Below are 144,179 nucleotides of genomic sequence, written 5' to 3'. Positions count from 1 at the left end.
GACCCAGAAAAAAGAGAAAGCAGAAACTATTGCTGCAAATTTTGATTAGCAGCATAGCAAAAACAGTCTCATCAATAGAACAGGAGTTGTGCAGTAAAATCATACCTATGCCCTCTCGAATAGATAAATTTGGTCTTATGATCTCCTCTGAATTGACCAGAAATACATCACCAATGTACAGATGGTTGGTTGGGACATAAACGCTGCATAACTCTTCATCCCCATTCTCTCTCTAAAATCAACCAGCAAAAAAAATCAGCAAGAAGCTCAAGGGAAATACTTGACACAACAAAAAATCAGTGAATGTTCCATACCTACAAATTTTAGCAAACATTGCAAAAACACCTCATCATTTACATTTTTAAGGGGTGTCATTTAAACCAAATTTCAGAAAGAGAATCTTTTTTTCCAGGAATTGCTCAATTACACTGACTGGTGATGGTTATGTAGCTGTTGCAGTTAATCAAGTTAAAGTAGCAACACAAGGAACCTGATGTCATTTGGCAAAAGCAAGACATCAATAATAATTCCATCCTTTTCTGTACCTTTAGGCTCGTGGCTATTCCCCAATGGAAAAGTCTAGCAATTTAGGGTCAGTACCATGATATCAATTTTCAAATTCTTCTTATAAAAGCATAATTCCTCAAAAGACTAGATTAAGCCACCGTCTTTTCTAATTACCAGATCAGTAACAAAGGCAGCTTCCTGCTTTAAAGAAGGTGCCTCTGCTGATGCTAAGTTCCTTGACCAGTAAAGAAGAAAAGGAATACTAAAGATGTTCCATTAATTATTCCCTTCCAAATTCCTACTTTTCATTGTCTAGCGGGTACAAACAAAAAGTTTTGACTGCATCCAAGATTGTTCTGTCCGCAAGCTTATACAAGATATCAGACAAAGTGATAACAGTCCACCTCTTTAGATTGGATTACCTGAAGGACTAAAGATGATGTGATGAAACCAAATGCATATTCACCATGACGGGGATGTCGAATGATTGCGACCTCTTTAAAAGCAGTAGTATTTTGGTCTGCAGGATAAAAGGGAGATGGATTTAGAGTTAGTAAGAGCATACAAAAATAAATAAATTAACTTGGAGCTTCATTCCATATCAGTAACTGAAGTGGAAAACCAAAATACGCTATAGGCAATTGCAGGAATTGGGCCATCAGAAATCAGGTTTTCTCCACTCAATAAAACTTTAGCTAAAAGATAATTCACAACCAAACCCAACCAAGGTCCAAAAGTACTCTACAGGCTCTTACCGACAGTGCCTATTGAAAAATCCATTATGTCCAAAGACCAATAAATATAAGACATTTAAACCTTAGAATAATCAATCCTTGACGGCAAAAATAGTGTCAAAACAAGACTAAGTTTCTGTTTGTTTGGGAGACATAGGAACTAGGATACATTTTGGACAGTTGAATTTATTTTTATCAGTTTATTACCCCCAAGCTCAAAACTTGTGATTTGTGAAGCACCCTTTATATTTGCTGCATCTTCCCTTTCCAAGGCTAATTCTTCCGGAAGAAGCTCCAGAACATCATTATGTATAAAATAACAAGATTAAAGCAACACCTAGTATTTGGTTTTTTCTTTTTTTGTGTTAAAATTTCCTTTTGTGGATACATCTTTAGTGTTGTGCTGATTGCACATACAAAACTGAAAAACGAATTACCTGGAGAAATAGCAGAACTAATTTGTTTAGATGCTGAGTATAAGTGCTTCACAAATGGCATTCTCTTAATAAACCATTCCCCGACCAAGAAAACGGTGGCACCCAGCCACGAAGAAGCAAATATCCCAATGAAAAGTATAAAAATGATTGACGTGACAAACCCAAGACCTGGTTCAAACAACATATATAACATCATCAGTGAAGAACTCTATCATGACAACAAAAATTAAGAAAGCAGAATAACAAAATACAATATAAATAGATAAAAAAACTAGGATTGCGATATTTAAAATGCAAAATTCCACGCTCCCCATGACATACAAATATAATTATAATAATGAACACTCATACTTGCAGCCGATGGTGAGTGCACCAGGCTTTAGCAATAATTAAGTCAAGAGCCATAATTCAGAGATGCTACGAAATATCACCGAAAATGTCAATGCCGAGATGGGCGTAAATCGGACTGAAGAAGCCATCAACAAACTGAATAAACCACCATGTCACTAAAAATGTAACTGCCACTGGAAACAAAACAACACTGCAAGCAATTTCACTATGTTATGATACTGTGCAATTCATGAAAAAAAAAAAAGCAATCTTGTTTATTTACCATACCATCCAGTCATGAACTTCTTAGAGGCCCAACTTTGAAGAACAGCATAGCAAGCCTGATTTATCAAGCAAACAAAACACCCTTTAATGGCATACTTAAGTGTGATTAATTAACTAATAAAATATAATTAAACATAACTTGAAAACCAAAATCCACAAGCAAAACATGACGATCTATCTATTTAGTTCAGTATTTGGGGATTGATGCAATGAGAATCTGTATAAGAGTGTTGCTGTATTAGTGTTAGAGTTACCTTGCGAGTAGAGGAATTGGGGGACCCAGGAGGGGACTTGGGGATGTCATCACGGTCTGAACCATGGTGATTCAGACCTTGACTCAGTGAACTCGAAGCCAGTTCTTTAGCCTCTTCCATTTCAATCTTCTTCTACCTAGAATCAATTCAGCTCTGGAGCTTCTTCTTTTTTTTTTTGCTTTTTTTCCTTTCTTCTTCGTTGGTTTCGCTTGGTTTGGCTTGATTCGCTGGGACTAGGAGTTGAAATTTTAGAAATTCCTTCTGTTTGGCTATTGCTGGATGCTTATTATTGTTCTGGGATTGGATTGTCCTGATCCCTTTTAACTTAGTTAAAGTCCAACATTACGAAAATCTCGCGTTGAGTATAAGGTGAGCCTGTAAGGGTAAATGGTAATAAGAATTTTTTTTTTCCTTTTCGTAATTTGGATAAAACAAGCTGGTTAACCCAAACTTTTTGGAACACACCAAAAGTTCTTTTTAAGATAAAAAAAACTATGAAATCATTTTTAATCTATTTTATAATATTAAAAAAATAATTATGAATTAAAAATTTGATGTGTGTGTTTAATTAAAAAACAAAAAAATTATATGTATTAATAAATAATAAAAAATATTGTTAACACCAAATAAAAAATAAATCAGAAACTGAGATGTTGATATATCTTAAGATATATAATATCATGCACATTGATCCCTTCAATTTGCTTTATTTAAGTACATGAAAATAAATATTTCTTAAAAGAATAATAATTTAAATTCCATTGAATAAAATAATTTGCAAAGATAATTATATTTTTATTAATATATTTTTTTCAAACGAAAATAATTTTTTGTGTTCTATGTTATTTATTTAGTAAAAATAAAAATCAACCAAAATAAATTTCAAAATAATCTTGGACGATTTGAAATAAGAAAAAAAAATCTCTCAAATTAAAACATATTTATCTTATTAACATTCTTTATTTTTTAATATTTTTTACGAGAATATTTGTTTTTTAGACATCTTATCATAACTAGAAAAGCAAGTTTTAATAAAAAATAATATTATTTTGACGTGAATGTATTAAAAATATAAGAATATTATACCGCTCATATATTGCTACATGGAACTTCTTGGCATTGTTATTAAATTCAAGGTATAAAAAAATAAAAGAAAATAATTATGGGCTAAATTGAAAAATAAAATAAAGAAAAGGATAAAAAGAAGTTATTGAAAGAATGAGGACCAAAACTAGATAAAAAATCAAATGAAAAAAATATTAAAGAACAAAATTAAAAAAAATATAAATCAAGAAAAGAATAATAACATAGCAATCAAAAGAATGAGGACCATAAATGAATAAAAAAACAAATGCAATAAATTTTTAAGGGATGAAATTACAAAAATAATAATAATCAAGAAAAGCATAAAAGCACGGAAATAGAGCAATTAAAAGTAGAGGGACCAAATCGGATAAAAAATCAAATTGAATAAAATGCCTAAAGACAAAATAAAATAAAAATCTAAACTTTAAAAAGCATCAAAAGCCAAATAAATAATAATTAAAAGAAAGAGGACTGAAATCGATAAGATTATAAACCAAAGGATACAAATATTTTTTTGGAAGTTTATGCATGTTTACCTAGGAAATGAGAAAGAAAAAAGAGAATAAAGAAAAAACTTCTACTGCAGCCCAATTGGTCCTTCTTCGTAAGCATGCGCTATACCATTGGAAAAAGGATGACACATTACTTCCAAAGCCGCGATGGATGTAGGACTTTGGCCACCGCATAGTCCCTCACGTGCCACTTGAATAACGCAAATGCCATGATGTCTTGATGCGTCAATATTTTTTAATAATATTTAAAAACTTTAAATTACCAAGTTATTCATGACAACCTAAAAAAAGACCAAAACATCCTTGTAAATAGCCTTTTTTTTTCTCTCGAATTGCAAGGTTAATTCCACCATAATATTTTTTTAAAAAAGTAAAAGATGGAGAAACCTCTTTTTGCATATATATTTTTTTCTTTTCTAAGGGTATGACCATAACTCTACTGTTTTTTTTAAATAAAAAAGAGCCCTTCACCCAAAGATTAATTTTTGTTTTGTTTTTAAGAGCAAAATAGTCATTATACTATAATAAAAAAACATGTCCAGATCATTTTTCCCTAATGAATTTTGCAATAGTGAATGTATCCCATAAAAAAGATATTTTTATCCCAATTGGAGGCTTAATCAGTTTTTTTAGCAAGGAAAAAATCATATTTATACTATTAGAATCCATAATTTTTTGTATCTAAAATCATAGTAAAAGATTGAGTAGATTTATTTTTTTTTTAATAATTTGAACTTAAAAAGCAACATATCATCTCTTTTATTAAAAAAAAAAAGGCATACTACGTGTATAGCCTTGATAGAATATTCATGGAATGATGGTAGACCAAGAAGAGGGCTGTGTTGTGCATAATGATTTAACTTCCGATATTATTTTTTTTAATATAAAATACGCCAAACCTCTATATTTGATCAAAGTAAAAATAATCCCTGAAAAAATTTCTCAATGCAAATTGAGTACTAATATATATCAATTTCTTGTTTGAAGTCTGTTTGGTTAGTCGATTATTGACGAGTTTGGCTTGAATTGATTGTTTTTGTTTGATAAAGTGGTGTTGCTGGATGCTAGAATTTCAGTCTCGAATCTGTCAAGAATTTCTGCTAGAATTTTGTTTTGTTGTTTTCAAGTTGCAGTTTTTTTAACAGAGGCGTCTAGAACATCTGAACATGCAAGCCAAACCGATTTTTCCTACTGGTAATGTTAATTTGTGACTGAGTTTTGAGCATCGGTATTCAATGCATTGAATCTACAACCAGAATGCTGGTAGATTAATATAGTAAAAAAAAAACTCAGTTTACAATTTCTGTGGGAAGGATTTGGTATTCATAAAATCCTTCCCACAGGCAGTTCAATTCGAGGGAAGATGGTGCTTCCAATGGTTTTGTTCCCACGCTTCGAGTGTTCAACCACACCGATCGTTATTTGATCAAGAAGGAAGGAAGAGGAAAGGTATAGAAGCAATTCTGTTTGTTAGATTTTTCAATGCCTTCGAGTGCCACCTTTTTCTATGGATAAATTAACACTGTAGATTAAAGCTGATTTTGTATGAATATAGTTAAATTTCTTGTTCATGCTATGTGGTTTGTTGTGTCATCTTTTGTTTTTCAATGGTTAATCTTGTTTTGTTTTGTTTTGTTTAGGTGCTTTCGCTATATATATGGAGCCATGGATGACATCTTGCATGTATCTTTGAGTTTCTATATCTCAGGAAAAACCATGGAAAGTTGACGTTCGTTACTTAATGGGCTTGAATATCGTCGCCCTTAAATCTAGTGCAGTACTTATCTTAGTTTAAGTTGGGGTATATATCGGTTACTTCCAAAGGAAAAGGATCCTCTTTTCTTTTTATTTCATATCCTTTAATTTCCCTTTCTTGTTTTCCCCGACTCCATCTTGTGTTTTTATTTCTTGATGCCTTCTGCAGGAAGAACGTCGAGCTCAAGACTTGTTCTGTGCTCTTTGGATTCCTGATCTCTTCATGGAAAGAGTCCGAGGTGATGGCAGTTGGTCTTTGTTTTGCCACACGAGGCTCCTGGTTGGGCTGATTGTCGGGGACAAGAATTTGAAATACTCAGCATGAAAGTGAGGTATAACACTTGCTATTTCTGTGATGGTTGCTTTGATCAAAATGTTGAAGTATTTGTCTGTACAGGAACTAACAATCACATGCGTGTTTTGTGGATAATGGAAAGGGCAAAAGAAGTTTGTTTCTGCTAGGAAACTCTGGTTTGAGATTTTAAATTCTCAGACTGAAACAGGAACTCCTTACATGTTCTTCCACGATACAGCAGTCACTGGCCTGCAACTGCAAGTTGGAAAGAATAGAGTGATGTGCTGGTTTAGATCAAACCCATCGTGAAACTATCTCGTTGAGAGTATGTATAATGTTCTTGCCCCAGCTTTCTTTTGGCTCTTGCAATCAAAGTTTAACCTGCCAGAGTAGAGTCTTCTACTAGGGTTGAGGACTAGCTAGGTTGTATGTAAAGGTTTTCGTGTAAAAAGGGCATGTTCTTGTTTGATCACATTTCTGTATAGTCTGCTTTGCTCTCATGTACCCCTTCACAAATCTAATATATGATGTTATATCCGAGTTTGTTGAATGCCGATTGATGGTGGGCCTTGGATTTTTTTCATTCCTGGGCCGGCTAAGCGAGCTAGTGGACCATGCTGTTTTGAGCCGAATGGCTGCTGGACTTTCTGGAGGAGGGCCGGGCATCGAGCCACCTAGTTCTAGCTTTTACTGCCTGGAGATGACCGAACTGGTATCATATTGCCAATCCACCCATCTTTTTTTTGAAAACATTTCCATGAACAGTTCTTTCGGTGATTCTGCTAAATGCTACCATTGTGTGTTTCATAAGTTTTCAGGACTTTTGCAAATAGAGGTAGCTAAAATTTATTTATTTTTATTTAAAATTATTTTTTTATATTTTCAGATCATTTTAATGTAAAAAATAAATTTTAAAAAATAAAAAATATATTATTTTAAAAAATTTTAAAATAAAATACATTTTAAAAAATAATCACTACCATTATACTAAAAATACCCGTTAACTCGTGATACAGATGGGCTGCAGTTTGCTAGAATAAGGTGGGACCGACTCATAACAGTCCTGGGCATATCGATGAATGAAACGTTGAATCACTTTCATTGCCTGACAATGACTTTTCATAGCACGTGGTTAAGGATAAGAGTGCTGCCAAATTTGAAAATTTTCGTTCGAGGAAAACTAGGTTCAGATACTAATATTATTCATATTCAAATTCAACAGGTACTATTCAAGTATCATGGATCTTACTGGAATGCAGACCAATGACCTAGATGACTCAGAAAGGACAATAAAAAGGAGCCTGGATCAAGACCGATGAAGTCCGTGAATAATGGTCTGAAGAAAAATTTACTTGTGATGGGCCAACAAAGACCCGAAACCTGTGCTTCTCTACTTTTTTTTACCTTTTCCTTTTCCTTTTTTTCCCCTTGATTTTGACCGCTTTGAATAATTCTGTTTTGGCCTTTCCTGGCAAGCGAGCACACTTCATTGTTTTTCACATTTCGGGTAGGCAATCAACTGCATTGAAGCATGCTCCTGGCTATGCTAATGATTGGATTGCATGACATTACGTCCCAGTGCGTGCATATCTATTGGAAGGGGACTGAAATGGTGAGAATGGTTCCGATGATGGCGATAGCATAGAGTGGTTGTGTGGTCAAGTAGACACGAAATGCGCCGCATTTCTAAACGGGCTACAGAATACCATGAACTTTTGGGGGATGAAAATCTGATAGATTATGCTCTGTAGGGCCATTCTATATATATATCTTTATCAGAAATGATATGGACGATGATATGAAGATCATTCTTGAGAGATACGATTTTCTGATATCTGGGGGAAGGGATATTTTGTAAAGGTGATGCACATTGTTGCTTTTTGGTGGCTGGGACAGTTGGAATTTACTCGAATAATGACAAGCTAACGTTCAGACTGAAATTTCAGCGAGGGATGAGCTGATAAAAAATAATTTCATGAGTGTGATCCACTCGATGAGGCAGTCAAGGGCCGATTATTCTCACAAAAGAACAGAGATTGACACTAAATTAAAGTTGAATTTAAGGCGGATGTATACTAGTCAGAAGATCATCACTCGTGCCATTCAATGATTTTCCATCTTTTAGAATATGATATATAGATGTCAAAGGTTGAATTTCAGGTAGATACATACTAGCAAGTTACTTGATAACTGTACGAAGGATCATATGGCCATTTTCACATTCTGGAATATACAGCAGTGGGATTTTGTGGTTTCAGCAACTGGAGATTGATAATAATTTTATGTTTATCTACATGCTCATGTCACGCTCAAATTGGATTTTATATGGACCCAAAGGATGATTACATATCTTTGACTCCAGCAACCAAAAACATTCTTCGGCTCATACCTTCCCAAAGTAGGATTTTCTTCTTCGAGTTTTATCTAGTTGTTGTCAAGAAGAAGGAAAAAAGAGCGGGAGATCTATTATCTTCAGTTACTTTTCCAAAATTATTATTATTATTATTATTTTAATTTCAGGCCATTAAGGATCTTTTAAAGTACTCTTCACGTGTGCTTCTCTAATTCGCATGGCACTTAAACATGCTTAAGGTGATACTTTTATTCTATAATTCTCACCGGAAAAAATAAATGGTACCCTTGGATCTGTTTTACAAATGCAAGAGGGGAGGTATTCGGTAAATTGAGTGAAATACTTTCCACAAATAATTCTCAATGTCCATGAAACATTGTCACAAGGTTGATTCATCGTCGAAACTTTCCGGCTCCTTTTCCAGACTCAACATTTCTTCTTTTTATCTACTCATTTTTACCTGGCAACTAAATATTTCCCCTCACCTATACATTTCCCCACACTATTTTCTATTATAAAACATGCGGAACACACAAATAAAAAGAATGAAACATATACAAGCGCACAAATTAATTATTATAGAAATCAATCACAACTTTTATTAATCTCAAGAACAAAAAAGATAAACAAATCTGAATGTATATGTACTATGCACAAAACTTGCATGCTATACACAAAACTAACATTCTCTACATAGCCAAAGCTCTCCGGCCTATTTATAGACAAGCATACGAAATGTTGTAAAGCATAAAACTAGCATTTTTATATTGTAGAAGGTAGTGGGATATTTTTTCACCCATGTTTTCATGAACTTAGTGGGTGGTTTTGACCAATAATCTCATGATTTTAGTATATTGAAAAGTTATTTCAGTCATGCTTCCATATTCAGTAGCCATACCCCCATGATCTAGGCACCTATTTTCTCTATGAAGCCATAATCATAACTATCTTTAACAACCCATTATATTGTTGCATAATTGTCATTCTATACCACTAAATTTGTTGTGTTTGTTACTTGTTTTGGACTATTCATCGTCCATATCCAAACTTGCATCAACCAATTGCTCACATAAGCCATTACTGCTGACATCGCTATTGCTGTTGAATTTGACACTGTTCCACAGGTTGCTATTATCCATTGTGTCTTTCTAGTAATGTTCTCATCAGTGTATTAATGTTGGATTTTGACTCCATTGTACATCTTAAATTACGTAAATAAATGACTCTTTCTAATTACGAGAAATGTAGTGGTTGAATTCTTATACTCAATAATTGCTACTCTTGCCATTGCCTAAGGCATTTAATCTATCTCTTATTGCCCCTTCATGTTTTTTCTTATGGTGATGATATATAAAAAAAACTAAACAATAATATTAATTACTTACTCGAGTTTAATCAGGTTTTGGGTAGGCTCCACCTAACCTATATTGGATTCATGTGTTCTATTCGTTCTGAGTACGCTCAACAAAGCCCATTAACATTGGATAATACTTAACAAACAAAGTTTAAGTAACATTTCATTTTAGAAAATACTTATTTTTATTTTTTTATTAGTGTTGACAGGCCCATCAAGCCTTCCAGATTTAATTTTATTAGCCCATAAAAAGATTCCTTAATCCTTGTACTGACAATTTTTTCTAGCCTCATCATACATATTGTTTTTTCTCTTCCCTTTATTATCGTTGGTCCAAATGCATTGCACTCGTACAATGAAAAACTGTCTTTGAACTGAATAAAATCTTGTGGACGGCAATTGCTCCGATTTGTCCTAGACTCGTAGGACGGTAACGCATGCCGAAAATTGGAAACACATGCAACATCGTGCTTGGGGCTATTTCGAATGGCTCAAATTGGAACTTCAAAATCAAATTTAATTATTTGTTTCAATGACTTATTTTAGGTCATTTATGTTTGAGAAACCTATTGGATGAGATTCATGACCACTTACTAGTTACTATCCCAAGTCTCGTTGGCAATTTGGACTTTAGAGTTCTTTTATTTGCTGAAGTACTGGGGTTAATTTTACATCGCATGAGAAGCATCTTGTACTTTTCTTTTAGTTACTATCCCAAGTTATTCTTTCTTCTATCTATACAGATCAAATGAGGTATTCAATGGATCGATTTTATGATCATGGACAATAAAATTGACGTGCTAACTCTTTTAAATTTTGAACATGGAAAAACAAAGATACAGTAATGTCTAAAATAGAAGACAAAGAATCACCGTGATTCGAGTATGATGTCGTGTTTCACTTTTTCACGAAAGCTACAAACGCCAACATTTTGCATTCCATAAAAGATCACAAGAAATACATTGCGATCGGTGATTACTTAGGTTTTTTTTCTTAATGATAGTGGGGCGGTGGGCTTGCACTGGAGATGCTTCGAGATGGGCTTTTCTGTATGTAAATAGTTGCTGCCATTTACAGGCAGGGGACAGACGCTGCCTATGGCTTGGTGGTACTATCGTTTCTTGGGCAATGACAGTGCACTCTTGCTTTTTATAATAAAAATGACTAGCCCAGATGGAAAATGAGCATATATAACGATTGTGCACGGGCAATCGAAAGCAATGTGGACGGAACCAGGCATGCAAGAGGGCAACAGAGCGTAAAGCAAGTGCTGGTGCCATAACACTCGTCAATTAAATATCTGCTCGGTTCCAAAAAAACTGGGACCCGGAAAGCGTGCTGATTGATGAGCAGCAAGTCCCGAACCAGGGCCCAGTTGAAGGAAGTTCATCTCCATCCATCAAATCCCAAAACTTTATATCCACGTTTCGAGGAGCACGCATTACAGCCAATTGAATGGAAAACGAAGGAAGTGAGAGTTACTTTTGAAAGTAATTGCTGGTGTATCGATTCGAGATTTCATGTTGCGTACACGAGTTGCTAAACGAATCTTCATCGTTTCACATTTCATGTAAAACGTTATCCATTAATAAAAGGCATGAAGATGTTCATCTAAAAATAATATTTTTTTTAATTTACAAATAGTTAATGCCGACGTTGTCTTTATTAATTGTTACTATACACTTAAAACACATTTTTAACTTGCTTTGTTTTCTCACTTATACCAAAAAAAAAAAAAAACCATTAAACTTGATGTACTCATAATTATAAATACTAAAGTTTTGAGTATTCAAGTGATGATATAATATTATAAAATAAAAATTTGACTCAGATAACTATATGGATGAACTAATATACTTTTACTATGTTCTTTTTTTTTATCCATGAAAATAATATTAATTTCTTAATAAAAAAATAAATAAATCACATTAATTTCAGGAGTCTCAGGGTATGATAAACCTTGAAAGCGTAAGTACTATCTAAAAGTTTATTAACTTCCCTTTGCCATTAAATGTGTGTATATGAAAATCAAACTTTAAAAATTATTTTTTCAATTTCTCTTCTCTCTGACTAATTTTCACATGAGTATATCTTTTCATCATATTAGTGAGTAATTACCATTGATTTTTCACCGCTGATAATATTATATCTTCTTCTTTTTTAAATAGTCTCGGTTCTAGTACCATTGATCTGATATGTTTTAATTTTATTCTACAATTTATTTAGCTTTTTACACTCACTGTGAGGTTTTTCGAGTGTTCATTTAGGTTTGTGATGTTGCAAACGGGATTTTTTCAACGACATTGGTGATTGATGTCTAGATTTACTGGTTATAAAAGAATATTAACTGAAAGATTTTAAGATACAGAGTTTTTGGTAGATTGTTGAAATTAAAATATATTAATTTTGATTTAGTTGTTTTTATTATTAAGAACCAACGAGTCTTAAAATCCAAGATATTTAAGAATAAGATTGATGTGTTAGATAATTGGCTGGTCTCTTAGCTCAAGTAATCCGATCCATTCTCTATAATCAACGTATCTAGTGATTTAATATGAAAAAGTCCATAGGATTAATAATTGATAGTAGGTGATACTTGATAAGCTAAGTGATTGATGGTTGTGGTAGTAAAAGATGATGTTTGGTAAGTTAGGTGATCGATAGCTATGGTAGTGGCAAGTGTGTCTGGTAAGTCAAGGTGACCGATAGCTGTGGTAGTAGCAGGTAGTGTCTGACAAATCAGGATGACTAGTAGTTGTGGTACCTATAAAAGGTCCCATTTGATGAACGTGAGAACTTTCTGATGGTAAAGTCCATAACTTTATAAAGAGAGAAAGCGCAATGATATTTTAGAAAGATAGACTTTGAAAATATATATGTTGAAAATGTTAAAAATGAAGAGATTGTAAACATTTGATTTGAAGGATTCATGGTATATTTATAACTCATGAATCTTGTCTTTTTGTTGAGAGGAAGGTTGAAGTGTAATTTCACCCTTGTAGTATTTTGAGTTGTAGTCTACTTTAAATAATATGTATTGGATCAGTATAAAATATTGAGGGACCTGCGTGAGGTCCAAGAAAATCCTTGATGAGTGTTGGGCTCGGGCCTATTGAAAGTGAAAAATAGATCCAAACGCGCTATTTGAACCCAAGCATGTTGGGCTTAGGGTGCGAGCCCCGACTAAGGGGGTGCTGGGGTGCCCAGCCCCCTGCTAGGCATGACAACCTGTCGAGCAAGATAGATGTACACCCAAATAAAAGGATGCTTATCCCAGCACATGCCCGAGCCCATACACATATGCCTAGTATAGGATTGAGCTACCATGCCCAAGCCCATACTCCTTAAGCCCCAATCGTATATTGGGTTCAAGCTTGGTAACCAAAGCCCAATGAGTGTTTTTAAGGCCTATTTTGGGTCCATTTTTTTAATAAATTAGTACCCCCCTAAGTTTTTGTGATATTAATATGTAAAGACTTGTAAAAATACTCGGTTATCATGATAAATTCATTGAATTTTTTTCATATTAGAAGAGGGGTTGAATCCTCGGGTAATAAACCGGAGAGCCCGTATGTAGAGGTGTGCACCATGTTTGAAAAACTTCTAAGTATGTAGAAGGGAACCATTAAGGAACTTATACTTAGAAAAATTCTTAGGAGGGTGAGGTGAGGTGAGATATAAAAGTCTCTATACTTAGAATATTTTTTTAAAGAGGTCATGAGAAATTTATGGAGAATACACTCATATACAGAAAAGTTTTTAAGTAGCTGGTGGAAATTCATGAAGGGTGAGCTTATACTTAGAAAATATTCTAAAGGGCTGAGGGAAACCCAAAAAGGGTAACCCCTAGTGATACCTACACTTAGAAAAACTTATAATTTCTAAAGGGTTGGGGGTAACCTAAGAAGGTTGACCTCTAGTGATATTCATACTTAAAAAAAAATTAAAGGGCGGAGGGGACAGGTCTATGGAGGGTGGTTTTATTACATCAGGAAAACTAAGTCCACTCCTTAGAGAGTGGTCGTATTTAAGTGTAAGAGGTATGTGACCTCCATAGAATGGTATGAAACATGAAAACCCTCAATTGAAGAAAGATGTCATTGAAGAGTGGGGGATTTATAGCTTCCCTAATGATGGTATTAGGGCTTCGGAGCCCCTAGAATGTCTGTAACATTCTTTATAATGGTGTGGTGGCTTGAGAGCCCCTTCATAAAGAATTCTTAATGGTGTGTAAGAAATATATGACCTTTTTAAAATGACATGGGACATGAGAGTTCCCCACTAGAGAGTGGTGCTAGTTCGAGATTGTATTCGAGAGATGAGAGATCCAAGATTAACTAGTGGCGAATTGGTGAGAGACTTCTAGATGTCATTTGGGGAATGAGGGATCCCATATCAACCCCTAGAGAATTGGTGAGAGGCCCTTAGGCATCACTTGAAGAATTGAGGATCTTAAATTAACCCCTGATGAATTAGTAAGAGGCTTTTAGGCATCATCTAGAGAAAAAAGGATGTCAGATCAACCCCTGAAGAATTGGTGTGAAGGGTCTAAGCATCATGGAGGATCCTAAATCAACCCTAACAAATTAATAAGAGGTTCTTAGGCATCACCTGGAGAATGTGTTAATCTAAGACTGTACTCTGGAGTAAGGGATCCAAGATCAACCCTAGATGAATTGGTGAGAGGTCTTTTGGCATTACCCAAAAAATATGTCATTTTGAGACTACACTAGAGAGTGGGGGATCCGAGATCAACCCCTGGTAATTGTGGGGATATTTCTCTAGGGAGACCAAGTCAATTCCCTTTAAGAAGAGTGGTCAGCAGCTCCTGAATGAAGATCTATAATTAGGAAATGTAAATCAAATATGCATTATTATTATTATTATTATTATTATTATTTAAAAAATAAACTTATATTCCAATTAAAGATTGTGCATTATGAGGTGGTTTGTTTGGCTTTAGGGAACCTGGAGAGTTTGGCATAAGACAACGAGATTGGTAACTGAGGTCCATCTTGTTGTAGCTAGGGGAGCATGTCTGGAGTACCAGTTATGTGCATAGGCATCGCAATGGTGCGAGCAATCCATAGAGGGACTTGGCGACTATAGAGGCAAAATACTCTTTTAAAGGTTATTTTGCCCAAGCTTTTATGGGTAGTGCAACAGGTTACGAGCGTTGAAAGTGACCGGTGGTGATGGTGATGGAGTCAAGTGTGTTACCACAATTGCCAAGGCTTATTGGGGGTGGCAATGTCTAATTTTAACCTTAGATAACCAACACTGTTTAAGTGAAGAGTTGCACCTTATTGGAAAGTTGTTAAAGGTTTGGCTGGGTAGAGGTGCTTGTGGTAACGGGTAGATTTGTTTTGCGTCCTGACCCAAAAGTGTCTTGGTTGTGTGCTATGAAATGACTTGGAAATGGAAAAAACAAGTTTTAGAAACTAATGGTTTTTCGATCAGTTCCCCATAAATGATGCCAATTAATGAGTCCCAAAATAATACGTATTGAATTAGTATAAGATACTGAAGGACCCGCGTGTGGTCCTGAAAAAATCCCTTATGTGTTGAGCCCAGGCCTAATAGAGATGAAAAATAGATCCACACGCGTTGTATGGACCCAAGTATGTTGGGCTCGGGGTGCGCTCCTGAGCCCTAGGAGGTGCTGGGGTGCCCATCCCTTGTTTGGCATTTAACGCACGTCTAGCACTTAAGGTGCTGGGGTGCATGCCCAACATCTGCTGGGCATGCGCCCATCCCAAAGACATGTCCGAACCCACCCACCTATGCCTAGTGTGGGCTTGAACTACCATGCCCGAGCCCATACTCCTTGAGCCCTAAGTTTATATACCAAGCCCGAGCCAAATGAGTGTTTTTAGGGTTTAATTTTTTAGGAATTTTACGGGTCTATTTAGGATTTTTTGGTCCATTTTATTTAGATACATTAAAAACTAAATTAAATTGAAAATGTTCACCCTAAATCCATTTACACTAGTAAAAATTCTATTGCTTAATTTAGTTTAATTCAGGAATTCATAGCTTCTTTCTATGGAATCAACTGCGGGCAGCTTTTCAAAAAGTTTTTATGGATACATGTTCCTTACGAAGGATACTATTACATCAATTATATGGGAGAAAAAGCACGTACATAAACAGAACATAAATGATTGTAATAAACCATGTAAATTAAAAAACAACATTAACTCCACAACTACAGCTAACCTCCTTTTTTTTTTTATGTCAAGTGCTAATAACTTCAATCTTTGAAAGTTATTTCTGTTACTGCTTCAAAAAGGAAAAATAAAGAAGACTTTAATTGATCACGTCTCCATTAATTAGTCTGAAAATGCACTAAATCCAAGATTTAAAAAGAGAAGCACGGTATGAAAGTACATGGTTAAAGAAGAGTCGTAAACTACCTGTGGCCAAAATTCAACAATTTTTGTCGTAACTCATTTATTTGAATGAAATCTCGAAAAAGAATGCTTTCAAGCAAATGAAATGTATACCAACGATTTAAGCATGATAATTTTTTTTTAATTTGAATGCATTTGGCAGGACTTTTGAGAACGGTATGGCTAAGTTTGCGAAAATGATCAAACTAATAAAGTTAAGTCAAATCCATAAATTAAGGAGAAGATTTCGCATGAAATTTGCATTCTTTGCTGTGTATAGATTTTTGTAAACCTCAAAATATTCTCAATCGAAGTTTTCATCACCATAATCTTCAAACGGGCCCCGTTTTAGTGTGTGTGTGTGTGTGTGTTAGTGCATAAAAAAAGGCATGTTAGACTTAAACTATTAAAAGAATTTAGCAAAAGAAAGCGGTGTAGAAATGTAAAAATATATGCAATTGAAAAGAAGTAGAAGCTATATAGAGGTTTGGGATTCCCATTTATTCTCTACTGGCCGTGCTTCCTAGAGGATTTTGAGCGCCTCCCACTCCGAGACTCCGAGTAGAGTGTTCGGTGTGTAAATTGTTTAAATGTAGAATTTAATTGAGAATTGGGGTTGGCTGCCCTGACAATGAAAGATCATTGATACGCGATAACTACATTCTGACATTTGAATTGACAAAGAAGGGGGAGAGTGGAACGAAGCTTCAGTCTTTGACTCTTCATTTTTGCTCCCTTTTTTCAAAGGAACGACACCTAAATTCTATAATGGTACTTTGTTTTGCTTCCTGACCTATTCCTCTCTCCCTCTCTCCCTCTCTCCCTCCCTCTTTCTTTTTCAACTGGAGATGAAGTGTTCGCATTTGAATTTTTTTTTTTAATTAACAATATCCCTTCTTATATTGTGTATTATTTCTCTCGTTCTAAAATAAATTTAAAACAGCTCATACTTTCACTATATGTATTTTTATTGTTCATTAGCTAATATTTTCAATGTGGATTGGAGTAATGCTTTTTTTTTCTTTGATTGGATCCTTTATTGACTAGATTGAAGGCATGTGACTTTAACTTTGTTAAGTGAGGGCATAATTGAAAATACGGATAAACTATATTTTCAAATTAACTCAAAACTTTAAGTTTGATCTTCTTACTTGCCAACTAACCTTGTTTTTTTTTAAAAAAAAAAACACTTTTGATTCAAAACTTCATTTTTTTTATTTTTCAGTTCCTGGTTTGAGGTGGTAGGAAGAAAGTCACTAGATTCACATGATAGAGAGAGAAAACATCAATTGACACTGATTCTGACGACAAAAATAATTGATCTTGATTTCAACAAGTTACATTCAACGAGGTTAATTCTACTTGGTTGTTATTTCACCTTGAAATTTAATGAGAAAGCAAATTTGACATCGGGAAGTTATTGGGTTACGAGTTGATTTTTTGTTTTTTAATCGCTTTTTAGGTTTTTTAAAGCCATAAATGAGATATAGTTATAAAGTCCTCTCAGTTAAGGCAGACACAAAAAAAAACCTACAAAACAACTAGCAAGCATATTAAGCATATACTCAGACTTGTAATTAATATTAAATCAAAGTCCTAGCATGTACATTAATAATAAAAATATCTATGCTTAAATTAAATAAAGAAAGGTACTTACTTATTGAAGCACTTTAAAGTAATGACACTTTTGTTATTGTCAATGATAAATCACTTATCCTTAAAGGTTTTATTGGTCCTCACTTTATGCAATTAGAATGTTTACAATAAGTCTTCCAAGATCTCATGAAAACCACCTTAGATTATATGCACTTTTAAACAAGGTATTTGAACCCAAGTAAATAAACTCAATAATTTCTTAACAAAATAAACCTAAGATCTACATTTGAAAGGAAAATAAAACATAAAAAAAGAAGGAAAAACACTAAATTGAGGTGAGGAAGAATGTGTAAAAACTTGAAAAAAACTTGTGTGAAACTCTTTCCTCACCTTTTTTTTATAGTGAATTTTAAAAGCTAAAAAGTTAAATAATTAATCCTGGTAATAATTATAATTGATTCCTACTATTATCAACCGTTGATTAGACACTATGAATAAAAAAATTAAACATGAACATAATGACCATAAATTTAAATTTTTTTAGCTAAAAGAATTATTCAAATTTATAGAAAATGGTTTTGAAAAAGACTATTAACATTCATGAACCAAACTAGATAAAACAATGGTATGAAGAAATAATTCTTCATGGAATAAAAAAAATCTTTTATGGCTCAAAATATTATTTTTACAACAAACCTGAACCTAACTTGACGTGGCGTGATGTGTGCATGTGAGTTTAAGCTCAAAGCCTACTTTACTTAGGATTTCTCCATCTAAAAACTTGAGTGCTCTTTGGATTCAATTTTAATTTTTCAACTTTACACTTTGTAAACATCAAGAAAGTTTGCTCTTTTTTCTATGTGAGATAAATTTTTTTTAGAGGGCTTTGAGTTTCACCAAAACATATCAACTAAGAATTCTTTGAAATCAATTTCTCATTCATATTTATTGTTAAAGAAATTACGTTGAAAATTAAATCTCAATCAAATTTTAGCCCAAAAAGTGAGTGAATCTTACCTTAATTTGACCTCAAATGTGCTCATTAATCATATTTTAATAATTTTTCCAACACTTTTGAACTACAAATTCATGAAATAATGTAAAACTTGACTATTAACTCCATTCTAAATAGTTTTTTTTAAATATAAATATAATTTTCTTTAATTTAATATCTATTTTATACGTTATCTCTGTGTTTCTTAACCATTTCTCCAACTTTTGATTGTGTTCAATAATATTGAATTGACTAAATTTTGCAAATACAAGATAAATGCTGACCATGTCAATAATCTTCATAGGGCCTTATTGAGTTTTTTTGTTGAATCCATACAAATACATGAGAGATTTGCGAGTGTTTTAAAATTCCTTCTTTGGCATCTTTATTTTTTTCCACGTGAATCCCTACCCTTCGTACGAAAATAATTCATTGAATTGGTACAGTAAGTTCACGGATCTAGTCATTACTTTATATGCGGGTTTCAACTTTCAAGGAGTATCCTTCTCGCAATTCACACTACTTTTATAAACGAAAGGAAAGGAGATAATGTTCCTTTTCTACAAAGTAATTCAGATTCCTAACATGAATTGGAAAATGCTGTTTCCTTGTGTTACTCGCTAAAGAATCTTATTTCACTTGCATTCAAGTACAGGAATTACATGGTAAGGTGCTGAGAATTTCACTTGCTACGAACAAGGAAGCTTGCTATTGCAATTGCTGCAGCTCTTGATTCATTGGCACGGTGGATTCACGCTGATTTTCTTTTTATTTTTTTATCCATGTATTTTTTTTCTAATTTGATTTTTCCATGTTGATTTTATTTGAGATTGATTTTGATGTTTTGTTATGATAAACTTATGGGATTGTGGTCTATTAAAAAAATATTGTTATTGGATTGACGCTCGATTTTGCAAAAATAATGTTTTGATTTTTTGTTTTCCAAACAATCAGAACTAAAGGATTGCAATTGAAAATTGATGAGAACTCAGGCCTATTTCATCCAAAAAAGAAAGGATAAAAAATTTGATGCACGGGAAACGAGGAAAGGAGAAAGAAATAAAAAGAAGAAAAAATATCGCTAGAACCACACATGAGCTGCATTCCAGACACGCGCTGCCTTGAAAAAACAATGACAACATGATGTTTCCAATGACTCCAAAGAAGGCCGTGTTTTGAGGCTATATGATACCACATGCGCGACCTCAAACTTGATGGCACTTCCTACATGCTAGTGCATGTATTGCATACACCCATCTTGTTTTGTCCTCTTTGTTCAATTTAGTCTCTATTTCTATAAGAGCTCTTCAATTGTATCTTGAAATTGAATTTATCTCACATGATCCAACTCTTTTTTTAGTTTAGTCCACATCTAATAATTTTTTAATTTAATCTCTCATGTTATCCCCCTCGACCCAAAATAAGTTTCAAAAAAGAAGAGAAGAACAGAAAGGAAAAGAAAGAGACAACTCACCAACTGGATTAGCGCATTGTGGTTATTTCTATAGCCTGGGTTACGAATTTTACAGTTAACCTAGGTTGATCGAGATAGATCCAAGATGTCGCCATCACAACATTAAAAAAAAGGAATATCATCTTGAAAACCTTTTTCAAGCCAAACCATATTTTCACTAATAATTTGCATTGTAATCATCAAATCGACTAGATTATATAATAACAATTTTTGTATGGTTTTTATTTAATGCTCGATTTAGATAATAAATCAGGCTGAGAAGTTTCAATGTTAACCAATTTGACCAAGTTTAACAATACTATCAAAGAATTCTTGAAGGCTTGCCTAATTTTTTTATGTTCAATAAAAAAATGCCACTATCTTTTTTTTAAAAAAAAAGTTTGGCCAACGTTGCCTTATGATTTTTCTTTTTGTAGTTAGTCCGGGTTTCAACCAATTCAATTTTGTATACTATGAATCTACTCTCGAAAAACTCAAAAACATTACTGAAATCTTGAATCCATATCCGCAATGAAACATGGCCACCATAACTAGTGATATATACATAAAGAATGGCAAACAGTATTAAATCTCTCGTGAAAAAGAAAAAAATATTGTTTGTAAATGATGGATGGCTTTTTATCCAAGTAAAAAATTTTGTTTTTTTGTCATTTAATATGCCATTTTTCTCTATATAGATTTATTATTATATATTATTATTATTATTATACGAATTCAACTACATGAAAAATAGAGTGCTAAAGACAAAGGGATCCAATCAAACAAGGCTGCTCCATCGCTCAAAAATTCAAAGTTCAAGTAAAGGGTGCCAATTGAATTTCAGTTATAGTATCAATTGATCGTTTGAATAATTAAGAGATGATGTCTAAAAATTGATTTCGGAGGAGACCTTAACCCACGACGTGACAAATATTTTCTATGAAAAGGATAAGAAATTAATTTGCATTATATGTAATAGGGAGAGTGGGACTTTTCACAGCCAAAAAAAAAAAAAAGTGAGTGGAAATTCCTGCTTTATCTTTGCCGCAGGAATTCATCCTTTTTCACTAACCATATTAGCAATGCAATTATCATTAGTGGGATTGGCATTTATCCACGTTTCTGGGTATATATATCCCATTTATGAAAGTCATATTTGTGCTGTTTATAAATGGTTTCTTCGTCTTCTTAAAAATTCCACCCTTTGAACCTTCCCTGCTTGTGGCTAAAAATGGATACATCCCCTTACCTTCTACTGTTTATATTTTAATTGAATATAATCTTTCTTTATTTGAATAATTTATGATTAACAGTAATTTAATCAAAGTTAAACGTGTTTGATGCTTGTTTTGTTCTTTCTCTTGCTCATTATTTTTTTTATTATTTAAGAAGTATATGAAAGTTTAGTAGCGATTACTTTTTAAAATGTTTTTCGTTCAAAAATACATTAAAATAATATATTTTTTTATTTTTTAAAATTTATTTTAAACATCAGCAATTTAAAAATATAGAAAAAAAAATAATTTTAAGTGAATTTCTTTTATAATTTTCACAAATTCATTGAAAACTCCAACTTTAAACATATCTCGTAATTTAATAATTAAAAGATAAAACTCCAACTTTCAGACGCTGAACATTTTAATTTCGAAGCATCCGCGTACAGTCTGGTCGGAAAAACGAATTTTAAACATATCTCGTATTTTATATAGCCCTGGTCTATCTCGGAATCTGAACCTTGTCCACTGGATGACAGCGCAGCTGTATCTGATCCCTACCTAATTGAATTTTGTTAACATCCACTATTTTATGCCATTAAAAAGAGAGAAAAAAACATTTGAAGATTTCCGAACACTTTCCACGTATACGATCGATCTGAAAGGAAAACCATCCACTTCATAGGGACCTTTTATGCCTAATTTTTTTCCAGTTTCGTCCCTTTATTGAATCAGCCGACAAGAAGGGTGAAAAATGAATGTTTAAGAGAGCACGAGGTGGATTAAAAATATATAGAAAATCTCTCGGCGACGCAAACTTTCGATAAATTAATTTAAATCCCAAAAGATGTCGTTGAAGATTTCTCCATCAACTTTAGGAAATAGCTGCAAAGAGAGGAAGACGACTCTGTCAAAATAAGACAACGAGTTTAGGTAGATCAGGAAAGCTCGCTACTAAAAGGTCAAGGAGGCACATAAACAATTGAGATTACAGAAGAGAGAGATACGAAGAAGAGTAATCCGTGTGTGCTTTTTTGGCTCTCTTCCGTACCAGTATACAGACATAGGGTGGCTTTAGGGGCCCTACATTGCGAGGAAGACGACCACAGATAATGCAGGTAGAAACTACAGCAGGCCAGCGGCTAAACCTAATCCAACATAATTTACATGATTTGTCCTATTAATAACTCCAATTATCCGAATGAACTATAATGACATTAAATTATTGCGCTGCCCTCGAGTAAAGATGTAGGAGCATCACGTATTACAGTACTGGACTGCATCAAATTATTGATCTTTCTCACAAAACCATAATGACTTAGACCCTAACTCCCTTGTTTTTTCAATTAGTTTTGCGGATTTAGTTTAGGTTTTAATAGACAATATTGTTTGCTAGAAGGACTGTCTATGCATTCTGAAAAAGTTTATATGAAATAATTATACCAATTTCATCTAATAGCTGAAGTGTTAGTGCATGCAAGAAAAAGGTGAGATCGCGGGTTAAATCCAGTTGGGGTTGCATATTTGCTAAATTATGACCAAAAAAAATAAAAGCAAAGCCAAGCATACTGGCCTACCCTCAAGCGCACATGGCTTACTCCTGATGAACCAGGCGTTGGGTTCGACTCTTGCTTTCCTTTAGTTTTTATTATACTCTATTTTTTTTTATCAAATTTATTTATTTTTAGTTTTGACATGATTCTTAATAATATTATGAATTTTTATTTGAATTTTAATAATTTTTAAAAAATAATAATACTATTAATAAATTGTTCATGAAAATTCAATTGAAAACGGTTTTTAATATTAAAATTTTTAAATAGGTTTTGAACATGATTTTATAATATTTATAATTTTTTTTAACGGTCAATCACATAAAATATGGATATATTATTTTGAGATTGATTGTTTGTTAACTTGCTTTAATGATAATACAATATTTTTCTTTAAGCAAAAATAATGATTTTAATAAAAAAAAAATATTGTATTGGCTAAGATAAACTAGGACACGTTAATAAAAAAAAATTATCTTAATAAAAAAAATTAAAATAAATATTTATTTAGGTTTGATAATAATATCAAATAATTCCTTGAAACTTGTCAATCACATAAAATATAGATATATTGTATTGACAAATTCTCAATGATTTTTTTAGTTGTCAATCACAAAAAAATATAGATATATTATTTTGAGATTGTTTGTTAACTTACTTTAACAATAATAAAATATTTTTTTTAACCAAAAACAATAATTTTAATTAAAAAATATTATATTGGTTAAGATAAACCAGGAATATGTTAATAAAAAAATATATCTTAATAAGAAAAATTTAAAATAAATATATTTTTATATTTAATAATAATATCAAAAAATTCCTCAAAACTTTTATATTTTTCTTGCGTGTTAAAAGAACATGAATCCCGCTGGCATACAAGCTATTTTCTTTCTAAACAATTAAGATCCTTTCCAGATCATGATTAAATTCGATTGAAAATAGAAAGAAATATCAATTTCATATCTTTTCGACTAAACAATCTAAATCTTATCGGTAAGAACACACTTGACACGAGACGAGTTGCGGGTACAACAACTATAGCCACACAAGATGGATTAAAATTAAAGTCTTAATCGAAGCTGGTCTAGTGGAGATAGATGAAGCACCCCTTATAATTATCTTCCAATCTTTGATCGTCACCGTTTATACCAGAGATAAATTTCAATTTTTTTATACCCACCTTCATCGAAGGATAAACCTTCTCGACCATAGTCACTGTCGTAATCAAAAGTAATTGTCTCGTGGGCCTAGCTCGCACAAAACTAGCCAAGGTATGAACGTACTATAAAGCATTTATATTTTTTAAAACTACTATACCTAATATTGACACATATACACACATGTATAATATTCCTAATCTCTCCATTTAATACGCACACCCTCTTTAATTGGATATCTAATGAATAATTTATAAATATTAAATTTTTAATTCGATAAATAATTGCCATGCCAAGATATGAACGTAAGAATCTAATTCATGAATATCTATTAACATTCCTAATTTGAACTCACCGAAGCCAAATTAGCAACTAAGCTTCCACCAAAGTTGAAACAGGAGGTTAGTTTAGCTACACCTTGCCTGTTCGTGGTTAAACACCAAAAGATCATGAATCTTGATGATCAGCCTCTGCATAATTATAGAGTAATTAGGCATGGTAAATTACCAGAACCGGGCCAGTAAATTTTTTGGCCAAGTTGAAGCAGAGAATTTCATCTGTTCTTTTGCGTAAATGACTTTAATTGGATAGTTTCGTTTTTATTTTATGAGTTCAGTAAATAATAGTACTGGCAATTCCACAAAGCTGATTGTTAGAGGTCAACCGAGAGACGTGTTTTGACATTACATATCATTTAGAAACAAATATGTAAACACTTGGCCATTAAGAAAACCAACTCAATATTTTACTTCATTTCATCTGCTCGCAAGAGTTAAAACTCGGAACTTCTTATCCATGGAAAGTTCAGTGTTACAAAATTGTACAAGCAAGGGGTTTTAATATAGAGCATTGACCCCTGATATTATATTATATAAAACAATATCGAAGGTTGTGGTCCAATGGAACTAACAGAAGAGTACAATTTGTCTACAATTCAATGACCTCAGTTTTACTCGGTGTATGGTTTTGTGTTGAACAAAATGAAAAGTCAGAACAAAAGCAATTATTTACACAATCCCGCTCAAAACTTCAACCACGTTCACAGGGACATCCCTCAACTTTTACAGCTCAGGAAAATGCTGGAAACAGCTTAAGAACCATCATCTTCTAGCCCAAGTTGCTGAAAACCTTTCGACAGCCCACCTAGCTAATAATTATGGGCTATTCTTAAATTAATCTGAAAGCCCGATCGTTCAGCTTCTTGTCGGTTATGCTTGTAGGAACTCAATTTGGACACGCTTTCTGTTTCTTATCTAAACTCCTACTTGTTCTAACTTGAAATGGCTTTCCCCTGGGGTTCCATAGAACCTCAAATTTATCAGTCAAATCTTATGTGTGAACGGATATTAAATTCGGGACTCTGTACTTAATTTTTTTGTATCCCACCTCTTAAAGGGGAAAAAAAAAGTTACAAAATTCACAAGCCTAAAACCTTTTTACATAAACCTCTCCCAGAAAACATGTATCTCCGTATTTATCACAAAGGTGGTGCTAGCTCCTGGTTCAGCGAATGATGCAGAAATATTCCAGCACTATTTCAGTGACGGCTGAACAAGTTTGAATTCTCTGCTTCATATATAACCCCCTGTCTTCACTATAACTTCAAAAAAAAGGTTCTCATACAATTTGACAAAAAAGAAAAAATCCAAAAGAGGGGGGGAAACCCGGCTTGATATCTGTACCCAGCTTTTTCGTTCGAGTTACATGTACATATTGAAGGTGGCGAACCAAAGAGGAGACCCGGGGGAGTACACCAGGTACCCTGCAACAGATAACTATGATAACCAAGAAGAGAGATCATACACAGCACCACAGATACTTTCTCAATTGAATCAACCAGTAGAGCAGCATGTGGAGGTAACACAATCACCGCATATGTTCATGGGGTACAGCAGTTCAACAGAGATGTCAATGGTATCAGAACTTACACATGTTGTATCCGGCCAAAGAGGGAGTACTAGTGATTGGGGATCATATGGGGCTGTGGGTCTAGGAGGTGCAACAATAACATCAAATTTTGGTCAGGCAGCACCTGGTTCTAATACGAGTACTCCTGCTTCTCCTCCTTTATCTGCCTATTCTTCTACTTCTGGTTCTGGTTTGTGGATTGGCCAGAAGAGAGGGAGAGAAGAAGAGGCTGGTGCAGCAGCGCAATTGATGGAGTCTTTGCCAAGGGTTTATAGAGGGTTTAATGATTTTAGAAGTTCACAAGGAGATTCATCATCATCCGGTGCAACTGGTAAGTTGAATCATCAAGATCATTAATTTTACCCTCAAAGTTTCTCCCCTGCTATTCTTCTCTCAATTCTTGTCAAAGCTCTATTATTTTACTTGAGTTTTGTTACTTGTCCACCTAAATTATTTGGTCAATAATTCATTTTCAATGTTTTTTATTTTGTATAGTGTTGATTGATTAACTTCTTATAACAATTTATATTACAAATTTCTTGTAGAAATATCTAAAGATTATCTACCATATCTATTATTGCATGTATTTGTGGGTTTTATTGTCAACTTCCCTCAAAATCCTTGAATTTGTCTGCTTTGGAAAAAAATATATATATATAATTTGCAGTCATCTAGAAATGAGCAGCACATGGAATAACAATAACAATGCGTCATAGCCTTGGGTATAGAATTTAGCATCTCAATCACTTAGCTTTAAAGCAATAATATTACACATACACAAATTATATATATATATATATATATATATATATATATATATATATATATATAAAAAGAGTTTGCTTTCTTAGTCCATACTCTCTCTTCTTTTAAAATTTGCAGCAACCGAAGAAGTGTCTGCTTCAACTATAGTAATCCCCACTACAACTACACCCTCCACTACAGCAACACCATCAAGTGAAATAGCATCCCTGGAAGAAACTGGCGAGCAAAGAAGAAGATACAGAGGAGTTAGGCAGAGACCATGGGGCAAATGGGCGGCAGAGATACGTGATCCACACAAAGCGGCAAGAGTCTGGCTAGGCACATTTGATACTGCAGAGGCTGCAGCTAGAGCCTATGACGATGCTGCTTTAAGATTCAGAGGAAATAGAGCTAAACTTAACTTCCCTGAAAATGTTAGGCTGCTGCCAGCTCAAACGCAAAATGTTACTGCTTCTCAAGGTCCCATATCTCATTCACAGCTATCTTCTCATCTTCAGTTACAGCCAATCTCATCTCCAAGGCAACAAGCACAGCGGCCGCAGGCGCCAGCACCTGCATTGTTTCAGTCTCAAGCTGATATGATGAGGGACTACTGGGAGTACTCCCAGTTGTTGCAGAGTTCAGGGGAGTTTCATCATCAACAACAACAACAACAACAACAACAACAACAACAACAACCTTCAAGTTGGTTACAGCATATGTTTTATAATCCCCAGGTGGCTTCTCTACAATCATCAGCTTTGACTTCATTGTCTTCATCTACTTCAGTTTCTTCACTTGCAGCAATATCTTCCGGTTCATCACCATCAACATTTTCTCCCTCTGCTTCTTCCTTTCCTCTGCTTTTCGCTGGTCAACAGTTGGGTTATTTTCGGCCACCACAAAATCAGAATCCAGCTAGTGGTTCTGATTTTCCGGTGCCCCCATGGACAGATTCTAGTCACAATCCTTCCTCTAGTGGTTAGAATCGATTTCACAATTTATTTTGTTCCCTTTTTATGGGAATCTAGAAATATTTTATTTTGCTATGAGTTTATGCATTATTTTGTATTTGCACGTTAATTTTTTTTTTTAGTATAATTGGTGCAAAGAAAGAAGCTGATGAAAAACAAAGAAGAAAGGAGACGGTGTAGGAATTTAGGCATAGTTTGTTCTCAAAGATTTGATGTTTACATTTGTCCATTGCGAATGATGTGGAAATTGAACAGAGCTGTCTGCTACATGCTTTACACATCCAAATCTTTTATTAAAGAAAGGCCTTTCTTTAATTAATCTAATGCTCTGTCTTGAGATTATCTCTCGCTTACTAGCTTTAATCTATTCCTTTTCATGTTCTTTCCCATTATGCCCAGTTCCAGTGGGCACTATAATACTGTGGTCTCCCTCGCTGATGAGTCAGTGAGTGAGATGCAAACCCACCACCATATTTGAAGGTGTTTGCATGCTAGAGGAGAAATGCTTGAATTTTCTGTTTTTTTCTTTAATTATTTGAGGTGCAATTTTTTCTGCTTTTTCTATAATTGGAAGTCGAATTTTGGTCGAACAGTCAAAATATTATTATTGACGAGGCTGTCTCTCATTTCCGTGTAAAAGAAGTTGTTTTAACCCGTTTCGGTCAAAAATCCTGCCAAGAATTTCTCTAAGCGGAAAATCATGGTAACAGTAATTTCGAGTACGGATAATATTCAAATTCACTGTTTATTACTTTTGATTGTTGTTTTTAATTTTATTAGATTGGGGTTTTTAAAGTGTTGTTTATTTAAAAATATATTAAAATAATATTATTTTTTATTTTTAAAATTTTAATTTTGACTATATAAAAATGATTGAAAAACATTAAAAAAACTAATTAAAAAAAAACAATTTAACTGCAGCCACAAAAGAGGCCTTAATTCGATCAAAGAAAAAAAAATCTGTTAAATTAGGTTTTATTTATCCCTTAGTTAAACTGGCTAGCTCATCCCCTGTCTTCTGGATGTAGTAATTTCTATTTAATTAATTTAAAGATGCGGCTCTCTTTCTGTCTGTCTGTATGCCATGCGCACGCGTGTGCATACTTTCGTGATGATGATTCGATTCGGTCATGATGAGTTCCCGATAGTAATATTAATGAATATGTCCATTCCTCGGAAAATCCAGAGTTTTGGTTCATTTTTCTTGAGGTTAGATTCGATTTGAATGGTTCCTTTTAATTTTTTTTATTCTAGTTTTTTATTTTGGAGAAATGTAAATAGGAGGAATTCTGGTTTGAATGTTTTTTCAAAACCAGACGCTAAAATTATGACGGGGTTTTTTTGGTTTTTTTTTTTAAATAAAAAAAATAAAAACAATTATATATTTTATTGAGAAAGTTTATAATGCTCAAGTTGTATTTACCAATATTTATGTCATTAAAAAACAAGAAATATATATATATATATATATATATATATATATATATATATATAAACCACATTTAGTCCCGTCAATGAATTATAAAAACTCTTGCTTTATGCTTTTCTCATATTTTATGTCTATCTTCATTTTAAAGCTATAAAATATCAATAGTTACAACTTTAACATCATGGAATTAATTTATAGAAAAACTTGGGAAAATAAAACTAAATAACAAAAAACTATCCCTAGTTTCTTGCTATTGAATCGTCCTCTGTAAAAAAATAAATAAATTAATTAATTAAATTCACCGGTATGCCGGAAACCTATTCCTTTTTGAGAGACAAAAAACGTGCTTTGTTTTTCTTGTGACCCGTCTATTCCAACTTCAAATAACTTGATGCTCCTTTAATTATTTAATAATGTTCAAATACCATCTCCTATTCCCACTGCCACCCCTGGTCTAGAATATCTTGCAGCCCGAGGGCATAAAGGACATAGCATTTAACCATATTTTAAACATTGTTTTATTTATTTATTTATTCCTGACATAAATCATAAGAAAGTAGTACCGAACAATGTACCCAGTTGTTGGTTGTTTTTAGTTCACCTAGATGGATGAGATTAAGCTAATCCGATACCAATATTTTTAATATCTGGATGGAGTTCACTAGAACCGCACTAGGACAATCAAATTGCTCCCACCATTATCTTATTTAAAGCCAGGTTGATTTTGCCTTTTAAAAGTATTTCTTAAGAAAATTTTATTTTTTTAATATTTTTTAGTATTTTCAGATTATTTTAACTTATCAATATCAAAAATAAATTTTTAAAACTAAAAATATATTATTTTAATATATTTCAAGAACAACCCAAAACTCTAACCTATGGACAAACCTCGCTCACCGCCATTGAAAACAACTTGAAATGCTATCCATACCTACGATTGGAAAGTAAGAGAGCATAAAAGGGACTTTATCTTAATTTAATTGTATTTGTAAAAGCAATGTTCGATGAACCGGCTGTTGCTTTCAACGAGATGGCAATTTGCATACCCACAAACCAGATAAGCAATTTTAGTGAAATTTGGCAAGTGGTTTGATTTGTTTGTTTAGTTCTGTAAGTAAATCAAGTTGTAGTTTACCGCCTCCTTCGAAGACGAAACCAGGTGTGCGGGCACCTTGACCATCCTAAAACCATGTTTCTGATACTTGTCCGAGCAAATATTAACGACCTTTTCAATGATTAGAATTAGGATGATAACTCAATAATTTATATTTTATTTTTTTAGTCGAGTTTAGCAACTACTCCTCAAACCCAGAAAGAAATTATGATTTAGCTACATAATATTAATTTATTTTAATTATACCCTTCAAATTGGTATCCTTTTCATTTGCGACTTAATTTGTTTTCTTCATCAAGTTACGTAAAATGAAAGACTTTAATTATTTCTCGGAAGAACAAGTTACCAAGGCAAGAAGTGCTCTTATAATTTTTTATTTTTATTCTTTTTATTTAAAGTCGTTACAATTAATTAATTTATATTACCAAGTTACTTTATAAACGGGGTTGCTCATATACTTGTTATTGAAGATTACGTCTCCAGCTTTTTTTTTTTTTTTTTTCCCAGGTCTGTCGCTTTCGTTTCTCTAGAATGTATCCTCTTTGAATCGGATGAGATCATGCAGCACGTGGCAGGAGGTCTACCGAGAAAAGGGATCAGGTCAAAAAAACTTAAGGCGGGACCCAGAGCCCACGTGTGACATAGAAGTGACGCAATAACAGTAACAAATTGTGCAAAATAGAGAGAGATTGCGATCAACTCACCGAGTGACGGGTGAAGGAGGGGAGTAGACGTGTCCAGATTGATGACCCTGAATTTTCCTAACCAAACAACCCAATCTGGACACGTACTCGATTTGGTCTTTTCTTGTTCGAGAACATCTAATTTATGTAAAAAAAAACACAATCGTCGACCCATAATAAGTATATTTACCGATAATCTTAAGGGGTGAATGGTTGTTTACCTAACCAGAATTTTCTATAATAAGAATGGATATGCGTGGAGGTTATATTTATGATTTTATTTACTTTCAGTATAATTATAAAAAACAGGACTGATAGATTAATCTCCTAACTTTGAAATTAAATCGAATCTAATTAATAAAAACTTTAAATTCAAATTATTTTTTAAACGAGGTGAAGTGAATTGACTTGTTTTATTTGCCATCCAAACTTTGAATGTTGTTTTGAAGTTAATTTTGGCATTTAAGTGAGTGCTTACTTTTAAATGTGTTTTAGAAATTAATATTTTTAAATAATCATGATGTATGTACTAATATTTTAAAAAGACCTTAAAAAATTCACTTTAATATATTTTTTAAATAAAAACACTTTCCATTATAATAAAAAAAAATTATTTGTCCGATGTTCGTTCTCAGCCATTAAAGTTTTTTTCTCTTGAAAAAAAAAACAGCCAGAATTTCAGGGATGTGACATGGGCTGAGCTCAATTACAAAGCAGAGGATCCGGAAGGTTTTTTTTTGTTTTCTTCTTATTTTAGGACGATCCAGATGCAATTAATCGAAGCCTTGGTCCAATAAATAATTACAAGCACTCGCTAAGGTTCCGAAGAAGGCGTGAGAAAGTCAGCCGAGCAAAAAAATAATTAAGCCCAGCCAACTTGGTGGAAAACTCGGAGGATGGCAAAACTAAAATATAAAACTTCCATTGCAGAGACCAGGGTTGCTAGATTCCAGCCTTTCGCATGGACATTATTAGACACTCAAGATTCGAATCAACTTCCAATGAGGCCATGACACAGCCACGTGCTATAATAGCTCAAAGTTATTGCAAGTGCGTCACCATCATAAATAATAATATACTGTTTAATTACAAAGCTAAATTTGTTAGAATGAGGCAACGTATAATGTAATAACATTAGGGTTTCTTAATCCCTGAAGTTTTACAACTTTAAACCGTGTACAAAGAAATCTTAGAGAAAATTATGAAAACTTTCGTAGTTCCTAAAAAGTTTTTATTTCATTAAATATACTCTAAAAAAAATAGCCCATAAGACTATTCAAATAAATTAGGAAAAAAAACTTTCTAATGAGTAAGATCCTAATTAAATTAAAATGAGAGTTCTAAAAAAGGTAAATTTTTCGAGTTGGACTTTGACGTGTTTCCTAACTTGAACGAAACTATCTTCACATTTTTATATGAAACATGTCATTTGAGCAGAATCTTAGCATAGATTAATAAAGATTTATGACACATTTTTATCAGAAAACTAGTTTGACGAAATTAGCTCCTCATGGAATGTAGTGAACTGGCGTAACAATGAAAAGGACTTTCAATTATCACTGTCATGGCTGTATCCAGGACACGATGATGTAGAGGTCTGGGCTGGAATTTATTTTTCGTAATACAAAAGTGTGCTAACACTATGATCTTGTAATCAATTAACACGTCGCATTCTTATCTATACAATAAGAAGTAGTTTAAGGGTTTGGTTTATGCCATATTATTGTAGGACATTCGGTCAGCAACCAGGGGAAAAATAGACATGAAGTAGCAGTACAAATAAGAAGTTAGGTGTGTGCGTGCCATGCTATGTTCAAGAAACTGACAGCAACCCAAATGAATTTGCAGATGAGTGGAACGAAGATGAGGCCATGATTGAAATTCTTTCCAACGGAAATGACTCGAGCCAAACTTTGGTTGATTAAATAAGGTTGTTAGCGATGAAAAGAAGTTTTCTTTACATTGCTTTAATCACTGTCTCTAGTGAAAATGAATGGTTCCAAACTGTGCCTTGGGTCTTCTCCTCAATGTTAGGGACCGAACCGCCAGTTATGGAGGTTTGAAATGGTTGACGTTACAGTAAGTGGGGCCGATTATCTTGTCTTAGAAAGGGTGTTGAAACTGTGGCTTCCGAGAGAGTGCTTGTATGACAATTTCAGGTAATGAGGTATCTGGTTACACTTTAATGGACAAAAGCTCTACTGTTTATCGAAGACTTCTTACCCAGCAATTTTTGCTTTTACGAGTAACAGGGTTGTGAACGAAAAGGACATGATGAGGAGCACTGTCCGGTTTAAAAATGGATGACATGTGGTTGATTTGATTTAACAGGATTTATTTGTGTTCTGTTTGGTTTAATCAAAACGAACAGCCATTCGGCCCTTTCCCTCCTCTTTCAATCCTCGAGTGGATTACCTGGAGCAATATTTTCTTTTTAAAAAAAACTGATCGATTTCATTGCTTGGCTTGATCAGCTTGTCTAGCTTGTAGCTGCATATTCCGTCACTTCTTTGCAGCCATAATGTTCGAGCTCCTTTGCAAATTGCAGCTGTGGAGGGGGGAGTAGAAAACTACGTGGTCTAACAGTGAAGATGTCCTGAAGAAATATAAAGCCAGAACCCAATCAAGCCCGAAGTTAGCCCGAAGATGCCAGGCCCATTTTTGGTAGCTAGCCTATAAGACATACAAAGTTGCAGAACCTTTCGGCAAAATTGTGTTCGGTAACTTAAAATATTTGTTGGTGGTTTTTTTATAAAAATATAATTTTTAAAAAATATAAATCACATCTTTAAAAGTTAAAAATATATATTTTTTTATATTAACCCATAAAAAAAACCAAAACCACCTTCAAACCAAACCCTCGTATGCTGGCATTGTGCCTTTGTCATTTGCCAATCCATCGAAGAATTTGCTTGTCGTCACGGATTCTTTTCTTGCTATCTCCAGGGCATTCACTGCAAAGTTCTTTGTCCTCAGTGCTGACAACGTCAACGCGGATTATACAACAAAATAACATTAATTTGAAACAAATAAAAAATTAATTAATTAATTTTTAAAAAACCAGTTATAAAATGAAAAAATCAATAAATTCCAAGTACATTACTAGCTTTTTAGATTGATATTATATCTACCTCTAATGTGTTTTTGCACATTGATTTGTATTTACATACATATTTGTTGTGTGGAAAACGGTAGGTTTTGTTTTTAAAAAAATCTTTGAGCAGCACAATTTACTTGATAATATCAAGTGCGTGAAATAATTGATAAATCATAGAAATATTTTATACTAATATTTTGATGACCATATTTTATTCTTAGGGTAAACCTGCATTTCTCCCTAGTAAGTACACCGAGTTTATCAATCAAGCCCATAAACCAATTTTTCCATCTATCAACCCTCGAACTTTCAACATTTTCCAAAACCCTTTTTTTCATTACAGATTTAGACTCCGATCGGAAAAATATACACGGTTCAAAGATTACCCCACCCTCGAAAAGAAAACAGTCCCCCACATTCACTTCTTGATAAGAAAGAGAGCTCCATGTTCATAAAAAAACAAAAAACAAGGAAAGAAGAGCGCGAGAGAGTTCACCACACATACAAGGGGAGAACTGAATCAGGTCTTGGAAGTAACTATTTACACAAAGAATAAAGCCAGAATTACTACTCTGAGTGTTCGACCACGATGATTAAGATTATAAAGAGAGAACAAAGAGGGGGGGAAGGCAAACATCCTCTTTATCTTCTCGCACAATTACAAACACATTCCTACTGGCTGCTTTCCCAAAGAAAATAATCAATAGGAGCCATAACCCACCCCCACAATACGAAGGATAACACACCATCGTGCCTATAGGGAGAGCAGAATTGGAACTCGATTGTAAGTTCCTAATCAAAGAAAACTTCCGCCAACATGATGAACTGAACATCCAAAGGATTTTCAGAAACCCATGTTGATGATGTGGGGGGATCAACAGCTAAATGAGTTATCCTATCATCATTGGTGTGGCTCCTTGGAAGTGGAGTAGGTTCTGCTTTCAGTGACTGTAGAGTTGGCAAGGACCTCGGATGCAATTTCCCAGCTCCCACTTCTCCTTCCCCAGCTTGAATGTCTAGTGTCTGATCGAATTGTGGGAGCTCGATGATCTGAACTCAATACTGAGTCCATCTCGGATGTATTATGAGGTGGCCCATTACTCCCTCTGCTGCATATGTCCTCATCAATTTCTTCAATATTACGACGCTGGGAGATTTTCAATAAATCTTCACCAATATCTAGGTCATCTTCAACCTTTGAGCGTGGATCCCCACCAGAATCTTCCACGTCTGTTTCCTGGGTGCTGGGCAACGTGGGCTTTTGTTGTACTTCCTCTTGAACAAAAGCCCTGAAGTTGTTCTTTGAAGGCTTAACCTTTGTGCAAAAGACTTCAAGAAAATTATCAAAACAACCAAGGTCATAGACATTGATCCTGTTGTCAGCTCTGTACCGGAAATTTTCATATGTGGTCTGTATAGAATAAAGTAATAATAGTTTTAGCTAATACAAGAGTGGAAAACATATTGAATAACCACATAACAGAAAAACAAAAGTCTTCAAACGCAAGCATCCCATCTCATACATATGGAAAAGAACAAGTAATTAAATAGAATTCCTAGGAAAAAAAAACTCTCACCTTCTATTACTTCAGGGGAAAAGTTTCCTTTTTTCTTCACAGAGAATGCAGTTAGTCATTGCAGAACTAATTATGCTTCTAAATTTCAATACTTCATACCATTTATTAACCCAAAAAAAGATAAAAATATCCAGTACACAATGATTCATGGAGGCAAACTGCTATTGCTTTCATTTGATGCTTGGGTTTCTCCAGGTTTATCATTTGATGCCCATGAATCTGAATGGTGACATGTTAAAGATTGCTTATATATTTCCACTAAACAGACTGTTGTGATCTCATAATCTGACAACTAATGATGAAAGACCATTAAAAACTCTATTCTGGCATTTAGACCATAGTTATGCCGCACATTTATTAAGAAACGAGATTTGGTTGATTCAAATTTAATTCAATTAAGCATAACAGAGACCAAAACATAACATAAGTCTTAAGGAAAAAAACTTACCTGGTTTGTGCCTATGAGGTACAAATGGAAGCCAGTAAGTCCACCAACAAACCACAGGGAAATAAAACTATAGACCATTAGAATGACAGATGCAGGAGATTCTTTCATTGCCTTCCAGACTGTGCCTTGGTAATCATCCATCAAAACTTTAATGTACAAGGCAGACATGGAAAACACGTAGATGCATAGAAGAGTCGATGAAGAAACGAACATAAAGAAGTAACGGTAGTTGCGCTGCCCATATAGAGCATAATTAGCTTTTCAACAAAACTTAGACAAATACCAAAAAATGGAGAAGTAATGTTAACAGGGCATACACAAGAAAGAAAGAAGTTAAAATGCAGGTTAAACAGCATACCACTCCAATGCACTGGCCCACCCAAGGGCAATGATGATCAAATCGCTCCACACAATTGTTGCAAATGGAGCAATGGGAGCAGCGGGGAGGACGATAAAGCATACATGTATCACAATACTTAACCCGAACAGGAATGCCATTAACCATAACTTCTTTTGTCCGTGGAAACTGGAGGCTCGGTGTTTGTCTTCCCCCAACCTCAACAGACACAGAAGAATCATATCGAAACTCCTCTTCAGGTGGATGTGAATTGCGTGGAATAATGCCTGGGTCCCTGGCTGATGTGAGGGAAAGAAGAACCAACACCTGTCAAGATCAGCCATCGAATTAAATAAGACAAAGGATTTGCTACAGAATAAGCATTTGGAGGACATGATTTCAGGTTTGTGCTTCACTGTCTTTGATCCAAGAAAGCATACTTCCAAAAGCACCCCTTTTGAATTATACACCTTTTGAGACAAAATTCTCAAAACCCAGAAGCAGCAGCTTCAAGTGCATTGAACTGCAAATATTATTCACTCACAAAAGTCTAGAAAATTGTACACCTTCCTAGTTTCTACCATCAAATTCTAGAGCAAGGTCAAAAGGTATTTTTAAGTCAGTTCTTTTGAAAATGTCATTGGGGTAATTTGTGGTCACCACGCCTTCACAAATTACAGCCTCTCATATTGATCATATTGAGCTTGGCACCATCAAATACATGAATCATGTCCACTTGTGGCGCTACACTATCCATACCATGGCCTTGAGAATCACATGCCAATCACTTTCTTTTAAGTTATAAAAATTTATACAACAAAAGAAGAACATAGCAGCTTACCATCTATCGTAAAACACGCATGCATGAGCATGAGAAATTCCAAAGCAAAGAAATAGCACATCCAGTTCTATAAAATTCATATAACAAAAACAATTTTATCAAGTGCCAAGGGATTAAGCAAACTTACATAGATAGTAAAGATAATTGCCATCACCAGAATCACATACCCTACATTATCTGGAAAAAATTCATGGCGAAGATGCCTCGCAACAAACACACAAAAGATTATTATAGGAACAATGATCAGCAATAAAGTGACAATCAGTGACCTAGCATCAGGTCCAAAGATCAATCTCCCACGAAGGATGAATTTCTGTAGAAAATAGACAAGAAAAACATTAGATGCTGAAAATTTCACACCATGATAAGTCTTAACTTTGACCAGAAGAATGAAACTTGACAAAGCAAAGAGGCATTTTCAAGCTTCTAATATTTGGGAATAGCATGTCAAAAATATAAGGTTGGCATGCAGTTTGAGAATCTTGAATGATTGTTTTAAGATAAAAAAATATGAATAATTCCACAAAGAAATCCAAAACTCCCCTCTTTCAAGCCAGCAAGTTGCGCACTGATCAGAGGTCCTAGCACTACTCCCAAAGAATAGCAAGGTTTCAAGATCATCCAGCTTGGATGCACATGTACATGTCCATCTCATGTCAAGCAAGAACATTTCACTGCTTAAGTACACCGAACACTGTGCTCAATGCTTTAATGAATCTATGGACCCTCTTGTTCATACTTGCCAAGTAATTGCAACTTATGTTAGAGCTCTCTGATTATTGAAAATTATCAAACAACTATAATACTGCACAAGAAATCCCTATCTTACTAGTTAGTGGAGCTATTAATCCTAATCCAAACCTCAAAGGCACTTGCAAAACCTCCCAGCAAGGAAACCTCTAATGTCAGCGCCATTAGCATTGCCACCAACAGAACACAAGCACTGCTAAACATAACCACAAACCCATAATTTGATCATTATACTACAAAGTCGCCAAGTTTCGATTCTAACTTAACCAAACCACCCTGCAGTCTACTGCACGAATAGGTGAACCACTATAACTCTAGGGAACACAAGTCCAGGATCTAAATAGACTAACAACAGACTCTATGGTTCCATTCATAGCCCTTGAAGCCATCCCCAAATTATCAGAAATAGAGTACCCAATGCTTGATTTAGTACATACAACAAAAAATTAAAGATATGTTACCAAAAAATCTCAGTTTTTTATTTCTTACACGATTTTCAGTGGCCTATAGTAATAATAACAAAAAAAAACTCAACGCGGCAATAAAACAAAAGTTCAAAGTTACTGAAAGCGTCAGATTTTCCCTACTTCCTCCATTTTAACAGTAACCAAACAGAGCGCCACTGACATAGTAGCTTTTTAAACAAAATTCTAAAGTGATCCCCAACAAAGAAACTGAAAAATTCAAGCAAAACCCACAAATTTCACAGCAAATGAAACCAAACCCAGATGCTAAAAACCACTAATTTACACAAATATAAAAAAGAAATCAGAAGAGTATACAAATTTAATAAAGCCTTACATTACTCCCTTTCCATACTTCGAACACACGCTTTGCCATGACCCTAATCCACACGCTTATCCTCCTCTTCTGTTCAACTACTAGTAGTATCAGTACTACACAGGCAAGGAATCGAACACTTCAAACTCGCTCTTGCTTCTTCTTCTACTTTTAACATTTCAAAATCCATTCAAAAAGAAAAAGGAATCCACCAAACTAAATCAATCAATCTCATTCAACTCGTCATCGCAGTAAAATACACTAGACTCGGTTATTGAATTTTAAATATTGCTGTTAGGTTTTTTGCTTTGGGCCCCTTTCTCTCTCTGTCTCTGCGGGTTTTTTATTATTATTATTTTGTGATGGTAATTATATGGGATTGAAAAATAAAAAAGTAAAAATATCAATGGGAGAGGAGGATGAGGAGGATTTAGTAATTGTACATACTTAAACTATATTTAATTCACTTTTCTTAGAAGAAAGAAATTTATTTAATTTATTAATCTAACCCCACCTTTTCTATTGGATGATTCGATCGCCAACCTGCCTTTATTGGTCCAATCAGATTGGATTTTCCTTTTTTATATATATTTGTCAGACGGGATTTTGAAATTTGCTAGCAGCCATCTTTCGTGTGTGGAAGTACTAATCTGTCACAGGCTTCACTCGTTTTCAAACAGTTGTGGGGTCAAAGATGACGTGGCAAGATATTAATGGTGACGAAAGGACTGTTCACGGTTGATTAATTGAGCTGGTGGGGGGGTCTTTGGGAATTTAATTGGTTAAAAGGGACAAATAAGAATAATTTTTAATGATGTAATAACATGAGATTATGGAATGATAAACAGCCTGGCTGTCATGATTTCTTCTGATTCAATCCGTGTTTAACTATTCTGATTATATCAATGCCATTCGTGTTTGAACTTTGAACTTTGAACTTTGAACTTTGAAGGGGCTGAGGAAAAACAAAATTCACGTAAACAAATGTTATGGAAAAAATATGAGAATCAAGTTGGTGATTCAATTGCTAATTTAAATAATGTAGTTCAAAAATTCTAACAGAAACAGTAAATAAACATGCATAAAAAATTGCAATGAAAAAATATAAAAAAAAACTTAATCTGAATGAACCTGAATTATAAAACAACTCAATATTAAATTACAAAACCAAAAAAAATTAAAAACAAAAAAAAACCATGGCTAACAAGGTTAATTCTCAAACTTCGCGATTATTAATATAAGATTGAGATAATTTCATGGACAAAAACACAGAAAAGAGTTTGAAGATCAATTTCTAATAAAAAAATAAAAATATAATAACTCTATGAAAAGAAAAGAAAAAAGATGAAGCTCAATCTTTAAGTAAATAAAATGTCTAAAGATAAAAATTAAAAAACATATATAATTTAACCGAGCCCATATAGGTTAAGATTCCAAATCTCTCAACCAATCATGATACCAGGATGACCACATTTAAAAGAAAATTAAATAAAATTATGAAATTCAATTATCAAACAACTTAATCTTGAAGAACACAAGTGATAAAAGAAATTTAATTTAAAAAAGCAATGGAAAAATATATGAGTCAACCTGCAAACCCCGTGACCATAAAAATCATGAAATCCTTGAATCGGGTTCGATCAATAATCTTAATTCCCAACCAATTTATTTTTGAAGGATAAGATCATGAAAAAAAATATCAATTTTAAAACTTGCCATAGAAAAAAAAGGTAGCAATAAAAAGAATGAAAACCAAATTTGATAGAAAAAAAACCAATGAAAGATGAAATTGTAAAAAAAAAACCTAAAAAATAACTGAGGCGACTCAATAGAAAGAGAAGGAGAGAAAAAAAACATGAAAATTAGTTTTCAATAAATTAAATGTCGAGCGGTGAAATGGAGATAATTCAATTTAAACAAAGGACAAAAAAAATTTAATCCACGTTAACCTTTGGAACCAATAATTCTGGTCTTGAACTAAGGACTAACCCTATAACTATAAGAAAAAATATAAGTTAACCCGCAAACTTCACAATCATAGGCATGGGATTGAAATAACTTAATAAAAAGAGAATGAAAAAAAGGTAGGAATATCAATTTCAAATAAATTAAATGTTAGGGGATGAAATTGAAAAATATTAAAAAAAAGACAAAAAAAATCAACTCACGTTAACCTTTTAAACCGGTGACATGGTCATGAACCTGAAACTAATTCCATAGAAGAAAAACCATAAAAAATAATAAAGCAAAACTCTAAAAAAGGGTTAAAAAACATTAGCTTTAAAAAGAAAAAAAATCAAGCCAATTCGGGCAAACCTCCTAACCCAGTTTAATTTCTAAAGTTCGCAACTTATGAAATTCTTTAATTGTGTTTAATCAAAAAGCTTAATTCTCAACCAATTTAATTTTAAATGATAAAATTATTTAAAAAATATATTGATTTAAAAAATTTACCAAAGAAAAAAAAACAATATCAATAAAAAGAATGAGTAACAAGTTTAATAGAGAAAAAAACCACGGAGGATAAAATAGTAAAAAACAAAAACCTAAAAAATAGTGTGAAACAGAATAAATAGCAATTAAAAGAGTGTAGACTGGATTTTAAATAAAATATATAATTTTATAGCTTATTAAAAATAAAAAAACTAGTAATAAAAAAACAGGACCAAATCATTTGGTGGCCAAACGATTTCGCACGCACTGCCTCAACGGCGCAAGGAATGTCCACTATACCGGTTTTGTTTTTAAAAGCATCAAAGTAATTATATTATTTAAAAAAAATTAGAAAGATAGAAATGCATATGGTGGCAGGCATCATATTATTTTATTATAGGGTTAAATTGATAATTTTATCACGAAAAAATAAAAGAAGGATCTAACCCTATATAATTTATAAAAAACAATTGTTTTACAAAGAAAAGATTACATTGTCCCCGTGCATAGTTCAAACTTTAATAGTTAAGAAGCAATTTCATAATTACACATTCACACTATATACTATAATGAATCAATAGTAATTTTCTCGCCTCCGATATGTAGAAAAAAATAGTTCAAACGCAGAAATGTGTTATCAACATCTTGGAAAGTGTCAAAGAAGCATAAGAATCGTCTTTTGATGGATGATATTAGTGTTTTTCTCTCCTGAATGTACACCTCAACTATTTGACTGTAGCGTTTTTCTTCCTAGTGGATGTCCATTATTTATCTAACTTTTGTCGTAGTCCTTGAATTTTTTTTTTAAAAAATTTTAATATATTAATATCAAATATAAATTTTAAAAAATAAAAAAATTATTTTAATATATTATCAAGCTAAAAATTATTCTAACAAACAATCTCTACCGTATATAATGCTAAACATCATATTCACATGCCTTGACTTTGTAAGTTTGCATGACGATAGAGATCCTAACTTTTCCATGAAAACTCCTAATCGCCATGAAACTCCAAAATTAAAATAAGTAATAAATAGTTTTCATGAAACAATAAAGTATGTTGTTTTAATAATTTTATTCAATTATGATTAAAGAATTCTCTTAACTGTATAAAAAAAAATTGGATTCATGGTTAAATCAACCTAGGATTTCCACGAACTAATTCAAAACCAACCTAGGATTTCTCACCTGAATAATCAAATAGCAGCTCTCTGTCCATCAAGAAAGCAACCATTTCCACTACATTTACAGATTATGAACTTGTTGATTTATTATGTTTTGCCTTGGCGCAAGAAAAGGGCTGCAGACGGCAGACCTCAAGGGGTTCTCTTCAAAATCGGTGAGTGAATCGAGCAGGGGCTGGCTCATCACTGTCAATGTTGTTTTCAAGCTGAGCAAAATAGTCTCCAAGAACTAAATATACACGAGTGTTAAAAGAGTATTTAGTAATTCCATTCTCTCATTATCATCATCTTGGATTCCAGTCACAAAATACCAACTTTCGGGCTCATTCTTGCAAACAAAATCTACTACTACATGCTAGTTTTTTAGAGAATGACAATTTTATCATTTACAAACGTCATGTTAGCGTTTAATCAAGGATATAATAGTAGTTTTCTTTTTTCATAATTGTTTTCTTGACTTTTCTCTATTTAGATTTTCTTTCCTTCTCATTTTCTTTCCCTTCATTTCCCACCCCCTTCCAAATAAATTTTAATATGTTGATCTTAAACATAAATTTGGTGTTTTTTTTCAATTTCATCATCTTTCAACTTTTTTATCTCTTACTTTACTAAAAAAATGGAGACAAAAATTGACAGATTTGAAAGATGATAAAATTAAAAAAATTGAATTTTATAAATTATTTTAAATAAAATAAATAGTCATCAAAAGAATAGAGACCAAACTTGATAGATGAAAAAGTTTGAGGATGAAATTAAAAAAAATCATATTTTATAAATTATTTTAAATAAAATAAATAGTGGTAAAAAAGGACCAGTTCTAACAGATAAAAAATTAAAAGATGGTGAAATTAAAAAAATAATCAAATTCCATAAATTATTTCAAATAAAACAAACGGTAATAAAAAAAATATGGGTTAAATCTGACAGGTGGAAAAGTTGGAGGATGAAATTAAAAGTAATTTTAATTTCATATATCATTTAAAATAACAAATAGCAATCAAAAGAATATATATCAAATCTAATAGATTAAAAAGTTGAAGGATGATGAAATTGAAAAAAATATATAATTTCATAAATTATTTCAAATATAATAATTAAATAGCAATCAAAATAATGAAAATCAAACCAAACATGTAAATGATGAAATTAAAAAAATAAAATTTTATAAATTATTTCAAATAAAATAAATATCAATAAAAAGAATGAGGATTAAATTTGATAAATTACAAAATTTAATTAAGAAAATGATAAAATAAAAAAATAACAATGAAAATAATAAGGACTAACGTTGAAAAAAAACCAAATTAAATTAAATTTCAAATGATAAAATTAAAAATTAATAAAAAAAATCAAAAACAAAATATATAAGAGATTGAGGATTAAATTTGTTATAATCAATAAATAATTAATAACATATATATTTATTTTTTTAACTTCTAAAAAGTGTATTTTACTAAAAAAAAATTAATTAAAAAATATTTTTCGTTGATAAACTTTTGAAATGATAAATAAACCTAGAAAAATTTGAAAAATATTTTCGAAAACCACTTTGCTTGGAACAAACTATTAGTAAAATTGAAACTTTCCAAATCTTCTTCCCTATTAATTATACAAGCTTATGATTCGATGAGTGAATGGGGCCGGGTGACTTGAGACCAATCCTAAAAACCTCATGTTATTCATTAATTTTCAGATGTTAATCATATTTCATTATTATCACAATTGAGACACACTATATCCACCTTTTCTTGCACAGCCTCAGCGTTAGAACTGATGGTGCCGTATATATCTTTCGTTTTTATTTCCGCTCTCTTCGAGACATATTTCTGTGCACAGTGCACAGTGCACAGTGCACGTGCATGTATCTAGGATGCAATTACGTGATTTCCTTTTCATATGTTTTTTCTTTTTATTTTTTTTAGTTTAATTTGGGTATGGGTCAGCTTAGTCGAGGTAGTACCTCGACTAATCCCATAAGTCCTAAAATTAATGATCATATAAGCCTCCAGTGATCATTATATGAGCAACCACAGGGCTCGAAAATAAAACCACAAAGGAAATAAATCTCTTAATTCCAAACTCTTACTACTAGCCAGTACCACCTAGATGGTTTTTTTAATTAGTCTTATTATTGTGCAGGAGATGAAGAACGATATGCAGCTAGCCTCCGAGCTAGCTTGCTTCGTTGTACAGTGAAATAATTAGACCTGTGATTGAAGAGCATATATGTGAGGGATATATCCAAGACAACGTAGCCACCACTGTTGCTGAGAAGTGGATACAAGTATGTTGCACGAAATTGAAGGCTGAATTTCACCTTTATTAATTCCTCCATTATCAAAAACATTGCCTGCACTCCACAAGAAGACCGTTGAACAAGCACAACCCGCTGAAGAACCTGGTTATGACGACGAAGTATCGTGTCTAGCTAGGATATTGAACATGTCAATGACAGTTCCCCAGAAAATCCACGCAAATTTGTCTCAAACTTTCTGATTTACTAGAATTCGACTCGTCCCTCATCCTTGGTGATATTCTTTTGTCTGCATGCATTGATATCTGTCTTTGTTCGAACTTCAAACGAGAAAGATGGGACTCGTCAAATATTGAAAAAACAAAATGCAAGTGTTTGCATTGAAACTCAAAACCCTCGGGCAAGAATCGAAGGATACGCCTAACGCGACTCCGTGTGGGCCCTGACGATGGAATATATGCACGTAATTGCACTTTCTTCTTCGCCTCATGCGGCGCTCTTTCTCCAATTGCAGTGATGGGTGACGACTGTGTGATGCCATCCTCGCTGACCGTTCAAGTTTCGCGGCAGCATACCGCGTGGTTTCATGTGGTTAATCCACCTTTTTCAAGCTTTGGTAGCTGAAGCCTCGAGAGTTTGTTCAATGAACCAAATTAAAAAGATTTTTTTCTCGGGCTAAAAAAGATTATCGTTTACTATTGGATTATAAACAACGAGAAAAAAACCTCATTCTCCATCTATGGATTAAAATTACATGGAACTATCATTAAAAAAATATATTGGGATCAGTAACAGTATTTGACTTCTTAAAAAACTATATTACATATAACAACTAAAATAATATCGCTTCAAAACAATTTCTTCTTCACATGTAATAAAGGTGTTGATGTTCACATGGCCTTCATACTTAGTTTTGATTGAATTATTGATTTTAAATATTCATGGTATTCCTATTATTCATTTAAAATATTTATGATATTATCCTATCAGTTTTTGCAAGCCTCTCGGTTAAACTTGAGATAGATAAATACACCAAATCTATGTATTTATTTATGAAATTTCTTATAATTTTTATTTGAATTTGAATTTGAAATGAAAAGTTACAACCTCACTACAAGAAAATTGTCAAGTACGTACCAACAACAATATCAATAAAAAGATTATCATCACTAAATTACAATAATATTTACTGGTAAAAAATCACATTATTATTTTCATAAAAAATAAGGTGAATATCGAGGGAATTGTAGGTAGAATTCAAAAAATAAAAAAATTATGTATGTATTCCCTCGTTAATTTCATCGGCAAATCTAACGTGTCAATATTTCTGACAGAATTACCAATGATAATTTACCATGCTAATTTTCATCGAGGAATTTATCTGCAATATTAAAATTATATTGGGAGCACACCCCACCCCCCCTCTTCATTTCTTCTTCTTCTTCTTTCCTTTTCTTTCTGTAAAAAATAGCACCCCCTCTAATTTTGTCACAAATCTAGCTCTCATGATCACGAATTTGATCACCCTAACACTCAGTCTATTAGTATATCTCTATATTGGTTCAATTTTTAAAAAAAGATTCTCCATATCAAGTATGCAAACCTATCCATTTTTTATGTTTATTTTTTGGTGAACCAATGATAGCTAATTAATTGGACACCCATAATTTATTTAGTTCACATTATTAATTACTATGTTATCATCAATATTATATATAGGTTTCATATAAGTAATGGATGATTATTCTTGAATATATCGAGTTTTGCTCGAAAGGTTGTGCATAATGTATTATTGTAATGGAGTTAAGGGTTTTATTAATCTAATATGAAGAATATTAGTAGAGACGGTATTAGATATCCATGTAAGAGATGTAAAAATAAAAAGTTCTTTGATATAGATGTTGTTGAGATGTGCGTATGCTACAAAAAAAGTTCATGGAAAAATACTTGTGTTTGTTTGCATACGGAGAACCCTATATTTCTTACGAGACTATGGTAGAAAGGATGATTGACTCAACTTTTAATTCTAACAACGTGCATAGAGTTATAGATGATAATAGTAATCATTATAGGAGTATAATAATGGATGAAATGAGAATAAATCAGGTTTATACAAGTGAATATTCAAGTGTAGATGAAGAACGAAATACATACTCAATTAGATTTTTAGAACTTTTGAAAGATTTTGACGAACCATTATAAGATGGGTGCACAAATTACATTAAATTATCATTCATTACACATGTGTTCATCATCTAGTCAAATTATGAGCTGCATGAGGCTGGTTATGATAGAATCATTGAATAGGTGAAAAACATTTTACTTGAAAGAAATAAGTTGAAAGAGAACTTTTATATTGTTAAATCCATGATGAAACATTTTGGCATAGGATACCAGAAAATTAACATGTGTTCAAGCTCCTGTATTTTTTCATATCATGAAGATGTGGATTTTACTAAGTGAAGAACTTGTGAGCATACTCAGTATAAAACCAAAACTAGCAGAGAAAGACTCCTATCACATATAGAAAAATCGAGATATTTTCTAATTACTCTAAGGCTGCAAAATTTATTCATGTCTCCAAAAATTGTTGTGTACATGATGTGATGGATAGAGTCATTATGTATTTTTTCGATGGTAAAGCTTGAAAAAAATTTAATATGGAGCATCATTAGATTTCAATAGAGCCATGAAACGTACACCTTGAGTTATGTACAAATGGATTAAATCCATTTAGGTTATTTGCTTCCTTTTACACATTATGTTACTTGAGCGTGATCCAAGATTGATGAAGCTTTTTGTTGAAACTCATATGCGAAAGGCAGACAAACAAAAAATGGAGCAACAAATCATGGATAGATGAGCCAAGAAGTTCATGGTAAGTAGGATTTGAACATTTTTTTTAATTATTATCTTTTTATATTTGATGCTTTTTTTTAGGAAACATATAAGACCTGATTGCATGAGAGATACAGAGATGATCTTTCAACTCATCTAGAACACAATTCGAATTCAAGGTAAGAGGTTGGATCTACTGGTGGACTCGATAGAAATCAAGTTTATAGTATATCCTAAACCACGACCGAGGATATGCGGGCGAGCCATAGTGTATCAACCATTAGGGCCCTGCTATCTGGATCGAGTCAACAATCACCAACCACCCAGCGATCATACGAGAACAGGTTCAAGCCGAGACAACCCAACTTAAGGCTGAGACGACCAAACTGAGGGATAAATTGAATGTTGTCATGCTGTTGTTGGCAGCTCTCACTAGTACTTGTGCTCCACCTCGTCGCCCTCTTGGTTTTAGTGAAGATTCTTTCTCGTCTCCCACTCCATTTTTTGTTACCTAGATAGATAAATTGTATCTAATAGTATAAATTTTATATTTTATTTTTTAAAATTATGTTTAAATTTGCTTTTTTATTTTAATTTAATCTTGTTTTATTTTTTTAATTGTATTTTTTGTTTTAGTTTTTTTTTTAAAAATCACAAACAAAACCAACAGAATTATCAACGGTTTATTCTATCGGTAGCATACATAAAAATGTAATTTCCCAGTGGATTAATTTCACCGGTAACATGCATATAATCACTAATGGATTTATCATTGGTTTATTCTTTCATTAACATACATATACATATAATTCTCTCTGTCGAATAAAATCTGTTAGTAATATGCTATAATCACTAATGGGTTTGTCGATGAAATTACAGCTGGTAAATTTTCTTGTTTGGTGCGATGATATCATTATTAAATCAATCGGTGATTATATTCTTGATGAATGACCAATGAAATAGAAATCAAGGACAATGTTTTTTTAATGATTTTTTTTTGCATCAGTTATTCTATCAATAATTGTATTTCCAATTACACAAAACTTTAAATATGAACAAAATATTTTGTAGTGTTTTGCTATTTTCTTCTAGCGAATTCACAGTTCACCACAACCAGACTGTCTATGAAGAGAAAACAAACCAAGCTTTCTCCATACTTAACAAAAAAGAAAGAAGGTTTTAACTAGGATAAATGGCAGACACAGCTAGGTTGATTAATAACTAACAACATAAACAATTCTAATTAAAAGTCTCAGGCTGGTTATGGCAGGTGCGCACATTATTCATAAAACACTATAATATTAATTAATTAATCATCAAAACGCTTCTGTTCAAACCTCAATTAATCATTCCTCAATCCATGGGAATAACTATTCATATTTATTTTTAGATAAAAAATAGCACAACAAGAAATAAAAGAAAAAATAAAATAAATATTCTTTGATTTAAATACAAATATTGTTTATCATTTTTCACAAACACAAATTTAATTTTTTCTTTCATATCTATTTATATTTCTTTTCAAAATAAACCTAGAAAACAGCAAAACCCTCGTAAATGTATATGTGACGATCAAGGTCAATCAAAGTAGGACCCCGTCTGACAATATACGGCCAGGATTCAAACCCCAATGTCCAACACACTCCACACAATCCTTCCCCGCACCCACCCCTCCACCTTCCTTCGTTGACTCGTCGACTTCAAAACCTTGGGAAAATTCTCTAATGGCTGCTCCTTGATCAAATCCCCCAAAACTCTCTCTAAAACACAAAAAAAACACCACCTTCTTTCTCTAAATGGACCCGTCTCTCCAAGCAATCCTCGCCGCCGCTGCCAGCTTCTTCCTTATAACACTGATCTTCGCTATCATCGTCATCGTCTGCAAATCCACCTCAAACCAAGACTACCGAAGACGACGACGACAACGCCACCACCATCAGAGCAGAACGGTACCAAATCCGGAGCTCTCCTCCATAACAATCGACGAAAGCGCCACCTTTGACCCGGCTATGAACCGGATCTCCATGGAGGAGCTCAAAGTGTCTACCAAGAATTTCTCCGCCGATTTAATCATCGGCGACGGAAGTTTCGGCTTGGTTTATAAAGCTACACTGTTTAACGGCTCTACGGTCGCCATTAAAAAGCTTGACCCGGATGCCTTTCAAGGTTTTCGTGAGTTTCGCGCCGAGATGGAGACTTTAGGCAAGTTGCGCCACCGAAATATAGTTAAAATTCTCGGGTATTGTGTTTCGGGTTTGGAACGGGTTCTAATTCTTGAGTTCGTTGAAAGAGGAAGTCTTGACCAGTGGATTCATGACACATCATCGACGAATAACGAGCAGTTTGTTAAGATCCCGTTACCTTGGGAGACGAGGATCAAGGTAGTTAGAGGAGTGGCCAATGGCCTTGCTTATTTGCATGGGCTTGAGACTCCCATTATTCATAGAGATATCAAGGCTAGCAATGTTTTACTGGATTCGGAATACGAGGCCCATATTGCTGATTTTGGGCTCGCCCGTAGAATCGATGCGTCGCATTCCCATGTGTCAACGCAGGTAGCTGGGACCATGGGATACATGCCGCCGGAATACAGGGAGGGTGCCGGGGCAACGGTGAAGGTAGATGTTTACAGTTTTGGGATTTTGATGTTTGAGGTTGCGACCGCGGAGAGGCCAAATTTGCCTAAGGTGGTGGAGGAGAAGGAGGTGTGGCTGATTGAATGGGTCAGGAAAATGTTAGGGCAAAATCTTCATATGGAAATGTTGGATAGGAAGACACCCAAGGAGGGATTGAGTGAAGATGAAGTCAAGGAGTATTTCAGAATTGCGTCTTTGTGTACAGGAGAGTGTAGAGACAGGCCTGCCATGAGTGAAGTCGTGGGTTTGTTGAAAAACCTTTCAACGTGAAATTGTAATTTGGTGAAGATTTGGATTAGTTTTTGTCATCGCCAAGAATACTACGTGCATATATCTTGGGAGGTGCCAGATTTGTGCACGGTGGTAATGGTGGCCTAGGTCAAATTTAGGTGGGGGAGTGATGTGATGAAAGGGATGTACATAGCTCGTGGACGCATTGCTAAAATGTTAAACGGGTAAGTAAAAATTATTTAATTGAGTGTGCTTTATTAAATAATGTTAGAAATTAGTATTTAACTGAGATGCGGGCGAATCAAAAGTCAATTATTGTGTAGAAAAAAAGAGTGAGAGTCGTTAATGCTTTCTTGCATACCATGAAAAATGTGAAATGCGGATTGAAAACTGATCCATGTATCATGTAAAAGATTATAAAAACTTAAAAAAACCAATAAAAAACCAAAACTAAAAGATAAAAAAACCAAAACCAATGGACCTAAAAAAAAGCCTTGTATTCATGCAGCGGCGGAGCCAGAATTTTTTAAATAAGGAGAAAAATTAATAACAAATACTATGTTATGAAGATATATATTAGAAATCAATTCAAAACATATATAGTAATTCATATCAAGTAAAATTAATTTTAAAATACTTTAAAATAAAAAAACTTACATTATAATTATTTTTTTTAAAATTTTTATATTTTAAAACCGTTTCATAAAACTTATATATCTATATGCATACAATAAATATGTTGATTAAATCATACTTAATCATTTCTGGACATTTAATTGAGGAACAATATCTAGTGTCTGTATAAGAGGGACAATACTTGAAAAATATGTTTTTTACTTAATATTTGACTTACAAATAAATTATGTAAAAATATTAAATTTCAATAAATCACTCTACCAGTGCAAGAGATGTCAATAATAGTGGTTTTGCATGAATATTATTTTATTTTTTATAATAAAAAAAGAAATATTTAATTGATTAAATTAACAGATTAAATATTTATTTTGAATATATTCATATCAAAACCCTTAAATTATTATAAATCCTGATATTTTTAATAACTAATTATAAAAGAATAAAATTAAAATTAGATAATAAAACAAATAAAATTTTTTTACTTAAAACATGAAGTAAAAGATAAAAAAAATTAATTACTTAAGTGTACTTGAAGAAAAATTCGTATATTAGAAAGAGCTAAGGAACGAGCTCAACATATATACAGGAGGAAATTAGGGTAAGGGAAAGCAAAAGAGAAATTTATATAATTAGAGTAAGAAAAAGAAGGAAAGGAAAGGAGCTGCATGAACCATTCACTATATTATTATATTAATATTTTAATATAAAAAAATTAAAAAAAAATTAAGTGGGCAATTATAAAAAATATTAAAAAAAAATTAAGAGGACAATTGCTTCTTTTTGTACCTATATGGCTCCGCCACTGTATTCATAGGTTTAAAAAAACTGTATTCATAGGTTTAAAAAAACCCAGGTTTGTGCACGTGGGTTGAATTAATTTTTTTTTTTAATTTTTCAAGGGATTGATTTTATTTTCTTGAAAAAATAAGTAAGTGATGCATTGCTTATTAACCTAGTCTTAGGTGGCCTAAAGGTTGTTGAAAATTCAAGCGAAGGTGTTTTTCTTAAAAAAGTTGTTTTTTAAGCTGTATTTTACCCAAAACATCTTGTACACCTTAACAAATCTATTCATTGCTTCAAATAGCCTAAATAACATCATAAAAGCCTAAAATTAAAAAAGTTTTCGAATTCAAATCTAACATTTCATGCAATGAGAAGGACAAAGAACATCTAAATTAGACTTTTTTCATTAAATAAAATTCATTGACACCAAATCAGCTGTTTTTACGATATAAGTTAATATTAATTGAAACTTTTTCTTTCTACTACTATAATTCAGTGACTCTCTTTCTCTCATTTCTCGATCTATGAACTAGAAAATAAAAAGAATAAAGTTTTAGATCAAAATTAAAATTGTAAAAACCATAGGAAACAATAAAAATCAAAATTAACATTTCATACAAACTTTAAAGATGCTACCCTTTTTTTTTCACCTTTTCACTTCGGTTTTTTATCTTTTAATCATGCTCTTGTTCGTTAAATCAGAGCTAATGGGTCATTAATTTAACTACAAAATAACTTAATCGATGAGGAAAAAAACCTTTAATGATAAATGTAATTGTAATTCTCAGATTTTATGCTTGTCTTTGGATCGAGGTGTCAAGTCCTCTTGTTAGATTTTAATTTCTTGCCAAGCATAAGTGGTACTGCGTCCGAGCTTTCTGGACGAGAAATTTCCTAGCAATGATGTAATTGGAATCCTTCCCTACATAAATAATTAGTATGCAGCCTTTAAGGTCACCAATTTGCAATATGTTATTGTTGTTCATCGCTACTAACAGTGTTATTAATAATATTGTTATTAATAATATTATTATTATTCTTGTTCTCATCATTATTATTTTTTTATTATGATAAAAATCATAAACTTTTTAAATGATAAAATTAAAAACCATAAAAATCTTGATAAAAGGGCAAAGAAAACAAATAAAAATTGAAAAGAAAAGGGACCAAACTGAAATAAATATTATTAATAATAAAAAGAATCATAAATTTAATTTGAAGGATAAAATTAAAAATTATAATTTTTTTGATAAAAGAGTTAAGAAAAAAAAAAGAACAATGATGAAATCGCAAGAAACAAAGAAATTCTATAAACCATCTAAAAAAATCAAAAAAGTGAAAACCAAATTCGAGAGATGAAAAACTTGAGGATAAAATTTTAAAAAACTTTTCAATTTGACGTGACTTTTTCAAATAAAATAGGGACAGAATCTGAAAAGAAAAGAAGTTCAAGGGTCGATGTGGTTTTTTTTCATGGGAAGAGCAAAAATCGAGGCGTATGAGAGAGAAATGAAGGAAAAAAAAAAAGAAAATTGAACTGGCACCAAACTGGATATCATCATCATACAAGCGACACCCAGGAAAGAAGAGAATGTCAAGATGCATCCAATGACATGGCAGAACATTCTTTTCTGCAATCATCCACACACATCATCCCAAAACAGCGTGGTGGCTAACATGTTGACACATGTTGCGCACGCGCGTTAACAACTTTTTATTTTTTTATATGTTGCCCTTGCAAAGATGTTGTGAGAATTTTTCTTCCGAGGGTGATAGATTATTGCACCACTCTTAAAAAAAAATAAAAAACCAACAATTCCCCTAGTCATAGGCAAGTTAAAAATTGCATTTAAATGTAATAAAGTGAATCCACTGTTTAAAAAATTTATGAAAAGATAGAATTGTCCCTCAACAATTAAAGAATAACAAAATAAACCATATAAAAATACTAATATACCCCTATAGGCCAATTATAATAGTGTTTTTTTCCAAGGAACAAGAATATAATACAATGTTTGAATTAGCTCTTCTTTTTTTTCAATGGCTGAGGCGTGACATAACCTTTTCAGTCTTGTTCCTGTTGTTTATGTGCTTTAGTGCACGGTGCCCATAATAATTAGTGACGCGAGGGCAATGTTGACGAGGTGCAAACATGGTGCCCACAAGAGAAGGGATGCATAAATTTTAGTTTGGAAAGTTGATCTATGTTATAAAATATATTTCTCAATACGCTATCACATAAAGATGTTTTTAGCTGCTTTCATCATTTATTGAGTGTTTGATTACCCTATTTTATCGCGTCTCTAAGTAGTTTGCCAGTATCAGATGATCAAGCAGATCATAATTAATATGCTTAGTTTCTTTTATAAAAGGTATAACTCATTCTATATAAAATATAATAAATTGATTTTTGTTTTTTTTGCAATGCATCAATTTTATCCAAGAACTATCTCAACCTAGAAGATTAAGCTATTAGATGAGGTCCCAATATGTAATTTATATTATTCTTTTACACACCTCCTCAAGTGAAAGCTCTCTTGACCAGAAACTTATACATGTCTACTTTATCTTGTACTTAATTTTTATCAAATAAATGAGGATGATGAGATTTGAACTCGTAACTGCTTGATCATCAAGGTTCTGATACCATGTCAAAGAACCATCTCAACTTAAAAACTTAAACTATTAGATAAAATGTTAAAATATAATTTATATTATTTTCTAATAAATTTTTAAAAAATGCATTAAAATAGTATATTTTTATATTTTTTAAAATTTATTTTTAACATAAATACATTAAAATAATATAACAAAATTAATTTCAAAAATATATATTTTTTAATTTATAAAAAACATAATTCGAGCACAGAAACAAACTGTCTTGATGCTCATCAATCTGACCGCGCGCACATGTATTATTTGATGTGTCCTGATGCACTTAAAGTTTCTTTTCTTTTTCGTAAAAAAGTTAGCTCGGAAGGTAGTTCATTCTCAATTACTGTGCTGGCTGGCTGGCTGGCATGGCATGGACCAGTGACCTGGTAGGCTGGTACAAAGAGACAACATACATATGAATTAATGCCCTGTTCATGACCGTGGGAGCTAGTTTACCAACGCTTTGTGTACATCTATTGATCTATGAATTAATGCCCTGTTCATGACCATAGGAGCTAGTTTACCAACGCTTTGTGTGCATCTCTTGATCTATGAATTAATGCCCTGTTCATGACCATGGGAGCTAGTTTACCAACGCTTTGTGTGCATCTCTTGATCTGTTCTTGGAAAGCATATAATCGAGCTAGCTAGCTCAATTTCAAAGCTTGCAATTCATGCTCATTTATAGCCATCTATTTTGGTGTTTATTTTAATATCGTTCCCAAGAAAGTCAGGGGTCAGCAAGGTAGTTGAGACTTGAGAATGAATTATTCTTTTGATTTGTTTTTTTTTTTTTTAAAAAAAAGCAGAAAGAAAGAAAGAACTAGCACGTGGGCGGCTTGGATTCGTGAGTGATATGAATGGCTAGCAGCTAGGCTTTCGATTCCTTATCGAGTGGCAGACAGGAAAAGAAAAGGGACACGAAAGTAGAAGTGGAGTTCTTTCAAGGGACGGAATGGTCCTTTATGTTTCAAAACAAAAAAAGCCGTCCTCAAAAACTCTATTCCCGAAGCCAAACGAGAGTGGAAAAGGCCGGCCCATCACTACTTTTTTAATAAATCTGTCACAGTAATTAATTTCTACAAAAGCGCCTAGCAACTTTTTAGAGGTATTTAAAATTGTTTTTAATATTAATATATCTAAACAATTTAAAAATATATAAAAAATCAAATTAAAAAAATCAAAAGCTATTTAATTTTTTTAAAAAATATTTTTAAAACACAAGAACAAATAATGTAATGGTGTTTGATATGTCATTTTTAAATTGTTTTCATTTCAAAATGCATCAAGATAATATTTTTTTTTAATTTTTAGTATTAACACATTAAAATAATTAAAAACCATAAAAAAATTAATTTAAAATAATTTTCTTTTTAAAGCATAGACACAGCGTAACAAAATTCAAAAAGGGAAGCCTTGATTTAGTCTCTGATCTATATAGTCATTTTCAATTAGATCCTAGACCTGTACATGTCATCAGTTAGATCCCCGGTGCTTCCTGAATTTCTCGATGGTCGATTAAAAAAATTTAACGAGAGAATTTGCAAAAGGACTTGATTAAAAAAAATTGTTTGAAACGATCGTTATCAAATGATTAAAAAATTCTTTTATCTTCTTTCCATTCCTGCAATGAAGTTATTTTGCTCGGGAGCCTCTCGACAGTCTATATTGAGCCCTTCTAACTCCTTGATAGCTTGTCTTTGATCGGATATAAGATTGGATTTAATATTGATATCCAAGAATTTACACAAGGATACCATGGATTACAAAGAAAAAAACATAAGGTTTATTGTTTTAATGAAAAAAAAAGAAATTAAGTTATTATAGGTGGGGAAAGCCAATTAAAAACATGTTTGAGAATGCGATGCAAACCACGTTTTCAAAAAATTTTAATTTTTTTTTGTAAAAATTTAATATGGTTTGTACGTTTTGAATCGTTTTAATGTGCTGATATCAAAAATAATTTTTAAAAAATAAAAAAATATCATTAACATATATTTCAGCATAAAAAATTATTTAAAAAATAATCATTATCACATTATCAATCACCCTCGTAATCTTAATCCTCAGGTCCTTTCTCTTTTTGGACTATTATTTAATGACATCCAAGACTAGCTGATTTGTTATAAATTCAAATCGCAACGGTGAATCTTTTTGCTAGTTTCTCTTCTGAATACATATGATTATAGTTTTTTTCTTTCCATCGCTTGCTTTCCTTTTTCTCCTTTTAGATAGTCTCTCTATAAAATAATTTCTTTTTTTGTTTAAAGTAGTTTTTATGGAAAATAAATTATTTTTTTATATTTAATAATGTTATAAAAAATTAGGTTGAAAACAATTTATAATATTTAATTATATCATGAAAAATAAACTGTAAAATAACTTTTAAATATTTTTTTTCAAGTTTATATAAAAAAATTATGACTAAATCTAATAAAAAATTAAAGAAGAATAAATTTTTTAAAAAAGTTTTAATTTTATAAATTATTTCATATAAAACAAATAACAATAAAAAAATAGAACCAAATCTAACAAGTGAAAAAGTTAAAGGAGAATGAAATTAAAAAAAAATAATTTTATGAACTATTTTAAATAAAACAAATAATAAAAAAAACATGAACTAAATTTAAAGAAAAAATAAATTAAATGGTTACTTTGAATATTTTGAGGGCTAGATATTAAAATTAAGGAAGAAAAAAAAACCAGGAAAAACAAATATTATCAATGCCAAATTAAAAATTGATAAATTATATAGATGATTTTAACCGTGTCAAAAAAAATTATTTTTAATTATCATAAGTCACTGTACATGTTGCATGATTATGGTGGTGCAACTTATGCATTACACGTTAATTAATTTTATTTTTAAATTTTATTTTATATTTATTAAAATATTAAATTAACAGAAAAAAACTGAAAAATATAAAAAACCTCCTGTCATCGGTTCGTCGGTTTAACAAATTTTACTTTTAAATATAAAAAGTGCGTTCCGGAGTTTTTTGTTATATTATGGAAAAGGCTTGTTTTTTTATCTTACTATAATCACTTTTCATTGAATAACTTTCTCGAAGGTTATGAAATATAAGTTTGAAAAGTAATTTTTAAGGAAGTGATTTTCACGAAACAAACGAGAGCTTACATCATTTACTATCCTTGCAAAGAGGTGAACGAGCCCAAAGATTGAACATCAAGGATGGATGAAAATAAATACATCTATTTCTCAAGCCAATGGATTTTAAATCCGATGATTGGCATTAAAAATCCCTCAGCATTAACTTGATTCCAAGATTGCCTCGATAAAACATTGTTACGTAATATATTTGAAATTATAGTAACGATAACAATTTAAAATAATTTTTATTTTAAAAGATATTAAAATTCAAACCAGATACAATTAGAAATTCACGTCATTAAGAAACTTATTCAAAGTTTTATCAAATAATTTCTTATTCGGTTTAATTAAAACTGAACCGAGGTTAACAACTATAATTTCTGCCTTCACATGAATCCTCCAGCGGGATCCGACAATAATTCAATATTGGCTGCTATAAATCCTCCTCATGCCACGCATCCCATTATCCCCGAGAAAAGGAAAATAAAAAATTTTCTTCGCAACTTTCAATACGGCAATAACCCTATTTATTCCCATCCTTATCTTCTCACTCCACCGTCCCCCACTTTGAATCTGTTTTTCTGGACTGGCTTTTGTCTTAGCAAAACTGATTCCCCCCCCCGCCACTCAAGGTAAAAAAAAAAAAAATAAATTCTCCTTAAATATTGATCTCAAAATTAGAGATAAATTTATTTAATTTTAATTGAGAAGTAACTAAACCTCTTCAACCATCTCAACAAATCTTTTTTGTTCCCTTCCAAATGCTATCTTTTGTTGGCAACCCATTGATGGATAAGACGTCATTTGCACAAAATGACAAATTGCTTCGATTATATTGTATCCCAAGTTGGAACATCACAGAAATACGAGAGGGGGGTGTGCCCACCTCGTGGCCTTTCAATTTTTCAACCTTCCTCTCAGAAGCCAGAGTCAAATTGCTTGCATTAATTTGAGTGGAATCAAAAAATGTGGGCAGATACAGACACTTCAATTGCATCTGTCCCAATTATAAAACGAACGAATCTTCGTGTTGGGTATAAACAATTCAAAATAGGAGCACTCGGAAAACTTCTCATTGGCTATAAATAAGCTCCTTCTTTTGTTAAGACACCAGAAACCAAACCATGGCCAGTGCTGCTAAGTCTTTCACCCCCCTTCTTCTGATTTCTTCTCTCCTTGTAGCTTCTTGGTTTTGTGCCACAGAAGCAAAAAGCACTGTTCCTGTAGTGCAGGGTCTGTCGTGGACATTCTACCAGTCTAGCTGTCCTAAAGTTGAATCCATTATAAGGAAACAGCTCGAAAAGGTGTTCAAGAAGGAGATTGGCCAAGCTGCTGGCTTGCTTCGTCTCCACTTTCATGACTGCTTTGTTCAGGTTACATAATATATGTCAAGATTTCCTTAAACTCATTTTAATTTGCATTCACTATTATGTTCAGTTGTAGAATTTATCTTTCATTAATTAATATCTAAACATTAAAACTGCAGGGATGTGATGGTTCAGTCTTGCTTGATGGATCAGCCAGTGGTCCAAGCGAGCAGGACGCACCTCCCAACCTTACCTTGAGAGCAAGGGCATTTGAGATCATCGACGACCTACGCGAGCGCATACACAAGGAGTGTGGCCGTGTCGTCTCTTGCTCTGATATTCTTGCAATTGCAGCTCGCGACTCTGTTTACTTGGTGAGCCACTCGAATCACTCTGTTATACTAGTCTTTGATACTGGCTAGTTAGCATCCAGTATAAAATGGAACTCCTTTTACACCGTTAAATTCACGTATACTGTTCGGTAGTATTCCTGGAAACTTTTGGGCTTGGGTCCAAGATTTCAATTCCTTATCTCGGAGTTGGGTTGAAATCGAATGACTAGCAGCTTTCTCTGATAAAATCCCATCAGTAAAAATGGTTAATTAATGGTTCTTGTTCTCGTCACACAACGCGTGAGTTTAGTCTTTATGTTTGTATGTACATCTAATTTCTGTCCTGCAACTGAGGGCATTGGATGTGATTGACAAGGCGTCAGATAAGCTTAGCCGATGTTGTCGTTGGAGCTTTGACTATGTAGGACCGTTTTTGTATCTAAATGCGGAAAATTGACACCTCTCAGTTTTTATCCAGTTAGTTGACGAGTGATAGCGAGAGGCAAAATCTGCATTAAGTTCTCATAATCTTAGAAGTCTCTGAAAAATTGTTACGTTTATGACTTGTCATGAACATTATACATATACAGATGTGTGGACAGATATATATATATATATTTCTAATGAGAGTCGTAATATTTTAATTTAGTTCAATTTGGCGATAATGACAAGAGGGTTTCACAGTCAAATTTAGGCGACAGGCATTAAAAAATTGAAATAATATGCCCAATTAAGATTCCTTTCAGTCATAACTCGTAACTCATAACTCATAACAAAAGCTAATCCTTCTTTAACTTCTTTGGATTTTCTTCTTTATTGCAGTCTGGTGGTCCAGATTATGATGTTCCCTTGGGAAGGCGAGATGGTCTAAACTTTGCAACACGAAATGCTACCTTAGATAACCTGCCGCCACCCTTTGCTAACGCCGATACAATTCTCTCATCTCTCGCCGCCAAAACCTTTGACCCCACAGACGTGGTAGCCCTGTCCGGCGGCCACACCATTGGTATAAGTCATTGCAGCTCTTTCACTGACCGCCTCTATCCAACCCAAGATCCTACCATGGACAAAACCTTTGCCAACAATCTCAAAGGCATTTGCCCCGCGAGTGACTCCAATAGCACTACCGTGTTAGATATTCGGTCCCCTAATAATTTTGATAACAAGTACTACGTCGATCTCATGAACCGCCAAGGCCTGTTTACCTCGGACCAGGACTTGTACACGAACAAGAAGACAAGGGGCATTGTCACTAGCTTTGCTGCTAATCAAAGTCTGTTCTTTGAGAAGTTTGTGGTTGCAATGATCAAAATGTCCCAGCTAAGCGTATTGACCGGAAAAGAAGGTGAAATTCGCGCAAGTTGCTCGGTGAGAAACTCAGGCTCCAGCTACCTGGAGTCTGTGGTGGAAGAGGGTTTCGAGGCACTGTCAGAACTAATATAACTAACGAAGTAAAACTCAAATAACATGAAATGCCAGGTTCCACTAGCTAGATAAAAAAAGAGTTTGGGGTGGTTGGATCGTTGTGACCCTGTTGCTGTTTTTCTACAGATGCTGCTTGTTCTTTTCTTTTCTTTTCTTTTTGATAACTCAAAGGCTGCTTGTTCTTAAAGTAGTCGAGTCTGTAACATGAGCTTGGATAACTAGGAGGACGCTGGCTTCGTCGAAGGATGCGTGCATCGTTTAAACAAGTTGATGTTTATATTAATATCATAAAGTCCCCTAATAATTTATAATTATCGTTCTTTCTTGACTAAATTTGGAATTTGTGTTCCTAGCCAATGAAATTCGTAACATCTTCATGCAAGTGCCCGTTTAAGTATTTTTAATTTTGGCTGTGGTTTTTAGATGTGGTAGTAGTTTTCAAGCGTAATATTTTAAAAACTAATATTATATATGACCTTTTGTTGTGTTATTTTCGAAAGTTATAATTTATAACTTTATAAGAACTACAGTCACAGCTTTTCCAAATAGACCGGCATAAAAGTGCATTCTAAAAACAAATAAATAAAATAAAAATACTTCAATACATTTCATTGTTCTCTTCTAGTCAAAACTGAGCTATTGCAAATGAGATGGCCTTTTAGGTTTTTAAGATGTTTGGTAATGCAAACTTTAGCTTCTGGGAGTTGTTTGGGATTGCAGTATCGCCTGTGTTTTTTTTTTTTAATTAAATGCATGGAATGAAGCTAAATATGTAACAAAAAAAAAAAAAGAGAATTATTTTATCTCGATTTCTTTCCCTCCATTTGACCTCCTATCTTTTTTTTCTTCCACCACGTATATATTTTGAAACTGAAAAATTCTTGGGCTCATTTAATTTAGATTAAATTAGGATTTTGGACAAAGATAATAGATCCAATGATCCATACTCCTGTTTTTTTTTTATTGACGAGTTTGAATCTGCAGGTCAACAATTGTCACCTCTAAACAATAGTGATTATGTACATTTAACAAACTATTTCTTTTTTAAACAAAATCCATTCAGTACTTCAGTAATTATTTATTTATTTATAGCATAGCTTGTATGAGACCTCCTAAAAAGTTAGCCAAAATAAAAGTGTATGATGAACGTGGAATCAATTCTTGAGTGATACATGAACGATGGATGTGCTCATATTCAGGGGAGGCAGCCTCTCCTTTTGTAAAATAATTAAAATTTTAATCTTTTTAAAATATTTCTTTTAATTTGACCCCTCTTATTTTTTTCTTCTTGCTCCGCCTCTGCTCACATTTAATGTACATACGTTTTATCCTCTTGATTATTGGCAAATCGACTAGGTTTGATTAGAGGGTTATGTCCTCGAATACATAGGGTGTGCCTGGGGCAGCATAGATCGTGAGGTATCTCTTTTGTCTTGAAATTTGCTGACGATTTAATGCGCATTGGACCCGAAGGCACATCTAGGGTCAAATTAAGGAACGTTCGTCTCGAGGAATATTGGGTCACCAGGGCACCCCTGAGCCCAATGTTGAGAGTGTATGCCACATGGGATATGGCGTCACCGAGGCATCTGAATCCAAGGCGAGGCTCACAAATTCACAATCATACGAGTCCAGTTTGGACTATTTGTCTCCGGTCAAACTTCGAGACCTACGATGATCTTGAAAGTATATAAATACTCGGCCTAGATATGAAAAAACGTTTATGGGCTCGGCCCAAAAGAGTACTTGACCACGGGACCATCAGATCCCAATCACAGCTTCCAAACAAGCTTGGATGGAAATGGAGCAGTTGCATTGCAAGCGATCCTCCTAAAAAATCCAAAAGAAAAATGAAAAAATTCACAATTATTTTAATTAAAAACTAGTTTGATTTCCCGTGCTAAGCTACGAGATGAAACATTTCTTTAACACAAAAAGGGTGCATGCAATGTTAATAGTTTTTTTACTATCAAGAAATGTTTTAATATAAATTAAAAAGCCAATACACGCGATTCGATAAAAACAAATATAAGAATTATATATGCTAACAAATAATAATAAATTTATTGATTTTAATTAAAGATTAAGTTGGGAAGTTAAGATAAATATGTTATTTTTAAATAAAAATAGAGGTTGAATATTTGTTTAAATTTAAAATTGAATTCTTAAATTTTTAATTGGTTTGAATTAATAGAATAGATTACAATTGTTAAATAAAAAGCAAAAAGACTGAATAAAAAAGAATGATGCAAAGAAAAAAAGATCCCAATTACAAAAGAAGAGGAGGGATGTGAAAAAAAATAAATTGAAGTGGTTCCCTTTTTCTAATTCAAATATCATTTCATGATTTAATGAGTATTAATTTTACAAAACCAAACTACAATTGCTAAATAAAAATTCAAAGAAATCATTAAAAAAATGAAGGGCGTGAATGAAAAAAAAAAAGACTCAAAGAAAAAAAGATGTGAATAAAAAAATATTTGAAGTAGGAAAAAAATGTGGATGAAAAAAAGAGAAATTTGTGAATTGAGGTGAAGGTGGTTCATTGTTGTTCACCTCAAATCTTTTAATTTTTTTTTTTATAATTTAAAAACAAGGACATTATGGTTGATATAAATATACCCAAATATATATAATTAACACACGCGCACACACACACAATGAGATGCGTGTAATTAATTTGACTTTTTTCTTCATCGATTATGTATTGTTGTGCTTTTCCCCAATTAGTAATTTGAGATGTTTGTTAAATTTTTTTTTTCCAGACACAGAGAAAGGTATACAATTAGTTGTAGGTTATAGACTATAGAGTGATCTAGTTTTATTTTGGAGACTAAATTGTCTAATGATCACAACTGCTGTTAGCTAGCCAACGCGGGAGTCAGGTCTATAATTTCTGCCCTGCAACTGAGGGCATTGGTGTGATTAATAATGCACCAGAGAAAAAGCTCAGCCATGGATCATGTTAATATTGTTCGAGCCTTGACTATAATATTAATTTTATTTTAATTTTTCGTCGGGTCATGCTTTTTATCGAGATACAGACAGGCAAGCTTAATTCAAAGCTAGGTCCATACACCTCCATAGCCATGAAAACGGGGATATCTAGGCTAGTTTATCATTTTACCAATCCCAGGCGATTTCATTTGGTGATGTTTCTGGACGGTGGTTCTAGACATTGCAATTCCCTTGCTTTCTCTTTGTAAAATACTAGTTGATTGCTCTGTAAAATTTTAGTCTGGATGTTTAAGTTGGCTATGTAAATTTTTTTTTGTGTGATTAATATAGTTATTCGAGCAAACTTTCATTTATTTTAACTAATTTTATAAGTTTTAAAGTTAACGATCATGTAAACTTTTAATAATCATGAGGGAATTGGAAACCGTGATTATTAAAAAGCAAATCTAAAATTTAAACAATTTAAAAGTTGATTATTTTAAAATAAGCATCGTGGTTATTACATCTTGCTATTTATATAAATGATATATTTTTTATTACATCTTGCTATTTATATAAATGATATATTTTAAGAAATTTGTAAATATGTGTTCCTGCCGGATGAAATCAACCTCTTCCAACAAGAATGGCACGCAGTTCAGTAAGACTAAGACTCAAATTGGTTGTCATTTAATTAAATTATACTAAATGCGACTCGCCGTATCATCTATTAATTTCAAGTTCAAGTAAAAAAAATTAAACCCTCGCAAAATGAGCTCTTGATTCATTAACTATGCGTTTTTATTCGTCATTGACAATGACCATCGCTCGGTTACCTCATTCTTATGTAATTAATTAATTTTCATAATGTTAAAAATAATTGAATTAAATAATATTTTAAAAAGAGCAAAGTTATTCACACACATATAGTCAATGACACAAGAACTTCGACCGATTCTTAAAAAGTGGATCCAAAAACAAAACATTCCGTCAACACCGAAACACAACTCGCTAAATTATAATTAATTTTTGATAAATTAATTAATATGTGAAGATTTTTTAAAGTAGAATATTCTCTAGGTGGGCCGGGTGCTTGGTTTAGTTGTGATAACAATGGCCTAATAGCAAACCAAGTGCCTTGAAAATATAGCCACGCCAAAATATTCTACTTCAAAGTATTAATTTATCAAAAAACGAAGCCTACCCCTATCCTCACATTTGGGCATGAGCATAATAGCCACGCCATCCAAAGGAATTAAGAACTAGTTTTTGTTAATAATCAATAATTAAGAGAATATAAAAAACCCCGATTAGTAATACATACTCTTTTATATTGTCGGGCAACCAAAACTTTCAGTCATAGAGAGAAAAAGAGGGAAATCGAAGAGAAGGATTGAACTAAAACAAGATTATTCGGCGCCTTTAATTAATTCCAATATGATTTCTTATTATATATTTACATCTTTTAATTAAGTTTTTACATGTATTTTATGAAGATTAAGAAAAGTCAAATGGCGGAGGAAAACTCCAAGTTGTTTGAGATAAAAACATGTCGCATCTCGCATGTATCTTTAAGGGCAACAGGATCATGCACGGGATTTTCTTGATGGGATGGTATCGAACATATCATATGAGAAATGAAATTAAAGGCAAGTCTGGAATAAAATGTAGATATTAGTTAGATAGATCAATCATTGGATTTGATAAGATAACAGAAGGAATCATTAATAATTAAAAAACTAATGATACAATGGACGACGTCGTTGGTATTATGGTAACATGAATGGAAAGTCAAATTCAAGTAATGCAATGCGGCAATAAAACTTGCCTGCTGTTTCGTTCTGGGTGGCAAGAATGGTTATTTACTCCAGGGATAGTCCTACTGGGTAGTTCAAAATTTAAAAGGACGATAGAAATGTTACTCCGCCACCCCCAATTTCCGTCTAGGCAGTTGATTCCGCCGTGCTATAGCTATTCAAGCAGTGAAAAAAGGAATGAAAGAGAGCCACAAAGCAAAAGATATCTGCTCTCAACAAAATTCAATAAATCCTAATTAACTAATTATACGTGCCTAAAATGAGGAAATCTATCATTATATACAATTCTGATTAGTTATTTCTTGTTTCTAGAAATGAAAAGGTGTCTATATTGTCCAGAATGTATATTATAAGTATGTAGAGGTTAAAAAAGCTCATCAACATTTGTTATGAATAGGTGTTTTCTTTCTCACTGGTGCAGAGTCCATGGAGGTGATAAAATGATCTCGTTCTTCAAGATATATAATTATCATCTTCTTTCAATCTGAAATGAGCATCTCGACTCGAAACTGCTGGAGCATAACCCTCGTAAGTATATATCTGCTTTTACGCTGCTACAATATATATGTGTGTGTGTGTGAATAATTGACAGAATCGAATTAGGATCAAGGGAGAGCAGTTAGTTAAGATTTTCCTCCCAGAAGCACTGGTGTTCGAATTACCTTCAGAGAGAACAAAAATGACCAGAATAGCAAGCCTGAAATGAACAACAGGTTTCGTATCTGCTCCTCAACAATTAATTGAAATTTATTAATTAAGATAGACACTCAGTGATGTTTGATCAAATTTATTAATTAAGAAACAGTAGAATTTTGCATGGAAAGGGACTCGGTATATATATTTCCAAAGCATGGTTGAATAATCAACTAGTGGTGAGTTGCAAAGTGATAACACCAAGACATGGGGATAGGGGAGCAACGATATTGACATATTTAGATCCATGGCCCTACTTTATATATGCGTATATCATCTTCTGAGGTTCTAAATCGGTTTGTGCTGAAATATTCACCATCTATCTTAATCGGAAGAACACAATGCATTGACGAGTTGGTACTATCTTTTAGTTTCGAAATTATTTTCAAACCCCGCAGCACAACACAAAAGCCAAAACGTACGTAGATCATTAACTAATCATTAAGACCTAATGTTTCATCTAACCTAGACCGACCCTAGAGATACTGGGGCTCATTTTGATCATGCGACAATACCAGGCCAACTATCACAATATTGACAAAATGCATCAATGAAATGAAGCAACTAAGTAAATGATGGAAAGATAGGAGGGAGACATTGCAGGTTGCCAATGTTCATTTCTTTGGCAAGTCATTCAAAAATGTTTCTGGATGCAAACGGATCATGATGCTCGAAATACGCATCATGGGTCCATTCTGTCTCTTGCGAGTCGACCTCTGCTTATCACCTCTTCTAAATTATTGATCAGTTATACTTATCTGGAAGCAAATAAAATGAATGCCAAGTCTCAACAATTAGCTTGTCGGAGACACTTCAACATCCAAAACGTGCCAATGGCTCCATAAGACGGGGAAAAATAAGCGTTCAAACTCAAGCTTATAGAATATCAAAATTGTTGCAGTTAATTTGTTTTTGTGAACCGAATAAAGTTTCATGGATATGATGATTTTTTAAGGTGTTCGCGTTCGAATTCAAGTCTCTTAAGAAATTAGAGAGTTTCTACAGTTCGATTGGCCTTTTCTTCCCTGCTACGCACTTAATTAGAGTATCGAAGCGATGCATTTGTATGTTGAAAAATTCAAAAAGCTTAATTCAATATATAGGTCACATAAATCAGATATCGGGCTCAAAGGGAATTAATTGAATGATCTCAAGAATCTCAAGCTTTAGTGTTCCTCGAAGTTCGAGCTTCAGTTAGTCGGTAATGTTATTGACGTTATTTTTATCATAATCATTAATTATTGTATTCTCTAGAGGTAAGGAAAAGTCACACCCAACTCTCCCCGTCGATGATACATGACAACTAGTCAACTGCTAATCCGACCCAAGGGGTGATTGATAACTTGCAGTTAATTATGACTTGGCTTAATTCGATGTGCAATAATTTGGTCTCAAGCTCTTTGTATGCAGTCAGTGGCGGAGCCACCTGACCCCCTTAGTTTTTTTTTTCAAGATAATTTTTTATATTAAAATATTAATATAACAGCCTTTATCTTGTTAAAAAATTAAATTAAAAAAAAAGAGAAGAAAATAACGTGATTAGACAAAAAACCATAACTTTGGATTTCTGTCTTTTTATTATTTTTTTTCTTGTTAATTTCTTTACATCTTCTTTCACGTAACTTGGTTTTTGTTTTTTTAGTTCTTTTCTTTTTTAATTTATTTGTATTGATTGAATATAAATCATGCCTATCTTTTAGAATTTAAGAATTGCTATGATTCTTGAATTTTTAGTGTAAGTTTCTTTTCTAATTCTTTAAATAACAAATTTAGTTGGGATTATTTTTTTCTTTTCTTTTAAGAAAATTTGAGAATTTTGTATCTAAGGTTTAATGGGTGACTAACAAAAAATCAAGTTTTTAGAGTTTAAATTTTTTTAGCTAAGAGACTAAGTAGTTTGCTAAACAAAAATTGTATGAATGATTTATTATGTTTTAGATGTTGATACATAGTATTTAAATATCTTATGTTAGTAATTTTAAGATTATTTAATCACTTATTATTTTATTATTCATTAATCAGGAACTGAAAAGTAATTTTCAAACATAATTCAATATCTTAATTTGCTTAACCTATTACTAAATTCCAGTTACTCTAAACCCTTAATATTACTATATTGTTTTTCAAAAAATAAAAAATAGTAAAGTATAATACTAATTTAAATCACTGCATACAAATATGGAAATATGGAACATCTAGAGACACATATATCATAATCAGCCTTGAACCAAAAGGTTGCTTAGGAAGTTCATGTGATCGGCTCGAGCTCAAGTTGTTTGTTTAATAACAAGATAGTCATTTCTCTTAGAAGTCATAAAAATCAAGTTCGTATTTGCAAGTCCACTAGTGTGGACAATAACATTTATAGAGCCAGCGAGCAAACTGGTTTCCGATCTGACGAGAGATTCAGATATTAGGAAACGGGTTATTTCAGACTGGGATTGCTGAAAAATTGCCTATCTAGTTCTGACATAATGCACCAACATTTGCAGCTCTTGCCTTCAAGATCTATCTTCGAAGCAGGAATGGAAGTCTGGTACATGATTATGATTCTTGCAAACATTTCAACGTGCTCAACTATGATCATAGATATTTGGATTTATGCATTAAAATTCTTAGTTAGATTATGTATGTCGCCAGGAGGGAAACACTTGCATTGTATGTGGGTTCTTTGCAGCCATTTGGCCCATGTCATGCTGGCCACGGACAGATATTATATTGGCCGAAGAACAGTCATCTCCTGTCTTCAAGCTTTTTATTGTTACAGGACTCCTTTTAGGATAAAAAAAATCATCGCAGAGTGAAATTTAATAAATATTTATTTATTATTTTTTGACATTTTAAGATCGTCTGAAATTCAAGGTTCTTGATATAACAGTACCATTCAGTTTCAACCTTATATTGGCCCACTAAATTGACATCTCAATTTATCTTTGGCGAAAATAAATAAATAAATTGTTATTTCAAGAATTAAAACATAAGTAAAGATTTTATCAATTAATTGGGAATATATAACACAGTGGTTGAGTACATTAATATTTTCGTGGTCAAACAACAAGGACATTTTAAATCTACATGGCAAGAACTAAACATATAGAACAATTTGATAACAACAACAATAAAACATTCTTAAAAAAATAAGAATTTAGTTCGTTGGAATCCAATACTCATCCATGCAAGCCATCATTCAATTTTCATAAATCCATAATTAGTAATTAGACAACTTTTTACTAGTTCCACAAGAGAATGTGATTATCAAATAAATTAATTTATTAATTAAAGTGTGACTATAAATAAGCGAGCAGACCAATAAATACTAAAAAACTTTTCGAGAAAAAGATAGGATTAGATAAAGAAGAAAATTGAAAGCATTACTGATTACACTGTTCTCTTTCATTTAAACGATTTGTCATTGGGAATTTCGCTAGTCACATGAAAATTGCCCAAGGCAACTATTTTGGTCAACCTACCAAGAATCAAAATCACGGACGACATACAACTTGCAAGAGAGAATTTTGGTGAGGCAACTTTTTTTTTTTTTGAAAAAAGGTCAAATAAGCGTACAATTTGCAAGAACTTGGGTGGGGAATATTATGATGATATTTTGTAATTTTGCATCCATTAATATTGAACTAGCCTTAAAAATATTAAAGTGTGTTTGTTTTAGAGGTTATTTTTGTGGTTATGGTTTGAAAAAAAAAAAGTTTTAAAAAATACAGTTAGTTGGATTTGAATACGTATTTGATAAAAATTGTGATTGACATTCATGTATAGCAAAAAAACATGTATAAAATATTTACCAGTTGTGTTTGGAAGTTTGATTGCTTTTCAAAGTGCTTTTTAGTTGGAAATGCATCAAAATAATATTTTTTATTTTTTAAAAATTATTTTTGATATTAGCGCATCAAAATGATATGAAAACACAAAAAAAAATATTAATTTGAAGCAAAGAAAAAAATAAAAAAAATTATTTTTTTCAAAAGTGCTTTTGAAACGCAAAAATAAACAGGGTTTTACGAAACTCAATTAAAAAAGCATATAAAACTGTAGCACAAAAACTGCGTTTCTAACTCAATTTTTTAGTGGGCCCTATAATACAAATTACAAAACACAGTTTGGTTTGTTACCAAATACCTTGATGCGTTTATATGGAAGTGAGGCTACGTTTGTTTTTCGCTAGCTTTTGTGTTTGCGGTGAAACAAACGTAATAAGGTGTTTGGTAACAAACCAAATTACGTTTTCTGCTATGGGGCTTACTAAAAAATTGAGTTTGAAACGCGGTTTTTATGAGCAGTTTTTACATGTTTTTTTAACCGAGTTTCGTAAAACCCTCTTTGTTTTTGAGTTTGAAAAGCGCTTTTGAAAAATATAAATTTTTTTTATTTGCTTCAAATTGATATATTTTTGGTGTTTTCAGATCATTTTGATACGCTGATATTAAAAATAATTTAATAAAAATTTAAAAAATAATATTTTGATATATTTTCAAATAAAAAACACTTTGAAAAGCAACCGCAACCACACTTCCACCAAACATTTTATACATGTTTTTTTTGCTACACATAAACTTCAACTACAATTTTTATCAAACACGTATCTAAATCTAACTAACCACAGCTAACCATATTTTTTTTAAACTACAATCACAAAAGCTACCTAAAAAATAAACACACTCATTTTTTTTCATCACTAGCCCGCGCTACCGACCTCCCTCAATTTTTTTCAACATAAAAAAATCATGCTAAGATGGTGAAAGTGTATTTGAAATTCAAGTCATTAATTTGATTGGAAAATAAGCTCAACTAGGTACATAATATAAATAACAATATATAATGATAATAAATAAATATAATGATAATAAATAAATTGAAAAAAATAATAATGTAAAAAAAACTATGAAACTCTTCAAAAGCAAATTGAATAATACCACGAAGTTTACTTATGAAAAACCTAATATTGAAGAGAAAAACTAAATTTTTTTTTTTAAAAAAAGCAATGAAAAAAAGGACCCGAGTAAACCCGGGCTAACCCACTAATCCAATAAGCTTAGGCACAAGACTGAAATAACCCCATAGAAAGGAAAGTGAAAAAAAAAGCATGAATATCAATTCTTAATAAATCAAATATTGATTGAAAAATTTTAAAAAGGATTTTTTAAAAAATCAAAATCAACCTATAATAGCCTTTGAAACTCGTGACCTTGGTCATGAGCTTTAGACGAGTCACATAAAAAGCAAACCCTAAAAAATAACACAATAAAATTCTAAATTAACAGAATATCAAGGGATGAAATTGAAAAAAAAATACAATAAAAAATTCAAAACAAAAGAAATAATAATAAAAAACAGTGACTAAATTTGATATAAAAATAATTTGAAATTATATTTTAATGGATAAAATTGAAGAAAAAAATCAATAAAAAAAGTTTAAAAAACAAATAACAATAAAAAAGATGAGACCAAATTGGATACAAAAAATAAATAAAAAAACCTTTATATTTTAACAAAGAGAAGAGAGAGAAAACAAGGAGAAAAAAAATTCACAGGAGCCCAACTACCGCACCTTCGTATATATACATTATACCAACAAAAAGAGAACAACAAGGTGTTTTAAATACCACCCTTAAAGGCAGCGTTTAGTAGTGGGTGGCTCCCTACGCATTTCCTGAAGGGTTGCTCACGAGGGTGTGTGGTGCATGCTTCAACAATTTACTTTTTATAAGTAATATTAATGGATGTTAAAAGATCAAATTACCTCAAGACAACTTGTTAATCATTAAAAAAAATCAATTGAAAAAAAAAACCCTTGGATACAAGTTTGACAAATCTTTTTTTTAAGGGTGATATAATTTTTCTATTATTTTTTAAAAATATAAAAATACTGAATAACCATATTAGCCTTGTAACACTTTTTTTTTACAGGGTAATTAAGTCTCTATGATATACATGTAATGTAAAAGATAAAAATACTTAATTGCCCCTATTAATCTTTTAATAACTTGTATTTTTAAGGGTAATACAATATTTATAATGTGCATTTAAAAAATAAAAATAAAAATAAAACCAAAATGTCTCCTATTAATTATATTATATCTAATAAATCACATGTAAAAGATTAAATTACCTCCAATGTTAATTTTATTTTTTTAGAATAAAATAATAATAATTACATTATTCCAATTCACTCACAAAACAATATATAGTGAATTCACTATTCCAGTCATTTCATATATATATATTATAAGGTTCTTTTAGAATTGCACGCCAAGGCAAAACGCTTCTCATGCCTCAAATGTCATCATGGTGTTTCCCTCGGTGGAAACACATGGAAACAGTCGAGGTTCTGTTTGTATTACCTTTTGCGTAATGAAACGCATACCCTTAGGATATATGTTAGAACTTTGAAGTTCCGGAGCCGTGAAAGTTGAGAATTTTGGTTCGACAACTTCGTGAACTTACAAGAATTGTTTGGCTACGTATATGCCTATGTGTGGATTCCTCCCCACTTCACTAGGCTGGCCATGGCATGAGGTTCGAAATAAAAGTGCCTTTAGGAAAATATCCTCCTTTTGTTGACCTTTTCTTTATAGTAAGCACAACTTGCAAATCTCGAATAGCTCCGAGCCTCCGACAAAGATTCTACTCCGAATTAAGGTTGCCTCATGAATTTCAAAACCTTGTATGATTTAATGGGTAAAATCAGTCAACCCAGGGTGAAGTATTTTCCAAAGTAAATACTCAATATGGAATTTATATATATATATATATATATATCATTTGTAGATAATGTTATTTTATTTTTTATTATAAAAAGAAAAGGTTATCCTATCTAACTTTCTATTGGATTGGATGTTACAAGCAAGCGGCTGGCAGGTTAGCACAACCAAGCTAATTGCATCTTAACCTCTCCTGCAGGGCTTAGGCTGTCAGCTAGTAGAAATTCAAAGTCACTAGAAATTACGAGGTCCAATATTATTTTGCTTCGTTCAAATGCATTATTTGCCGGGTCCACTCGTAATTTCCTGTTAAGAATATAGATAAACAGCACAGTAAAGAAAGAAAAAAAAGGCATTTGGGTTTGGGAGTTTGATGGGAACAAGAAACTCAAAGTTACTCCCCAGAAGTAACAAGTGTTTAATGCTTTCACGTCTTTCTTTCATATACATTATTAGATAGTGTTATATTATTTTTTAAAATATTTTTTATTTAAAAATATATTAATATAATATTTTTAAAATTTATTTTTAATATTAACCTATCATATTAATGATCTAAATCATAAAAAAATAATTTTAAATATTTTTTTTAAAATTTTTTCAAAAATAATTAACCAAAAAAACAAATACACTATTAATTCCATTGAAGCCACTCTCCCAAAATTATAAATAAAATAATAAAAGGTTGAAAGTAACATATTTCAGGACAAAAAAATGAACTCTCTAGTGATCAGCGGTTGCAATCACCTCTAATTAACACTCATTCTTTGGATACATAAGATTGTTAGAGAAGGGAAGATGTTATTTTGAAGAGATAAATTAATAAAATTATATTTTGAATAGTATAAATATAATTTTTATTATTATGTATACTCTAATAGAAAAAAATTATTTAAAAAGCTAATTGTATTGGAGTTGGAGAAATAAATGCTTTATTTTTTTTTTCAAAAAGTTTGATGTTATTTTTATTTTTACATGGTTATATTTAATTGATTTATTTTTTTGTTTTCCTCTATTTATTGATTTTGATTTTTTTAAAAGATATATAAAAATAATATTTTTGAAAAGAGAAAAGATATTTTAGTATTCTCCTTAAAATAATATAAAACAAGTATTGAAGAGTTGAAATAATACTTTTTTTTAAATTTTATTTTAAGCATTTGGTTTAGCATAGTTGCTCTTATAAAAGTGGGATCGTCAAGATAATGTTCCTTCCCATAAAAACAGCATAGGCCCACAAAACACTAAGCCCCCAAGATTAGCAGAAAGTGGAAGATGACTCCTTTGCTTTTATTGTTGGAAATTGCTTTTGTTCTGCTCAAAAAATCCTGATCACATCAAACTTAACTAAACATTTGCAAATTAGCCGACACTTATAAAAGGCAAGGTTGGCCACGGCTAATGGCCATGGCTGGCTGTTAAACTAGACACTTTCGTGTTGGGGACCTCGACTTGCTTCTTCACCAAAACAGATGTTTATATCCATCTGTTCGAAGCCTAAAGTAAACTCTCTCAACTGCCCCCCCTCTCCTAACCCCTTTGTAGATGTTAGTGGACCCTCTCGCCCATCACGTGAACTCATTCGATCATGGCATCTTGTGCAACTTGGCCCCACCAGCCACCACTAGCGCTGGTTTTCATGATTCCCGTCATAAAACACACTATGATAGCCACTGATCCTCCCTCAACATCACCACATGGTCTGCCATCACAGAGGATCATGATGCACCTCCTTTACCCTAATGATCTCTACCCTCCATTCAATGTCCAATGCAAATCTTTTGACGTGCATGTGAACATAATATCTCTAGGTCTCAATAATAATATAAATACCATGTAGGAGCCAAAATAATGTGCCCACTAGCTAAATGTGCTCACTAGCTAACTGACTAGCAAAAACCATCACAGTTGGTACTTTTGCTTCGCTTCTTACTTAGGTTTTGGTGATGGAGAAGAGCAAGTCATTCCCTCAATATTCTTCATTTTTCTCCGGTGAATTTGGGTTTGAAGATCAATCGAATTCATATAACTTTAACGGGCCATGCCAAAAGGGAAATGGTTTTGCAACATCTAGCGATCCAGAGCTGAAAAGGAAGAAGAGGATTGCATCTTACAATGTTTTTACCGTGGAGGGTAAGCTTAAATCTAGTGCAAGGAACAGTTTCAAGTGGATCAAGAGCAAGTTCAGCGACGCTCGGTATGGTATGTGAATATCAATTACATGGAAGTACATAGGGTTTAATTTTAATAGCTTCATGGGTGGTTCTATTTTCTTTTTCTTTTTCTTTTCTTTTTGTCCACCACTTAAAAGCACAACAAGTGTCATGAAATCAGGTTGTTTGGATCTTCTTTGCATGGGACATATATGCATGCCATGCATCATCTCCTAAGGTCGATCATTTGGGGTGTACTACGTGTTTATTGATGAAAAAGAGTTGAGGTTTTCATTTTTTCCCTTCTACATATCCCGTCTGATTTCATCACTAACATCTACTTACTGTGCAATTAGATCTTTTTAGACAGCAAGTTTATCAGAAGCAACCAATAACATTGATGATAGATTAATTACCCAGTTTTCTGTTGGTCCAAAAAACTCAATATTACTAAAACCGATCTCTCCTCGCCGCCCCCGTCCCTCTCTTTTTTCCTCAATGAGCAAAAGAGCAACGAGATATATAAGTCTCTCTGAATAGCAATCCCGAATTTAAGATAAATATTACTCTTTTCCCTTTGCTCGGGAAGGCCAATCGAACTCGCAACTCTTCATGACCACTAATGAAACTTGGGACATGAGAGCTAGAAAAATATCCACCAGATTATTGTAATTAAGGCCAAAATTAAAGTTGGCATTTATTTAAAAGGTCCCAGTCTGTTTGCAAATTTCGACACACGTGTGAGTAGGGAAACTTGTATCTTGACAATTCATTAAGCTAACCTGAATTGATGTTCATCTCTCCCAGACTGGGGTTAAGGCTCCGAGGTTTTCATGTATCACACGCAAGGCATTAGGTATCAGTGTCTATCGCATAAACATCATTTTTTCTTCTCCGTCATTCTGTAATCGGTGATGGCAGTGAAATGAGAGGGTAATCTATTTTCAAACTTGATAGTCCCCCTCCATTAGTCCTCTTTTACGTGACAAAGATGGTCACCCTTTCTTTTCTACAAGAAAGAAAGAAAGGGTCCCGCTCCACCACAAAAGCTAATTGCACAATCAGATTTGTATTGTGTCCTTTTGCGACTTGTGAGCATATGCTTGTCCCGATCGAGCTCATTCATAGGGCCCATTAACACCTTTTTATCCAACATCGTCAAAAAAGAAAAGAAAAGAAAAGAAATATTAAAAACCTTTTTCTAATGAATTATTAGATCAACAAAATCTCCAAGCGATCCTATCAAGGTCTCGTGAACCAAATTCGTGAATTGTTTTCAGTTCACATGTTCATTAGCGAGTACCGAAAGTCCGAAAATCACCGCCCCTCCTCAATCCTTATTTGATTTTTCAATGATGGTTGTCGCTTTCAATGGTTTGGATTTTTTTTATTAATCAGGCTAGTGTGGTTTCGAAGAGCCCAAGAGGCATGGTAATCAAAGGACATCAGTTTTGCGTCTTTCCTTCCTTTTTAATTAATTGTTCTTCTTTTCTGATTCTCATTCAGATGTTCGTAACCAAGGTTGTTTTTTAAAATAATATATTTTTTTAAAAAATTATTTTTAACATTAATATATTAAAATAATCTAAAAACACTAAAATATTTAATTTAAAATAAAAATAAAATTTAAAATTTCTAAAAATCACAATTGAACCTCGTTGTCTAATACCCTTTAATTTCCAAACATCCACCAATTTTCATTGGATCCCTCGATTGAAAGAATTTCATAATTAGATCCCATACCCTTTAGAATATCTTGATCGAACACCCTATTCATGTTCTTTAATGTTTTCAATAAAAAAATGCATGTTTTATGCAATAAAAAACGCAATTTTGAAGAAAATTTTATTCTTTTTTCATTATTATAATTTTTACAATTTTACAGGCAGCCCAATTAAGGAATTCTAACAGGTAGGCGACTCGGTCGAGGAAAGTTTTTATACAGATACTACACTGAGAATCAATATATAGTTGGAGGACTAATTTTAGGATATCTTTTAAAAAAAAAAATTCTTTTCCGAAACCTAAAGTATATATTTTCTCCCGGGTGGAGCTTGCAGAAGCGCCGTCCCATTCATCTATAACACTTAACATTACAGTTATTCCTACAAAAAAACTGAAAGGTTTTTTTATGCGCCATCTTCAATGAGTGAAGGATGAATATAAGAGTAAGTACATAGAGTAGAATTGTTAGATATAAGTTCACGGGTAGCATTCGATTACAGACACATAGTGTTATATGCAGAACGAGTGTATTTTCAGCATTTCTGACCAAAAAGAAAAATAATATGAGTAATCACATTCGAGATACAGCTGCAAATATGATGCAAAATTCTCAGAAAAGGAAAGAAAAGAAAAGAAAAAAAAGAGTTGCTGCTCGACGTGGCCTAGTTATCCACTGCATGTAGTACTTCTAACTGCTTCCCTTGATCGAATTTCTGAATTCTCTTGTGGAAGCAGACCTATGGACTCGATTTAATCTGTACATGTCATTGTTCACATTGTACATGGTGCTGCCTGTCCTTGAGGTAGGTAAAGGGGGCAAGTTCTTGATGTTCTTGGGAGCATTAGTATGGCCTTGTGTTTTTGGAGACATCTTCTTAGAAGTTGCAATTCGGGATTGCGACAAATTGGGTGGCATCTCAAACAGGTGAGTCGGTTTTGTTCCAGAGGAGTTGCTACTAGTACTGCTGCTGCCTGGTTCATGGCTTTGGTTGATTGATTCGTGAGTCTCCTTTGGCTCCTGAATTAACATCAGCATAATGATACATATTTAGCAATAGCAGCATGTATGATGCAACTGGAATAATATGCACAGAGGATCTTTTTACTCTTCTCTTTTTTAATAAATGTAATATGAAATATCAGTGTGGTCTCAGAAAGGTTAAGCACGGACATGAGCATAGTACTTAATTATCCTGCTATGTTTTTCCCATGAAATTTGATGCGGGCCCTAAACACACAGGGATGTGGCATGCTGCAGAATGGGATAGTTTGAAAGTGAAAAAGATAAAGGGAATTTCACCCATAGAAAGGGGGAAATAGCCTTATTGATCAATGTTATGAATTCCACTTGTGATGTGTACTGCTGTACTCTTTACCTCTTTCGGTTGCGCAGGATCTTCTTTTGGTTCTTCAGCTGCCAGATCTTTTTTCTTACGCTCACGATATGTTTGAGATCTTCGTTTCATTTTAGCATTCCTGCGCCTGCAAAAAAATAGGATGATGATGATTAATGAATTATTTCAAGAAAAATGGGGAAAGGGCGGAAAGAAGATAAAGAAAATTGTGATGTTTCTGCCATCAGACAAGCATGTGATGTTCTCTTTTAGCCTTTTTTTACTGTATCACATTAACAGTTATACCAGAGTGACAATGATTATGCTACCATGGTTTAGCTATTAAAAATTGCTGTCAATGATCAGATGCGCTTACTTTCTCTGTTCATCAGCTTGTGTGAGCTCATCTTCATCTTTTTTAATCACCGGGAGGCCTGATAAGTCGCATGCCAAAGGACTTATGTGGAAGAACTGAAACAAGAGAATCAACTCAGGAATAAGCTCTCCGTTTAATTAACTCCCTGCTATATTCTTGTTTCTGCTGGCATGCACTCTTTGAACATCAAAATCATCAATGGTGGTGTTGAAAATTTTAGGAACTAATTGAGAGTGTGTGAACCATATTACTGACATGATTCTCCTTAATTCTACTCAGCATTAATAGAACAAGAAATCTCACACTCCAAAAAAAAGATACGTGCTGGGGGTAGCTAGAATGTGGAAATTAATGTAAAGGCTTTGTACTAGTGACAAGAACTCTAAATCACATTAAGCTCTCTAGTCATGTCCTTACTTCATTTTGGAGAGCTGAAGATGCACAGCCGCGAGATGCAGGATCCAGAGCAAGAAGAGTGGTTAACAGACCCAAAGCTGATTCAGGAAACTCGCTGAAAGCTTCAAAAAGGCCAGGTTTGTATGTTCGTGGAGGTCTAAAGGATGTAGATAGCCTTAACTTTTTCCAATAGTCCTCTGGTGGAGTTCCACATAGTTTAAAAATCCTATGCAGCTGCTCAACCTGAATATTTCAGAGTTAACCATGTGAGATAACCATGTGACTAAACACTGTAATGAAGAACCAGGAATATTCTCCAAGGGTTGTGTTTCTCATAAATATCCAGTTAAAATCTCAGTCACGACCATTGTTTTCACTATATACCTCTGTTCTTCCTGGCATGATTGGCCTGCCTGCAAACATCTCTGCCAAGAGACATCCAGCACTCCAGAGATCAATACCAGTTCCATAGTCTGTTGCACCCAGCAATAGCTCAGGAGCTCTGTACCAAAGTGTCACAACTCGTGTTGTGAGAGGTTGCTTCTGTTTAGGAGAATAATAATTTGAAAGCCCAAAATCAGCAATCTTTAGCATCCCATTTTTATCAATTAATAAGTTTGATCCTTTAATGTCTCTGTGTAAAATTCCCCTATCATGGCAGTGCTGCAGACCTGAAAGCAGCTGCTGCATATAACACTTGACCTGCATTGACAGATAAGGTGAGCTACTAATAAACTAATACATGATCCCTAGAAACCAAATAAGAGAGTTTCTACCTGCGGTTCAGTAAGTCTTCCTTCAGGACGGGAGATGATTTTTGATAAATCAGACTTCATGAAATCAAAAACTAGATAAAGACTATACTGCATCCTTGAGGTGGCCAGTCCTTCAAGCTTTACCACATTGGGATGATCCAACTTCTGTAATATCATGATCTCTCGTGCCATGAATTTCACACTCTCTGGTTCTGACGTGTCAAATCGGACCTTCTTCAAGGCAACAATTTGTCCAGTTTCCTTATCTCTAGCTTTGTACACATTGCTATAGGTACCCTCACCCACCTGTAACCAAGCATGAGAAGACTAAGATGGTCTCGTGATCACAATAACCGTTCAAGCAAGTTATCAGCAAACTTTACGATCCCTTCTCTTTTATAGGAAGTTAAAAACGAAACAAGAAGATCTGAATCTTTTAATTTTTGTTAAATGTGATCAGAACACCGCGGAGCCTAATACATCCGTGAAGTGATCCATTCTGAATTTAGAACTGACACTTTGGAAACTAGAAAAACAGTTAACCAGGAAAAAATTTGTTTAGAATCATGTCTTTTCTTTTCATTTCTTCCGTAATTCCATCAAACTTTTTTTTATGATAACTATGGGAGACAGATTACACAGAAAAAGCATCTCAACCCAGTCACAACCATTTCAAATTCCCAAGGAAGAATACAGACAGCTAATAAGAAGTGAAAAAATAAGAAGAAGAATTCAAGAACACTGACCTTGGCAAGCTTATCATAATTCTCAGCACTCTTAGGGATCAAACCACCCAAAACCTCTCTAGGAACATTATCAGTTAACCACTTGGGCCATCCATCCACTACCTCCTCCCCGCCAAACTCCACAAATCTTACTCTACCTGTGTCACTCAATTTCCTCTCTTCACCATTACCAGCACGACCACCATTATATTTCCTCGTTGGTTGTTCAGGCTTAGGGAGCCTGCCAGAATATCTCTGCCCAGTGGATCTTCTATGGCCAGTGATATCTCCTTTTCCCACATAGCCACTTTCCATTTTGAGCTTCTCTAACCCTCCTGGGGTTGGTGATGAATTTACTGAATACTTTCCCTGTACACAGCCCATGGCCTTTCTTGGTCTAATACCAGTCCTTTTTTTCTTGAGAGATACTAATGGTTCTGTGATGAATAACATAGCCAAGAAAAGACAGTGTCAAAGAGAAAAGACAGTCATAAATATGAATGGAGTTTGACAAAGAGAGTTAATAAAGATTGGTGAAGGCGGAGAGAGAGATTTTGCCGGCCTTGGACGGCTCTTTTGGATTTTTACTGTGTGTGGAGAGAACTCAAAGGATCTTTTTTTATTCTAATATTCTACAAGGATGTGATCATTGAATTGAAGTCTCCCGGCTTCCCTGCTTCTTGTTATCTCCGTTGGGAGAGAAAGTGAAGAAGATACATGTGACAAGCTCACATTTTCAACCATTTTTTGGGAGGTCTGCCACAGCAATGAGACCTTCGCATATGCCTTTCTGCTGTGGCGGGAGATGGCCGTTTTGTGCAAGTCTATGTGAATGCTGGCCATCCCTACCATTTTGCCATAATTACTCCCAATTATCTTCTCGTTTTTCCAAAAAAACATTTTTTGGGCCAAGATTATTGATAAAGGAGAACACTAATAATAAGTTACATCCCTTCCCTCCAAGGAAAAATTAAAAAAAAAATCAGCTATAATAAAAAAGAAAGGCACTTTTATTCCTAATTTTTTTACCCAACCGGTCATATATACAGTGGTTGAGAATACGAACAAACCTGAAAATCAATTCCGCCTCCAATGATAATGATTATGTTATAGCATTTCTTTTTTCTAATTTTATTCTAATTGTGATCTAAAAATTCAAATCTTCGGAAAGCAAAAAAAAATTATTATTTTTTATAAGTTCGTTTGCCTAATTATGGATAGCTTATTTAGGATTTGAATAAGAGAAAAATTAGTTTTAACATTGAAAAACTGATAAAGAATAAATTTAAAATTATAAAATAAGAGATGAAATCTTGAGTTCATGTCATAATACATGTGGTAACAGGTTAGATTATTATTATTATTATTATTATTATTATTATTATGTCTTGCAACTTGCAAGGATATGTTTTACTTCGTTTTTATATAAGCACAGGGTATTTCTTTCTTTATTTTATTTCTTCGAGTGTATTAGACACCTAGATTTATTTGAACTACCTTCGCTAATTAAATTAATTTTTTCATGGATTGATTTTTAAATACTCAACAATATTTTTTTTATAATTTTCTTCCTTAATACCCATAATTACCAAGTTAATATATACAGGTAGAGGTAATTTAGCTAGTAAAACCATAAGTGGGATTTTGATATATCACATGGTGTAATGTAATGAAGGGTATTTTTTAATTTAAAAATATATTAAAATAATATTTTTTTAAAAAATTTATATAAGTTTATCAAAACAATAAAAAAATATTTTTTTTGAAAAATGATTTCTCATATAAACAACACAAGCTAGTTTTAAATTGTGTTCATTCTAGGAGTGTGGTGGAGGATAAATTTTAAAATATTTTTTTGCTTGAAATATTTTTAAATAATATATATTTTTATTTTTTAAATTTATTTTTAATATTAATACATTAAAATAATTTAAATATATATAAAAAATATTAATTTAAAATAAAAAAATAACAATAAACTAGTTCAACCGTAAAGTCAAATCATCCATTCAAATTAAAAGAGTGATTGTATTCTGAAAAAAAAAAAAAAAAGAGTTAAATCTCTAAACCAATGAATCTCATAATAAAATAATAAACTGAGTTTCTGACCAATTGAACTAGCCCGCATCATCATGTGTCGATTGGACAGTAAGGCCCCGTCTCTGATATGGCCGAGATCTTTGTCGTGCTGACACCGGAAAAGGTAGCAACGGCTATGGGCATTTAGCACCTGTCTCAGCCTGTCTGTCTCCACCTTCAATGTTTCCTCTTGGGTTTTGACAACCCAACTACAAAAAATTTCTCTGGGGCTTTCGCATATAGAAGGATCTTGCTCATCATCCTGTGTCTTTGAGGTATTCCTTTTCTTTCCTTTCTTTCTTTTATGATTTATGTGTGTGGTCATAGATTGTAGATGGAATTTATTTGTAAATTCTTATCTTTTGGGTTTTTGATCGTCATTTTCAATTCTCTGGTATTTGTTTGGTAAGCTAGCTATGTTGAATGCTCTGTCGGTGCTTTTAAGGTCTCTAAGTTAAAACATGATACTCTCATCTGACAGAAATGAATTGGGCATCTGCCATTAATTTGAAGAGACATAAAAAGAACTTTCTAAATGAACTTTTGTGGGTTGCGGTGAACCCCTTTAATATCTTCATCCAATTGAATCTTCAACATTTGCACAGACGGAGTTGGGTTTTCTTAACTAACCTGATATTGAACATTGTTGAATGGATAATTTTGCTTTGGTAGCTATTCTGGCTGTATTTTGTGCACTTTCTCCATCGTAAAAGTTTAGGAGGGATCCCAGATCTTTGTTTGTAATTGCATGAGTGGATTTATAGTAGGTTTTTTTTTTGCTGTTGCGTGATACAGCGTAGCATTAGGCCCAGGTTAGTATGGTTAGAGTCCCTCGTAATAAACAGAACATGATAAATGATTATCATCTTAATGAGAGAAATTTTGAAGATCTATTTTATAAGTGATGATGTGTTGTATTGATTACAAATTTGCAAAATTTCACCTCATATCGCAGTATATTCATGCCTGCATGACAGGCAGAAGATGACTATCTTACAATACCTGATTCTCTCGTAGAGAAAAAGATGGCCTTCTGGGATTGAGAGGACTGAAGTCAGGGGACCTGGTAATTGTTAATATATCTGTTTTTTTTTCCTGAATGGCAATTTCCAAATTATTATGCTAGATTATTTCTCTTACTTTAGGCTATGGAACTGAGGTTGTATTCTGCAAATTCACTTCTTCACAAGTTGACATGCCTGTTATTCGATCTGAGCAAGGTGCAGGAATGATCAATTGCAATATACTGCAGGAGAACTGCAGACGGGATGCACGATGAAATTTATTGGTCCAAACTTCTACTGAATTTTGAAGGGTAGTTCAATAAGAAGGCTTTGGTAATCTTCTGGTGACCAGTTTAGGTCATAAGAGTTTTTCCCAATGGTTATTGAGTTCCTTCTCTGAGAAGTGGATGTTGATGACGTATTGGAATATGTTTCTTGCTGCTAGCAGAAGAGGCAACAAGCAAGTCAATCTCTCTATACTTCGAGGCTTGCTAGTAGAGCGTTGGTGGATAAGTGAGACTCGTAACGTTCAACCTTTTCCATGCAAGTGGTGTCAACAGACTTGAACCGGAAAAGAAATAAGAAGACAAAGGAAAAAAAGAAGAAGGCATATCATGATCTGGATAATGCTTTAATAAATCACCAGAAATAAGTTGTAAAGATGACCAGATCTAGTTTCCCTTATTTCTTCTGCTGAAAGCATTTTTAAGAATTTGAAAGAGAGACTTTTAATTGATGGTGAATTGCTTATTCTCGGTAACCTGGAGGCTGTTCAACAATTAAAATAAGTTCAATGGCAGAAGCTAACAGCTGAGTCCTAAGTAATAGTGATGAATAATTGAACTTGAAGTCTCGAACTGAAAATTATAGCATGGGATGAGAGACATCCTCCTCTTCATGATGCATAAAATGGATGTTGTCTAGTGGTTTTCAATGGCTTTTCAACAATGGATACATGTCGAGATGATATCATTATCTTTAGCCCCTGGTTCAAGTAATGACCAAAATGTACTCTTATCCTTGCAAATAAAGTGAACTGAGATAATTTAGATGAAGTGAATGGAATATAGTAACTGAAGAAGTTGCAGAACATTGTACATGCTACAGCAATTACAGAAATCAAAACGTATAAGTGACTCTGAGGACCGAGATGGCAATTGTAGAGATCAAAAGGTATCCATGGCTCTGAGATTAAGCGTCGACTTATTCCAGATCTAATATCCCGAAATTGGACAGAAGTATCTTTACTTGATCAACAAAGTCCGAGCCCGTTGCATACTCTGTTAGCATTCCAACAGCAAAACCAAACATTGCCCATCTGCTCAACCAATATCCAAAGCACAGAAATGAAAAGAGGCATCAGATCAGAAAGCCACATTATGTCAAGTCAACTGTAGCTAAACGCAAGCTCACTCATCCAAGTTTGTGAAAATTCATGTAATCAAAGCCAAGTAGTTATGCTAATTGGCTACTATAACGCTCTTTAAATGAGTGCAATGCTGGGTTCTTATCTACCCACTCTTGTAACAAAGAAAAGGGTTGAGCTTTAATTATATAGGACTCTGTTGGAACTCAAAACCACATGGTCAATACATGACAATTCGAAGAGAAGAACCGGTTTTGAAAGGAAAAACAAAATTTTGAAGAAAAAGCACTTGCAAAACAAAAATCAAGAAAAACTGGGGGCTAAACTTGAGGAAGAAGAACAAAATCTTTCTCGCTTCCATAAGAAACTTTTGCTGAGGACTTGAGCAAAAGCCACCTCTGTGGTGCAATGGATGCCTACCATCCTAGAAGTGGAACTGGTGATAGCATTGCACTGCCTTGCCTTGAGTGCTATTGATTGGCGAAGCAAATCACCAATCAATAACTGGAAGCATTTCCTTGAGAAGGGCTTTATTTAAGCGCTATCCACTGAGGAAAAACAACTGAAACTTAGAAATTAAAGAGCTTTGTCGGTGAAATTTATGTACCTTTCCCTTTCAAAGGCTCAAGAACAATGGGTCTGAAACACTTTCAGTTATCTATTCGAACAGGCCTTCTTCCTAAAAGCCAACAATAAGAGAACACGAAGTTTCTTGTATGTAATTCCAATGTGAGACTTCTTTGCACGAACTAGTTTACCATCTAGTCTTAGTGAGGCATGGCAAGTCTGTCCTGCATAACCTCTTATTATATGTCTTCGACTACGAAGAAGAATGAAGCTATTTTGCTAGAAACTAAATACTCTTAAACCGATCTTGATCGAAAGAAACTGTATGTTATCGTTTCTTTTTCTCTATCCAGTGAATAATGTATCGTTTCAATTGGTCTAATCACTCAACTTCATTATTTAGGACGAATAAAACTCAATTTGCAGAAACAACCCACAAATCTGTCCAATTAGATTAAGCATCCACATAAACCCAGATAAACTAAAATTTCAAAAATCCCAAATTGCACATCAAAGAAGAAAAAATTATTACCTTCCATTAGCAATCTCATTCTTTCCAACGAACCCAAAGAAAGGACCTTGATCTGCCTCCTCAAACTTCTTCTGCTTAAAATATTGTTGAAGTTCCTTAGCCTTTTGTCTCTGAAACTCCAAAGTAACCGCATTCTTGTCCTTCACGGCCACTTGAGCAGCTGGCTTGGGTGGTGGAGTCACTGGAGAAGACGGTGAAGGAGGAGGGACGGGATTCAAGGGAGGCGATGGTGCTGCTGGCGAGGAAGGTGCTCTAAGAGGAGGGGCCACAGGTCTCCTTACAGGCCCTTCAGCTTGAGAGCTTCTTATGGTCACAATATAAGGCCTTGTTATTGTAGAAAACCTACAGAAAGAAGATGTTGAGGAGGTTGATGAAGAGGAAGATGGGAAGGAGCAAGATGACGATGAAGGGTTTGGGATTTTTATGTATGGGATTGATGATGCCACTGACATTTTTCCCCCTCTTCTTGCTCAATCGAAGCACTATATTTCTCCCCCCTAAATTTTCTCTGTAGGATAAATGTTTCTTTTTCTGTGCAGATGTGGTTTTTTGTTTTTTTTTTTGGCTTGTGTTATCAGAATCAGAATCAGAAGAGAAGAGGTGTGTGTGGATAAGGTGTGGCCAAGTTTCAAAGGAGAGAGTGATAGTTCAAGTTAGTTGGTCCATCGAAGGAAGTGGTGACTTTGGCGCCTAACAGCCGCTCAAGCAAGTAGGATGTTACCAACATGCCCCTCTACCAGCTTTGTGCCTTGACGCGCTTTGCATGCGAGTGAAGAAGCCATTTCCTAGAATAGCACTTCGAAAACGTTGCTAATAAGTAAAATCACTGTGATTTGAAAACGTTGCTAAAAAGTAAAGCCTTGATGTAATGAACAGCACTTTTAATCACAAAATTATTGAACTCTCTCCTTATGTCTTATCTGATCGCAGAGTTTTTGCTTTCGGGTTGTTCTCAGAGCACTTCGACCTATCCTCGGAAAAAGAGGAGAAAAAAAGGAAAAAGCGGGAGACAACAGTTCAACTTGGTTTCTTCTTGCCGTGATTCCTGCAAAAGCTTTCCCGCAACGTCTGAAAGCCTTAGTAAAATCAGGGAAGGTGAATAATCCCACGAAAGAGAGCAGGGTCCATCTTTAACGACTATAAACCCATTGTAGCTTTTGAGAAGCAGGGCAATCCATGGTAGTAACAAGAGGGCCAAAAATAATACGAGACATTTATTACGAGAAAACAATGGACAGGGCAATCACAAGTAACAAGAATAAGGTGACAAACAAAATGAAATCCTCATCAATTAAATATAGGCACAAAACGATCAGTCCAATAGGCGTGGCCCGATATAAAACTTCTCACTAAGTGGCGTTTGTTAACAAACGGACCCTAAGTCGCACTGAAAGTGTGGCCAGATGCATAACTCCTTTCTATGGTAACATTTCATATGCAACCAGTTGCTCGCTTTTTCTTTAGCAGAAGTCAGTTGATCGCCAGGAGAAAGCAGATGAACTCCATCAGTAGCAGCAAGTCCTGTGGTGTGCCGCGGCATCTTGAGAAAAACTGGGCACCCAAAAGTTTTTGGTAATTGATCACATAATCACGCACGAACAACTTCTTTCATTTCCATTCTCGAATTCATCATCTGATCCACCTGTTTCACTGCCATGGATCAAGTTTTCGAATCATTAACATGGTCATAATGAATATTCACCAGATGAATTAAAAACCTAAGCGAGATTGGAAATAGAAAAGAAGGTCATAATGAAGAAAGCTATGTTTCAGCATAATGAATAACCAAATGCTCGCAAAAATCTTTATAGAAGTTAGTGGACTACTTCGAAATTTAGGACCAGAAATTACAAAAAACATGTCATGTAGGAAACTCGCTTGCTGACTCCAATGTTACCGTTGACACTCATAACTTTCTTCAATTGTCCCATATGCACAGGGCAGGGGCAGTGTAGATGCAGGAAATCAATGCCCAAATCATCGTCCAATAATACGTACACATAATGCCTCCCCAATACAGCTATCAAAAGACATATCAAACACACTTTGGTTGTGTAGATGGAAGCGAAACAAAATAACTATAGACACACTGTGGGACTGACAGAAGATCTAGTATAACCAATCCAAGACAGATTGAGGAAAAACAGAACCAGAGCCAAAATAGGAAAGAGGCTTAAGGCCACATTGCTATCTAGGGCTGTTAATTCCGAGAGCTGCCACTCTCAAATGACAAACATGCTCCATGATCAATATAAAACTGTATGGTATCAGAAAAGAAATATCTTTTGGAAAATATCAGAGAGATGCATAAAATAGGATATATCATCAACATTTCACTTCAAGTCTTCAACTAGTTTGATCAAAAGCATGGAAAGCAAATAGTTTAGTCAAACAAAGCTGATTTACACAAAGGAATGTATGATGAGAAGTAACAATGTGCATGAACGAGTGGAATTCAAATCTAAATGAATTGGCAAAGAAAGAAAGGGACATGAGAAGAATAAATCTAAATAAAAAGAAAGAAATAAACTCATAATAACCAGTAAAATAAGAACCCACTATAAATAAAACAATTCATCATAAGGACATGAAAAGAATTAATGTAAATGACATAAGAAATCATCCCCTGCCCTCTCGCTTTTGAAAGTCTGGTCTGGAACAAGGACACGAAGCACCTTCCATTATAAATACAGTCAATCACGATCATATATCCTTAATGCTCTGCCCCAGTTTCAACATCTCCAAACACATCCCATCCCAAGGCCCAAGTTGAATGATGATATTATCATATGGATTACTTAATTCCCTCAACTTGCTTGCCAAACTTACTGAAAATTTTATTTGTTTACGTATCAGGCAACCAAAATATAAACATCACATTTTAAGGTTGTGAGGAACCCGAGTCACTTGATACAAAACGACTCAAAAACAAATCTCTTGTAAGTATTCAACTGAAAGACTATGAACCCTTTTGAGAAGCAGAGTCCACATTTAGCAATATGGGAAATTTATAACAGCACGAAAACTTGTGCAGATGTAACATGGAAATTACAAAAGCGTAGTGGTAACACCAAAGGTATACATATAACTGAGGCTTATGCCACATGCACAAGAACACACATTAAAGAGATTCCGAAGGAGGTATTAAAATCTCCTCAATATGCTTGAAAATGAATTAAATAAATGCAGAGCTCATAACTTAGATCAAGATAAGGTACTCCCGTACCTTGGTTCAAATTCCCTGATTTCAGCAAGCTCACTCCCACAGACATCAGTCCACTGCACTTTTCTCCTCTCTGTATGACCAGGGATATCACTACCTTGGCCATTCAATGGCTCGCTCTGCTTAACATCCTCAACAGGAACTGGAATTCTTTTTGATGCCTTCTTCAGATTACTCTTAAGAGTAATTTTTCGTGCATAATTATCAACTTCAAGCTCGGTAGTAAGATCTTTTTCCCTGTCAGCAACGAGAGGATCTGGCAAGACATCCTGCTGTTGGGCAGGGCCTACTTTGAGAGGTGACGGGGATTCATGTGCGGAAGCGCGACCAAAGCAGATAAAAGAAGCGCAGCCGTGGGAAAGCCGGTTCTTCAAGGAAGCCAGCTGGAGGTCAGAGTCAGGTTCTTGGTCCACCAACTGGTACTGATTCCACGGCGTAACTCTCATGGGTTTGTCTTCGTGCTTCTGACCCAGGAGAAGAAGGGTCAAGCCCTTACTATACCCAGAAGCTGAAGATGAGAAGAAACCTCCTCCTTCCACTGCCAATAACATCAGTTCTAATCATCTGGGCATCAAAATATGATTTCTGTATCACTCCACCCACTGCCCCCTTGCAATAGCTAACAAAGACACAAGTCCTTCATTCACCAATTATTCCATAGTTAGACAGGTTGCCATTAAAACATCACAAAAAAAGAAAATATTAATAAAAAAGAAAACCATATATTAGATGTATCACTGTTATCTTCCGACTTTAAATCCCAAAAACAAAACCAAGAAAAAAAAAAACAACAACCCACAAAAAGCTAACCAAAAGTGGCCAAAAAAATGACATTAATATCAAGAGTTGGATCGCCAACATCAACAATCTGATCAAAGTTACAAGAGCCCCTTTAATACAGAGTCATCAAACAAAACGGTCAGCCCAAATTTTGACCATAAAAAAGGCTATCAATCATGAGATGCTTAAGAAAAGGACTTGAAAGCACCCCAAACAGGATTCAGGAATTAAATATAGCATCACAAACACGCTTAAATACTGCGTTTGCAATCATTAATTAACATTGAATGCAAAATCAGGATAGTTTTTAGCACAGCTGATCTAAATTCAATACCAAAAAGAAAAAAAATCGAAGGATACCATCACAACATTTCCAAAAAAAGTAACAAGTTTTTTTGTTTTTTTGTTAAAGATCTGTTTAACGAAAGAAAGATGGTAACATGCATCACTTCACTTCACATTTACTCCTTCAAAGGGGAAAAGAAAAGACAGAGCGAAACGAGAACAGTTCATCTACTACTAACTTGACTCACTTTTGGATGGAACAGAGTGGTTTTTTCCTCTATTCTTTTCTCCGGAACCAAACAGAAAATCTTAAGAGCACCTGAAAGCGACGCAGTAGATCTGCGAGAGAATCTGGTGGCCTAAAACGGCGGCGCCGGCATGTCGGATCCAATAAATCGGCGAGGAATTGGAGAAATTGTCTATACGGCAAGTAAATAAAACGGGGATTATAGTTTTCAGTGAGTGGGAAAAAGGATTTAATGAGAAAACAGAAAACAAAAGGTACGAGAGGTTGGGTTTACCCCCCTGCTTGGTTCGGATTAATTAAAAGGTGGATCCGGATTGTGACTCCATGGCGCATGATAGCGATGGGCCCAACCTCCTTTCTTCTTCTTCTTTTTAATTTTTTTTTATGGAGATTTTTTATTATTTTTTTCTCTTATTTTTGGTAAAGGTGGAAGTCGTGCAGACATGGGAAAGCTTGCTTTTGTTTGCTTGCCCTCTGTGCACATGATTTGAAATGCTTGTAAAACTTATTTAAAATTAATTAAATCGAATGATTTTCTGAATTTATTGAATAGTTTTGATTAGAAAATTAAACAAAAAAAACAATTTGATTCAGTTATAGATTTCAAAAAACTGAGAAAAGCAAGCATATATAAATAAGATTTATTATAAATTAAAAGCTTATTAAATCAAAACTCATAAAAAATAAATTCAAATTGGATTTATTTAATTTTAACAAATTTAAAACCGAATTGAACTAAACAAAAATAATTGATTTCGGTTCGGTTAAAAAAATAAATTAAATCTTTTATTCAAGGCAAATTGTTTGGGCCGACGGCTGCTTTACTTTCTATGAACAAGTCCACCTCACCGTTTTAATTACTTGATTAATCAATTAATTGATTGATCGGCTGGCTTTCGACTCTTTCTACTTTCTAGTGGTAATTTAATGAGTACTCCTTTCAGTCCTTAATTGAGTTTAATTGTTAGTGCTGTCTTTAAGATCAAGCAAAAGGCACCATCTATTTAGGGCTAAAAACAGAAGAAGAAAGTAACCATTTGTATTTACAGCACGCTGTTGACTGCGGATTATCCTGTTTTTTATAAAAATTTATTTTTTAATATTTTTTTATTATTTTTATATACTAATATAAATTTTTAAAAATATATATATTAAAAAAATATATTATTTTAATGTATTTTTAATTAAAAAAATACTTAAAAAAAAACAAAGAAACCATTTGTATTCTAGCGTCATTAGGATTCGTGTGATTTAACCTGATTTTCATGAAAATTTATTTATTTTTGATTTAATTAATTTTTTAGTATTGTTTTATAATTTTAATATGGAGTTGTTAAAAATAAATTTTAAAAAATTAAAAAAATATTATTTTAATATATTTTTTAATAAAAAAATATCTTCAAAAGCAACCCTGCACTCTGGGTTTTTTTGAGATCAAAGGATCTGGCCTTCAACTATTGTTGATAAATTAAAAAATAAGAACATTTTATTTATGAAATCTGCTATTCTATGGAGCTCCACAAACAAAGTAATAGTGATGCTGAGGGATCGCATGATTTCCCTCTGTCCACAATGCCCCCTTCCCCTCCCATATATGTGATTTACATTTCAATGTGATTTCACCAAATGATTGTGAGATTGTAACTAACATAAGTTACGGAGGGTCCGGACATGTTCTTACGGTTAGATTAAGAAAAATCAATGAGTACAGATTTTAGGAAAACATGCAATGTTACCATAAAATACCATATAAAATGATCTGTAGCATGTTTCTAGTTATTTTCTAAGAGAATTTCCATTTCCCTTTTTATTTTATACAATCAAAGATCTTTCTCATTTCCAGTTATTCGTGGAGGAACATTGAAGATAAAAATTTGAAATAGAAAAATTTATTTGCTTAATCCAATAATAATAATAATAAAAAAGGATGCTGGGTTGATTGAGTAGATTATGCAAGCGTTTGGAAACGCGAGTCTAAAAAATTAAAGGATAGGTCGAATTAACCTGGCACAAATTAAGGAGCAGAAGAATTCCATGTGACTGATCGATGATCATTGGGAAATCGACAGAGAGAAGAAGGGGCTGTGGGATTTTTATGCTTAGAGTTGTTTCGAACGCAATTCATGTTTGTTATCGGAGTTGCCTTGGACGACCAGGGCTTTGCTCGGCGCTGTGATGTAGTTTTTTTTTGGGGCTGATTATAGTTATTTTTTTATTTTAAATTATGATAAAAACTTGATTTAAAAAAAATTATAATTTTTAAAAACTACAATTTATAATTTATAATTTATTTTTTAACACGTTGTTTCGAACCATATCCATAAAAGCTGTCTTGCTACCAAGCACACCCTGGACGGAAAGTCGATGAGGACCCACAGTTAATGCTTCAGTGGCGCTAGGAAGATGATCTCAGGATAGGTAATGAGAGCCATCAGACGAGAAAAGTCGCTGCTGCCAATGAATGATTCAGCTAAATTTCGGGGTAATATAGAGCGGCAGCAGCTTTTCAAATTATTTTTTATTTAAGTTATATTAAAATAATAATTTTTTTAATAACAAAAAAATAAAAACAATAAAAAAAATTAAAAAAATTAATTTTAAATAAAAAAATTTCTAGACAGAATTTCAATCGCCCCTTGAAATCATGGATGGCTTATTACTTTTCTTCTCTTTTATTTTTTTTACATAGATTACAGGGAATATTATGAGACATATTACCAGATAAAAAAAATCACTGTGTGTGAGTAAATCTCATTTTAAAAAAATAATGTTAAACTTCAAGAAAATATAAAAAAAAATACTAAGGACACACATGAAATATTAGATTATAATCTTACAATAAAACCACTAATTCAACCGCGCATAAGTTTTTTCTTATAATATGTTCTTAATGTATATCATTATTTTATACTTAAATATCATCGGCCATAAGAAGTAATTTTTTTTTATGAAATTCGTTAAGCTGATTATTGATAGTCAGCTTAAGAATCCATCGAAAAAGAAGTTTATTCTTGATTTGTTAAAGCAAATAGAAAATATTTCTAGCATGACATGAAAAATGATTACTTCAATTTGGGCGATGATGATCTTTCCAGACCTTCTATTTCCAACTTTACACGTTCAAGTTTCTTGAAGAACAATTCACTTCCCCAGTTTATAAGAAATAGTCTGGGACCCTGTCCAATCTAAACGGACCAGAAGTAGTAAATTGTGTTTTTATTTTTGTTCTTAAATTAAAAACTACTAGACTATAGTAGTAATAAATTGTCTGAATTTGTGAGTTTGAGCTGGTCCAAAACTCTTTTCGAAACCAACGTTATGCAGTCGAACTCCTACACCATCAACTTGTTCCTCGAGCTATTTGTCCCACTTCGGAGCAGAAGCAGACATGAGAAAAGAATAATAATCAGAATGACTGACAGACGAGACCTGCTCAGCTTGCACCTTTTAGTATTTAGTATTTCCGATCTTCGACATCAATCCAAACCAATCAGGCGATGGGATCATTGATTTCCGATCGAATTTGGTAATGCTGCATGCCCGCATGTCCATATATAAACACGATCCCTCTTCTACAGTTTTATTAACATCTGACCTTCTCTTTTATTATTTGGCTCGGAAATCTTCCTCTTTTCAGTTTATCCCTTTTCTTTTACTAGTCGGATTGAAAGTTTAATATTATTGATCTAGTCAAATAATTAATATTATTGATCAAGCCAAATAACTTAACTTCAAAGTTAAATAAAATCAAATGCACTCCAAGTCGAAGAATATAAATTAATCTAGTTATTGAAATATTGCAGTTTAAGAATCAACTATAAACTTATAAAGCAATCACTTTGACATTTCAATCCTCCTCCAAACCTTTTGAATAAATAAATAAAAGATGAGTGTTACACACTTAATAAATAACAATTCATTTTCCTAGTTGAATTAAGCATGCCAAAATTTACTAATACATTTAGCTCACAATCAATTTATTTATTATACCAAAATTTCAGTACTTTTAAAAACTTTAAAAACTAAACGCATATTTATAAATCATTCATAAACTTAAATAATTTAAATCAATCATTTGAACATCACCATGGATTGCATATTTACATTCAAAGTCAAAAAACTATGATTACTTTACCAAAATTACAAAGAGTTATATTTTGCTTTGTAACTAAGCATCAAATTTTAAATAGACATGTTTATAGGTCCTAGTATATTTAGAACCCGTTTGGTTACGTGGTAGCGTCCACGTTTCCTGCGGTTTTATTTTGCAAGCTGTTTGGTTAATTAACAAACGCTTGGTACTGTTTATGGATCCCACGGTCTGCTGCGTTTGAAACACAAGAAAAAGGAAAGCAGTTAGGAGCTGCTTCATGCGCGTTAAAATGTTGAACCGTGCTTTACTGTTCAGTGAACAGTAGAGCATGACTCCACTGTTCACTGAACAGTTTTTTTTTTTGAAAAATCAGTGTAGTTAATTGATTTAACTTGCAATATTCACATAAATGTGAACAACAATTTTTTTTTTCAAAAATTAGTTTAAGGTGAATTAAATTTACTCGTACTGTAATCTTAATTTTATTCCTGATAATATTTTACCTAATTTTATAGTTCTTGTCAAATGAATTTTGTACATAATGGAATTGTAAATAATTTAATGGAACAATAATTTTTTTTGTATAAAATATGATTTATTTCATGATATAATAGCAATAGTTAAATCCAAAATATTTAAATTAAAAATCATCAATATTAATATATATATATATATATATATTTTAATTATTTTATAACCTTAATTTCAAAAGCATTCTTAACCAAACATATTAAACTACTTTTTATTCAACCTCAATTTCAACCACAGTTTTAATCAAACATCTATTTTTTTAAACCAACCTCAACCAAAAGTACTTTTTTATAAAAACAACTTTTTTCAAATCACAACCACAACAGCTACCGCAATACCAAACACACTCTTAACCCCTAAAGATCAGGTTCAAAATGTAATCAATTAAATTCATATTCATATTCAATCCACGAATGGTTTTACAAAATCAAAACATATTCAAATACTTTTACAGTTATAAACATACTTTCACAAAAACATTTAACATTATTTACAAATCATTTATAGTGTCTAATCCATCTAATTTACCAAAAAATAAATGTTTTAATAAGAAAAACTTATTTAGTACATAAATATAAAATTCCTAACTCAAAGTAACTAACCAAAGAAATGAACAATTACTTACATGATATGTAAATCCAATATTAACCTTAGAAATAACCAAACACTCGTGACAACCTAACAATAGCAATCACTGTAAATTATATACTCACTAACATTTAATGTAACACACGACAGATTTCTAATTTAATTAAAACTTAAATATATCATTAGCTTAAATGACTCTAAAATTCCCACCAAAAAGTATCCAACACTAGAAGCATGCTATTACACCCCTCTTTCTTAAATATATAATATATATTTTTAAAAATTAAATATCAAAAATAGTTATGTAAAACATATATCAATTATGATCCAAAAATAATAACATTATAGAATCTGATCACAGAAGGCTAAAAAACATTTTTAATTCAAGAAAAGAAGTATTTTCAGCATAATTAAAGTGAAGGTGTCAAAAATTATTAACTTCATCTATTTTTAGAAAACTACTTATCAAGTAAATAAATTAATTGATATATAAATCAAGCTCTTTATGAAACACCTTCTAACATATAAAAATAATTTAATTTTAGTATATTGAAATGCTTAAAATAATTTTTCATAAATTCATAAAAATTCTTAAAAATATATTAAAAACACACTAAAACTCTTTAGTAACATATTAAATAAAAACAGTAAATTTTAGGGTCCTAAATATTCAGGGTGAATTGCACTCTCCAATTAATCGAGAGTGGACTTAAAAATATTTTTGTTCTTACAAATCTATAAATTACATATTCAAGTGACCTACTTTCAATGACCATAACTCTTAACCCACAACTATAATTTAGGCAAATAACTTATCAAATCAAAGAACTCACGGCATACTATAAGTAGGTATAACGTTTATCGAAATACTAAATTTTGGTGACTTGAAGTTATAAATTTATAATTTTTTTTTTCAATTTTTTTCACTATTACTTCAAATTATTCTATTAAAAGCATATAAAATCGCTTCCAATAACTTTCTATCAATCTAAGACTCTATTAGTATAACACTTGCTTTTTAAAAATGATTAAAAATCAAATATTATAAAAACTCTAATTCTTAAATCTTTCTTAATAACCGTAATATACACGTAAAAACCTAATTAAAAAGTAAAGACAGAAAACACACACCTTAAATTGATTAGAAAAAAACAAAGATTTTGGTCGTGAATTAAATATCGTCCTTGATTTTCCTCTTCCTCTCTTTGTAGGTTTTCTTGTTCGACAAAATAGAATATAAGTTGCTATAGAGTTTTGTTTTCTTTTTATTCTCAAAATTTTTATGTAATTACTAATATACTCACCATTACTTATAATACCTTTAATTAATAAAAAAAAGTATAACAAAAAAACCTAATTAATTATTTTATTTTATTTTATTCATATATATATATATATAGCAAATTGTGTGAAACATCGTAATTAATTATTGCCCCTCAACCAAACCATTGTCACTTGTAATTATTCATCAAAGGATAATATTGGCATCTTCGATTAAATTCTCAGGGTATTATAAATCTGATACCACCCATTAAAATCAAATAATATAGATATAATATATATGATAGTAGATAAAAAGAAATCTAAGAAATTAGACATCTTCATTAATTTACTTTTCGTAAAAGAAATGAAGTAGCTGGACCATGATCTGGTTGCAGGAGACATTAATGGCGATTTAGCATGTTTTGCTTACCCGATCAAAACAGTACAAAAGAATGTACTAGCATATATAGCACCGAGTGAAAGTAAATTGATCACAATATATTTTTCAAGGATTTATAAATTTGATGGTCACGGCTGCACCCGAAAAGGTCTCAAGTTCAATGTTACAAGAAATAATAAAGGGTCAATGGGCTGTGCAGAAAGTAGTACAGCCACCTCTCAAAGCAAAAACATTGTTACTTTAATGCATGGAAGAGGACCACCACCTTTATCAGAAGGTAACTTGTAACTTCCAAAGAAATGCTGGATTCCTGTGAAAGGCAAACGCGACTGTACGTCTTGTTGAAAGGAAAGGGTCAGAGAGAAAACAAGGCAGTAAATGAAGCCCGTGGTAAACTTCTCACAAAGGCAATGAAGCTTTGGCCATATTTAGATTCCACTCCACTATGGAGAGGAGTACTGTTTGGTGACATATTTCTACAATAATTTTGCTGGTTTTTCATTCTCATGTTGGGGACAGTACTATATCCAGTCTTTTTGAAGTGGATACACATGTTTGCTTGATAAAGCAGCTGGGGGGACGCAAGATGTGCAAATTATGAAAATATGCTAGATTGAATCAGATTACTCGAACATGGAATTATCTACGTTATATTCTTCATGTGGGATTCCCACTGTAAAAAAAGGATCAATCAATAAGTTCTTCTAAGAATAAACTTGTGGCCTCGAAGTTTTTCGATAATCTTCACCGAGAAATTCTTTAATTTAGCCTCTTGTTACCTACTTATTCCACTTTCTTGCGTGACTGTGGCCATGGTATTCTTTTTGGAGGTTCTATTCTTCGAGGTCAAAACATCCATAACCTAGCATTAATTCTAGGTATTTAACCAGATACCTTTCTTTGTGCTGTCAAAAGATTTCTCCCTTGTTTATACATAAAAGAAATGCCCTAAAACCAGCTTTATCAATTCTGTATATAAATCTGGGTCCGGGTATCAGATTTAGATTTCATAATTTAGATAATATTGGATGTGATGAGCGCCTAAAGTTGGAATATGATAAACTCTATAGGAAACGCGTGTTTGTCAACTATGCACTCAAAAGCATAATGCTACACTAGCTACTAGCTAGCATACTAATTGCAATGCAAACCCTACAATAAACTGTTAAGCATGGACTCGTGCCTTTGTTAACGCACCTTTGGAGATGCAATGGTGGTTGTGATAATTGTTAAAAGCCAATCTTGTTGGATCAATGATTGATGGAGTGGTCAAAAAGTTGTATAGCATATTTCTCTTCATCTGTCTTCTCAAATTTTAGATCAAATTGAAGTCTCTTAAAGTGATTTGTGGATGTGCTTTTGCCAAAAAAAGACGAGTTGTGGGTCATGTAACCAACAACACCTTTATCTACGGCCGAGGAGTCCAGGAATTGCAGAGAAAAAACTAGATCGAGGAAACAGAAACATCAATCATTTTCTAATGCAAGGTTAACAAGTTGCGTGGGATTCCTTAACGTAGGAACTGATTATGAGAGCGAGTGATGCTGGTAGCTAATTAAGCTACATATTCATTTCTTGTCAAGCCAATGCAAGGAGAGGCTTGAGCATGTGGGATTGGAACGACTTTGGACCCCATGATCATTGTCTGGTATAAGATTACAAATAATCGCGCCTGACGCTTCTGCTCAAGCAGCTAAGCAACTCTGGCAGCAATCAGAAGGTTCATATCTTCTTCTGCTACGTTATTTGTTTGTTTCTGAGTGGTGGGTACAAAATACAACTCAAGGTATTATTGCAGCTTGAACTATGTACTTTGGGGACTTACCAAACAAGCATCAACGAGTTCTAGTAGCAGAAGAAGATACCTGCAGGGTTAAATTTTTTTCAAAGGTAAAAAAAAATGTTCAGGCCATACAATTATTTATAAAGAAGCAAGAAAAATATGAAATCTTGATTAATGATTTGGTTCCATTTAATAAGTTTAGTTAATTTAATAATATAATTAAAAAATATATAAATAATAAATAAAACAAACAAAAAAATAACAATAATTAACTATAAAAAATAAACTGTTAATATGATACTCATTAAAAGAAAAAAGAAAAGCCCATTGTATATTCATCATCGCTCTATTGTAGACACCACTCCACCACCAAAAAGCTCTTTGAAACGGTTCTAATGTTACTAGGAAAAGCTGCACAACAACATTAAAAGAGATCGCATGGGTCATTATTGCAACGACCTAGAAAGCAAATCAAATAAAATATTATGAAGTGAGCATCTCATACTTAATTTAATTTAATTCAATTTTTTAAAAAAAAAACTAAATTTAGCAAAAAATAACAATAAAAAAACTTGAAATAACCCATATTATTTTTAAAATTAGTGAAACATTCTATAGAAAGCAAATAATAATAATAATAATAATGGAGCTCGATCTCCAAATAAATAAATGTTGAATGATAAAACTGAAAAAACATAAGCTTATAAAAGCAAAAGAAAAAATGCAATTCTGGACAAAATCTCATAAACCTGGGTTAATCTCTCAAACTAGCAACCCGTGAAATCTTAGACCCAGACTCAATCGAGAAGCAATTTTCAATCAAATTTAATATTGAAATATAAAATCAAGAAAAAATATCAATTTAAAAAATTTATCAAAGTAAAAAAAATATCAATTAAAATAACGAGAATTAAATTTGAAAGAAAAAATAATTGAATGTCAGGTGAAGAAAACAAGGAAAAAAGATAAAAAAAAAACAAACATAAAAAAAGAAAAAGTCATTAGTACCAACCAGAGGTCAATAAACTATATAAACCACCTAGAAAAGAAAGGGACATCAAGATGATTCCAACACCGTCGAGACCATCTTTAATAATATTGGGCACCTTGTAATGCCTTTCACTTTTATTTTTTGAATAATATTTTATATTTATTAAAATACTAAATTATTACTCAATCAATTTGATTATAACTAAAAAAATCAATATGAAAATATGAAAAATTTCATGTCCTTAGTTAAAAATTTTTTACTTTTAAGAGTAATGTAATTATTTTATTGTGCTTAGAAAAGGTTAAAATTTGAAAAAAAAAACCCTAAATATTAGTTAAATAAATTTTACTTTTAAAATAATTTTGTTATTTTACAGTGATTTAAAAATATAAAAAAATTAAGTAGTTCTTGATCAATCTAATAATAATTAATAAATATTGTAAAAAAATCATATTATTACACTAGTCCAATACATTTGTGCGAACAATAAAATCCTAATCCATTTTATTTTTTTAATAATTAGCCATTCTAATAATTAAGTTGAGGTGCAAGATGCCTTGGGCACCTTGTAACGCTGATTTTGAAGGGCATGAAACAATGGGCGATGATGGGGCATGTCATAATCTAAGGAATAATGAGTACTAGTTTATTTTACTTCTTCTAGTTTGATTCTCATGACATGTCGTGGGATAAAAAAAAAAAATTTCAACAAAAAAAAAATTGGTATTGTTAATTATTTTTTACCATCGAGAAGAATTTTACTGCAAGCTAAAAAGTTTGTAGGTATATTTTATAAAATAAATTGATAAATATATATATTAATAAATAATAATAAATTTGTTAATTATAATCAAAACTTGAGTAGAAAATTAAAATAAAGATGTTATTTTTTAAAATAAAAGGATAAAATATTTTTTTTAGTTTGAAATTGGATTCTGAAAATTTTAATTTATTTAAATCAATAAAATTAAATTTTATTTTATCGAATCAAGTATAAATTCAAAGTCAAAACTTATTATTAACATTATGATAGCCCTGTATAAAACTAACTAAAATAAAACTTCAAATCAACTTAATGTGCAATGAATATATTGAAAATAAAAAAAATTAAATTAAAAATAAATAAAGAAAAAGAAGAAAACACAACCCATTATAATTAAATTATGTTTTTTCTATGTGTTGTATTTTTATTATTTTTTATATATTTATGATTTCAAACACTATTTCATAGTTTACCAATATTATTTTTACAAAACAACACTACAATTATTAAATTAGAAATAAAATGAACCCATAAAAAAAACAAAATAAAAAGATTGAGTTTCGTTAAATGGGAAGTAAAAGTACCTAATTTTTTAAAAAAAAGGCTTGAAAGAAAAAAAAAACTTCGAATGAAAAAAAAACAAAATTAAGGTGGTTCACCCCAAATTTTTTAATTACGTTGGTAATTATAATTGCTAATAGTTCTAGAGTGACAGAGGTCGTGAAACGACAAAAATAAAAATAAATAAATTTGCAATTCGAAACGAGTTGATGCCAACAGAGATTTTCACTCTACGCTAGTTAATATGATTTTCAAAGTACTGATTTTTTTAAGACTTTTTAAAGCAGCTCCCTTCTTTAATTTTAACTACTTGAAGCAATCTAGCATAGCCAAAACCAAATAGTTCATTACTTTCTCCCCACTTTTCTTACAGAACTCCTTGATGGCATCAATGCTTCAGACTATCTTCTTTTTAGCATTTTAGTTCAAGCTTCAACAGGATATCACGTACTGAAAGTAAGACGATGGAGAGCTCATACTACACCTTTCTGAAATGATCATTATCAAACACAGCCTAATAAACCTGAACATCATGAAACAAAATAACAGAGGGCAGCGCAACAGCTAATACAATTTAATTTGTAAGTAGTATAATCAATTCAACAAAGCACTTTACATATAGCATAAACCAAATTTACCATTTTAAAAGGACAACGAAAAGGATAAAATGATAGGTTATGGTGCTCATCACATAAGCATTCTGCTCCATGAGAACTCACCCGCTAAGCCTTTCTTCTTCACACGCTTCACAAGTTGACAGCATGAAGTGATTGTTCTTGTATGGACTAACCATTCCATGTGCTTTCTTCCTGAGAAGATCAGGAACAACCAAAACAGCAACACAACTGCAACAGCCATCCAGATCCTTTAACCAAAGCATGGAAAGAAGCTTGCAAGACCTGCTATCTTAGATGTCCATGGAGGAATCATTGGAACTGGGAAGATTAGGATCCCTATTATGGTTCTGAAGAAAGTTGGGCTCATTCGCGCGGGTTCCATTTCCTGACAGTGAACCACCAGGTGGACAGTAGCCTCCCTGAGCAATGTGATAGTTCTGGAGACTCCTGCGAACAGGGCTTGACAAAGCATTTGAGAAAACTGTATTCTTAGGTTGTTGATCACAGTGTTCAGTGCGGGTGCCCTGACCAGTAGCTGGCAGGCCAGACGAGCCCGAAGAAACCAGAAAGGTGGAATTTGTGAATGGAATAGGTTGGGAATTCTGATGTTGATGTGGCGTTCTAGGAGACATTGATGGTTCTTCTCCACAATAGTCCAATTCATTCTGCATCATGACCACAGCATTACTCAATTTTAGATACAATCAAGTTATTATCAATACACATTAGCAAAATCCACTTCATTTCATATCTCGGCTAAACAATATACATGGATCAGTTACATATCTAACATATAACTGTCTTAGTCACTCATAACATGTGCACGCGCACATACATACATGTGAATCGAGAGAAAGAAGATAAAACCAGCAAAACCAAAAGATAAGGAACAAGGAAAAGACAATTAAGCCAAGCCTAACAGGCATGCATCCATATTTATCTGATAGCTCTGTGTAGAGAAATATCTCTGTTACACCAGTGCTCAAATAAGAAGGTTTTACATGTTCAGGTGACTGGCATGAGATTACTATTTAATTGACAATCAAGTTCATCAAGTTCTCTTTTACGTTGTGTTAACAAACAATGCCCAAATAAAAAGGATCTACAGTGTTCAGGTGGCTAGAACATGGTTAATGTCTAATAAGGCAAAGAAAAAATGAAAGGCAGTTATAAGGACACTTGACAATAATGTTCATCTTAATGTACCACAAGACAAGTAAGATTTTCATGTTATATATGAAGATGTTCTCAGTATCATCATGAACAATTAATTCCAAGAAGAGTATCGATTTGACTTTACACAGATATTTCATATATCCAACCATGGTTTCATGGCTAAGGAAGTATCAATACATTTGCACATACACAAGAAGCAAGCATATGGTGCGTGTTGTATGTCAGTACACACACACACATGAAAGCGCACACACAAACAGTAGATTGAAATAGATCAGGCAAGAAGAATAATTGACAAGAACCTGTATGTAATTGATTATATCAAATGTTGTCACCCTAGATCCTCCCTCTTGTTGTCTCCAAATCCATTGATAAAGTTTTTCCTGAAAACAATATGACCAGGCTAAATAAGCAAATTCAACAAGATAACTAAGCTTGAAAGAAATCAATCAAGGTCAGTAGATAAGTCTGGTTGAGAGGATATATGTGATGTGACAGCTTATATGGCATTCAACAAGAGATAATCTTCCAATTTGGAAGCTAAAAGCATCAAAAGAATAAGAGCTAGGTCAAGATCACGTGTTGTGAGTTATTCTGTAGGTTCTAATGAAAGAAAAATTGTATCGAGAGTAACTGGGTGTGTTTTGAGCAGGTATCGGGAATGGCATACAAATCTTTTATTCTTCATTTTAGAGTTTCTCGTGGCGCTGTCCCATTGTCTCTTTTACTCTGCAGGTGGAAAAGAGCAGCAGGCTGTTTTGGAAGAGAAGTCCATTGTTCTTGATGTTAACTGCATTTATTTTGTGAAATTTCATACTGTACTGAATAGACTATCTATCTTAAAGTTGAAAAGAACAAAACAAATTTAAATGCAAAACCAAAACTGACCAAACAATTGCCCTACAAATCATTTTCATAACCAAATCAGTCATTTTCATCTGTAATTTTTAACATGAAACACTCTGATATAATCTCAAACACAGCAAAACGTTTTAGTTTTGAACCAAAACCACCACTAAGCTCCTTAACCACTCTCAGATAAGGAATACCCGGCTCAGGACTACTTCAAAGCTTGTTCACAATCAGTATTCTTAGTAAACGCCCTACGTATGCCAAAATCATATCTGTATTTAGTTAGTTATACAAAAAAAACTAACAGAAATTTATTTAAGAGCTCATGCTCCACAACTTAAGATGCATGAGAAATGGGGAAAAGGCCTAGACACTGGAGATTGCAATGATAAATGGGGGTGTATGGTTAACGTGAGAAAAAAGTTTGCGGTCTTAACTTCTCACTAGAATCACCACAGAATGCATACCCAGTGATACATGCAGAGAAGGACCGTCTTTACTGGTTGTACTGATTAATATATTATACTGCTCTAACAAGCAGGTGCTTAACCAAATTGAAGAAGGCGATCCCATTCCCTGAACTTAGAAGCAGCCAGCCTCATGATTATGCTATAGGAAAAATGATTTTAAACTTCTATATGAAAAGTAGAAAGGTTGCACTTTAAAAGCATGTGTAAAAAGGCAAAGTACAAAATGAAAACCATGACAAAGACTTGTTTGAATTTCAAATAGCATGTGTAAAAAGGCAAAGTACAAAATGAAAACCATGACAAAGACTTGTTTGAATTTCAAATATTTATATTTCTTTGATACCTTTATCTTATGCCACCATTTAGCTTCACCCTCACAGAAATTATAGTCCACATTTTCTCTTCGAGCTCTTCCATAAACTTTTTGCTGACTATCAAATAATCAATGAATAGCTATCATCCAAGACTGTGAAAACATGTTCAATCTTCGGGCCAGAGTCAATCAATAAGAACTACATTTTCAGCTTCTCCAATCTTCCCAAGACAGACCAGTTCCATCCCAACTAGACTTACTTTCCTTTTTAACTTTCAGAGTACTGAAAAGTCTATCTCTTTGAAACCCATTGATCCAAAATTATAGGAATATGCTTTTCTTTCTAATCCTTATGCTGGCTTTTATAGGAATATGATTTTCTTTCCAGCCCTTATCCTGGCTTTCTAACTGTCTCATCCCCTTAATTAATTGGAAAACACATTCCATAAAAACTATCTATTTTGTCTTGTTAAAGTACTGAGCCACCATTTCATGTCTCTCACTCACATAAATCAAATTCAAAACTGCTATTCCTGCAAAGCAACTGTTTGTCAACATCAAAGTATCACGTGATACAACCACTTGGAAACAAAGGTGACCTTCTACACCACCAATCAACTAGATTACCGTTTACAAATTGAAACTATCAGGAGTTTACGAGCTTGTTTCTAGGTTCACGACAAAACTCTTCCATTTACAAGTATTACACGGCCATTAGCACATATGAGCAAATTCATAATCCAAGAGAAAAAGCACTCCAACAACTCCAATTTAAAAGCGAGGTCCCTTAAAGACTGAAACCTTCTTTTCCAAGGCAAACCAGCCAGGATTCTATTGTTTCTCCATCACACAAGGTATCAAAATACTCAAATCCCGCTTGCTTCCTTAAATGGGAATGTTTAAAAAATTGATGCTTTAACAAATCTACCTCCTCAACAGTCAATTATAACGCCAATCTATTATAACCATTCAAAGCGCAAGCCACCCAGAAAAAAGTGAAAAGCAAAGTACTACATTCAACTGCAATGATAATTAACAACGCCAATTAACAAAAAAAAAAAAAACTAAATTAACAGACAGTAACTCCAATGTGAATCCATTAACAAAACCACATAATGTATCCATCCAGCCATAAACTTCGCAAATCAACCAGAATCAAACCACCCATGTAAGTTTACACCAAAAAATCGAAAGGGGTAACCCCTAAACTAGACTAACAATAAAAAAAAAATTCAGTGAACCAATGAAAGGAAATGAAAAAGGTACGAGCCTGATTGATCAAAAACAATAACTTTTCCATAAAGGAAAACAACCCCACCAAAAATAAGCACATATACCCACAAAAAAAGCGCATATACAAACAGATATTCAATAAATCAAAGAGATAAAGAGGGAATCTTACAAGACCATGACGTTCACCGGCTTGGAAAGAGAGTTTTTGGTGGTTCATAGACTGTGTGTAAAGCTGAGACAGGGAGTTTGCAGCACTGCAAAACGAAGCGTACATGGTCCGATCCACCTCTTCCAGGCTTGTTGCTATGGATTTTCTCTTCTTTCCCATCGTTAATAACAGTTAGTTAATTAATTAGATTTTATATACAGGGATAGATTGAATTTTTTTTGGCTAAAAGAGGAGAAGATGAATAAAAAGGGTCTCTGGTTTCTCTTTGCTTCTTCTCTAGAGAAGAGGAGAATGTGGCGTGTTCTTGTGCTCCTTGTTTTTTTTTTTTTTATAAAAGAGATTAGAGAACAAAAACAAAAAAGAAAGGTTTTTAATGCGAGAAGAAAGGGTGTGTGGTTAGGATGGTGGGTGGTGGTGGCACAGTACCCCAACTCCCTTTACGCGCATACCATCTCCTTTTCCATTTTTAAAACATGTTTGGTATTTTAATATTTGTTTTTTAAAGTATTTTTTATTTAAAAATATATATTTTTTAAATTTATTTTTACTTTTAATATATTAAAATAATTTAAAAATATAAAATAAATATAAAATAATTTATTTTTTTAAAAGAACTTTTAAAATGTAAAAATAAATGAATCTTAATTTTTACCATGCCTTACAAGGATTGAAATCCAATTGACTATATGTATTCAACATGAAATAGTATTTTTTTTTCTAAAAAGAAAATTGTATGTGTAAGTTTTTTTAATGTATTTTTGTACATAATTTTTTTTTAAATGTAAATCAAAAAGTGTATGTATACATGTAATCAAATAAATTGAGAACATGTTAATAAAAAAAATCATTAACAATAAATGATGATGGAAAAAAATAAGACACATATATATAAATCAAGATATTTGACTTCACAATATAGTTCTTTGATCTTATTGTGTTTAATGACTTTATTTACCAAAATTAAATTTTTATTTAATCAAACAATAATAGAAATGGACACAAATGAAATTAATTGAATAAAAAAAAGAGAAAAAAATATTATATAAGGTTACACATATTAGAAATATTATCCAAAAATAAATATTTTCTATTTATACAAAACATAAAATGAAAATTATAGATGAATTAGAATAATCTCTTTAAGAACTAAATGTATATACAGAATGACTAAAAAATTAAAGCAAGCTAAATAAACAAAATAAATGAGAGAATAGATATTAATTTAAATCTAAATTAAAAAAATTATTATGAAAAAAAAAACATATAAAAAAAGTCATTAAAAAAACTAATTTAAAAGAAAAAAAAGCCAGACATTGTTTGGCCTAGCAAACTATGCCAATGAGTTTGGGCCCTTTAATTTATTTTTTTTTTGGAAAGATGGGGTGGACTACATGTTGAAAAAAAAAAGCAGAAGACAACGTGTCATCTATTTTTGTAAAACCTGACATAAATTTTTATTTATCGCGATGGTTCTAATGGTTGTAATAAAATCATGGCCAAAATTTTATCTTGCGAGAGTTAGAGTAAAATTTTGAAAATAAAATGACCAAGTTAAAATTTGAAAGAATTAAAAGGTTACGTGAGGGGTGAAGTTGAATAGGATTAAAAATAAAAAAAATTAAGCTAAATATATAAAAATGGGTGTCATTTGTGTCTCTTGAAAGAGAGGAAACCACAGGGGACAACCTATTCCACTGGCCATATCTACCCTCAGATGTTTTCTAGAAAAACACTATGCTTGGTAATTAGAGTCGCTAGACTTTTTCTTCTTCTTAAACCATTAGATTACACTAAAATTGGGATATGTGGTGAGACTATATATCCTCTTGAGTCTGTACGGTGAAAATCAAAAACAAATACTTTGACAAGAAATTAACATATCGTGAATAAAATGCTATCAATTTCAGGTCATTTTGGTTTATTCTCAATCTACAAAGATCGAACCGTCCAATTTTTCTAAATTCTGGGTGTGCGCTGCAAACCATTATGGTGCATGGTTTCTCTATTGGGTTTAGATTGACTCTTATCTGGCTAGGAGTCATTGTCATCAGAACTTGCTAGTAAGTTTTGTGTTTACTGTTACAACTCATTTAGTCGCTATTTGAGCTATTGTTTCAACATCATTGTTATGTCCTGTTATTCTAGCATTTAAATCCATCATTTTTCTTTGAATTACAAGGTGGTAAACCCCTAATTGATGATGGTTTAGTGTTTGAATGTGTAAAAAAATAGTGGGTAATCATTTGGTTTGTTGTGTTTAAATGTATTGTGATGTTCTAAGATTTTTAGTAAGGATGAAAGTGTAATTTTATTTTTTTCATTATAGGATGTATAAATTGTTGAAATTGTAATTGAGTGTTGTTGTGGTACATGAATAAATAATCGGTCAAGCCTCAATTTGATGAAATATATGAAAATTTTATTTATGTCATCTTAAGGTTTTATTTAGTCTGAAGTTGAGGTTTTTATGAATTAAAGCTTGAATTTAAAACTGGGTGGTTTAATGATGTTTAAGGTCATGTAAACAGATTGAGTAGTGAGTTAATTGAGTAAATTAAAAAGAAAAATTTTATCCTTTTATTTTTTTAAGATTTGACTATATGAAAAAGAAAAAAAAAAAAGAAATTGTTGTTGTAGAATCTTTGTTAGAATGTGTTAGTGTAACCAATTAATGATTGGGTAATAAGTTAATTGTAAAAAAAAAATGAAGTTTGATTACACTTTTAACTCATTATCCAATCATCAATTAGTTACACTAACATATTTAACCAAGATTCCACAACAATAATTCTTTCCTTTATTTATTTTATTTTCATATTGCTAAAATTCTAAAGAAATAAAAGGATAAATTTTCTCTTTTTAATTTACTCAATTAACTCAATACTTAATCCGTTCACAATACCTTAAACATCATTAAACCACTTAATTTCTAATTTTAGGTTTTAATTCTCAAAAACTTCAACTTACTTCACACCAAAAAAAAACCTAAATATGACATAAAATAAATTTTCACATAATTCATTAAATTGAGACTTGATCCATTGTTTATTCATGTACCATAACAACATTCAATCACAATTTTAATAATATAAACACTCTATCATTAAAAAAAAATCACATTTTTATCTTTACTAAAAATCTCGGAACATCACAATACATTCAAACACAACAAATTGAATGGTTACCCACTATTTTTTCACACATCCAAACACTAAATCATCATCAATTCATCTATCAACACTTTCACCAAGCTTGACTCAACATTTACAACATACTAACAATTTAATATATATATATATATATATATATATATATATATATATATATATATAAGTATATATAAGTAAAAGTTGCACAATAAATGGTTGTGGAGGGGCTTACCACCTTGTAACCCAAAGAAAAATGAAAGATTTGAAGGATGGAGTAACAATACATAGTTGATACAATAGCCCAAATAGCAACTAGATGAGTTGCAACAATACACATAAAACTAAACAGGAAGTTCAGATGGCAATAACTCTCAACCAGAAAAGAGTCAATCTACCCCAACAATGAAACCATGCACCATAATATTTTTCAGCACATATACAAAAATTAGAAACACTAGATGGTTAGATTTTCGTAGATCGAGAATAAACCTAACTGACCTAAAATTGGCAACGTTCTGTTTATGATGAGTTAACTTCTTGTTGGAGTATTTGTTTTTTTATCTTCATTGTTCAGACTCGAGAGGACATATAGTCTCATCACATATTTCAATTTCAACGTGATCTAACAGTGTAAAAAGGAGAAAACATCTAGTGATGTTGACTACCTTGCACAATGTTTTTCCAAAAAAACTTTTGAGGTTTGTTTCTCTCGAACAAAAATTGATTACAAAGATCCCAATGGTGAGAATGTAGAGGCCAATAAGGAGAACAACATATCTTATTATGAGCTGAATCCAATAGTAAATAAGGGAAGGTATGGCCAGTAGAGTAGGCTACTCCCTTTGGTTTTGTTTCTAACTTCTCTCTCTATAGACACATAAATGACCCCATTACCATTTCTATTTATTTAGCTTAAATTTTTTTTCCAACTTTTAATCCTATTCAGTTTAACCCCTCACATAACCTTTTAATTCTTTCAAATTTTAACTTGGTCATTTTATTTTAAATTTTATTTCCAAGACGCAATCCATTGAAGTGTTTCACAAAGCGTTTGGAACAGTGATAAAAGTTATTTTTTAAAATATTTTATTTGGAAAAATATTAAAATAATATATATTTTTTTATTTTTCAAAATTTATTTTTAACATTAAAATATAAAAATAATCTAAAAAACATTTAAAAAAATAATTTAAAAATAATAAAACTACGGTTCAATTACTATACTAATTGAGACCTTAAAACTTTGAATTAAAAAACTCTTGAAGAACTTCAATTTTTTATTTCAATGCACTTCACGTTAGTAGGCTCCTTGGCTAGATTTGGCGTGTTCAATTTGTTATGTCGATTTTCGAGTACATGTGAAGAAGGATGGCTAAGAGGGGTCAAAAAAAAAATTATATTAAATTTGGTTCTCATTCTTTTGATTTTTACTTATTTTATTTGAAATAATTTATAAAATGTTAATTATTATTATTTTAATTTCTTCACCTTTTATTTTTTTTAATTTTTTAGATTTGATCTCTATTATTTTGATTATTATTTATTTTATTTGAGATAATTTATGAAATTATATTTTTTTTCAATTTCATTCTCATTCAACTTTTTAATTTGTAAGATTTGTTCCTCATTATTTTAATAAACTTGAAAAAATAAAACATTAATAAATTATTTTCCAGCTCATTTTCCATAACATAACCAAACACTAGAAAGTGTTTTCCAACTTATTTTTCATTACACTACCAAACATCAGAAAATACTTTCCCGGAATTCACTTTCCCCGGAATTCACTTTCTAAAAAAAAACTACTTTCCTGCAAACAAACAGGGCCCTAGATTTCCGTCAATTTTCAGTTTTTTTTTTCCGGTCAAACCTAAAAACTTCTGATGTTGTGAAACTGTGCAAGTAGTTATATAGAATGTGCACAAAAAAGAGGGAGAAATGGTCACTTAGATACATCAATGGTACATCAAGAAAGAAATCAAACTATTTCTAATCAAATGGAACATAAAGTAATCATTAGCCATTTCTTTCCCCTTTGACTCGAATAAATTACCATGAATAATATTCGTGTGACAGAAGAAGATTTTGCAGGGAGCCTGATCTTATCAAAAACATCATTTTCCCTGATAGGATCCAATACAAATAAAAGCAAAATAAGAATTACAAAATCAAGAAGAAAGAATTAGAATTGAATGGCAAGGTTTTCTAATCTCAAATGATTAACAAGTTCCTGGAATTAGCTACCCTTGTATGCTTAATTTATCCTACATAAACGTTTAGACTTTCCCATCATGTTCATCGGACTCTGACAAATTACTTTGTTTTTGTGGTCTGGTTGTAGGTAGCGAGAGGCTCCAGCGCTCCTTACCTCCAGGCTTAGATGAGGCGTTGCCATACCAAACCATCCCAACTACGGCTATGATCATGCCCAGAACCACATGTAGATTAAGACCATCTTTTCCAAAGAAAAAGAATCCCATGATCAGCACAAGGATCGTCTTCATATGACCAAGTACTTGAAAGGACACAGCTGTGAATCTGCCTATGCAGATGAACTGGCTTAAGTTGGTCCCTACCGCAATGGTGCATGATATAACAATAAACATCTGCAGAGACCAAGATTCAGAGAAAATGTGAGATGGGATTCTGTAAACTCGGGTAAAAAAATCATGCTCAAACACACAAACAAAAGTAGTTAAAGAAAGTAAGAAAAAATTGTCCTCGGCCTTTTATAAGAAAATAAAAGGCATTCATGTACAACAACATTATGCAAAGCAATACTGCTATGTAAAATGGAACAGCAAACACACGAGTTAATGCAAACAGGAACCATAACAAATAAGCAGCAACATAACTTGTATGTGAGATTAAAGTCATCGTCATACTTGATTCCAGAAAATGGAGCGGTGAAACTAAAATTATACTTTTTAAGAGCACGGCCACACTAGAAATTTTTCACAGCACAGATCAGGGTTGCTTTTTCCTCACTGTTTAACTTTTCTTGTTAAGAAAATGCATCCAGATAGCTTTTAAGTACTAATCACATATATATTAAACTGCATCGAGGACTTCGTAGTTTTCTGCCCTTTCAAATTGGATGCCTCAATTGTAAATCCCAACATAGCCAAATCATTCCACCTTGTGTGCCGATGTTCAAATTGGAGTGCACAAGGCAAGAACTTATTCAAGTGCAAATGTAAACATAGGCAACCATATAAACACATCTGGAGATCACAATGACAAGCCATGTGTCCACAGCTATGTAGACAACTAGAAGTGCAGATGCATCTATAAGGCATGTTCATGCGATCCCTAAGCAAACATATGGTACAAAAATCTCATCTACTCTTCAGCGTGCATAATAATATGCAAGAATGACAGGTGTATCCAGATCATAGCAAAATCATGAAGATGATTATTGAAAAAACATAAGTCAAATTTTGTTGGCTATCTTACCACAGAGACCGCACTATAGTCATAGGTATCAATTCTTTTGTTTGTCAACCAGGAGTCCAAAAAGGGGCCTAATAATAGCAGTGTTGCGGCCTGGGCTGGAGCAGTGTGACCCAGTAGGTTGAAGGAACTCAGTGAATACTTCCTTTGGAGGTAATGTACATACTGCAAGTAAATGATTCAACAGAGTTATTAGAGGAGCTGCTTCTGAATGAATCATTTTAACGAACTTGATTAGTTAACTTTGCAATTTACAATTAATAAACTTCTTTAAATTGAAATGGAATAGGATAACACATGTAAAGAAATAGATGTTCATAAACACTTACATACTGTTGCAGCGAAGTGCTCCAGACTGCAATAAAGGCAGCAATGAAACCTTTGGCATTAACACTCACATCAGTGACAGTGCAAACACCAACGCCTAACAGAACAACTCCTATACTCAGCTTTGTGTCTCGTGAGTACCGAATCTTGTCAAACAACACTTCCAAAAGGCAGGATACAGGAATCATAGTCAGCTTTGCAATCTGACATTTAAAATAAACATGTGAGTAACATTATTGCAATAATCAACTGCCAAAACACAGCAAAACAACATGTACCTGATAAAATCCCACTGAATTCCACATTAGACTAACATTCATTCCAACAATTGAGAAGTTTGCAAAGAGAACAAATTTCAAAAGCTCAGGGTAGGGTAGATGAGAGGCTTGGATGTAACCCAACCACCTTAAAACACCAGTCATCAAGGTCGTGGTAGCAAAATGCATACCAGTTAACGTCGTAGCTGCAAGAAACCATAAAAAAGGAAACTTCTAACTACTAAAACCTCATGAATGTACAAACAAATAAAAGAAAACAAAGAGCATGAGAAACAAACTCACCATAACTAAAACCATAAGTAGCCATTAAGGCTTTATTGACAATTATAATCCCAACAGAAGTGACAACATTGAACATCCAGGCAGCCGCATCGGCAGCTCCCTTTTTATTTGCCTTGCTGCTAGATGGAGCCATCCTAATTTACTTCTCAAAACTTGAATTTTGAAAAGCCTTCAAACGCTTACCCTTCAGCCTCCAAAAATAACCCCATCCACATCACAATGACCAGCCAGCAACACGCTTCTCTGCAAACATCAAGAACGGATGGAAATCAAAATTGTGGTTACCACGTAAGTTACCAAACACTCGCCTTCCTCCTCCTTCTAAATTAAGCTCTCTCTACTTAGGGTTTAACTAAATTAACCTAAGAATTTTTATACATAAAAAAAACGATAAACAAAAGCGAGCTATTTTAACATTACAATGGAAATTGATAGTTTAACTAAAATCATTTATCAATTTCCTTAACAGAAAGAATCAGAGGGTAATCATCAAACAATTCTGAGATCAAATCATAGAGGGCAGATCTCAGATAAATCATGAGAAAATTACGAAAATTCTATAAACTCAGATCTGTATTACGTTATTGTTTTTAAGATCGCAACATAATCCAACAATCACCACAACAGATCGTAGAAAACAAAATCACGATTGAAGTCGATTTTTTTACGGTGTGCAGAAAAATGTACGTACCGTAGTCGCTCAAGAAGAGTGAAACGAAGAGAAGGAATTATGGAGAGGAGGGCGTTATGATGTGCGTCTGAAGCAATTTGCAGTTCCTCTGTTTTTTCTTTGCTTTGGAAGGTACTCTGTAATGGTTTTTTTGTTGTTCAAAAGAGTCCTGAAGATTCCGAGAGAGAGGGGGGGGGGGGGGGGGGGGGAGGAAGTGAAATTCTGTTGCGAAATGTAAGGGTCGTGGGGCGGTGGGGAATGGTGTTTTAGCAGGCAGGAGGCAGCAAGCAAATCATAACGCGGACGTTTGCTTCCCTGCACATATGCTTTTTTTTATATATATTAATCAAAATAAGTAATCATTGCTGTTAATTGGATGCAACCCAAGAGTCCGAGAAAATAAATCTCTGTTCATGTAATAGTATTAGTTTTAAGTATGAATTATACATTTATGATTGGATGGTTGAAAAATAATTTAGATTTGATGTAAGAACTGATGGATAGCATTCTTACACCTAAAAGTTCAAAAAAATAATAAAAAAATTGGTCATTGAAAATCCTGATTTTAAAACCAAAAAATGAAAACAAGATTCTTTAAAGGTGTGTTTAGAAAAAAAACTTAATTTTTCTTCTCGAGACATTAACCACTCCATCTCCATGCCCGTAGCGCCTCCAAAAATATGGTTCATGCGCACCTTTCTATTGCAAAGCCACAAGCGCCCTTCGGTTGTCTAAACAAACTCTTCCAAGTTGAGTTCCATGGAACGCCCAAGCAAAAGAATGAATATCCATAAGCTCACTCAAAAAATTACAAAATGAAAAAGGAAAAGAAAAGAAAAGAAAGAGCAGCAATATGCAGAAATCTGAAAGTAGATGCAAGTGAAGGCATTTTTTTCATATAATGAAACAAGAATTTGACACTGATTCAAATAGACAAGGCGGTCACGAAAATAAAAATCTTCCCAATCACTTCTAAACTAGTCTACCACAAACATTAGTTACACCAAAAAGGTATATAAAATCTATTCAATGCTGCAATTATATGCTCAGCGCTTCTTCGAGACATCAACAGTCTTTCCACAGCGGCCAGTAGTCTGTGTGCTGACCCCTGACAATAAGACCCCAGAAGTGCCTCAGACCATGGTGGTTCCTGCATGACAAGGTTCAAATCAGATCGTAGGATTATGTTTCACTGATAATAAGTTTCATCAAGGCCATCTAACAGGCTCATGGTACTAACTTATCACCTAAGCCTTTAACAGAGATGCATTTCCCTCAAGAGAATTACACTTGGAGTGGCAATACAGCTATTTGACATTAACATTTAAAATGAGTTGTAAGATGGTACAAGAAAGATTTAAAAAAGAGTTCTCCAGCCATATGGACCAGCCAAAACGGGTAGGAATGCTGGCCAGATTTCTACGCAGATGTGCATGTCCCACGCACAAAATGTGCATTTCTTCCCTTCCCATGAATTATAATAAACATTTGACAACCTACAGGAGTACGAAGATCCAATGACCAAAGAGAAACAAAGACAATCCAACAGCTAGAAAAGATAAGCAAAGAAATGCGTTGGCACAAACAACAAGAGTGGAGAGAGAGAGAAAATAAACGGGAAACAAAAAGAATGAGACACCAAAGATATACTCGAGCTCCAATGACAACAACCCTAGTACCATCAAAAACATCCCGACGAAAGTAATTTGTACACATCATGGAAAGCCATCATTGGTGTCCAAAGTGAGCCGCATGTGCTACCCAATGGCGACAAGTGACCCACTTGCTAGCCATTTGGGTCACGCCTAAACGGCTAGACTCTCCAGTTGTTTGGGTTTGGCCCTAGCAGCTGAACCTTCTAGTCGTTCAGATCAAGCTTAAACAACTATAATCTTAGTATTTCAGGCCCCTCGCTCGATCTCAGCTCACCTTGGGCTATCCAATCTTGCCCTCGCACCAACATCTATGCTTTTTTAAGTTCCTAATGAGTTCCCACACACAATTGTGCAAGGCAGCACCACATTTCTATGCCGATTGCAACACTACTACTCTCTGAGCCTATAATGGTCATCTTTGACATGCTAGTCAGTCTCCTGTGCCTACTCTCCATGCCTACAATAACTAGCCACCCTCTCCACCAAATGCCCAAGACACCACGACAAACACCAACATAATAGCAAAATATCACCCCCAATGACAACAACCAACATCTCTACTAATTGCAAGCACAACAGAACAACCAATGACTACCTTTTAGAAAAATATTTTCTTTCTCCATAAGGGTCGTGAATGAGTGTATAAATACACTAAGTCATCATGTAAGAACCAATAAATATACACAAGTTCATACACAGGCTAAAAATAGTCTCTTCACATGCTACACACATAGAAAATTGCTCTTTACACATACTCTCTTCACCATCAACAATTAAACTGCTCCTCATATTATTTCCCTTCGTGTATATTATTTTTTCCTTCTATATTTACTAATTTAAGTATCGAAGGGTCCCCAATTCCTACAGGGAATTTGTAATTTCATGTGAACAACAACTGGACCAAGGTCAAGACTACTCTGTCAGCCCAGGAAACAGCCATGGGAAACCCAATTCCAGTCTGAAGTTTTGCACGACTTCATCACACACAAATAATGAAAAGCTACTAAATACCAAAAATAATTTCAGTTCAGCATGGCAGAAGCAAATGGTAATGTGAATGACAAGATAATTTAGGAAATCTAAAGAGCTGAACATGTTTTCAGTGAATGCACTTGATCCCATATAGATTAGTTTATATAAAAACATAGCAAACAAGAAATTACCGAATCTTCTTCAAACACTCCAAATCATCTCTCAACTTCATGCCCAATGCATTTGACACGACCTGAGAATTCTTCCCCTCCGTGTAATCCTTCTGCCTATTCAAAAACCAGTCTGGGATTTTAAACCGGCGAGGATTTGCAACAATAGTCATAAGGTTACTCTGCTGCGGATAGTTCACCAGCCCTGAGAATAACGAAGAAAATTAAATTAGATTTCTGTGGGGGGGGGGCTGATACTACAATAAATCATGACTTTTTCAGAAATTAAAACGCCCAACAAATCATGATCGATTAATTTATTCTCTCTTGCTTTGACGCAGCAACGACAAATGATCTCAGATATTTCAACTCAAATTTCAAAATACACCATCTTTCATTATGCTATTTACCCTCTAGCATGTCAGTAATGCCCCCAAAGCAAAATCATACACTTCCAATCAATTTAAAAAACAAAATCAACGTATTTCCTTAAACGATATTCGATAACTAATCTGTGATTAAGAATCTAACCAGCAAGCACAAAAAAACAAAATTCATACAAAACAATACAGAAAGCGAGGGAGAATGAGACCTCTTGTTCATGTCAACATCGGCCTTCTTGCAGACAATGTTAGCAAAGCGCCTGCCAATACCTTTGATTGATGTCAAAGCAAACATTATCTTTTGTTTCCCATCTACATTTGTGTTCAGCACACGCAGAATGTGCTGGAAGTCCTCGTTAGCCACCAAAAACTGTTTTGGAGATAAAACCCACATGCAAAATCATCGATCAATTACATAAGAAAAATAGAAAAAAAAAACATCAACACCTGAAATCAAATTTAATACATGTGTATATTACCAATCTAGATCAAGCATAATAAACTTCATTGACATACAAATGTGTCAATTATCAAGACCCTAACTTACCATTTTGAGCGTTCGAGAGAGGAGAGTCTCCGGGGCGGAGCGGGAGAAGCAGCTGTTACAAGGGAAGAGAGAGACGCGACGGTGCGACCGAGAGTTTATACCTTTTATTAAAAGGTGGTAGGATTTTCGTTTTTCAGAAGACGATATTACCCACCTAAACTTTTCTTTTCTTTTTCTACTCGGGTTTAAGGATCGGACCCGTGTAGAAAAACTATATGGATCCGGCCCATTCATACATGGCCGCAGCGGGACTGGCTCTCCCAACTTTTTGCCGCCATGATTAGGGATTCCGTTACAGTCGAGTTTTGGTATGGTTCATGTCTGCGTCTATGCATCCAAAATTATCTCTCCCTCTTCAATTTCTTATCAACCACTCTTTCTTTTAAACGAACCAAAAATCAAACACTTGAGTTTCAAACAAGCCAAGCCTAGCTATGGTGGATGCTAATACTAATTCTGATCAAATGGTGTCGTTTCCTCTTTCTGTAGAGCAATTGATAACCAAAATCTGTATAGAGCAGAAACAAAGCCCGTTAGAAACCAAGATAAGGCACAAACTCGCTTCTCGCTTCTCTAGGCGAGGAATGGGCGTTTAACATCCTCTATAAATGCATACCTGGTCAAGAAACTAGGAAAACATTCGATGCTTTCATTTTCTTCTCGGACAACAAATCCAACAATAATAGTAGCAATGCCCCCTTCTCCTTCTCCCACCAAATGCCTCTGTTTGTCAACAATGCCTCCCGTCTCAGCAACAAAAGACCGATCGGTTTTCCATCACTCCAACTCGACTCTTGATTGACTTCTGTTCAAACTCACAACTAGTACTAACTCAGAGGCCAGAAATGAAGACAGTTTGATTTCTGTTTGCTTTCATTGGTAGGAAAGAGAGAGGATGAGGTGACTGGTGCACCAGCTATGGGTTTCAGGTCCGATATAGTAGTAATTTGCTTGTACCCGATCCAAATATAAATATCCGACCGACCCATTCAGATTCGTCTGGATGAATATCCATCAAGTTCGTTAACCAGTGACTACCGCAGCACGGCTATTATCGTCTCAGAGTTTATGAACCAAATTAAAACTCGCCAATGATGAACCCTGTGACCTTCTGGGTTTCCAGAGAAGAAAAATAAATTTTAATGTGAGTAAAGAGTTTTGTCTCCGTATCAAGGATCCCAACACCCATTTCTCGGTATGATGATTTAGTTACTTCTCAGTCTCTGACTGTGTCCTGGTGTCTGCTTTGTCTCGTGAAACAGGGCCATGCCTGAGTCCAGACTTCCGAGCAAAACTTGTTCCTGCCACTGGAGGTTAAAGTAACAAAAACAGCGAACCTAATCATAAGATAGAAAATTATGATTTAGTCCCAAAATTTTCATTATTTTACAAGTTGACTGTCAGTTCTTTAACAAAATTTTAAATCACCCTTTTTAAATGCATTTTTATATTTGCCTATAGTAATATTATAAATTTTGGAAGGATATTTTTAAGGGAGAAAAACAATAAATTGTCAATAGATGGATTCAAGTTACAAATAAATATTAGGGTTTTCAAACAAATGGGACTGGCTAATTATTTCATTACAAATACAGGGACCAAACCCTAATCTACTAAACAAAATAAAGATGGACCGAATTATTATAACTCGGATGTAACCTGATGCCTTGTGCTATATACCAATCTGTAAAAGGAATCATCAATGTTAAAGTTTGGCAGGTAACATAAAAATCTAACCTGAACAAAGATAAAATTAATCACAACACGAGATTTTGTCATGGCCCTGTTCACTGGTTTCACTACACACTGTTATCCTCCAGGCACAAAGTGAGTTAATTTTCTGGCCATCGGATCCTTTAATCGTTAACATGTTCTACTTATATCTGAAAGTCTCACTCATGGAAAGCGTAATGATAAACCTGAAATGGTTGCCATAAGCTAAGTCGTCAAATGGAAATAGTACAGCCTAACTCCTTGGCAGCAGTATCAAGATGATGAATGGACATTCCTGTGGCAAGTCGGCTGCGTGCTTCCCAGGTTAAGCACTTTTCAATATCAGCTTGCCAGTCGATTTTATCTGGGCTGAAATATTGATAAGAGGGTCCGTGGATTCCATTCCTGTCCGCATGCTTAGAAGAGGGTTTTATTGAACCAGTTCGAAGAATATCACGAAGAACAGATGTGCTCAGAGCACGGACATGAGCGCTTGGATGAGAAAGGCATTGGATAGTTGCTGCTAGACGACACTGCATGAATTGGCCCAAAAAAATCAAATGAGCATGTGTCATATATATTTTCTTGCCATGTGGCATTGAGTATTCCGTTATCTCACTTCTTAGCTTGCATGTCCTCTGTAAACATGCTCGTGTACGTGTGTGCACGCGCGCGCGCGCAACATCCATACAAAATGAAAATGGATATGTCAACAGGGTATATTCACCTTTAAGAGGTTTGAAAGGCCATCTGCAACCGCAAGTCCAGACTCTCCCCACTCCAGCACTGGCTGAACTGCTCTAGCTGTTGCTTCCAGTAGCTGCCAAATAGAAATTGATAGATTAAAATCACTTATTATTAAGTACTTTTCTTTTGTTGAGAAAGGACTGCTGACTACATCTTGGGGTGCCATAAGCCTCCAGTCAGTATAACTTTGATGTGTAAGTTCTTTTGGGAAGAAGGTGAGGGAACATTATAAAGATCAGGTCACATATTCTAATGTAAAGTAAAATCTTCTTCAGTAAGTTACCTCAAGCTGTGGTAAAGTGCAAGCTTCTCCATCAACAAGCATCCCATCTGTGGCACGTAAAAGTAGGTCTGATGAACTAGCCAAAATTACCAAAGATTCTGGGGTATCATGATTCCTCATCAGCTCAACAATCAACTTGACGATGCGCTGATTGACTCTCCACATCTTCTGACCTAAATCATCATCTTTGGCAATCCAAGGTTGCAATTCCCTCTCCGCCTAACAAGAACACAGGCCATGAGAGTGACTAGACACTTGAAGCAACTGAATATTAGAGGAAAACAGAACAGAACACAAAAAAAGAGGAAAAAAGGGATGCTAGCTTGAACACCCAACAGGCAACACCTCCAAATTTGAGATCAAAACAATTGCAGAAACCATTTAATTAATAAGCTCTTTTTTTGCACCTTTCCATTGTCCAGGTGAGTATGTTTTGTACTCTCAAGATAGGTAGTTCTGATTTTTTATTGTATTGCCCTACTCTGAAGGTGGTGCCACCTTTAGAAAAAATAGGTTGTTTCAAATAGATTAGCCTAACAATAAAGGGTAAACAATTTCATTTTACAGCATAATTAAAGGCAAAACAAAATTTAGACCTGAAGAACAACTGCTGTAGCTGCTTTTGTTGGAGATGCTGATACAACATTGCATAGTGCGTCCACAACCTAAATACATATTAACAAGTATTTAGAGAAGCATATTTAAGAGAACATAGTGAGAATTCAGATAAAATATAGGCAGTTGGATCTATCAAATCCATTTCCCCATAATTGAGCGGCCTATCATGCATCCCAGTCATATATGCTAAAAACTTTTAAATGTCTATTTTTTATACATATAGCATGAAACATTTTACATTAAGTACATCAAAGCTTCTAACTTTTATTTTCAATTTGAAGGAAAAGTGATTAGAACATGGAATACTACCTGTCTCCATCCTTGATGAGCGGAAGTGCTTTCTGCACTAGGTTGAGTTTCGGGTGATCCAATTAACTTGTGCCACAACAGAGAAACAACAGAGAAACATAACTCTTGCTTCTCTGGAAGCACTGATCTTAATAGAACTTGTGCACTGCAATTAAATCCAATATGCCTGTCCATTGTTAAGAAATTGGCCAAATCTGAAGCATCAAAGGGGAATCCTGCAATACCCTTCCCCGAGGTGCTTCCAGAGCCTTCTTCTGAATGTGATGCTCTCTCACATTTAAGTTTAGTTTCTGAATGAACTAATTCTTCGTTTTGAAGGACAGATGATTGCCCTGAATTAAAGCAGACTGTGCTTGCACTTCTATTTTGCTTGTTACCATCAAAACACATAAGAGAATCCTTCCAAACTGGTGTATGCAAGTGTGCTCCTAATGGCTCAGCCTTGTTAACTATGGATGCAACAGCCTTACTGTGAATATCAATGAGGTTATATAGTGAGGATGCCCTAGTGTAAATTTCATTATCCCATTTGCATCGCATCAGAACAGAGAGTGCATGCATGCAAGCCTTTGAACGTCTAAATAGTTCAGAAACATGAGCAGCAACCATAGCTGCAGCTACTATCTCAGCTGAACTATAACTCCAAGATGTTCCAATAGAAGATGGTTTCAGAGAAAAAAGTGCCTCCAAAATAGCTAAAATTCTGTGAGTATGAAGGATTGCAGAGTCAAGACTAGTTTGGAACTCGCTGACAGATCCATTTAGTTTTGCAGGCTTGGCTACAGTCTGTGCATGTTTAGAAGTTGAATGATTACTCCCCCTGGAAACAAAGGGGAACATTTGAAGCTCACAAGCCAGAGCACATACAGCAGCCAGAACATAAGAATCAAATGCTGCAACTGGACCTTGTTTCTTCGTCGTCCTAGATTTGATGTTTCTTGGCGTTTCAGATGTCGATTGTGAATCCTCTCTGCCATCATCAGGTGGATTGTTTTCTTCACCTCTTGGTCTCTTGCTGCCATTGGAATGAGCTTCATGGCTGACACACACAGTTAACACAACAAATAGTAGTCGTGATGCAAGCTCTACAGAGGCACATGATTCTAGAAAGAGAGAGTGGATCATTGTACGAAGCTCTGCCACAGCAAGGTTTTTGGAGGGAGGCCCTAAGCTAGAAAGATATCTTGTTTTTCGGGTCTGTGCTCTAGATGATTCTGGTGGAAATGTTCTCTGAAGAATTGCTTCCACTGTGGCAACAAATATCTTCATGAGGCATGCTTCAGAAGGACTTCCATGAGGAAGATATTCCAGGACCTTAAGGAGAGGTATATACAGATTCCAGGACAATATTGGAGGTTGCAATGGTGTTGCAACTATGATTTCAGGAAGATCAACTGCAGAGGAACTTAAAGGAATCAGACCGTAAGCAGCTTCCCAAATGGTACAAATTCTCCATTCAACCTCAGGTCCATGGGCACATAGCATAGATGCAATTCCCTGGGCAGTTGCTTCAATAGTCGCTTCAGCTGCAGGCACTTCTATCTGTTACCATGTTTAAAATGAAATAAAGCATACAATTAAGATCTTTTTCATAGCTTGAGTCACAACATGTCAACTGACATCAACAACTAACATTTATATTACCTGCTTCCTGTAGCTTGAAAGATAACCAACCAAAGGTTCATGTTGAACTTCCACCCCTTCCACTTGCCTTAGTGGAGGAAAAAGCAATGCAGGCTGCGAGAGGATGCGGAAAAGTAAAGCTGCAGCAGCATCAGCTGCTATACCTGCTCTCATGGACATTGCAGTCCCTATTGCACGTAAGAAATGCAATTGCATCCAATTCCGGGGAAGCTGCATAAATGAACACATAAATTAAGAAGAATGAAATAGAAAGGCTATATGAAAATAGATAACCATAGATTGACCAAAGAAATTAATCAATTACAAATATAATGTCTTGAGTAACTCCCACTTCTTTTGGGATTGAGAAAGCTTCCTTCTGATGGAAATAAGTGAAGAAGATATCACAAGCAGAGAAACAGGTGGATAAAAAAATAAGACTTTTGAATTACAATGTGTACATGTTTTGTTTCCATTGACAAGTTATTTCAGAAGACTCCAGAAGGGGGGAACAGCTATCTTTCATGGCTTTGCAGAAGCTAAGTACAAAGGACAAGAAAAGCTGATTCTTAATTTAGGTTCTCTTTTGCATTCTATGGGAGAATGACTTGCATGCCTCGCTGTATTTACTCTTCTCTATCTTGATAATACATTCTTCTTTTATAATAATAAAAATAAAAAACACTAAATATTCCGTGCATGTAGTCACTCTAATGATAAAATCAGTATCTTCATCTCTTGACAAGATCATATGAGACTAGCAAAAAGAACATCCACTAGGTAATAAGAAATCAACAGAAAGCACAGTTGGTTGCCAAGGTGAATTACTGTAATAAAGAAGGTAGACACGGTCCAGAACAAGATTGGGAGTGATATGCTTGTCAATGTACAATTAAATGTCAGCAATCAAAACTATGCAATTTACCCTTATGCCAGATGCATGATCTTCAGCAGCTCGAAGGAGTTCCACAAGTTGTACAGCAGCATCAAGAGCATCGGGAGCCCATGATGGCGGTGCTTCAAGAAGTCCAAGAAGAAGTCGTTGAGTGGCACTTGGAGTTGCAATGGCATAATACCTACCCAGAATAGAACACATTTAACAACCACTAATAAGAAGAATGCTTCAACCTACTAAAACTAGGATTGTCACACTTGTAGACAGAGGACTTGTGTCCTGCTGTCTTTAAGACCTCTATGATCAATTATATGCTAGACTACAACTTTGTTTATAGAGTTTTTCTGCATGCTAAAAAACATTGATAAAGATAATTCAATAAAAATACATGAGGGCTGGAAAAGGCACACAAAGAACTGTGTCCCCAAAATTAAAAAAGCATGTCATTTATTCGAGTCCCTACATGATTCAATTACCACAAACAAGAAGTTAATCAAATACGCATGTAGATTCAGAAAGTTTTATTTATAAGCATTTAGTTTCAGAAAGTTACCGGTGAAATAAACGTGCATATGGCTCAAGAGCAGGTAGCCCAGCAACTAGATGCTCATCCAAAGCTGTTGTTGGAGGAGGGAGTAGAAGTGCAGGAACAGCTACCGCAGTTAATGTAGCAGTCTCATAACGAGCAACTTCCTCATCGCACACACTTAATATAACCCCAGCACCATTTGCCACAGCCCACCTTGGAGTTGATGGCATGAGCTGAGGATGCTTTCCAGACCCGCAGGAAGAAGCTAACACGATAAAAAAGAAAATCAGTGGATAGTGATATTTGTCTTAGTGTGTAGACTGCCATGTTATCCTTGTAGATTATGTCATAAAACTTAAATTATCTTCATAATAGCTCCCAGCTATATTATACGTTAATACTTACAACCCCAATGGAATCATTAGGAAATCAATGTTCCAAGGAAGCAACAACTTGTGCCTACTACTACAATCAAGGATTATGTTTACAGATGTTGTAAGCTAGATCTTCCTTTCAAGGGAATTCTGACAATGGAAACAGTGCAAAGACAGTGCATTTCTCTGACTTCAGTAAAACTTTTAAAGCATTGCTGATTGTTTTGTTGACACTTTGAGCTGAACATACTTTATCAACACTGAGAATCTTAGAGACAATGGTGGAAATAACCATAAAAAAAAAAGTCAGTGGAATGCAAAACATGAAAATGGCATGTACTTTTCACTTTTCTAAATATGTTCCAGAGATGGAAATATCATTGTGCGCATCAAAAAGTCCTACATAAGTAAAAAAAAAATCAGAATTGCCTTGCACTATTTCTCTTTAGACACTGATCGTGTCTTCCACTATCTCATATTCATCTTCACCATTGCAAAAAAGAATAGATTGGCATGCATTTTACATGTAACGATGCCCGTCAATTTCAAATGAATAAATAAATGATCTTCACCATTCTCTTCATCCAAGTTTAGGTGCTTACTTTTAGAATCCACCTGTTCCTTAAATGAGATGTTTGCCATTCAGTAGCTTAACTACCTGTACAATACTACAAACTTTTCTAGTAAAATCCCTATCAAGGAAACCAGAGCTCGTCTATAACATTTGCACCTTTTCTAGTAAATCTCCTTAACATTGAGATTTCACCTCATCATGCAGGAGGCACCCCAGAATATTAAAATGAAACAAACCATAGCATGAACTACTTGATTAGATGCTACTAGAGCAAAAGGCCAAATTTTCACATGCTATATTTCTAGAGAAAAAAATTAACTTACTGGTTGTTGGTGGCTTGAGCTCTCCAGCAGCATATTTACCCATAACACCACTGCACCTGAAAATGCATGATGACATTTGAGGTTAAGGGAATCCCCATATCGAAAAGTTGATAAGAAATAAATATGATTCATTGCATTCCATGACAAGTTCACTACGAATTCACTACGAACAGTGTCACTGCAACATTGAGAAGTTAACAGTGCCAATGCAACAGGTGATAGACCAGTAAAAGAAGAGTGCAGTTCAAGATATTCAATATTTTAGTTGTTGCACAAACCATGAAAAATTGTCCCATTTTTTTTTTTGTGAAGGGAGTAAATCACTCTCTACTTTCAGTGTTCTCCTGTGATTAAATTAATTTTCTTTAGATATACATTGTCATGTCCATTCTGATCTAGGACATTTTTTATGTGTAGTTTCAATCTCAAAGACTAGTTATTAAGAGGGGAAATGGAGGAATGTGCACCATTATAGAGATTATTTCCGATGCCAAATAACTTGAACCTTTCTAGATCAGGACCGAGGAGTTGCAAAGCACTGAGCAGGGGAAGTAGGACTGAAGATTATCCCGCTAAAATTTAAAACATGCAATTTAGTCCAGTTTTAGAATTAAAATGTAAAGAAATCATACTGTATCTTTACATTTCCTATCATGTTGATTACTTCCTAACCAAATCACAACAATTAGTCCAAATAAAATATTGCACTCACCAACGAAAGTAGTCACTTCTGATACCCAGAGGTGCAGCAAGCAATACATCAGTGATCCAGGGAGACAGGGGCCTGTAAGGTTTCCTCTCTTGTTGTACCAGAGGTATGGTGGAGGATTTCCCCTCTGATTCAATACTTGTAGAATGGCCATCACTACTGCTTCTGTCTGTTTCACTATTCTGTTTTTCCAGCTTGTATATTGGGCGATTGTAATGAGTTAAAATCCGCAAAATCTCTCCACACGCCAGAGCCCATTGTTCAGAATATTCATTCTGTAGAAATATCAAAAGACGTGTCATAAATATGAAGCTTCTTTTCAACCCATACAGAAATTGCATGCTGTAAACGAATTAGAAAAATTGAAGACAAAGCATAACTTGTGAAATGAAACATGAACCAGAAATTATTGTTTTGTTTAACAGAGAAAAATGAGAAATTTCTACAATAGAGATAGAGAGAAACTTGAAAGGTAGGTCATGGTTTCGCTTTGCATACCTCGCTGCTAGGGCAGACTAGGGAAATGAAAGAAGCAAATGGAGGGCTGCCCCCATCATAAACTAGTGTACCATCTATAATACATGAAATAATTGGAAGAACAACAGCATGTCCATGCTCCGGATGATGAAGGACAAACATGGCTGGGAATTGACAAAAATATGTAAATCAATAATACCGCAGCTACCAAATATTGAAATGATACTCAACAAGTGCAATTAATTATTTTCATATAATAGCATTGGCAAAGAATCGTTACCCAAAACATCATCAAATAGGTGCTTGTCCTTTGATGGATAACGATTGCGGATCAGCTGTCAAAACCATATCCACAACCAATATATGTTATTAACATCATTGACAGTAAAAGTCTATATAGAATTCAGTATATATACCATGCAAACAAGAAAGACCAACTCTCAAAGAGTAGGTATACCTCAGCAATGTCATCGGGAAACTGTTCCGATGTGCACTGCCCAAAGTACTCCACATAAGCAGTAATTTGTGCCTGCAGAGGAGGAAAAACATAAAGAAACATGCGGATCAATTCTTGTAGGAAATGAACCTCAATAGAAAGAAATGTCATAAACAGAAGACAAACAAGTAGCAACTGTACATGAGAGTAATTTCAAAAACAAAGATAAGATGCAGATAGGTCATTTTCCAAGTCAAATGAACATATCCAATGCTATAACCATTGGAGCAAATGAGATGACTGGGAAACAAAATTGACAATAGAAGTTTTCACTTCAAACCCAAAATTTTTAACTGCACAAAAGTAGTGACGTCTAATGAATGTCAACAAGCGCTGGTTCCTTAATTTTTGTTTGATGTCCTAAAAGACAAACTCTTGTAAAATCTAGATGATGGAAAGAGTGGAGTACAGAAATGGTGAAATGGAAGGTTGCAGAGGAGAAAGGATGGAAACTAACTCCCCCCCCCCCCCCAAAAAAAAAAAAAAAAAAAATTGAGCAGATTGCAAATTACATTTCTGCTAGCCTAGGAAGGATCCTTCCTTGGGTTTCATCCATCAAACCAAATGAAGAAGCATCTCATTTCCCCACTCCCCATCCACCCGACTTTCTTTCCTACCAAACAGAGAACAGGGATTTGACGAAGTTGAAGCTTTTTTAGTAAACAGAAAACCATCTTCCATCTCCATTTTCAATTTTCTCCTCCATTTCCATTTTTCTTTTCCAATGAAAAATTGAAAAATTTGTTCATTTACTGAAAATATAGAAGAATTTTTCCACAAAAAAAGAATAAAAAACATTTTAGGATTATAACTATTTTCCATTAAAAACCAAAACCATAATTTATAATACTCAATTTAATTTTTTGTATTTGTGATAATCTAACTCTAAAATATTGCTTTTATTTTTTTCAAATTCAAAAATATCATGTTACTTATTAACTACAAAAAGAACAAAAAAAATTATTTTATATTACTTAAAATAAATAAATAAAATATGGCATTTACCCTATATGAAAATGAAAACGAAAATAATTTTGATGTTTTATATTGATAAAATGCTTTTAAATAAAAGAAGAATATTTTATTACTCATTATTTTAGTTTTTCTTTAATTTGGAAAAGAGTGAGATAATTGTAAAGAAAAACTATGAAAACATCAAAAATATATTTGTCAAACTCTGAAAATTAATTTGGAAAACTAATTTTTTAGTTCTCTAGATAGAGAAATATCGCATAGAACATAAAATTCTAATTTTTCTTTTCCTTATTCTAGTTATTTAGAAAATTGAAGTTCTATGTTCTGAACAGTCCCTTGAATTTCAAGCTAACATGGAAGTGTTTATAGGGTAAAAAATCATGAAGAGTGAACATAGCCTCATGCTTGTTTTGCCCACAACTTTTACTTGCCAGGAAGTGAAAAACCAATCGTTGCTTAGAATATCCAATTCAAAGGAATGTTGTGTAAAAATCTAACTTCTGAAGACAGTACCTTTCCTCGTGAATAACTCAGTATGTCCTCAATATGGGGCAAAAACATATCAAATTTCCTGATCACGTCATAATTTTCACATCTTCCTATACAAAGACCTAATTAAATAGTAATACCAGGGTACAAAGAATGAGCCTTGAAGAAAGAGTATCCCATTAATTGATCACAATGTAGCTGACAATGGCCATAAACAGTGGAAAACCATAAGGTTTATCTACAACATTTTCCACCATTTCGTTTTTTTTTAAGATTCAATTTCCAGGTTTCTCATATCCTTGACACTAAGCAATATAATTGCCCTCCATGATATACCTCCTTGTCAAAACATTAAACTGCAACAACATTTGAAAGTCTGCCAAGAGACAGCAAGGAATTTGATCCATTACTAGATATGAAAAGCATATTAAATTAATATAAAATATTAAATCATGTTTCTGTTCGCTAACACCTAATTATTTATGCATAATGATTGCTGGAAAATTGAAATATTAAAAACCCCATTTAATAAAGATATAAAGGGGTGGTTTTTATGAAACATACTACTGAAAAAGGAGGCGTTGATTGATCCCACCAATATGAACTAAATGTATCCTCTAATTAAAACAATCTAGAAACTATGCTCCATTTTTATATCTCCATTCTACCGAGAAGAAATTTACTGGTTCTTTAAATCAAGCTATTCTGAATTTTGGCTATACACCTTAGAGACAATATGCTGATGCAAACATATAACAAGTATTGCTACCTATTTCACGAGCTTGATAAGACACTCTAAAAAAAATGGAAAAAAAATCGTAAATAATTAAAATATACATCAAAATCTGTCAACTACCACAGAAATGAAATAGAATGCCTCAGGATTTGTTAAAAAGACAGAAAATAAGAGAGAATATTTCAACTGACCTTTCTTTGCTGGGCATCTTGAGGAGGGGGACTAAACAATGAAGAGAATTGAAGACCATCAATCCACCTCTCAGAAGAAGAACTAGCCATTAAAAAGTTATCTGCCCTTCAAAATACCAAAAACCAACCGCGAACTTTTTACCCTTCCCACCACTACCAATCAAGAATCAATATATCGTAATTCAACATCCCCCTCGGATTACTACTCTCTGAATCCCCCAGAATTTCCCAACAAAAAAATCAACTGAAAATAAAAAACACGAGAGATTTTCCTTAGTTTGCTGGCCTCGAAATTTAAACCGCTCGCCCAATATGCTTCTACAGTATCTTACAATCAAAACAAGAACTTGAATCTACTGCTCTGCAAGAACATGGTTAACTCTTAAATAAGAAATAAATCTTGAAATGATTTAGCATGCAAAAATCAAGGACAGCAGAAAACAAGAAACTACAAACAACTTAACTTAGATCCAAGAACCCAGAAAATAAATATTTTACTAAACATGACATCAACAAAAAAAAGACCAAAATACCTGGTAGTTGTGTCTGAACCGAAGCTGCTTAGTTTGATTTTTGCTGATTTGAGTGCTGGTGTATTTGATCTCTCTGTATGCGTACTATTGTGACTGTAATGTTTTTTTTGAGATTTTTTTATCCAACTACGATAACAGACTACTACAGTTTGATTTTTTTTTTTTTATCTCTAATTTCCATGACAGGTTGCTTCTTCTTTTTTTGTTTTTTTTGTTTTTTTGGTTTTTTTTTTTTTTTAGCTTACAAAATCATTAAGAAGCTGTAGTTTTGGTGGAGAAGAAGAGGAGATCTTTAGATGGTTTCTACCATGAGATTGTGTTGCATACGTGGCAATGATATTTTCCTCTAACCTCAGAGGCCCACGTCATGTCAATCTTTGCCGTGTTTACACATGTAGTAAAGTTTGCCGTGTTAGGCACATACGCGGTGATGTGATTACGGTAATGTTTTGTACTGTAGTTGAGGTGTTTTTCATATAAAAAATATTAAAATAATATTTTTTAAAATTTATTTTTAACATTTTTATGTTAAAATAATTTAAATATATAAAAAAAATTAATTCAAAAATACTATAAAAAAATTAAATATACTCTACTTGTAATTGTGATGTTGTTGTCTTGAGTAAAAATCCAGCAAAGTTTGTCGAGCAGCACCACCTCCATGCCCATCCTCCTCGTCTGTATTCAAGTCTTTTTTAAAAATACTTATAATTAAAAATATATTAAAATAATTTTTTAGTTTTTATTTTTACTATCAACATATTAAAAATCTAAATAAAAAAATCTAAAAATTAATAATTTAATATTTTTATAATAAAAAACAATTTAAAAAAAAATCAACCACAAAAATAAAAACTCCAAATGGGAATGATACATAACCCACGCATAATTTATTAAAACCTATTATATATATAATTCTAATACAATTTTAAATAAAAAAATACTTCAAAAAATAACATCTACAGTCATTTCAAACATTATTGGTAGATTCATATAAATTCCATTTGTTAGGTTATATCTGATATGAAATTTAAAAAAAAATAAAAACAAATTATTATGTAATTAATTATTTTAAGAATAAATTAATAGTTTTTAAGGATTAAGAAATTATTTAAAAAAAATATTTATGATATTCATAAATTGAAGAGTAAAGTATCATTAAAAATAGAGAAATAATTTATTTACTAGTAATGATTAGCGACAGTTAATTACAAATCAAATCAATATGTATCTTCAAACAAAACTTGCTTGGAGAAGTGTAGAATTTACCCTTCAAGGAGCACTAATTTAAGGGATAATCATTACTATCGTAATAATTCACCCATATTTAATAAAAAAAATACCATACAGCCTTGAATTTAACCTCCTTCGATAATCTACCAAGCATAACCCTAGGATGAGATTAAATCTTGTAAATCATCTACTTTTCTTTTTTGTCTATAATTAAATTTTATAAACAAGATTAATTCCTGGTGTTTTAAAAATTGAAAATACATGTTAATGTATTTTGATTTATAAATAATTTTTACGCATGTAAAAAATCTGTCAGTTTTTATAATTTTAAAAGCTATTTGTTTTTTTAGAGGAAAAGTTTTTTAGAAAAAATTATTTTTTTATTTTAAATTTATTTTTTATATTTTTAAATTGTTTTAATGAGTTGGTATTAAAAATAAATATAAAAATAATATATTTTTAATATATTTTTTAAATAAAAGATATTTTAGTAATATTTTAAAAATAAATTACTCGAGTCCACGAGGACAGAAATGAATTAAATGGTGTCAAGTATCTGCCGATAAACTGGGATTTGTTGCGTTTGTTGATGAGAAGTACGTCTCACCGTGTGTCTGGGTGGATCTGGTTCCATCACAGACTACATTGCTGCACGTGATGGAAATTAGCCTTTTTTTCTTCTCGTTTTTTTAAGAATGTGACATCAAGTTCGCCATGTATGCTTCCATGTACAAAATATAAGCAGCTGATTTACATTGTATTATCCGTTATTTTTTAAAGAATTTTTATTTTAAAATATATTAAAATAATAGTTTTTTATTTTTATATTAATATTTCAAAACAATCAAAAAATATAAAACAATAATTCTAAGAAAATCAAAATTTTTATAGATACATAATCAACCCTAAAAATAAAAAGGTACATGATACGGTGAAAACATTATTACCTACAGCATTCTTTGCTAAGATTGTTATGTTTTTTTTTTAATTCCTATATATTTTTTTCAACTACGACTTGAATTAATTGCTAATTAAAACATATTTATTGAGAAAGGATAATATTAAAAAAAAAGGGACCAAACTTAAAAAGATATAAAAAAGGGGAAGTTGTGTTTAAGCTTGGGGTGAAATGTTCACTTTAGTCTTTTAACTTTTAGGATTATAAACTTTTGGTCCCTTAAACTACATACTAATTAATTTTAGACCCTAAACTTTATTTTTTTATTTTTGATCATTGGTTCCACAGAGAAGAAAGAAAGTGGTAGACACTAGCAATAGAGAAAGAAGGTTCTAGTTAACACCAATTTCGGTTATGAAAAATGATGATTTTGGTGACAACAAGTTCATTTTAATGGAGAAAGTTTCATCCTAAGTGTTATTTTCTATTAACCTATTAGTCTTATAATTACAATAATGATTCAATTATATGTTTTGATAATAACATAAATATTGGATATAATAAAACATTGTTTTGATATAGTTTTGATATATAAATATCACACTACTAATATCATAATATATTCTATGCTCTAATGATTTAAATAATGATATGTTAACAGGCCATGTGAATATAAATATCTATGTTATACTTTGCATGCACCCTTGTAATGATCTACACGAGTTTATAACATTTAAGAAATCATCAAACAAGTAAAAAAAGTATTTGCGAAGGTCAATAATAAAAAACTTGTAGAAATTATAATATTGACTTTGATGATCAAGAATTTGTAATAAGATTTTGTAAAATAGCACTAGACTTATTTATGACACTTTATAAATTCCACATAACCTAAACAAACAAAAAAATCCAAACAAAGACCAAACACACAAAAATATGACAAAATTTGGATAATAACCAAATTGGTATCACCTTTTCAGAAACTGCAAGACAGTGGCTAAAACGGTCAAACTGTTTCTTGAACAAGTCTTGCCATTTCTCAAAATGACTAGTCCATTTTTGAAAAATTTCTCGAAACTCCTAGGGTTCTTTAAAATAATCCAACTGATTTTTAAAAAGGTTTGACCAATTCTGCCAACGGGCAGAAAATTATGTATAGTGACTAGTTTCTTTTTTAAAACCTATAAATAGCCTTTTATTTGTCCAAAACAAGCGTGGAACTCCCAGGAAAAAAAATATAAGCATACTCCCTTTAAAAAACAACATATAACACCCTCATTTCACCTGTAATCATAAAAAAAACAAGGTTATGTGTGAATTGACTAAATTCTTATAAAGAGTTTATTTGGTATCCAATTAAATATACTAAAAGAGTTTAATGTGAAAAGTGCAAGTGACATTTTAAACACTCTAAAAAGTTCCATGGAGACAAAGTTGTGAGTGGTTTAATACTTTTCTCTTTACAAGTATCAACGAAAGGCTTTTCAGTCTTTATCCCATAAAAAAACAAGGATAACAACTTAACCTTGAGCTTGCAAAGGGATTAGGTTTGATATTGTACTCATAAAAAAGCTGTGTAATAGTTTTGTCTCATCCACTAAAAAGATTGGTGTGCAATAATAAAACTTTTGAATGAAAGTTAAGGAGAAGAGTATGCAATTTGCCGAATCTTTATAAATCTTCGTGCAATATTTCTAAACTCTCACTCTTTAATTATCGCATTTATATTGTTTTTCTGCTTCCCATTTGGTTAAGTATTTAAAATTTTATGTTATTAGGTAAGAAGTTTTTACTTTATAGTTTTGCCTTGTATACCTAATTCACCTAATTTTAGGTGTTTGTGTTGCTTTAATCATAGAACAACACAACCTTGCATGAGATTGGTAGATGTGAACTTGAAAAGAATTTTAGTTTAAAATTGATTGTGGGTTTTCAAGCCAATTGTTAGGCTATTTGATGCAATAAATATGTTTTACAAGGTTTTTGAGTTGTTCTTGTTATTTTTGGGTTAAAATATGGTTGAAAATGAGTTTTTTATCTATTTAAAACATCACAACCATACTTTTTGGCGACTAGAGGTTGTTGGAATCTAAAAATACCAGGCAACGTGTCATCTAATGTTTTTTTTAATAAAAAAATAGACAGATAAAAAGTCATCCACCTATAAGAATTTTTTTTTAAAGAATAACAATGAGGCACAGACATTTCGGCTGCTCGAGGCCAACACGCGTGGAACTTTTTTTGTTTTCTAGTTTTATCCACCACAATTGTATTTTTTATCATTTTTTCTTGCTTTTTTTTTCCAATCTAACAATTTTTTTTTTATTAATCAGGAAACATAATTTGTTTAGGTTTTATATTTTTTCAATTGCCCTGGTATTTATTTGATTATTGATTTTATAGGTATCTATTTTAGATTTAAAAAATCTATAAAAAATATTAAACTTAATTAAATCCATGGTTTAGGATACTGAGTTTATTTGCTTTAAGTGATTAGGAATAAGACTTTATGTTTTTTTTGGACGGTATAAATAACTTATGATTTATTTAATTAAATATGTGTATAGACTTTTTAAATCACAATTAACTTTTTTTATGTTAATAAATATATAAAAAATATTATCATACTGGAAAAAATATCAAACTTATGACAACTAGTATATTGTATCCATAGTCATTCAATTGAGGTCTCGCACTGGTTCACATCGCATGTAGTTATGAAATCTTAACATCGCATTAAAATTTCAAAGGTAATACGAGAGGTTTGTCGTTTTTTAAAATGATGGAGTCATGTATTGAGTTATAAAAAGTAAAATTATTACAAATTTATCAATTAAATACAAATAATATGTTCTTGACCAAACAGTAAAGTGAACTTCATTTCGATATGCTAAAATAAACCCTGCATATAAAACAAACAATCTACAAACAACCAGTGTAATCTATCTAGGCAGTCAATGTGATTTTTTTAAAAAAATATTATCATATTTAAGTTAATTTTTTTAGCAAGAATAATATTATTTAAAAATTATTTAGTAAAATAATATATCTTTATCTTGTCATGTTTCAGAAACATAATAACTATCTTGTCGCGTTTATAAACAATAACATTTGAATAAGTCAAACTTTTAAAATGTGATAACTTAACATATAACTTATATCATTCAATCATGTAGCTTAACTGGTTAGTTGGTTGATCTATTTCTATGAATCCGTCGATCATTTCACATAAAATCATAATTTTATGAACCTTTTCTTGAAGATATGTTTTATGAGTGTCAACGATGTAGTCGGGTCTATGATAACGAATGATTCTAAGCAATCAAATGTGATTCTGCCACAAGTATATGAGAATCTGCCTTAGACAGATTATGTGGAAGACCTAACATATGTATTTACGAACCAGTGGGGCAGGTCTAGGCCCCATAAAAGGTTTAGTCGCGCCAGACCATAATGATAATTTAAAAGAGTCATAACTTTTCATTTGATTGTTAGATCACGTTCAAATTTTTATAGGAGTTTCAAGATGTTATTTTCTTCAAAGTGGAATTGCTACATCAATTGTCGAATCGTTAGATTTTAAAAATATCACCCAGTCCTTGATTTTGGAAAATTTGTGATTTTACTAGTTATTTTGAACCAGACAACTTGTTTAACTGACTATTATAAATCGGTCAATTAATTAGTCGTGAATTTAAATAGTTTTGAACGCGATATCAATTAAAATTTTATTGCGGTTAAGATTGATATTGTAGTTTAAAAATATTCAAAACCATTAAAAAAAATTACAAAATACATTTTTAACACGAGAACAAACATTCTATCTAGGATACACCCGAACCAAAAACCCAAAAGGCATCGGTCCAAGTGCTGCCCGAAAAGGAATTGCACCATTATCTGCAGGACACGCAAACAATTTCAGTGGCTAAAAAATTCACGGGCGGTCAGGTTCTTAAATGTCTGGCGGATCTCAGCATCCCTCCTTGGATATTTTCCTTTAAAGTAAATCAAACGGCCAACAAAAGGATCAACGGAAAAGAAAAATAAAATAAAATTACTGGGGCCACGTTTAACCAACCAGAGTAGAATTACTGGGGCGCGTTTGAAAATTTAACGTGGTTTAAAATGATTTTTAGTTAGAAATATATTAAAATAATATTTTTTAAAATTATTTTAAATATTAAAATAATTTAAAAATAAAAAAAATTAAATAATTTTGTTTTTCAAATTTTGATGAAAACCGCGTTCTCAATACATACGTCTTCCCAGGTGGGAAGTGCTTGTATGCATGTATGTATGTGATAAGATAGCATGTATGTGCTTGATCAGTGACATGTCTTAACATACGCGGCACGCTTTGGTTTGCTGGATAAGGGCTCTGTGACCCCGATGCATGCAGAATTTGGAGTTTTTTTTTTCCTGGTTATTGTGTGATTTTTTGCCTCGTTAGCATCAGTTTCTTATCATTTTTAAAAAAACATCATAGTTAGGAAATGTTTTTAGTAAAATAACACTGTTTTAATTATTTTTAGTACTTTAAAAATACATTGCTTAATAAATATTATATTTTAAAAACACGATAGTTTAATATGTTACATTTCTGAAATGTAACATATCTACTCTAAGACTCTCTCACTTTTACACGATAATATGTTTCTCTTAAATAAATAATAATAAAAAAACAAACATGCATGAAGATGACCAACTTGGCTATGTGTCCTTATCCATGTTGCAATAACATTAATTAATTATTATAGTTATGAGCCGCAACGTTAACTAATTGTCATGGTTTTGAAAGTGATATTTTTAAAATGATGTCGTTTTCGTTAGTTATTTTTGCTGCTATGTTATTTTGCCTATTTTTGTAATTCTCCATGCTAATTGTCCAATTACCCCGTTGTCATGTGATAAAAAAGGAACCATGTCCCTTTACATTTTTAAAGACAGTTGGATCCCTCAGTAATTTTTTTTTAAAAAAACATGTATCAACATTGAAGCAACATTTTGAATTTAAAAGGATTAAATTAATCTTCCTGAAAAAAAAGAAAGAAAATCATTTTTTTAAGAGAAAAAAACAAAAAAAAACAATGTCGCTGAAATTACTATTGAAAACATATCTTCTCGCAACTGTAAATCAATACAATCGAATAATATTATTTTTATTAATATGGGTATTTGAGTTAGTTTATATGTATTTCGATTAATTCTATTAATTCTAAAATTAATAATTATATAAATTTTTAATGACTTTAAATTTTTTTTGAATACATAACTATTAAAAAATAAATTTAAAAATTAATTAGTTAAAATACCTATACTTTTATAAAACATAGAGCGAGAAAGGGTAATTATCATGATGTCATCCCTGTCTATAAAAACAGCAAGTTGGAGCAACTTGCACCGCATGATCTTTTGATTTCACTCGTTCAGCTATCGGTGGGCAGTTCATGACCATCAATGCAGTTGCAGCTCTGAAACTTATCTTATTTTAGATAAGGCACAGTCATTTACATTTCATCATCCAATGCACTGCAGGGAAGCTACACCATAGAAATAATTAGTTTAGATTTGATTTGATTTTTATAAAAAAAAATCTAAATTAAAACTGGTTTAAATTTATTGGTTCAGTTTAGCTTTTTAGGATACAAATCGGTTCAAACCGGTTGGTTTGGCTTTTCCAGTTTGGTTCGGTTTTTTCAGTTTGGACCCGGTTTGGTTTTTTAGTTTCAGGTTTATAAAACCGAACCAATTAATTTTTTAAAATTTTAATCGGTTTAATTATATTTTTTAGGGTTTGGTTTTATCAATTTTATTTTTTATTTTTTTTGATTTAATTGAATTTTTGAATTTTTTTACTACATCATACGTTTCAGAAAAATAAACTTGACAGATTTTTTTAAAGGGTTGTATGTAAAAATAATTTGTTTTTATTTTAAAAATATTTTTTTAAGAAATTATAAATTTTTATTTTAAAATATTTTTATTATTTTGATACATTAACATTTAAATTAAAAAAAATAAAAAAATATTATTTTAATATATTTTTAAATTTTTTTTTTAAAAAACAACCACTAAAATTATAACTTTTAACTGTTGTAGTCGTGACTTTTGATTATAGGAGGAAAAGTAGCTATAGCTTTTTTAAAAAAGGTGTCTGGTAATACATGGGAGAAGTGCTTTTTGATGACAAATATTTTATATAGTATTTGGTAGAAATAATTGTGAAATGTGTTTTTATTATCAAAATTACTAAAAAACGCATGTGAAGAGTTTGTGACTTATATGCCAAAATACACACACACGGAGCAATGTAGAATTAAAGGTAAAAATAAAAAATAAAAATAAAAATAAAAATTCTTTTGATATCGATCTTGAATTATTTTTTTGATAACATATCATTAATTCAACACATTGCATGGCCAAATTAAAATAATAAGGGCTACGTACTTAATTGAATTAATATTTTCTATTAAAAGAGAAGCAATGTTAATTTATATTTCCTCCGAATCAGTAAAGGTTTATCTCCAAGGATCCCAGCCAAGAGCAGCAGCATTATTGACAAGGTGTGTCCATAATTTCCAATCTCTCTCACATCCATCCCATTTATTTTTTAATTGTTTTTTGTTATTCTTATTTCCAGTCCTTTTTTTAAAGTTATAAATAATATAACATTATCCTTGCTTGCTAAAGTAGGTGTTTGGACGCGTGCCCTGCTCGATAGCTTACAAAGAGAGAGTTGGGGTTCAAGCCTTGCCGTGAATATCACAAAAGACATCTAATGATTATGTTGTCCAAACAGTTTGGTTGATTGAATTTCACTTTCCTGAGTTGATTCAACTTGTTTATCCTTTATCAATTATAAATTTAATTTTGTTAGGAAATTGAACTATGTGGAAAACAAATTGCAAATAACATTGTCTTTTACTTTAAATATATATATATATATATATATATATATATATATATAAATAAAGGGAATACCTTATTTGTATCTCGATTAATTTTATAAATTCTAAAGTTAATGAATATATAAATTTCTAGTAACTTTTTAATTTTTAAAACTTGAACCGGTAATCATTAAAAAACAAATATTTTGATATCAGTTATTATTATATGGATTGTGAATGAATTCTCAAGATTAACTCATAAAAATATATCTATTATTTATTTCTAATTTCACTTTGAAACCCAAATCCACTAGAATTTAGCCAAGATTAAACAAGAATTGATACAGACAAGGAGTTGACACAATAATAAATTAAAATATTAATCTCAATCCACACCATTGATAATCTCACTGCTAATAAACTGTTCATAAAACTCTTTTTTTTTTTTTTTTTCATGGGGTCCCTTTCTTTTTCGAATATACTCTCTCCAATAACAAGACATCACATCGAGAAAAAGACTCTGAAATAGAACAATCTGGAACGACAAAAACAATGGCATAAAAAGTTTACAAGATGAGATGAAAGTCGGTTACGCACTCACAATTAAACATCGAAAAAGAAACAAGGTGGGCTCCGTCGGCACCTCTTCATGGCGGTTCTATATTCACCGAGGCAATCAAGCATGATAGTTCCCTTATTAACCGTACACGCGTCCAACGCCGATCATGGTGGCTCCACTATAGGTAGGTCCATGGACTCGGATCTTGTCTCGAGCCAATAATCTATTATTTTGATAGGCCTGGACGGCGGCATCATCGTCTGACTTTCGCTTCCATTATCTTTAATCCCTCCCTGTACCAAGAACAGACGCCTTAAAAAAATAATTCCTAGCTAATTATGAGTTATGGCGGCCTGATGGGTACCGATTTGCAGTGGGATACGTAGCTAAAATCGGTCTTGATCGTCAATGGGTTTTGTGTACTGGGCTTCTCTTGTAATAGAAGTTAAAACACGACGAGCAGCATACTGACAAGGTGGAAGCTAGTAATGGAAGACAAAATACAAGCTTCCTGTTCAACTTTTGAAACAGATAAATATTATTTTTATTATTATAATTCAAACAAGGTAGATCGTGCTACTCCTACGTCCTATGTTCCTTCTGGAAATTACTCTCCCCTCCTCTTGACTGCTCGTACACCATGCTGAAGGACGTCTGACGCCTGCATAAAACAAGTCGACCTTCTCCAAAACTTGCCACACCAATAGTCTATTCCTTGTAAAAAAGCAATCAACAACAGCGAGAATTCCAATCCTCGTTGGCCTATATAAAACAGGAAATACCACCCCAGTTTGCATTCCGCTCAGCGAACCTCACAGCTCCACTTTCTTATACATTTCTTCATGTCTTCTGCCTGTAAGTATTCCCACATGAATAGTTCCAGCATCCTCACCAAGTTGGGAAAGAAGTTGCAGAAGTTAGCTTCTATCAACAAGAAGAACAATTTGCTACCAAGAACAACTTGGAATGATGAAAGATCATCTGTGCTTGCTTACAAGGGTCATTTTGTTGTCTACACAGTCGATCAGAATCGCTTCGTAATTCCCTTAGTATTTCTTAACAGTGGGATTCTCAGAGCGCTATTAGAATTATCTAAGAACGAGTTTGGGCTGCCAAGTAACGGACCAATCACATTACCATGTGAAGCATATTTCATGGAATACATAATCATGTTAATCCAGAGAGGTGTGGATAAAGATCTGGAGAAACCTTGGCTTATGTCAATTGCCCCATGCTGTGCCTTGTCATATTCTCTCCCATATGAAGAACCAACAACCCTGCAACTCCATGTTAGTGCTGAGTGTGTATATTGGACTCCTTAAATACTCATCTGGAACCGAAAATTGTTTTTCGATTATTGATGTATTCTTTCTCATGGCGGAAAGTACCATAGTAATTTTAAGTAATATTCCTGGTGACCCGTAGACTGGAAGCCAACAAGTAGTTATCTGCAGCTTCTGAAACAGATTATACTGATCATGTAATGATCTACACAAGTGTACAGTTATACCCAGCGATCAACTTTTTTGATTTTTTTCTTCAAAGGGAAACGGAATTTATGAATTAGCTCTAAACATTAAGGATCCCAAATATATCGAAATTAAGTAAAACAACAACATTTATATCAATCAGCAGATATACCTGCTCAAGCACTAATCCGTTTTCTTTTTTCCCAGACACTAATTTAGCCACCGGCAATTTTCATCATAGAGACCTTCAGATATTCATTTTCTGATGCCGTTTGAAAGCAAATCTGAGGCAGATGTGCTTCTCAAGACTAGTGACTTGGCTCATCTAACAAATTAATATCGCGTAGAAAATTGCTTCCAGCGGCACCTGTACAAGATAACAATCACTTTTCAAATAAAGGTCATAGAAAGCGAACTGTTTTAGCATGCATGACCCACGCAATACCTGAACTCGATATATACACCGCGAATGTGGCAGTTTCTCGCTGCTCTCAAATTATTGGGTCCGGCAGCATTACATGATTTAAACCGGGAAAAGCTGACACATTTGTGATGTACAGTAGAGATTCTTGATGTACTCCAATCTTTTTTTTTTTGCCAAAACCAAAACTCATTTAATTATGCGAATTACTGCATATAATCCTTATGTAAACCAAGGAAAAAGCTTCTCAGCTCAAATGGTCTTCGGATTCTCTTCTTAATGCAAATATCATTGATGTATATCATGTAATTCAATTATGATAATATATTAAAGAATCATCTCAACCTAATAAGTTAAGTTGTTAAATGAAGTATCAAGATATAATTTATATTATTTTCTAATACATCCTCTCAAATAAAAGCTCTTTAAACTTAAAATTTGCACAGATTTACGTTAACTTGTGCTTAATTTTTATCAAATAAATGAGGATGGTAAGATTCGAACTCGTGACCGTTTGATCATTAAAGCTCTAATATCATGTCAAAGAACCATCTCAGCTTAATAACTTAAGTTATTAGATAAAGTCTCAAGATATGATTTATATTATTCTCTAACACCATCCAATCCCACCAACTCCATTAAGTCGCAGTTGCTTGGAGTTAATTGAATGTATATAAGATCCTACTCAGGTTGACCCGGTCAAGGTTCGGTTTATGAGTCAGGGACTAGCCCGGGTTAACCTAACCTTTGTATTTTTTTTTTCCTGAAAAAAACTTAAAACAACTTCGTTTTGATGAAAAAAAGGTTTTTAACATTCTAGGCATGGTCACGAGCCAATGAGTCACCATGTTAACATACAGGCAGGCCAAACCAAGTCTCGTAACCATGGTTAATTATTTATATATTTTTTATGATTCCTGATACTTTAATTTCGCATGTTAATTCTGCAAAATCCAGCAGCATATATAGGCGTAGCTGGGTGTTTACATGCTGATACATGAAACTTTGCATTTTACTTTGTCTGTAAGGTCAGGGAAATTCAAAATCCAGCAGCAATTTTCCATTTGCTCCTCAATGGACCATCTGCTTCCCACTTCAATCTTGTTCGGCAGCCGACAAACTTTGGTGTCTTATCTTCACACCGTATATATTGATTCTGGTACCATAACCACGTAGTTACTGTGGTTCGTAAAATTGCTCACAAAATTGGGCGAAAAAAAGAAGGCTGGCTGAACAGATTATATACTTTTAATATATGACGGCAACCTAAGCATCTTATCCTTCCATCACACGGTTTTGCTCTCCATGCATTCCTGCAAAATGAAAGCCACGTTTAAGGCACTGTGTTAGGGCTCTAGGCGCGGGGACGCGCCAACGAAAGCACACTGCCTAGAATTCGACAGCGATGGACAACGGCAGCCTTGCATAGACAGAAATGAATTCGGCAAGCAGCGTGCAATGATCTATGCGAGTCTTTGAGCTACGACTTGACATGGACGTGGGGGCTTAGATACTGGACCTTCTAAGTCAGCAGCTGACGCAGCAGAACAGGCAGTTGGGACTGCCAAGTAGACAGCCAGGAAATGGGGGAAGTGGCAGCTTCATGGGAGGCAAAACGTGGGAGCATAACTGGGGTGTTCTCCATGCCACTAAGTCCTGAAAACATGGGATCATGGGTAAGAGGTAGTGCTCCACTATGTCCTGAAAACATGGGATCATGGGTTAGAGGAAATGCTCCACTAGGTCCCGAAAATGGGGGATAATGGGGGGGAGCCTGCAGCTCATGTATGTCTATAAATAGGCTTGCCAAGCCTCTGCTGTGGGGCATGCGATTTTGTGCATAGCACACACACTCTTGTTGTATATTCCTTTGTTGATGAGATAAATAAAGGTTGAGAGGGATTCTTGTAATCTTGTTGTGCTTGCTTGTGTTGGTTTCCTTGTTT

The 144,179-nt window shown here is 33.0% G+C and overlaps 12 protein-coding genes, 1 long non-coding RNA gene and 1 pseudogene across 16 annotated transcripts in view; 5 read left to right on the top strand and 9 right to left on the bottom strand.

The window, feature by feature from the left end:
* Positions 1 to 2,801, bottom strand: part of LOC133691118 (protein LIKE COV 2-like) — a 3,430-nt gene extending 629 nt beyond the window's left edge. The window contains exons 1-6 of the mRNA XM_062111459.1: positions 2,548 to 2,801; positions 2,297 to 2,349; positions 2,110 to 2,219; positions 1,679 to 1,846; positions 930 to 1,027; positions 106 to 232 (exon numbers count right to left, since the gene is read on the bottom strand). Coding sequence (XP_061967443.1) covers positions 106 to 232; positions 930 to 1,027; positions 1,679 to 1,846; positions 2,110 to 2,219; positions 2,297 to 2,349; positions 2,548 to 2,667 — 676 coding nt within the window. The 5' untranslated portion in view covers positions 2,668 to 2,801. The remainder of the gene's footprint in view (positions 1 to 105; positions 233 to 929; positions 1,028 to 1,678; positions 1,847 to 2,109; positions 2,220 to 2,296; positions 2,350 to 2,547) is intronic.
* Positions 2,802 to 25,544: 22,743 nt separating this feature from the next.
* On the top strand, positions 25,545 to 28,232 carry LOC133691860 (ethylene-responsive transcription factor ABR1-like). Its single transcript, XM_062112474.1, has 2 exons — positions 25,545 to 26,503; positions 27,055 to 28,232. The coding sequence occupies exons 1-2, from the start codon at positions 25,969 to 25,971 to the stop codon at positions 27,900 to 27,902; spliced, it is 1,383 nt and encodes a 460-aa protein (XP_061968458.1). The 5' UTR covers positions 25,545 to 25,968; the 3' UTR covers positions 27,903 to 28,232.
* Positions 28,233 to 34,635: 6,403 nt separating this feature from the next.
* On the bottom strand, positions 34,636 to 39,311 carry LOC133692235 (protein S-acyltransferase 8-like). Its single transcript, XM_062113021.1, has 5 exons — positions 38,968 to 39,311; positions 37,544 to 37,729; positions 36,597 to 36,902; positions 36,239 to 36,472; positions 34,636 to 35,624 (listed from the first exon to the last, which is right to left on the bottom strand). Exons 1-5 carry the CDS (start codon positions 39,004 to 39,006, stop codon positions 35,115 to 35,117), a joined length of 1,275 nt encoding a protein of 424 aa, XP_061969005.1. The 5' UTR covers positions 39,007 to 39,311; the 3' UTR covers positions 34,636 to 35,114.
* Positions 39,312 to 49,276: 9,965 nt separating this feature from the next.
* Positions 49,277 to 50,812, top strand: LOC133690625 (putative serine/threonine-protein kinase). Its single transcript, XM_062110858.1, has one exon. The coding sequence runs from the start codon at positions 49,453 to 49,455 to the stop codon at positions 50,560 to 50,562; it is 1,110 nt and encodes a 369-aa protein (XP_061966842.1). The 5' UTR covers positions 49,277 to 49,452; the 3' UTR covers positions 50,563 to 50,812.
* A 7,944-nt stretch (positions 50,813 to 58,756) lies between these two features.
* LOC133690723 (peroxidase 12-like) lies at positions 58,757 to 61,106 on the top strand. Its single transcript, XM_062110988.1, has 3 exons — positions 58,757 to 59,082; positions 59,196 to 59,390; positions 60,171 to 61,106. Exons 1-3 carry the CDS (start codon positions 58,834 to 58,836, stop codon positions 60,789 to 60,791), a joined length of 1,065 nt encoding a protein of 354 aa, XP_061966972.1. The 5' UTR covers positions 58,757 to 58,833; the 3' UTR covers positions 60,792 to 61,106.
* A 16,146-nt stretch (positions 61,107 to 77,252) lies between these two features.
* LOC133691160 (probable serine/threonine-protein kinase At1g54610) lies at positions 77,253 to 81,342 on the bottom strand. The gene is made up of 7 exons (XM_062111528.1): positions 80,422 to 81,342; positions 79,697 to 79,981; positions 79,305 to 79,622; positions 78,942 to 79,163; positions 78,525 to 78,619; positions 78,191 to 78,296; positions 77,253 to 77,832 (listed from the first exon to the last, which is right to left on the bottom strand). Exons 1-7 carry the CDS (start codon positions 80,851 to 80,853, stop codon positions 77,503 to 77,505), a joined length of 1,788 nt encoding a protein of 595 aa, XP_061967512.1. The 5' UTR covers positions 80,854 to 81,342; the 3' UTR covers positions 77,253 to 77,502.
* Positions 81,343 to 82,421: 1,079 nt separating this feature from the next.
* LOC133690835 (uncharacterized) lies at positions 82,422 to 84,243 on the top strand. 2 transcript variants are annotated; one of them, XR_009841515.1, is made up of 3 exons: positions 82,422 to 82,754; positions 83,435 to 83,545; positions 83,625 to 84,243. It is a non-coding gene; the product is annotated as an uncharacterized LOC133690835 (long non-coding RNA). The 2 variants fall into 2 exon arrangements; XR_009841514.1 differs by having other exon boundaries at positions 82,423 to 82,754; positions 83,700 to 84,243.
* Positions 84,244 to 84,528: 285 nt separating this feature from the next.
* Positions 84,529 to 86,574, bottom strand: LOC133690834 (light-harvesting complex-like protein OHP2, chloroplastic). The gene is made up of 2 exons (XM_062111104.1): positions 85,949 to 86,574; positions 84,529 to 84,801 (listed from the first exon to the last, which is right to left on the bottom strand). Exons 1-2 carry the CDS (start codon positions 86,398 to 86,400, stop codon positions 84,687 to 84,689), a joined length of 567 nt encoding a protein of 188 aa, XP_061967088.1. The 5' UTR covers positions 86,401 to 86,574; the 3' UTR covers positions 84,529 to 84,686.
* A 570-nt stretch (positions 86,575 to 87,144) lies between these two features.
* On the bottom strand, positions 87,145 to 90,775 carry LOC133690833 (uncharacterized). The gene is made up of 3 exons (XM_062111103.1): positions 90,485 to 90,775; positions 89,175 to 89,808; positions 87,145 to 87,598 (listed from the first exon to the last, which is right to left on the bottom strand). Exons 2-3 carry the CDS (start codon positions 89,720 to 89,722, stop codon positions 87,529 to 87,531), a joined length of 618 nt encoding a protein of 205 aa, XP_061967087.1. The 5' UTR covers positions 89,723 to 89,808; positions 90,485 to 90,775; the 3' UTR covers positions 87,145 to 87,528.
* Positions 90,776 to 102,008: 11,233 nt separating this feature from the next.
* On the bottom strand, positions 102,009 to 106,682 carry LOC133692686 (uncharacterized). The gene is made up of 3 exons (XM_062113792.1): positions 106,287 to 106,682; positions 103,552 to 103,632; positions 102,009 to 102,738 (listed from the first exon to the last, which is right to left on the bottom strand). The coding sequence occupies exons 1-3, from the start codon at positions 106,443 to 106,445 to the stop codon at positions 102,364 to 102,366; spliced, it is 615 nt and encodes a 204-aa protein (XP_061969776.1). The 5' UTR covers positions 106,446 to 106,682; the 3' UTR covers positions 102,009 to 102,363.
* Positions 106,683 to 111,440: 4,758 nt separating this feature from the next.
* LOC133690983 (UDP-rhamnose/UDP-galactose transporter 5-like) lies at positions 111,441 to 114,790 on the bottom strand. Its single transcript, XM_062111271.1, has 6 exons — positions 114,467 to 114,790; positions 113,776 to 114,018; positions 113,494 to 113,678; positions 113,218 to 113,418; positions 112,892 to 113,053; positions 111,441 to 112,041 (listed from the first exon to the last, which is right to left on the bottom strand). Exons 2-6 carry the CDS (start codon positions 113,906 to 113,908, stop codon positions 111,712 to 111,714), a joined length of 1,011 nt encoding a protein of 336 aa, XP_061967255.1. The 5' UTR covers positions 113,909 to 114,018; positions 114,467 to 114,790; the 3' UTR covers positions 111,441 to 111,711.
* A 525-nt stretch (positions 114,791 to 115,315) lies between these two features.
* Positions 115,316 to 119,554, bottom strand: LOC133690984 (small ribosomal subunit protein uS13z/uS13y/uS13x-like; annotated as a pseudogene).
* A 256-nt stretch (positions 119,555 to 119,810) lies between these two features.
* LOC133690982 (protein GIGANTEA-like) lies at positions 119,811 to 131,059 on the bottom strand. 3 transcript variants are annotated; one of them, XM_062111269.1, is made up of 15 exons: positions 130,767 to 131,048; positions 130,234 to 130,594; positions 127,804 to 127,875; positions 127,627 to 127,681; positions 127,368 to 127,510; positions 126,873 to 127,144; positions 126,161 to 126,216; positions 124,914 to 125,154; positions 124,391 to 124,541; positions 123,487 to 123,696; positions 121,843 to 123,384; positions 121,512 to 121,580; positions 120,916 to 121,134; positions 120,613 to 120,705; positions 119,811 to 120,418 (listed from the first exon to the last, which is right to left on the bottom strand). In XM_062111269.1, exons 2-15 carry the CDS (start codon positions 130,321 to 130,323, stop codon positions 120,119 to 120,121), a joined length of 3,513 nt encoding a protein of 1,170 aa, XP_061967253.1. In that variant the 5' UTR covers positions 130,324 to 130,594; positions 130,767 to 131,048; the 3' UTR covers positions 119,811 to 120,118. The 3 variants fall into 3 exon arrangements, 2 of the variants coding, with proteins under 2 accessions (XP_061967253.1, XP_061967254.1); XM_062111270.1 differs by having other exon boundaries at positions 130,234 to 130,589; XR_009841557.1 differs by lacking the exons at positions 119,811 to 120,418; positions 120,613 to 120,705 and adding an exon at positions 121,323 to 121,413 and having other exon boundaries at positions 121,102 to 121,134; positions 130,767 to 131,059.
* Positions 131,060 to 141,212: 10,153 nt separating this feature from the next.
* Positions 141,213 to 141,665, top strand: LOC133692982 (auxin-responsive protein SAUR64-like). The gene has a single exon (XM_062114166.1). It carries the CDS (start codon positions 141,213 to 141,215, stop codon positions 141,663 to 141,665), a length of 453 nt encoding a protein of 150 aa, XP_061970150.1.
* The last annotated feature ends 2,514 nt before the right edge of the window (positions 141,666 to 144,179 follow it).

Source organism: Populus nigra, chromosome 4 (genome assembly GCF_951802175.1).
Source record: "Populus nigra chromosome 4, ddPopNigr1.1, whole genome shotgun sequence".
NCBI lineage: Eukaryota > Viridiplantae > Streptophyta > Magnoliopsida > Malpighiales > Salicaceae > Populus > Populus nigra.
This window is presented reverse-complemented; position numbering and strand designations above follow the sequence as displayed.

Excerpts from the sequence above, each read along its gene's own strand:
- LOC133691860 (XM_062112474.1), top strand. The coding sequence starts at position 25,969 with ATGTACATATTGAAGGTGGCGAACCAAAGAGGAGACCCGGGGGAGTAC. Across the intron at positions 26,504-27,054 it reads ATCATCATCCGGTGCAACTG|CAACCGAAGAAGTGTCTGCT; the intron begins GTAAGTTGAATC and ends TAAAATTTGCAG.
- LOC133692235 (XM_062113021.1), bottom strand. The coding sequence starts at position 39,006 with ATGGCAAAGCGTGTGTTCGAAGTATGGAAAGGGAGTAAT. Across the intron at positions 37,730-38,967 it reads AAGTATGGAAAGGGAGTAAT|AAATTCATCCTTCGTGGGAG; the intron begins GTAAGGCTTTAT and ends TATTTTCTACAG. Across the intron at positions 35,625-36,238 it reads ACCTCATAGGCACAAACCAG|ACCACATATGAAAATTTCCG; the intron begins GTAAGTTTTTTT and ends TATTCTATACAG.
- LOC133690625 (XM_062110858.1), top strand. The coding sequence starts at position 49,453 with ATGGACCCGTCTCTCCAAGCAATCCTCGCCGCCGCTGCCAGCTTCTTC.
- LOC133690723 (XM_062110988.1), top strand. The coding sequence starts at position 58,834 with ATGGCCAGTGCTGCTAAGTCTTTCACCCCCCTTCTTCTGATTTCTTCT. Across the intron at positions 59,083-59,195 it reads TTCATGACTGCTTTGTTCAG|GGATGTGATGGTTCAGTCTT; the intron begins GTTACATAATAT and ends TTAAAACTGCAG. Across the intron at positions 59,391-60,170 it reads CTCGCGACTCTGTTTACTTG|TCTGGTGGTCCAGATTATGA; the intron begins GTGAGCCACTCG and ends TCTTTATTGCAG.
- LOC133691160 (XM_062111528.1), bottom strand. The coding sequence starts at position 80,853 with ATGTTATTCATCACAGAACCATTAGTATCTCTCAAGAAAAAAAGGACT. Across the intron at positions 79,164-79,304 it reads TCATGCCAGGAAGAACAGAG|GTTGAGCAGCTGCATAGGAT; the intron begins GTATATAGTGAA and ends TGAAATATTCAG. Across the intron at positions 77,833-78,190 it reads ATCCTGCGCAACCGAAAGAG|GAGCCAAAGGAGACTCACGA; the intron begins GTAAAGAGTACA and ends ATGTTAATTCAG.
- LOC133690834 (XM_062111104.1), bottom strand. The coding sequence starts at position 86,400 with ATGTCAGTGGCATCATCAATCCCATACATAAAAATCCCAAACCCTTCA. Across the intron at positions 84,802-85,948 it reads AATGAGATTGCTAATGGAAG|ATGGGCAATGTTTGGTTTTG; the intron begins GTAATAATTTTT and ends TTGGTTGAGCAG.
- LOC133690833 (XM_062111103.1), bottom strand. The coding sequence starts at position 89,722 with ATGTTATTGGCAGTGGAAGGAGGAGGTTTCTTCTCATCTTCAGCTTCT. Across the intron at positions 87,599-89,174 it reads ATCAGGGAATTTGAACCAAG|TGAAACAGGTGGATCAGATG; the intron begins GTACGGGAGTAC and ends GATCCATGGCAG.
- LOC133692686 (XM_062113792.1), bottom strand. The coding sequence starts at position 106,445 with ATGGGAAAGAAGAGAAAATCCATAGCAACAAGCCTGGAAGAGGTGGAT. Across the intron at positions 103,633-106,286 it reads CCGGTGAACGTCATGGTCTT|GAAAAACTTTATCAATGGAT; the intron begins GTAAGATTCCCT and ends TATTGTTTTCAG. Across the intron at positions 102,739-103,551 it reads ATATAATCAATTACATACAG|AATGAATTGGACTATTGTGG; the intron begins GTTCTTGTCAAT and ends GTCATGATGCAG.
- LOC133690983 (XM_062111271.1), bottom strand. The coding sequence starts at position 113,908 with ATGGCTCCATCTAGCAGCAAGGCAAATAAAAAGGGAGCTGCCGATGCG. Across the intron at positions 113,419-113,493 it reads ATTCAGTGGGATTTTATCAG|ATTGCAAAGCTGACTATGAT; the intron begins GTACATGTTGTT and ends TTTAAATGTCAG. Across the intron at positions 113,054-113,217 it reads GCACTTCGCTGCAACAGTAT|TATGTACATTACCTCCAAAG; the intron begins GTAAGTGTTTAT and ends ATTTACTTGCAG.
- LOC133690982 (XM_062111269.1), bottom strand. The coding sequence starts at position 130,323 with ATGGCTAGTTCTTCTTCTGAGAGGTGGATTGATGGTCTTCAATTCTCT. Across the intron at positions 126,217-126,872 it reads AGAAGTGACTACTTTCGTTG|GTGCAGTGGTGTTATGGGTA; the intron begins GTGAGTGCAATA and ends ATGCATTTTCAG. Across the intron at positions 123,697-124,390 it reads ATCATGCATCTGGCATAAGG|CTTCCCCGGAATTGGATGCA; the intron begins GTAAATTGCATA and ends TCATTTATGCAG.
- LOC133692982 (XM_062114166.1), top strand. The coding sequence starts at position 141,213 with ATGAATAGTTCCAGCATCCTCACCAAGTTGGGAAAGAAGTTGCAGAAG.